Source organism: Protopterus annectens, chromosome 6.part0 (genome assembly GCF_019279795.1).
Source record: "Protopterus annectens isolate FY-2018-M chromosome 6.part0, PAN1.0, whole genome shotgun sequence".
NCBI classification, from domain to species: domain Eukaryota; kingdom Metazoa; phylum Chordata; order Ceratodontiformes; family Protopteridae; genus Protopterus; species Protopterus annectens.
This window is the reverse complement of record NC_056737.1, coordinates 368,557,767-368,701,945: the sequence shown is the minus strand read 5'-3', so window position 1 is coordinate 368,701,945 and position 144,179 is coordinate 368,557,767.

Genomic DNA, 144,179 nt, shown 5'->3' with positions numbered 1-144,179 from the left:
ATGTAAAAATAACTGCAGCTATTATACTGTGCATGGTATATCACAAAATCTGTGTTGCAGATGTGATGATATCAGGTAGTGCTATCCATGCCAGGGAGAGTAGGGCACAGATAGCTGGAGTTTTGCAAAAATTGTATGTCATTTAACTATCACACTGATTTGTACAGATGCTTGAGTTAAAAATGTATTTGTAAAGTTGCTTGTGTTAAAAATACATCAACAGTAGGTCATGAAGGACAGAAAAGATATATACATGTATGTTACTATTATTATAACTGATTAAATGTATATGTTGTAACAGAGAATTCTGAACGGGAAGAGGCTAATCTCAGTCTAGCTAATTTTGAAAAATAGGTTGAAAATTAAATGGGTTGGTTTAGGTCATAAATATTTTATCTTACAGGTCTGACTGCAGCCAGAGACAAAAATGTCTGGTAAAACCAGAATTAGGAAACTTACTGTGTAGTCCTTAGGGGTGAAATAATTGCTAACCTGGAAGTTTTATAGCTTTCAGATGCTGCAGCAGATCTTAGTAAAGCTCTGGATGTGTATTGTACCAGAGTCAGGTGACCAGATGTGATGTCATTCTATAACCATCACTGAAATTATTCTTTAGATATTAGTGAGAGATATGACAGAACTCTTGCAGCAGCACTTTGTTTTTCAGAACCTGACAGGAAAGATTTCTCACAAGTATCTCACTCAACCTCATGTCTCATCTTGTCTTGCTGTAGTAACCAACTCAGCACTCATCATCTTGCCATGCTGTAGTAAGTAACTTACTATTCTTTAGTCAATCAGGAAAATATAGTGAGATTGGTCGCGTGGGTTTCCTCCGGGTGCTCCGGTTTACTCCCACATCCCAAAGACATGCTGTAGGTGGATTGGACACTCTAAATTGGCCCTAGGCATGAGTGTTTGCTTGTGTGTGCCTTCTGTGGAAGGTTGGGCACTGGGCTGGGAACGTGACACTGTTAAACTTTACTGCCAATCATGAGTGGACAGGTGATTAGTTGAGGTGACCCCTAACCGGGAAAAAGCCTAAAGGAGAAGAAGAAGTTAAGAATTGGTTTTCTATTTTTTTATATATCTCCTGTGATTGAAACTCTGGTGTTTCTTGTAACTAGATATTCAGTATTCTCATAGGTTCATAGGTGTGCACTAGGCTAAAGGCCCTTGAGCCTTTACAAGCCTAGCCCAACAAAATTGCCCAGACACACTGCCACCTGATGTTAGTTCAGTGTCCCTATTCAGTAGGGCAACTGGCGTGGTCCCTGGGATGAACTTTGTTACCCATCCACTCATCAAGGCCATTGAGGTGCTCTGCTTGACATGAATGGGAAGCTTATTCCAGAGTAAGGGCAGTCTTTGGGAGATGAAACTGTCCCTCCAACATGTTCTATTAATTGTGGTAATGAGGTTGTGATCTCTGGAGCATGTGGCATGGGGGAAATGGAATTTCTTTAGGTGTAGCATTTCAAGTAGGGCTGGTCAGACATGACTTTGTAAGTCAAGCAGAGATCACCTCTAAGTAGACGATAAGAGGCTGAGAACAGCTGAAGTCTCTTGAGCCTGTCTGTGTAGAACATGTGTTTAAGGCCTAGGATCCTTTTTGTCAGGTACTTTTATGGTCTCTCCAGCTGTTGTAGGTGTCTGTTCAGGTACATACCAAATGGGGTATTATATTTGATGACTGGTCCAATGAGGGATGAGTAGAGAGGGATGATGACCTCTTTCTTCCTGGATGTAAAACCTTTGGTTATAAGATGTGCCACATGGAAGAACTTTCTAACCCCAGTGGCAATGTGGTGTTTGAAGGTGAGGTGGCTGGTGACCTGGGTGCCCAGATCTCTTATGGCCCCTTCAGTGGGCTCCCATCAATGTGGCAATTTGTGTGAACAGAGGTTTTTTGTGAAGGGGAAGATAATGCATTTTTTGTCGCTAAGTTTCAGGCCATGGTTCTGACACCAGTTATTGGTCTCAGCAAGGCCCTTTTGTAGGATGTTTGCATCACTTGGGGAGTTGATAATGACTCCTAGCTTGCAGTCATCAGCAAACTTGGTCAGCCAGAGTCCTTCTGTGTTGGCCCGGACTTCTGAGAAGTAGGTTCAGCAGGCAGGAACTTTCCTTGACAAAGCCAAACTGTGTGGGGGTCAATACTTTGGAGATTGCCTATATATTTCTTAAGCAGGTCCATGATGATGCACTCTATAGCTTTGCATACCAGACTCATTAGGCTAATGGGGTGATAGTTCTCAGGATCTGTAGTTGCTCCCATTTTATGGAGTGGGATGACTATAGCAGTGCGCCATTCGTTAGGGACATAGCCTGAGGTAAGGCTGTAATTGAACAGGGCACACAGATGTGGTGCCAGTTCATTTTGTAGCTCATGTGGGATGCAGCCAGGGATATTATTAGGTCTCATGGATGCTGTATTCTTAGCTTTGGACAATGCAGCTTTTACCTGTGCTGCAGAAATGGTGGGCACTTGGCTTTCTTCTGGTATTGTGATGGGCCCCTTGGGGGGGGAGGGGTAAAGTTGGCACTGAATCTGTTGGCCAGTATGTTGGCTATATCTGTTGGCTCAGTATACGAGGTGCCATTGTGCAATAACTCATAGAAAATCTGGGTATTGCCTTGGAGGTTTTTGATATAGCTATAGAAAGCTTTTTGGTTGTTTTTGGTGTCAGTGGCAATTCTGCCTTCATAGCTGGCTTTAGAGGATTTGATAAGGGATCTCAGCCTTTTGTTGAGACTGATAAGGGAGGTTTTCCAGTCTTGTGACTTCATTGTTTTCTGCAACAGTTTCTTCCTTCTGTTGTAGGGTTTATTGATGACTGGGGACCACCAGATTGGCTTCCTTTTTTTGTAAGAATGTGTCTTAGTTCTATTTGATATTGCAAGGTCCATGCATTTGTGTACATGCTCGTACAGTGCACTGATGTATGATTCAGCAGTCAGTCAGCTATTTTCCATTGGCATGGGTGCCGAGAAGTTAGCCACCCCTGTCTTTAGGAGCCCAAGGCTGGCTTTAGAGAAGTTTTTCAGGATGGTCACCTTAGTGGGGATTGTAGGTTAGGTGGAGATCTCCATGGTGATCAGTTTGTGGTCGGATTTTACCAGGGAGGAATTGACTACAGGTGTGGAGCAATGGTCTCCCATGTTGGTGATAACCAGGTCAAGGATGTTGCTTCCTTTAGTGGGGGTCAGAATGAGCTGGTCCAGGGCATTGGAATTGATAAATTCCAGAAAGTGTTGGGTCTGCACATTGGCACTTGAATAGTTTTTCCAGTTGATGGAAGGGTAGTGGAAGTCACCTAGCATGAGAGTATTGGGTTGGACCTTGATAGATTCCAGGGTGCTTAGGAACTTGGAGTGAGAGTCTAGGGACATGTTTGGGGTTCTGTAGCAGGCTATGACTTGTATTTCTGTCTTACCCAATGTGGAGCTTCCGGCTGTATTCTGGAGTCAAAAGTTATGGAATGAGTTGTAGCCTGGGAGTGCAGGGGTACTTTCAGCCTCTTTAAATCAGGTCTCCATTACAGCACAGATGTCAACATTCTCCATTTTGAGGAGAGCTTTGAGCGAGTGCATATTGAGATTTATACTTCTAGCATTGAGCAGCATGACCTTCAGATTGCATTTGTTTGTAGCTGTTATGGTGGAAATTTGGTCTTTGGAACATGCCTAAAAAGACACTATAGGGCTGGCCTTAGCCAGTACCCAGAATCCCAGGGGTGACAGATGCAGGCCCTCTCTGGGAAAGCATCGGTGGCTGTTGATCATGTCATCCAAGGCAGACAGATATTGGATCCCCCTAGAATGACACCAGAAACTTAGCTAATTGTTGAAGTCAATCATTTTCTGCTCATACTCTGGTATCATTCTGGGTGACAGTAGAATACTGCTCAGGGCTAGCGTCATACTTGCCTGAGCCACATAATGTGAGAGTTCCATCTCATCTCTTTTCATGTAGTCCAGGGAAGTATGTCTCAGGTCATTCACACCCACATAGCCAATGACCGAGTCATATTTGTACTTGTTGTGGAGTGACCTGAGTGCATGTGTTATATAGCAGTTCCTGGAACCTGACAGACAACTGACTGTAACCTTCTCCTTGTTCAAAATAGTGAGTGGGATATCAGTGCGCCTCACAATTGAGTCTCCTATGATTAGTATATTGGGAAAAGTGTTTTGCCTTAAGGGCTTAGGTTGAGGGGCACACTGTGTTGGTGAGCTATGTGTTCTGGGGTTGGGGTTGTGTTGTGGTGGTCAAGTACTTTTCTGTCTCGGGGGTCTCTATTATTTGGGAAAATTTTTATTGAGAGCCTCTGTGAAGGTGGATGTATGGTCTGTGTTTCTATGTGTGGGTTTTGATGGATGGTGTTTTGGAGGGCTGTGTGTTCTATGTAGTGAGTTGCAGGTGTTGACATTCTCCACTTGACCAGCTAGTCCTGTCTTGGTTGGAGCATGCACTGCTTCCAGTTTGGTGATATAAGTGCACCTCTCACATGTATGAATGTTGAGAGGTAAGAGGAGGTTGTTGTCTGTGCACTTTAGACCATTGCCACACTGTATCAGAATGCCCAAGTGCACCAGGTTAGCATGAGAAAGTACAGGAAATTGCCCTACAATCATACCAGAATTATAGTCAGTTGTCTGTCATAAGAAGTACTGGTGCTATTACTGTATAGGAACAGCTAGAGCTGATAGCACCTAAGTGTGCTACAATAAATGCTACAAAGGCCTGTTACAGTGCTAGCCGATTAAGCTAATTGAAGTGCAAGAAGTAAAAGAACAAGCACGTTCTAAGGGAAAAATTGAAGAGCAGATTTTCTGGCACCGGTAATAGTTTACCTCAGCTGAGCACCATTGTGCTGTGCACAAACCCACGCAAACACAGGCTTTTATACCAGAAAGTTGAAAGGGATGGAAAAACTGTTGAAACAGCCAATAAACTACAATTTCTGGACCAGAAACCACTCCTCTTGTGGTAGATGCACTACCTAGTGCTTACCACTCCCACTGATAAGCTAGAAGGCTTCCCTCCAACACAGAAAAGTCTGGGGGGGCTCAGAAACTTACAAAACGATCTTGGATAAAGCAAATCTGTATCTGGACTAAACTAGTTATAGGAAAGGTGGTAAACAAGCTCAGAAATTTTTTTTTTTTTTTTTTTGCAGAAACGCAGTTAAAACAGTAGCAAAAACACTTTAAATCAGTACAAGCTAGCACACTTTACTGTGTAGCAATATTAAGGCAAATGGAGTTAAATGGAAGCACTTAGAGTATCCCTTTCTCCTTCATGTTGCTCTTGTAGTCTGTGGGATGCCAAAACTGGATCCACGGAGCTTAAACAAGCACAGACCCAGGCTTCTAAACCAGAAAGTTGAAAGGGATGGAAAAAAACTGCCCAAACGGCCAATAAACTACAATATTTGGGCCAGAAACTACTCCTCTTGTGGTAGATAGGCTACCTAGTGCTTACCGCTCTCACTGATAACTTAGAAGGCTTCCCTCCAACACAAAATGTTCTGAGGGCTTAGTAACTTACAAAACAGCAAAAAAGTCATGGATACAGCAAGTCTGTATCTGGACTATACTAGTTACAGGAAAGGTGGGAAACAAGTTGAGAACTTTTTTTTTTTGCATGTTTTATATTTTATTATTTATTATTAAATAGTTTTATACTTTTCATTGTGGCTGGTCTTTTGGGGAATACTTTTAACATATTAAGAATACTTATGCTTATTTTACTGACACTGTGGGCACTCCTGAAAGCCTTGCTCCATTGGTCAAACTCTACCATTTGTATTAGTATTAATTTTACTCAGTATAATTGGGTACCCTTGTAAAAGCCTTAGGGTAGCTGACTGGTGTCAGTGTAATTATCATATAGTTTGTGCCAGACTTTCCCAGGTGTGTGTGTGTGTGTGTGTGTGTGTGTGTGTGTGTGTGTGTGAAAATCAAATATCCAAGTGTATGTGTCAGCTACTTGGAACAGGGACACACAGCTCTAAAGTGCTCAGTGTGGAGCCTTGTTTGCGGCATGAGAGAGAAACAGAGTCCAGCCCCAGGTCTGTGTGCTCCCTGTGTGTTCTTACGGGAATTTATGCTTGATACAGAGAACTACATACGAAAATACTGTGTATATCCATTTTTGCTCCTAGTGGCCGTCCCTCACTTGTATCCATGGTGAGGATTGAGGCTCTTTGATTACTGGCCCAGAGTAGGGACCATTACAATAATTACCAGAACAAGTGCTGTTGATTTTTCTCCTGAGTACTGGACAAAGGAAGTTGTCCTTGTTGCTCACGTATTTGCAGTATGTGCAATAAGGAGGGCCACAGGGGTAAGTTTCTTTGTTGTCCTCCTCTGGTCTGACTTTGCACGCTACCCAGTCCCTACTGTTCCTCGGTCTCTTAAATACAAAACAGGGATGAGGTCCTAGAAGCTTTTCCAGTTGTTTATTGCCTGTAATTGTTACCCGGTTGTCAGTCATAATGTTTCTGATTGTTTTATAATCTACTGTAAAACTGAGTGCCATACTTGTTCTTCTTGTGTCTTCATGTGGATCCTGGTGTTGGTTTCGGTTAAGCCCTAGGAGTCTCCTGGGGTGTCCCTCAAAATGGGGTCATCTTCCTCTTTTAAAGTTCTGATGGGGATGAGTATAGAGTTTAGCAATCTATTTCTGTACCTAATAGCCAGAAAGTCTTGGTGTAGGCTGATTAGATTTGTGGTGAAATCTCTAAACTTCTTGGAGATGCTTGCAATTCTCATCCCCTGAGATTTTATAACATTTCTCTTTGTGACCCGGGGATGCACAATTTACTGTGCAGCAGCAGCATATTAACCTTGGCTGGTTTTCTGAACAGGTTGTTGAAAGGCATTTTTTTCAGTGTCCTTGGATATGGTTATGTCCAAGAAGTTGACTGAGGCATTGTTGTGACAGGTTGTGAATCTCAGGAAGCTAGTGGAATTAATGATATGGTTGTAAAGTCATTCAGTGTGGCTTTGTTCCCTTTCCAGGCAATAAATATGCCATCAATAAAATGGAGGTAGCATTTCATCTATGCAAAATAGGGACTTTGGTACACTGCTTCCTCCTCCCATTTTCCCAGAGCCACATTGTCCAGGCTTGGGGCCATAGCTGGTCCTATAGCAATTCCAGTAGTCTGATTATAGAACTTGTTGAACATGAAGTAGTTGTTCCTATGGGTTAGGTTCAATAACCTTCGTAAAACTCCTGCCCTCCTGGTAATACATTTTTGTCCTTTTCATATGCCTCTGTTGTAGCTTGAATACAGTAGCTGTGTGGAAGCACTGTATAAAGGGCTTAAACATCTATTGTGACTAGCATAGTGGAATTGCTAACTGAACTATCTCTAGTTTTACCAAAACAATCTGGAGAGTCTAAAATAAAAGATTTATTGGCCTCTGCCATTGGTTTTATCAGGGCATAAAGGTAGATGGTTATTGTGTCAGTTATGTAACAGCCACTTGCCCCTACTGGTCTGTAGCGAGTATCAGAGAAATGTTTAAGGGGTTTTGGGATCCCAAAGAAGCTTGGTATTTTTGGTTGGGGGTGAACAAAAAAATCAAAAAGCTAGGCATCTAGTAAAAAATCCTCGTGTAGCATTCTTAGATGTTCTCTTAAATTATTTCAAGCAGGTTTCACAGTGTTAATATCACACTTACTGTAAAACCTGTTATTGTCAAGCAAACCCTCAACCTTGCACTTATAAACAACTGTATCTGTGAATAGGATGCCCCCCCGCCTTATCTGCATTCACGATCCTGTGAGTCTTATCTCTGCTCAGATTTCATAGAGCAGCCAGTTGCATTTTGCTGATGTATAACTTCCGCCTGCATGGTTTATTGAGGGTCCTGTGGATATCAGCCTTACATTTGCTCTCATATGCAGTAAGGGTTGAGTGCCCATGGGGCAATCATCACTGGGCTTTTTCCATTTTATACCACTGTCATTTCTGTCAGTGTTGCTTCCATCCTTATTTTATCATTGAAAAATACTTTGAGATAGGTATAGATGGTAAGCAGTGAAATCTCCTGCACTGATGGAATGTTCTCATTGGAAATTAATCAGGTCTTTGTGATGATGCATATATCAATTTACTTAAAAGTAAGGAGTACTTGTAGGAGGTGGAATTTAAGGATCCTAACAATGACCAGCGGTACTTTTATATGCATTTTCTTTCATGTTGGAAGCTTTAAAAGACTAGGGTTGCATAAAAAAGTATTATGAGGGTGGGTAAGGATTTAGCCAATATACAAAAGCCTTTTTGGGGGGACAGCAGAAGAATATCTCTGGCAAAGCAGTTAGGATCATGTATCATCTCTTCCCAGGACATATGTGGATGCTAGCCATAACTGTTAAATATTTTATAACTGCAGCTGCATTCATAAATAAGGAACTCTCTCAACGCTTTCTCTACATTTTCTTTATTTGTACTTAATTGCTGTTTACTTAGCTCTGTTAACTTTGTATCTTGATAGGTTACCAAACTCAATAAGTATATCGAAGACTCAACTTAAATCTTCCTTTCGGGTTCTTTATGGTCAGAGTTCTGTCATCTGTTTATAAGACTATTAGTAATTCATTTGCTATTGATAACTATGAGCAACGGAGTGCCTTGTCATTGCTGCTAAGGGTCCTAAATAAAATGCAAACAAAAATAGGAAAAAGAAGACATTCCAGCCTGGTTCATGCTTACATGAAAAAGGCCTTTGACACTGCTCCCATAACCTTTACCCTGGCTTCTACTCCTGCAAAAAGTGCTTGTATTAAGGAAACAAAAAGAAGAGGGAAACCAAATGTTATTAACATGAAATAAATAGGGTCATTTCACTCTATCAAATGCCTTTTCCTCATCCACTGAAACAAGTAGTCCGTATCTCTGTATATTCATGTCCTGGACTATAGCAGCATTCTAATCATTTTATCAGCAAAACCACATTGGTCTCTGTGAATTAGTTGTTCTGCTGTCAGAGTTGTACAGTTTGCCAGGATAGACATAAGCACCTTATCTTCTCGTTTTCATTTTAAACCATGATTATAAGAAGTCACATCCAAAGGGTCCCTACTCTCCTAGGAAATAAGAGCCATTATTGCCTTCTTCCATGATTAAAAATACATTTTCTAGCTCTTATGAGACTAAATACTGCCAAACAAACCCCTGTTAGCTTTTGACCCTCTGGTTTCCACACATCAATAGGCAGCCTGTCACTACATGGGGATTTCCCCATTTTTTTGTTGTCATATTGTTTTGTTGCCCCCACTCTCCATGAAAATTTAGTTTCCCCTGAAATCACTGTGTAACATGCCTTAGAATCTCTGTCAAAGGCTAAAAATAATACTTCTATGGAACTAGACAACATACCAGGTTGTATTCTCATTAGTGCAAGGCATGCATTATCTGATCCTCTACTTAAGCTGTTCAACCTCCACTTATGTACAAGGTTCATTACTGATGCCTGGAGAACAGCCACTGTAACTCCACTATATAAAGGTAACTCCTGTACAGACTTGAGTAATTATAGGCCCATCAGCGTTATATGCAAAACTATGGAATGTATCATGGCAGAACTCCATTTATGCAGCTGTAGGCAACTTAACTGAATTAGACTTCACTCAGCTTGGTTTTGTGAAGGGCAGGTCCTGCCTCCTGAACCTAGTTCATTTCTTTGTAAAGGTTCTAGGGCAAGGGAGCCCGCAGGATTTTTTGCAGGGGGGTGCAAACCGAGGGCCCCACCCACACAGCCACACCCCCTCCACCCATGCAGCCCCACCCACACAACCACACCCCTCCACCCACACAGCCCCATCATCTCCACCCACGCAGCACCCCCCCACACAGCCATTACAGGGTCCCATTAACTTGGCTATTTCTCCCCAATTGCCATAAACACTGTTCAAAATTCTCAGTGTGCATACTGTTTTATGCTTTACTTCTAAAATGATTATGGATATCTAGATTTAATTAGGAATCTATGATTTTTTTTACATACCCCATGTACATTGCAACTAACTGAAGGCAACTTTCAGCTGGCAGCCCTATTGAGTTCTGATCAAGAAGGCTTGGCTGTTCAGTTCTCTATACTGGAATAACTTCTCATTCATTGCTAATAATCATTTTATTTACTTGGGTACTAATAGAGTTTTCTTTTTTACTTTTTACCTCCCATAAAGACAAGGTGTTTGTTTTATCTCAAAATACTTCCACTTGTTTTATTTATTTATCTGCGGTAGCGTTGTTGCCTCACAGTAAGACGTTGTCCTGTTCGATTCTCAGCTAGAACGTCTTCTGTGTGGAGACATGCGTGAATGGGCGTACCTTCGTTGAAGGTTTTGCATCAGGGCTGGCAACTCGGCATGTAAAAATCTACTGCCAATCATTAGTGGACCGGAGTTCCACTGTGGTGACCTCTAACTGGGAAAAACCGAAAGACACAACGACAACATTTATAAATGACTTAGAAACAACTACTGGGGAATAGTGTTCATTAGCTCAGTATTTCTCATGTAGGACACTAAACTGACTCCCATGAGCCTATTCAGATTATACAGATTTAAACAGATTAGTTTATAACACTAGTGTTCTTTGGCTTCCAAGATTAGCTCTCAGTAACACAAGTTGCTGTTTAAATAAAAGCTGACATTCTGTGCTCTGAATGCACAACACATTATACTTGTATTTAACTTTAATTGTGTGCAGTCACTACATTATGTATATCTTTTAATTAATGCTTAATTAAGCACTTCTTCATAATTCCAACATTGACACAGTTGCAAATCATCACTTCATCTTTTTAAAGATAATTCCAATAGCCCTAATATATGCACATTATTAATTCTTTTTTCAATATTAGTTTTATTGAGTGGGTGAGGGAAAATCTGAGTGTTTTCTGCTTTTGTGTGTTTGACCCTTAGTTATATGAAACTGGGTCTGCATTATCAGTGATGTAAACAACTTCATTAAATGCTTAACTAAATGTTTTAGACCTTTTTTCTTGACACAGCCATTACAGTATCCTTCCTGTTACTGTGATAAACAAGAGTAGCCATGCATAGGAAGTGTACATAATTACACATATGATTACAATATATACAAATTGTATTAATTTATTAATTATAATATAAAATAATTTAATTATATCCCTTCTATAATACAGCACCACTTGTTAGTGTGTTTTAAATTTATAGTTTTGAATATTTTTCCAGCAAGCAATGAAACAAAACATATGAACCAATAATGACAAATTGCCCAATACAGAACATTTCAACCATAAAAGACCACTTAAACTTCTGTCATTACACTCCACCAATGTCAGTCAGTAAGCACAATCTCTGCAGAAGTAAAGGTCATCTGAATAATTTCACATTAAAGAGATCTGTAACTAATGAATAGTTTATATTAGCAAACAATTTTGCATTTCAGTGTTTCATTTACAAATTCAGTGCTTGCTGCCCTTGAATTAAATTGCTGATGTTACATTAAAAAATTGGTAAGCTCTTAATATTGCAATAGAGAATGACTGACAAACCAGCATGTTCATAGTTTATAGGCATCTCATACAAGGAGGGCACACAGAGTGAAGAACTCCTATTCCCCCTTAAAATGCATCAAATACTCAACAACTGAAAGGGCATGCAATACTAGCACTTCATCTGCTTGGTGTGGGAGTAGCATCCACAGCCTTCTGCACCAAAGGCAATTATGGTACTAACACTGCTTTCAAATTGTACAACGCAAACAGTGACTTCCATTAAGTAAACAAAACAGTTAGTTGCACTTAATACAAGCAACAGTAAATTTCTCTTCCCTTGAAACTCATTCCTAATGCCTTACTCTCACATCCTATATTTTTGTTGGCATAACACAATTCAATGTATTTAACCACTCTGTAAATGTGGGTATTAGTTCCTTCAATAATTTAATCTCCAGTTACTAATATATCATTTCTTACCCGACTAATTGTTTACCTATTATTCAGTACTGTTTGATATTCCAATTGTATAAAAGAATAATCTTAATTACAGTTAGTCTTATTAACCTCACCATTTTTACCACCTACATCACTTGCTTGCAAGGATACAATTCTCTTCTAGTTGTCCTTTGAATCCTCAATCTGCTGAGAATCCTGAATTGTAAGTGTGTCATCTATAGCATCAAGTTTAATATAGGTCAAGTGAGCTATACTAGTACAGGGTACTTCTTTCCTTAATGTGTTCTACTTGCACTTTGCTAAACATGATTTATCATCAGCCTAGTCATTAAAATATGTAAGAGTTTTCCAAGTTGTGCCAACTGCATAAGTAAAACCATCCTCAGCAAGTCCAAATTTATTACCAACAGTAGTAAGCAAACCCACCTTCTTACATGAGGAACACAAGTCTCCAAAGTTATAATGTACTGTACCTTAATATACACAAAGCATTTAGTACATTGAACAAGATATGTAATACTTCAGCAAATCAATCAATGATACACATTTAAAGGATGCATTTTCAGTGACAAAACAATTAAAAGTAAAGAATTATAAATCAAAAATATATAAATCAATAACAGAATTCACAGACTTTTTAACAACTAGGAAATGTAAGTCAAATTGTATGAAGGAATCACAATATAGAAACTAATATAAAATAAAGTGCACTGAACTAACCTTTTATTCTGACCTACAGCACCAGTTTTGCATGTGACACTGCTAAACATCTATAACTACTTGAGCTCGCAACCACTTGTGGTCACGGCTCAAGTTAAACATCAATTTAGGATTAGGTATGTAGTGTTATACCTACAATCTGTACCAAGTTATAACTTGCTAGGCCCTTTATAAGGAGAAACACTCTAGTACTTCAATCTGTCCCTTTCTTCCAACAAATAGTTAAAGAATCAGAGGTAACAAATAAACTATATAACATAAAGGATACTCCTACCAAGCAGTTAAACTGAAAAACCACAAAACACTGAATGGCTAAAGATACAGTCTGCTCATCATGCAACCATCGTTATCTTTTTTGTTTTAAACTCCATGGACATAGCAAAGTACAACACTCAATTAACACATACTTCAAACTACTAAGAATGACAAAACATCTACATATAGATTTCATATTTCTCTCTTTCTACAAAAAAACGCAGTCAAATACATTAAAGATGTAACACTGACAATGAAGAACAAATTTTTTTTCCCTTTAATTTTATGTTGCATCCTCACTAGTTTTGTTTGCACTCAGTCTCATCCTGTTATGGTTTCTAGATTTATTTCCTTCCACCAAAGTAAGTAATTAACATCTCACCTTATCATCTCAGTACACATCTTTACCACCTCAGACTTATCTAATGCATCATATTCCCATTCAGCCTTCAGTGTAGTATATCTTCAAGACTGTACAAAGGAAATGTCTAAGAATTTCTAGATGTTATGAGTTTCTTCCAGAACTGTACCAAAGAACAGGAGATCTCAAGAACCATACTCAGATTAGCATTCCCCTCTACAACTGTACTGCAGCAAAAGACACTACTTCACAGGGATAGCTGAGCGCTGATCTTTAGTGTCCCCCATGGGTACAACTACTTTGTGTCATGAATTTCAACAGACTTTCAGCAGAGTAAAAATTCAAGAAACCAGTCCAGTGAGAGTGCATCTTCCACTGTATTATCTGCTTCTCTATATGATGCAGAAGAGCTAAAAGCCTTTCTCTAGCTCATGATCATCTACATCTTTCAGACATACTAAGACTTGCCAATTTTAAAGAACTTATTTTGCTAGTCTCATTGCAAACCCATTTCATTAACCCGTACTACCACACCTCAATGCAATGCTTCTTTTTATACAATGGCTGCACAGATTCACATGTTCTGTACTCTGTTGCCATACTAACGGGTTTACAGATCTCCTTTTATAGTATTAGTTTTCCTGAAACATTGGATACTCCCTCATATTCACTATAATAGTTCTATATGACTGCACTTATAACTATATTGCATAGCAAAGGCCATTACAGTACTCATAACTACACTATATTTTAATGGTCACTGCAGTATGCATAACTACACTATTCTACACTGTAGTGATTAATATAACACAGAGACACATCTTTTTAAACAGCCAGACAAGTAATAATTACATCATGGCAGGATGGAAAAAAATCATAGCAAATCAATGTTCCAAATACTCAGCACAAATTTTATCACAAAGTAAATTACACTCCTACATTCATATAATATTAGCCCTGAAAAAGTTGCAATAAAGTTATTTTAAACTTAAAAGACTTTAGTCTACATCTCAAGAAATTCACATTTCTGGTGTAACTGATCAAGCAAGCAAATAGAACAGAGGTTGGTCTCTCACTTGTGTTTATATTTCCTGGGACAAGAGTTACTTTGATACTCATCTTTCAACTTGGATCAAAGTAGAATGGGGGCAAAGACACGGGGAGGAAAGGTGAGGCTGACTTGCATGTCCTTATCACCTGAGGCTTGGCTTACATACTTCTTCCATTTCTTCTACTCACTCAGAATTCAATGTAATTTTCTTTCAGGTATATAGTTAAAAACCTCCCAGGAGTAAGAGTGTGCATCTGCAGACAACCTTGTTAGGAAAAACATCAGACTTGCTTCTTAAAATTATTATGTTTAAAAAAAATTCCAACATATGGCATTTTGATTTCCAGAAACAAAAATAAACCAACAATAAAAGGGACAATTCCTTGCACCTCAGAAGGTAATCAGACTCATAGCTCTCAACCAGTCAGGGACAAACCCAGACGATCAGGGACACCTTTAATACGTCACTCAGTACCAATAACTTCAGACATCGGGAGAATAAGAGAAATGTAAAATACAGATTTTGAAACAAAAGAAGCCCTTAACTTAAATATTGTCATTTTTATTGTGTAATTTGCCACCTTTTCTCCAAATCACCAGTTTTAGGAGGGATTAAGAGGGACAGAGCTAAAATGTGAGTCAAAATCAGACCAGTCAGCATACCTCTCAAATATCAAGTACTGACACACAGCACTTTCCTATACCTTGTACTACCTAAAGTAGGCATTATTCCTGCTTGCCCCTTAATATTTTAATGCATGAATACAACCTGATGTGTGTACTGTAATCCACACATATAAACATACTTAGCTGTAGTTAGCTCTACTGTTCTGAAACTGCCATGAATCTGGCGACCTGTCACACACAATCAATCCAAGTACTTAAAAGGGGAAAAAAAACATCAGTTTGATTCCACTTAATATAGCACATTATTACATATACAAACCAACTATTAATGACAGCAATCTGGAAAGGATATGTGCAACCTTCACAAAGTAGATTGCTTTTTTTATCATTTAAAAAAAAAGTATTTTTCAATGTCATTTCTGTCACCAGGGAGACTAACAACCTATGACTGACAATTCAAAAAGTGGCTCTGAGGAAAGCAACTATAAAGTGCACAACCTTCTAAGCATACAGGACTTTGAACTAGTAGAATCTATACACAAAAGCTACATCACTGAGGAAATTTACTTTGGCAGTTAATTAATCTGCGTTTTACAGAAATACATTCTATCCTTCTGGTGTTAACTTTGACCAAGGTAAAAACTTGAGCCTAGCCAGCCTTTTTAAGTAAAGACTTTAAGCTAGTGTCCACGTTTCAGTGTTCAAACTACCGCCAGCACAAGGAAAAGGGAAGTGGCTTGCCTAGGCCTATTCACAATGTTAAAGCAGCCAACATCGCTTACCTCTCTGTGGCCAGAAGCTCTGAAGGAAGGTGTCTTAAGTGCCACAGCTGGAAAACTCAAGTTTGCTCCTACCTTTGTAGAATCCTTCTCTGCTCCTGAATCGGCTTGCTTGCTCTGATTCTAACAGCAATGCCCTCTTCCTGGACACAACACAGCATCTCTGCTGGCGCCCATCTGGAATTCAAATTCCACATGCGAATGCGAAAGAAGAAGACGTAAACAATCAATCACATGTATGGAGAAGACAAAATCAAGCACCTCTGTTTGTACGACTGGACGCAAAGGGCATTCTTACAGAAGAACGCCCTTAAAAAATTATTTTTTTTTAATTAGAAGTAAATTAATCTCCTGGCCAGCCGATTCCAGGGGGGTGCAAGTGCACCCCCTTGCACCTGCCTGCGCCGCCCTTGTTCTAGGGGCTGTGGACAGTGGTTACTCTGTGCACATTACTTATCTTGACCTGGCCAAGGATTTTGATAGTATTCCTCATGCAGGAATTGAAAATTAGATAAAATTAATGTAAACCCTGTGTCTCCTGCTAGAGTGAAAGAAATTCCAGGTTGTGAAAGTTGCTGGTACACACTGAATGTAAAATTGTAATGAGTAGGATGACATAGGGATTCATGCTAGGTCCTGTCCTGTTTAGCATTTGTTTTGCAGACATCCAAGCCAGTATATTTTGCAAAGTTGGTTAACCAAGTTTGCTGATGAATGAAAACTAGAAATTGTCATCTATTTATCTGTAGTTACTAAATCATACCAGTAAGCATTGGAATATACACATACTGATGTTCTGAAAATGGTTTAAAGTTAACTGTAAAAAGCACAGTGTAGTAGCAATTGGCAAAAACAGCTGTTCCCACCTCATATATTAACAAAGGTCAACATTTTAAATGCATGTCATTGTAGGACTTTGGCCTGACATGAAACATGTTGAGACCTTCCCCAGTAAGGTTGTCCTGACCATTTAAGAAATGCTGGAGAAGAATATTTTACTTGGATAAAACTTGATTGCAATGCTCACTAAAGAGCTCCCGGATCCAGCACTAGGTAACTTAGGTAATTGACTAGGGGTCTATATCACATAGTCAAAGTCTTATAACTTCGAACACTTAATGTTCAAACCATTATGTTCAAAGTTACAAAACTTCAACTATGGATTAAAAAAAAACCAAAAAACAAAATAAACTGTTTTAAGCAGGGAAGCCCCCCTGCACCCCTCACACCCCCCGCTACTTAAATATACCAACTCTGAGATCGCACCCCATTGAACAAAATGGAAACCTCTGATAATGAAGATTTCTATTCAAATGCTCAAACTTTTTAGAGATTCGAACTTATGGTCTTGACCATATGAGGTTCGAACTTGTAAAAGTTCAACTACATGATAGGAACCCATTTCCTAGGGCCTGCGGGCTGAGGGCCTGCCACAACATTTCATTTTTAATTAAACAATTAGGAAAAATAGATTTCTCTTTTAAGAGGACACTCTGTGTTTGTGTGCACTTTAGTGCAACACATGCATGCACAGATTTAAACATTGGAACTTGCTGTTGTTTTTGCATACGATAAACTGCTGCTGGAGAACTTGGAATGGCTACTACCATCCTCCTCCATTATAGCAGTGTGTGTTTGTGTGTGTGTGTGTGTGTGTGTGTGTGTGTGTGTGTGTGTGTGTGTGTGTGTGTGTGTGTGTGTCTATATGTATATGAGATGCTTACAGGAGACAAGAGCCTTAATCCTCTTGGCCAACTACCTTCATCACGGGCACATTTTCAAGGAATATGGGTTTCAAGGAATGAGATTTTCAGTGCATTTTCAAGGAATGTGATCTTTAAGGGAAGAGCAATTTACTGTTGCACATGCTAAGTCTGTTCAGTTTGCAACTGTTTTGTTTAGCAAATGTCTGTCAGTGTTAGTACTGTACTAAACAGTGTGTGAGTAACACAACAGGTAGCATACTTGCATTTGCTCCATAAGGCTGTGGGTTCTACTCCCACACTGTGCAGAAGGATTATTGATACTGCAGTACACTTTAAGCGGGAGGGGGGGTGTTGCACTCTTGAGTGTGTCATCCTTTGGATGAGATGTTAAACTGGAGGGCCCATACATATGTCTGCATTAATGTTAGGTGCTGTGAGATGTTTGCACTCTTGAGTGTGTCATCCTTTGGATGAGATGTTAAACTGGAGGGCCCATACATATGTCTGCATTAATGTTAGGTGCTGTGATGTTTTTGCACTTGAGTGTGTCATCCGTCTGCATTAATGTTAGGTGTGTTTGCACTCTGCAACTCTTGAGTGTGTCATCTTTGATGAGATGTTAAAGCTACGATGCCATACCATGTGTGTATGAAATAGGTGCTGTGAGATGTTTGCACTTGAGTGTGTCATCCTTTGGATAAGATGTTAAACTGGAGGAGATGTTTGCACTCTGAGTGTGTCATCCTTTGATGAGATGTTAAACTGGAGGGCCCATACATATGTCTGCATTAATGTTAGGTGTGAGTGTGTCATCCTTTGGATGAGACGTTAAACTGGAGGGCCCATACATATGTCTGCATTAATGTTAGGTGCTGTGAGATGTTTTATACCCACCTATGCTATCAAAAAGAGTAGGGAGAAATTCCCCAATGCCCTGGCCAAATTTTACCCAGTAGTATAAATACCACCAAGGGTCTTCCCATAAAAGACTCTACTAGCCTAGTGGAACTAATCTGGTCAGCAAGGGATATTTAGATTAAACATTTTAAATTAAATCTACATCTCTGCCTTTATTTTAAAAGAAAAGAAGAAAACAGTATATACTGACCGTTTTGAGCAATGTTTCTAGTAAATGGGGCTAGTTTGCCCCGAAGGTAAGGATGCTTTGATCTGGAAGGAATATTCTAGTGATGATTGTTTGGTAGATTAAGGAGAGGACTGTAGAACTGTGTAATTATAAATAACTGGGATCCTTGATGGTTTCTTAGGCTCCATCTGATTTCTCATGCTTGCTTATTACCACTTCAATTTAAAAGTTCTCTATTTGACTCATATTTTTGATGCAATACCTTTTATCACATTGTCTCTAGACCATTAAGCAGTCTTATGTCAGAACACTGTTGCTTTTAAAGAAGGACTCTTAAAATTTCTGCACAGGTTATCCAGGTACAAGTTGAAGAGCAATCCTCCTCAGGTGTGCACCAGAGCAGCCTTCTTTGTTTAAGATTTTAAAGTGCATGTTAGATGCACATAACCCCCTGTTTTTCACCACTTGCTGTTTGCTTAGTCTTTTTGTGTTGTAATTGCTTTTAAGTTTGTATTTGCCCAATCTCTAGGATAGATTATATGTAAAGACAGTCTGTTACGGCCATCTTCCCATTTCTCTAGAAACTCATAATCATATATTGTTGGAAAGCTGAAGTATGTGAGAATTTCCTACTCATGGTAAAGTATCACAGCACATTAAATTCAAGATAAGGTGTTTACCTTACAGACACAAGGTGCAAGGTTTGATTTGTACATGGAGTAATTGACTAGGCTTAAAAAATTGCTCATAAGGGGAGATAGCCTAGTACTAATTTAAGTGGGTAGGTTGGTATAATGGTTACGGTATTTACCTTATAGACACATATGTCCGCAATCTCAAAGGTAACACCTAAATCTGCTCTGAACTGGTAGTCAATAACACCATATACACAAATGCCATAGATATAGCCAACCTGCTGGCTTACAGGTTCATTGAAAACTTCACCCCTCTGTCCCCCCATCAGTAAACCAGGACATCCCCCATCACCTGCCCCCCTCCTCTCATCACCAGGGAGCAGGTCTTTAATTCCCTCTCAAAGGCAAAAAAAATACAATCTCCATGGGACCCATTAACATTCCTGGCTGTATCCTACATGAACTCAGGCATGAGCTCCCAGCTCCATTAGACACCCTATTCAATCCAAGCCTGAGTACCGGCATTATCCCAGCTGAATGGAGAACAGCCACTGTCATCCCTCTACACAAAGGTGGAATGTCCACTGACCCTGGCAATTACAGGCCCATCAACCTAACTAGCCTGATCTGCAAGGCCATGGAATGCATTATCATGGACCTTATTAACAAACACATTGACAACCTCCAAATGCTTGACCCCACACAAGTTTGGGTTGGTCAAAGGGAGATCATGCCTGTTAACCTTGGGTGACTTCTTTGAAACAGTCACCAAAGCCATGGATGAAGGAAGACAGTGCACACCGCCTAACTTGACCTAGCCAAATCCTTTGATGCTATTCCCCACTTGGACATAATAGATAAACTCTCCCAGCTAGGTATCAACCCTTAAGTTATCAGATTTGTAACTAACTGGCTCACCGATAGAACCCACTCAGTCAAAGTAGGGGAAGCCACCTCTAGTTGTTGTTTTCTTTCGGCTTTTCCCAGTTAGGGGTCGCCACAGTGGAACTTGGTCCACTAATGATCGGCAGTAGATTTTGATGAACACCAAGGTGCCAGCTTGACGTTCAACCTTCAACGAAGGCACGCCCATTTACGCATGTCTTTTGAATGCCCACCCAACCACAGGGAGGACATGCAGACTCCACACAGAAGGCACTCCAGCCGAGAATCGAACGGGAGAACCTCTTGCTGTGAGGCAACAACACTACCGCTGTACCACCTGGGATGTATGGAATCCACCTCTAGTAGTAGACCCATAATGAGTGGTGTACCCCACTTCGGGCCTCTACTGTTTGGGATATAATTTTCTGAGGTGTAAGCCAAAGCCAGTGGTCTGTGGCTGACCAAGTTTGCAGATGACTGCAAGCTGGGCACTGTCTTAAATTCCCCTAGTGATGTGAACATCCTCCAAGAGGGCCTTACCCAAACTAATGACTGGTGCCAGTCGCATGGCCTCAAACTGAATGCCAAGAAATACATCATTATCCCGTTTGGGGATAATGTCATCCCCAGTAATTATCACATTAATGACAATGTACTAAGCATGCAATCAGTTGTGAGGCACCCAGGTTGATAGCAACCTAACTTTTGACCACCATGTTGTCTCCATTGTACTGAAGGCTTTCTACATGGCCACCTCATAAATAAGGGTATTTCATCCAGGAACAAGGAGGTCATAACATCCCCATACTCCTCCCTTATCAGACCCATTATCGAGTTCAATGCCCCCTTCGGCATGTACCTTGCCAAGCACATGCAGCAGTTGGAGAGGAAAATCCAGGGTCTCAAACACCTATTTATTTATTTATTTTACATTTGTTAACCGGGGGTGGCTGACTGAGCCAAAAAGGCCCCTTTTCAGCAGAGGCCCGGGGAAAAAAGCTCCACAAATAAAAATGACAGATACATTTAGTTATTTAGACATGATCAGTATACACACAAATTACAAAATACATGTTTTTACAGTGGTATGTGGCATATCAGCAGTTACAGTGGAGAGATGAAACAAAAAAATATTAATTTAAAAATAAAGGTAATTAATAGATTTGTGGTGTACAGCTGAAATTTGGAACATAGGAATAACACATACATAGTACACAGGTACAGTACATACATTGTAGATTATCCAGTGTTTATGAGTAAGATTGAAAATTATTATCTTGTTCTCTAGATTTAGTGTGTATACCTTATCCGCTTTCACTAGCCTGGGGAGCAATCATGGCACTGCCAACTTTGCATGAGATGTTGCCTGATGAGGTCTTTAAAGGAGGCATTGGATGATGTGTTTTAAATGCTAGTAGGGACAGAGTTCCATTTTTTAGCCACTGAACTACTATATAGTGCATCTTCAAAGCTATTGTAGCTGTTGGTGACTTCTAGTAGTAGTTTGCTTGATGATCTAAGAGGCCTTTTGGCTGAGTGATGTTGTACTTGGTTTTTGAGGGCAGGACACTTATTGGGGAGGTAATAGATAGAATGACAGAGGCAGAGCTGATTGTAGGTTAGGAGGTTGGGCAGTTCAAGCCAGTGGAGCTGTCTCAAAGCAGTACAGTGATGAGTTCTATATGAGCAATTTGCAGCAAAGCGGGCAATTCTGTTATAGCAGGCTTCCATTTTGCTTAGTTCAGTTTTGTTGAGATTAGTCAGAATGGGTGGTGCATAGAGTAGAGTGGATAGAAGTTGGGAGCAAGCAATGGCTGATCTTGTGTTGTTGGTAAGAAATGGTTTGATACAGTAGAGTGATCCCAGTTTGGCATGTACTTTTTTAATAGTTAAGTTGAGATGATGGGAGTCTATAGTTATTCCCAATAGCTTAGCCTGTGCTACTGGAGCGATTGGAGTAGCATTTGTGGAGTAGATAGTGAATTGACTATTATCAGTGTTTTTGTTAGAACTGGTTATAATCATAAGAAGAGTTTTCTTTGGATTGAGGATAAGTTGGGCTTTGGTAAGGTAGTTTTCAACGTCAGAGAATGCTAGCTGAATTGTTTGCAGGAGGGTGGGAATATTTTGTGCAGCACAGATTAAGGTTGTGTCATTTGCATACTGAATGATAGATGCATGCTGTGTGGAGGTATGGAGGTCATTTGTGAAGACTGTGAATAGTAGAGGTCCTAAAATAGAACCCTGTGGGACTCCTATAGTTTGGGCAGCTGAAGAGAGAGAATTTTCCCATTTCACAGTTTGGTACCTGTCAGTTAAGTAACTTTGGAACCGGGTAAGAGTGGAATTTGATAGGTGATATTGGTTTAGTTTGTTTAGCAGGATTTGTTGTGAGACTGTGTCAAATGCTTTGGACATATCCAAAAAAGAGTTGACACCTGTAGGCCTTCATTTTTGAGATGCTTTATTGTGTCTGTGAGTAGAGGAGGGCTGTAGTGGTACTATGGGCAGGTCTGAAACCATGCTGAGTAGGTGACAGGATGTTGCTGTCTAGGAGATAGTTTAGCATCTGGGTATGGATGCATTTTTCTAGGATTTTGGCCAGGGGGGAGAGTAAAGCAATGGGTCTGTAGTTATTAAGTTCAGTGGAGGTCCCGCCTTTATGTATGGGTGTAACATAGGATATTTTCCAGAGTTTGGGCACATAGTTTTCAACAATTGATCTGTTTATGAGAGTGGAGACTGGGATAGCAATAGCATCTGCTGTGAGTTTCAAGAAATAGCTGGGGAGTAGGTCGGCTGCTTTTGATGAGGTTTTTAGTTTGGAGAGCATGCTTTTGATTGAAGTGGTGGAAACTGTTTTGAGGGTAAAGCTTGTATTAGTGTTATTTGTGTTGGGGGGATAGTGAGGAAGGAACTGTCTTGTGATACTAAGGATATAATTGAGTTCACAAAGTGGGAGTTGAATTGTGTTTGATGGGAACTTTAGTGTCAGGGGTGGTTGGTTTGGGGGTAGCCTTTTGGGTGGATTTTAGTAGCTGGTTTACATTTTTCCAAAATTTTTGGGGGTTGTGTTGGTATTTAGTTTGTAATATTGTGTAGTAGGATTTTTTGTCCAGCCTAATGTATTTTTTTGCACAGTTGCGCAGTTCTTGGTACTTAGTTAGGCTTTGTGTTTCTTTGTTTTTTGATAGTAAAGCCAGGCAGTGTCTCTGGACTTGAGGATTTGTTTGGTTTCTTTACTGAGCCAGCAGTTTGTAGAGGTTCTAACATTGATTTTGTGCAATGGAGCGACAGTGTCTAGGTGTTATGGAAATGTTTTGTTGAAATATGCTACAGCCTGGTCAAGTGGGAGGGATTTTAGGGGGCTTGAGTCACAGTTCCAGAGTAAGGTGTTGAGGACCTCAGGAGAAATTTTTTTTGTGTTTCTAGTGGATATATAGTTAGTGCTTTTGCATATGCTTATTCTACTATGTATAAAGTATATTATGTTGTGGTCACTTAAGGTGTCTGGGAGACTGCCTGTGTGAGGGTACAATGTGGGGTTGTTAGTTAGGACCCCGTCATGGATGGATTCCCTTTTAGATTTTTTTATCACATCTAGTTGGAATTTGGACTAGCTGCTGGTAGCCATGGAGATTTATTAGATTACTTGGTGGTTCTGATATACAGGTGAACCAATTTAGGTTGAAGCCCCCAGAATAAGGGTTTCTTGTGAGTATGTGGAAGAACACCAGGATAAGAACTCTTCAAGGCTAAGCAGGTGTATTACCAGGTGGAATGTAGATCACACTTGTGGTGATGATCTTTTTAGGGTGAAGTTGAAGTTGTGAGATACGTATGTCCCAATTATTGGGGGAGGGGTAGGAGTTTGGTAATTTATAGACAGTTAAATTGGACTTGTACGGTTAAGGCAGTTCCACCCCCTTTACGAAGTGGTCTTTCTTGTCTAATGATATTGTAGCCAGTAGGGAGAACTTCTGAGTTAGATATGTTTTGATTTAGCCAGGTTTCTGTTAAAGCAACTATGTCTGGGGATTAGTGTGCTATTCTGACCTGGAGTTCAGGTATTTTATTTTTGATACTTCTAATATTAATATATAGCATTAAAAGATGGTTGGTTTTACTGCTGTTGTTGATTTGACCAAGGATGAAGAAAGTGGGGGTGTTATGTTCTGACATTTGTGTTGGAGTAGTTTGTGTTGGACAGGATGGATTTGGGCATGGGATGGGGTGGATATCCCCACTTATTGTGAGCCTGGTGTTAAAATGGTGATACAGATGTTGGAGTTTGGTGGGGAGTGTGAGAAAGTATTGTGTTTTTTGCAGTAGGAATGAGAGCATATGTGTTTAGTTCTGAAGTGGTCCGTTATGTAGATCTTGAACAATTATGTGCAGATATTATTATAATGTGTGGTGTCTGTATATGAGAGTGCATAATGTAGTGTTGTGCTACTAAGTTTAGGGATACTGCTAGAGTGATAACTTGTGGTGTTGTAAAGAATTATGAGAAGACAGACTAGACTTATTTGTGTGATAGTCATGGTTATAAAGTTTAAGTTGGTTCCAGGTGGGGGTCTGAATAGGAATTATAGGGATGCACTATATGTGGATGAGGAACTAGTGTGGGTGATGTAAAAAATGCCTAGTGGGAATGAGAGTGATTGGGAGTATTTTGTGTGGAGCAAGTTGGTGTGGTATAATGTGACATGACTTGAGGAGCTGTGATTGGTGGAGGTGATGTGAGGGTGAGCTGTGGGTGTGGCTGTGATTACTATAAATGTAGAGGTAGTGGGGGTGGGAGAGAATAGGGGGTAGGGCAGGGGAGTGGAGAGAGCCTGAGTGTTAGCGAGGGCAAATGGAGTGGGGCAGAGCCCACCAAGACAAGAGAAAAAAGTAAGTATTACTTTACAAATCTGAACACTTTAAACAAATTCCTGAGGTCTAATGGCTTACCAGCAAGCAGAATGTAATTGCTGAAGAGCACTTGTGTCCTGGTGGAAGACTAGAAATTTAAAGATGGCTCTATACTCAGCAGGATTCTAATATAGACTTAGTATTGGGGGAGGAAGATAGCACAAGGGGTGTAAATGAGGTGGAATGCAAAGAAACCAGAGAGGCAATCAGTGGAAATCAGTGAAGGCCTCAGAGGGGGTAAGTAATAATTCAAACTACCTGTAAAGTAAAGGAGAGAAGAGACAGCAATGTTTATTAAGGTTGGGAGTGTGTCTTCACATTGACTTGCTGATAAGTAACCATTTTGTGCACAGATTAGAGTAGGGAGATACATTATCAATGAAGGGGAATGTATAGAGATGCAAATAAACAAGTGGGCCTCCAAGCAATACAAATTAAGGCAGAAAGCACTGAGAGGGCTGCCTGATGGTAAATTTAGTCACAGGGATCTGAATTAAATGTATACTGTCTATTGGACAGTTAGAATTACTGTACTAGCTGGAGGGGCAAAAAGGGGGGCTAAAAGCCTTGTCCCTCTACTCAGTCTCATACAGACTGCTCAGAGGTTACCTGTGTCTGGCATGCAAGGCCATTTCAGACTCAGCCTTGATGGAGTTGCTGCATATCCGTAAGACAAACTCCACTTGCGCAACCTGCACGCAAAGCTTTAACCTGGTCTGTGACATTAATAGAACTTGTTGGTTGGATAGATTTGTGTTCCAAAGACTCCCGCATCTGTGGAATAGACTCCCTCTCCATGTCAAGCAGAATACCTCTCTAGCCCTCTTTAAGAGGAACATGGAAGACTGGATGGGATCCCATCTGTATCCCTGCTGGGCAGGGGAAACAGGTGCTGAGTTTGTGGGAACATGGGCAAAATTCTTGGCTAGGTTTATAAGGGCCTCTAGCCTAATATTATCCTATGAACCTATGAACCTATGCAGAGTTTGATTCTCACATGAGGTAATTGGCTAGGCTTAACAAAGCCTGCAAGGGCAGTTAGCCTAATACTAATCTATGAACCTATCTATAAGATAAGTGGGGTTAACAGCAGAGCAGTTAGTCATACTTTTGCAATATTCTGAGAATGAAAATGAGTGTGACAGGCTGTTTGAATCTTTACTACAGCTTACAGAATGTATTTATAAAATGATGAACCCTGATTTACTTTTCTAGATTATAAACTGGTAAATTAACAATGCTGTAAGAGCCAGATAAAAATTGGTGCTCTAAATTTGTTTGCCAGCAAAAGCCAACTCATCAAAATGACTGCCATTACTTCCACATGCCATCAGTAGTCCATCCATTTGTAGCACTATAACAACTTAGCAACCAGATATTTATGATAGTAAGTAGCAACTATCCATAACAGCTGTTACCAGCTGTTTGAAGCAGTAACCTGCCATTTCTAACTCTAATCATCGGTCATCACATACTGCTTCTTCAAAGCTATTTGGGCAGACTTACTTGTAACTTACTATAGCAGTCTGAACCCCTGACTCGGGTTATGGCTTAACAGATCTCTTTATCAGCCAAAGTGCATGGTTTACAAACTTGTTAGGATCTGTTTAATCAGTACTTGTACCCATAATACTTAACACACCACCTGCAACATTGAAGAACAGTGAATTTAAACACCGCCTGCATCTTATGTTTATGGCATCTTAACTCCACATAAAACTTTGGCAGGGGACCAAACATTACTTATTACATTAATAAAACTGCTTCCCCTTAACTGAGAAAGCCTCAAGTGCTCATAGCATCTCAGCCATCCATTTTCTGAGGAAGATACCTTGTATTTATACAATCTTCCTTAGTCCCTGTGATATACCTCAAGTAACAGAAATGGAAGGACTTGAGTTAATAATCACTTGATGATTATCATACACTGGATGACGAAGCAGTTCTTCAGCTGAGAATGTGGAATAAGCAGAAGTCCACCTTTAGGTTTAGAAAACAAAATTAAAGAGAAAAAAATGCACATTAAAGCACAGGCTGTATTTGTGTGTAAAACCTAGAAAGGGAAAAAGAAATGGCTAATGTTCAGTGTTTTCCTTTCTGCACTATTTCTCTTCCCGTAATTAAACAATATAAAATATGGTTTGGGGCAGGCTGCAGCACTGAATGTGCAGTGGTTTACAATATCCAGTACATACTTTGATATCCATTCAGCTTTAAGTTGTACTTAAAATCACAATTTTAGAGGAATTATGTGCATCAAAAACCTAAATGTCATTTTTTAATAGTAAGTACTAATAAAATGCCTCCTAAGGTACTCCATTTTCTAAGCATTATAAATCCCTCCAGGGTAGTGCCATTGGGCAGTACCAGACCTTCCAGAGTCACTGAGGCCCTCTTCCTATGGTTTTGGTAATCAAAACATTTATCAGTGATCTGGTATTGCCATGTACTTCTTATCCAGTCAGCTATTCCTGCATGCATCTGGATTGCTGAACTACGATTAGTGTGGTTATGGGAGATGTGTATAGTGACAATTCATGGACGTAAAGCCAGATGACAGGTAAGTTAAAAAATGCACTTGAGAAAAATCAGCACATGAATATTGCTTCCTGATTTTAAATTATTTAATTCTAATAAAAACTTTACTGTCTCTCTCTCTCTCTCTCTCTCTCTCTCTATATATATATATATATATATATATATATAGTCACACATTTTGTGCAGTATAGTTGTATTGTACCATTAATGTCATGCTGTTGTACCAGTAATACCACTCCTGCTTACAACGTCTGAATTGTTATTAACCTGGTAGCATGGTGCAAAAGGTTACAGCCTTGAGTAGGTAACATGCTTCATCTTCCTATTCTGTACTCGATTCCTTCAGTCTTTCATTGCATAATTGTGTTATTGAGGCATATTATTTAACTAGAAAATGTTTGTGGGATGCTCTTGAAAAAAGGTACTAGTTCCCTAGTGGGTTTTGCTTGGTATCAAATTAATTACGATAAGTATTTGGTTACAAAATTTGTAGTAGTATTTGTAATAGAAAAACAACGCTACCAAGTGCACCAGAGATGAAGTCTGAGTAGGAACTAATGTTCATACAAATATATGTTTAAAGGTCTGAGCAATGTCTTGTAAAGAATAGTTGTACCTCATTACACGTCACTAAACTGAAAGAATTCAGGTCTAGTATACCTTCAGAAAGTAGATAAGTACACTGAAATAAGAGGTGTTATGCAGGTGCAAGAATAAATGTCTAGACCTCAGGCTTTCATTTATAGAATTTTTTATTCAGCTGCATTATGACATTCATAATGTACTCATAGGCATGATTCACACATAACCTGAGACCTGCATAATTTATAAAACCTGTAAAATATCTGAAGAAGTCAGATTACACCAAGGTGTACCTGGCTCAACCAGGTACAAGAGAACATATGCAAACTGCTTGGCTGCTTCTGCTTATTAGAGAGGTGACCGTTGACAAGTATGAGTCGGTAGTGCGCACACAAATTTATGAGAGAAGTATATACATCTGAAGCATACCAAACATGACATACAATCAATCAATGGAAGTAACATGGTGATTTCCTCAGCCAAACATGATTGAGCACCAACATCAGCATATACATTTAAAAAACAGCTCTTATTACCACAGAATAAAGTTGGGAGGAACAAAGTAGTTGAGGAGTGGAACAACAACTCTTATCCCCCAGCGACATAACCCAATGGGAGGGTGCAAAATGATAGTGTTGTTTTTAATTTCATTTTCTATGTCCAACTTGCAAAGCTTTGATGTGAAGCGTTTTTGTTTCATGTTTCTATTTTTTTTCTTTAAATAAAGCAACTGTTTTATCAATTCAGCCTAACAATCTTTCTTAACTGGTTTCTCATTTCACTTTTAATATAATAGTCCATCATCTTGACTTTTTTCCCAAGTATACAATTTTGTGTAAAGACTGCAGCATAAAGTTAGATATGACCTTCTTTCATGTAATCTTACTTGCTTTATAAGTCAGATTTTGGAAAATATGAAAATATTTTTCCATTGACACTGGACAGCTCTTTATAGGGGTCAATGAAGTTTTATCTCACTTATTAAGCTGACATCAGAGTCAGTCAGTCAACCCATCTACCTGTTCAGCTACGTTGCCAAGCAAAAACATGCAGCAGTAGTGACTGGCATTGTAAAGTGCAGCTGACTGACATTATTTGTAGAATGAATTTATTCTTTGAGGCGCAGCAGTACTGGAGTTAGTATACATAAGAAAAGAGGGATGTGCAGGGAGATGACTCCCTGCAAAAACACTTTTAAAGTGTTACAGGAAAATTCATTTCTTGCTTTTCAACATCTGATGTTTCGTAATCATAGTTTTGAGTGACTATCTATTATGTCTTGTCTCTCTGTCATGGAGTCACTCATCTGGTGTCACAGTGGATGGGGTGAAGTGAGTGCCAGTGGCTGATATGATTATTTCTTAGTGTGGATTGCCTAGTCAAATGGCACAGCAGCAACCATGATGGCTGCTGGGAAGGCTGTGGTAGTCTGCAAAAGTAATATATGAAGATTTGGATCTTTTTTATTGAGTAGGTAGTTTTGTGGAGTTACATGCCAGCCTGTCAGCTGGGCTGTTACATGCTTCCTGTTAGGGGTGAGACAGAACTGCATAAGGTAAAATACAAAAAGCCCTTGCACTGTACTGTGGACATCATGTTGGTTTAGGGCTTAGAATGTCTACTTCTCAACTACATATCTAGGATTAATTTCTAATCTATAGTTACTGTCTCTCTGCAGTTTTTATTAGATCTGTCTGGACACTCCACTTTCCTTCCACCTTCCAGAACATGCTGGCTATACTAAACAGCCTCTTATATACATATACACATGGTACAAGATACACAGAGTTTCAGTATATTACAAATTAAACTGTCAAAACAAAATGATTCTATCAAACTTATTGAATATAAGTGAAAAAAGCAGAATTCTGTTTCTACAGGGATCCAACCATCTTGTATCCTCCAGCCCCTGCTATTTTAGATACTATGAGATTGCATTACAGTGGGGGGACTATAGATACCTTTACTCCTCTGGGAAATGATTTTGGCAGATGTAGTACACATCAAAGCAAACACAACCATTACCTGCAAGGCTGACTCCTGAAGTTGTGCCAATCTATTGATAAAGCGCACACCATCTAACCTTCCATTGACAAGCACATCTCATAAAACTCAGAACTGCACACTAACACACATCATTCAGAGTGTAACTTACCTCATTCTCATGTTCGCTCCTAACAGTAAACATAAGCAGCAGCTACATATACACAGTCCACCTCATAAAAGTCCAGACTGCACACTAACACACACACCACAAGATACCACATGTTCCCATTCAAACTTAACTACAGATATGCAAAGAGCACCTTGACACTATGACACTACATAGTCAGCTGGAACATATTCGGATCAGATAAAACCCATTTATAATATATATATATATATATATATATATATATATATATATATATATATATATATATATATATATATATATATATATATATATATATATATATATATATATATGCATATATATATATATATATATATATATATGTATACATATACACACACACACATTATATATAGATATATATATATGTGTGTGTGTGTGTGTGTGTGTGTGTGTGTGTGCATGTGCATGTGCGTGTGCATATGTGTACGTATATATATTTTTTAAAGAAGGTTTGTAGATAAGATTAAATAAATTACAAAATCAGTTAAGATTCCTATGATATAGTCTTTATAGCTAAGGAAATAAATAAGCATAAACAGGCAAGCTTTTGTGTCCTGGACAGCCAGTGTCAGAAGCACAGAGAACCCAAGAAAGTTGGGAGGATTCTAAGTAGCTGCCCAACTACAGCGAGTTTACTGCAGTGCATGACAGGTGTCTGCCAGGCCTTTACTGGCTTCATCATGCATGGTTTGGCTGACAATTTGCTTTTTTTAAGAAAGTTACATTGCATAGTAGCTTGCATTGTAGGTGTAGAAAGTATCAATACTTTTCCCAGCAGAGCAGTCTGAACTGTAAAGTGAAAAGGAGAGACTTTCAATTCAGTATGGATCGTGCTGCTTGCACTTGGGTGTACCATGTTGTGCCGGTATGTCTGAGTGTCATCTTCACTGCTGCTGCCTTGCACTTGGGTGTACCATGTTGTGCCGGTATGTCTGAGTGTCGTCTTCACTGCTGCTGCCTTGCACTTGGGTGTACCATGTCGTACTGGTATGTCTGAGTGTCATCTTTACTGCTGCTGCCTTGCACTTGGGTGTACCATGTCGTGCGGGTATGTCTGAGTGTCATCTTCACTGCTGCTGCCTTGCACTTGGGTGTACCATGTTGTGCAGGTATGTCTGAGTGTCATCTTCACTGCTGCTGCCTTGCACTTGGGTGTACCATGTCGTGCGGGTATGTCTGAGTGTCATCTTCACTGCTGCTGCCTTGCACTTGGGTGTACCATGTCGTACTGGTATGTCTGAGTGTCATCTTCACTGCTGCTGCCTTGCACTTGGGTGTACCATGTCGTACTGGTATGCCTGAGTGTCATCTTCACTGCTGCTGCCTTGCACTTGGGTGTACCATGTCGTGCGGGTATGTCTGAGTGTCGTCTTCACTGCTGCTGCCTTGCACTTGGGTGTACCATGTCGTGCAGGTATGTCTGAGTGTCATCTTCACTGCTGCTGCCTTGCACTTGGGTGTACCGTGTCGTGCGGGTATGTCTGAGTGTCATCTTCACTGCTGCTGCCTTGCACTTGGGTGTACCATGTCGTGCGGGTATGTCTGAGTGTCATCTTTACTGCTGCTGCCTTGCACTTGGGTGTACCATGTCGTGTGGGTATGTCTGAGTGTTGTCTTCACTGCTGCTGCCTTGCACTTGGGTGTACCATGTCGTGCGGGTATGTCTGAGTGTCATCTTCACTGCTGCTGCCTTGCACTTGGGTGTACCATGTCGTGCGGGTATGTCTGAGTGTCATCTTCACTGCTGCTGCCTTGCACTTGGGTAAACTATGTCGTACTGGTATGTCTGAGTGTCATCTTCACTGCTGCTGCCTTGCACTTGGGTGTACCATGTCGTACTGGTATGTCTGAGTGTCATCTTCACTGCTGCTGCCTTGCACTTGGGTGTACCATGTCGTACTGGTATGTCTGAGTGTCATCTTCACTGCTGCTGCCTTGCACTTGGGTGTACCATGTCGTGCGGGTATGTCTGAGTGTCATCTTCACTGCTGCTGCCTTGCAATTGGGTGTACCATGTCATGCGGGTATGTCTGAGTGTCGTCTTCACTGCTGCTGGCTTGCACTTGGGTGTACCGTGTCGTGCGGGTATGTCTGAGTGTCATCTTCACTGCTGCTGCCTTGCACTTGGGTGTACCATGTCGTACGGGTATGTCTGAGTGTCATCTTCACTGCTGCTGCTTGGAATACTGCTGAAACACACTTTGAGACTGTGATGTGTAATGCAAGTTAACAGAAAGCTGATGTGTAAGGACTTAATGTACGAAATCCAGTCGGCTTTCTTTCTAACCATCAGACTTACTGCAGACTATTTATACTGTTGCTTTTAACAACTTTCTCGTACACTCACTTGCAGATAGGAATATTGACATACATCCAAGAAGAATGGCTCAGTTCAATATTTATAGTAAAATATTTATTCTAATATAAAACATAAATGCAAAGGGGGAGCCAGTTCAATTTCTTTCATTTTTTTTCTTGAAAACCATCTTGCGAAATAACAGCCTTTTTTGTTCCTCTGAGTTATGTTTGTTTAAATGTTTTTAGACACATGCTAAAGTATTTGTACAATGAAATTATAAGTTACAGATGTCTTATTTGGATCCTGAGATACATTTGACATTCAAGTGTTTCCTGTACTTTAGAGGGTATTTATTTCTTTTTGTCTGCTCTGTCTTCCTGTGTCTGTTCACTATTATTTCTGGGGTAAACAGCTGATGAGAAGGGCCATGTGCAAGTTTGAATCTTCAGGAATACTAGCGTGGATATTAGTACACACCTAGAAACTTTACTGAAAAACTGTTTATGGATAGTAGGTCCTGGTGGTAATATGCCTTAGCATAATCTGATATATGCAACCTTCCCTTTCCCCCAGAAGAGCTGCCATTGCAGTAACCTAGTACAATGCCTTGCAAAATTTCAGGTTAAAATATAAGGGTGCATATTCACTATACAGATTACCTTTATCAAGAATTAATTGTGAAGAGAAAAGTAGAAGCTTTTAAATCAGCTTGATTTTTCCAGATGTAGGGGATTGCGGGTGGAGGTGGTAGCTGCCTTATCCTAACTGCTACAGTTAGGAATCCTAGATAAGCTGAGACTCTGATAACAGCCAGCTTGGTATGTTAAAGTATACAAGGAATCGTACACATATGCAGTGATTTATAAAAAGATTTTGTGCTTGGAATGTGACTAAAACATCTGAGAGAGCCATCATCCCCACAGTCCTGAAGATGAAATGTGACCATGATTATGACATAGTTGTTTGTATCATATTATTTCATGGAGAACATATTGTTCCATGCATGGCCTTATTTTTGGCTACCCTCTCAGCGAATGCATCATCATTTTGTGCTTTGCATACAGCTGTTTCAAATTCATCATAGGATTTAGGAAAGTGCAAGCAAAACTGCTGTTTTTCTTCCACAGTTCATTTATTAAAACTATGCATAACGGTAGCATTTGTTGGTTAGTATCATGTTAGCCTTAGGCTGACCTAATGCAATGTTTCTGTTGTATAAATTTGTAAACATTGTGATGACTCATTTCCACTTCAAAAAAAAAAAAAGTGTAGAGATGCCAGTAAGAATGTTCAGAAGGCCACCATTCTAGATACATTTATGGTAACTATGCATGCTTTTACCAGCTGTTATTTAAACAAGAGACTGCCTTCATTTAGAACATTGCTACTCAGTAGCAGACTGTATTTCTGTACAGCATAATGCAGAGGATTATGTTCAGATCTTCATAAAATAGCCAGAGTACTGTGTTTGAGACAGGGATGCATACCTCTCAGCTGTACAGATTTTTACCAAATGTCCAGATTTTTGCCTTATATTTTATGGTCCATTTTTCATACAATTGTGTTTTTTTTGGCAAATCATTAGAGACTGAAGTTAGAAAATAATGACAGACATTTGAGTTTCAGGCATCATACCCTTCAGAAAATTCATGCTAATGCAAGACCTGTTATTCTATCAACTTTCTAAGTTTGTAAGAGCAATATTTAAAACTTGTCCCTATTTTTAGGCCTTTGTCCCACTTTAATATATGGCTTTGTCCAGTTTTCTTGCACTAGGAGGTTGAGAGGTATAGGATGCAAAGAAATTCCTCTGAAGAACAAAGCTCAAGAGGTGAATCTTGGCATTCATGTCCAAAACACTTAATAGAAGGTTATGATAGGAGACTCTATCATAATTATTTGCAGTGCATGGACGTTTATCTGCTCCAGGTAGTGCCAGTTACAGTGGAAAATCTGTAGGAGGATGAAGGATCTTATCATCTTTCAGACTTTGAAAGCCAATAAAACACTTGTCATTGTCAAACAGACAAGCAGCGACAAAAGTGCCCCTCTGGAGACCTGTATAGAACTAATCAGAGGTTGTTAGTGACTTTTTTCTTGTCACACTTTCTGCATATAAGTATGTCAGAGTGAAATTCTAATAGATTTTAAAGCCTATTTTACCTTCTGACACCGTTTGCCAACCAGCATTCTGAGCTGTTGGTCCCTAGTGCAAAACCCAAACTAAACAGTGCTTAGGTGTCCTTAACAAGCTTTTGTTATGCACAGTTAACATTGGCTCTTAGACTCTAGGTATGTTTTACAATTTTTTCCCCAGTTTCTTAATGTTATCGCAGCACTCTGTACACTGTTTATTAATCAGTTGGTAAAGCTCTCAAGTATTCATAGCAATTCTTGTTAAGAAGACACCGTTAAAATACTTTTAAGAAAACTGTATGTCTGGTTATAGTTGCTGTGTGCTGAAATGTTCAATGTTGCTGTTTTAATTACAATGTGGATATTTGCAACTTGACATCAATCAAATGAGTGTCTCAGAGCAAGCTTTAGTCACAGGCATCACCCATACAGATAACAGATAGCAATTAGTTGACAAAGATATGTCATGAGCTAAAGGCAGCAGTCTGAATTATTTGCTTTTTCCAAATAAAAAAAAAAATTGAATTTAGTTATGACATTATCTTTACTTCCACCATTTCTTGATAAAATTGTGTTGGATGTTAAGCTGTACTTTGTCTTGGTTCATTGTTTTTATTATTTTTTGAAGTACATTTGTTTGTTAATTATATCTAATTTCCTGTCCAATTTCATTTCAAGACTCTACTTGATGGTTCCTGAACTGGAGTTGTGTAGTATATATTCTTAACTGGCACAGTGGAAAATACTAGAGATAAGATATGATGTTTGAGAGCAACATTAAACCGAGCAAAACGGAAGGGGCACAAACCTTAAAGGAAACATTTAAAAGACTGGAAGGTGATTATGAATATTTTGCAGCTTAGCTCCAGTGCCAGGGAACACACAAAGTGGCTCAAAGAACTGCTGCATAAATCTGTGCAACCTTTGTGGAACAAGAAATTATTTTATCGGGGGATAGTTTTTTGTGGTATATATGATTCCTGTCTTGCAGAATGATGACACTGAATGTTAAAACGTGAACACCGAAGGGAGACAAGTAGTGGTCTTACACTGACTGACAGAGGGACTGTAATGCATGGGCAATAAAGCTTGCATCACACAATGTAAAAGCGGTCAGCCTGCAAACAGTCTCAGTGTGCAGAAATAGAAACAGAATGCTAAAACTGTAAGAGTCTAAAAATGGGTTTTCTTTAAAAGCGGAGAGATGTGATGTGGAAGAGAGCTTCACATTCATATTATGAGATACTTTGAATTTATCGTGCAGCCATCAGAATTAAAAAAAAGCTATGATAGACATAAAACCCAAGTGAAACCTTTGATCATAGTAACAACATCTAACAGCATTAAAACCCAGTAACTCACAATTGAACTCTATATTCAGTAAGCATGGCTTACTCAGTAATAACAGCATTCCATTCTCCTTCAGGCAAATGAACAACTTCTTTGCTTTTAAGACCAACTTTAAGCTACATCTAAATCATACTAGAATCTGCAAATGTTTTGAATCTCCAGGATAGAAATAACAAACTGTTTGAGATGTCTTCTTCTGACTTACCAAACCATTTCTTCACAATTGACTTATGTCTTATTAAAGTGATTTTATTGTACTCCTCCAGTGAGAAATGTTGCTTTGTTCATCTCTTACCAGCTTACACATCAGCATGAATGAACCTTGGCTGTAGATAATTGCCATTGTTGAAGTGACACCCCGACCCCATGTGCAAAATGGGAAAAGTGGTTATGGACAGATGTGGATGGATTGCATTACTATAGCTTCCAAATTGTTGATACTTTCTAATGCTTGGTAATGCTGTTTATACCTATATTGATAATTCCCTGCTTGTGAACTTACTATAATTTATAATTTTGTGTGATACTTCCTGTTATTTCCATTATGAAGGGCTTCATTTTTACAACTTTCTTTAGAACTTGTTTAAACTTTGTAATATTGTACAGCTACTATTTATATGGATCTTTTTTCCTAAAGCTTCTGTTGAAAATGGACAAGGGCACCTAGTCAGACTTTCTTGGTAAACAAAAGCAAATAAAACAAATATTTTGAATCCAAGTAGCCTGTTGATTCTTATACAGGAGGCATCAGAATGCTGAATAAATCTCTGCAGGGTTGCATTGAACCTTAGATAATGTGAAGTAATCTTCAACAGAGTTAATGCTAAGTTTTAACTACAGTGGCACTGCATTTTTTTACCAGATCCATAACTGTACATTTGTTAATATAAAATAGCAGATTTTATTTATTATATTTAAAATTTACTTGGTAAGTGGACTGGTTGAAGGACTTCTTTCAGCTTTGATACCAGACAAAGGCATAAACAACATGCAGAGATTGTTAAACTGGTAAATAGGAATAACGGAATCTTAAGTACAGAGTACATGCAGTAGAAATAATTGAATCCAATGAAAGGTATGTATTTCTCTCAGAATAAATTAGCAATATTAAGTGTGCAATTGTGGGGACTATAAGGGATCTACTTGACAATGCTAACTTACCAGAATGTCAATGTGCACAACAGCGAGAACACAACGTTGAAACTTCAGAAAGCCGAACTCCTAGAACGTTGCAAGGTAACTCTGGGAAACTAATCACTGGACCACCAACAACTTAAATACAAATGGAATCAACCGAAACCCACCCCTCATGTGGGGGGCTGTGGCCTCCACAGCCACAGCCCCACTAACTAAATATATCAACTCTGAGATTGCACTACAGTGGAGAACAGGGCAAAGGTCACCATGATGGCCCAGTGATTATTTTCCCAGAGTTAACTTGCGACGTTCCGGAAGTTCAGCTTTCTGAAGGTTTAACATTGTGGTCTCGCTGTTGTGAACATCGATGTTCTGGTAAGTCGACAATTTCAAGAGGATCCACTATAAGATGCCTAGCTATGTATATCTTTACACAAACCCACTTATAAGTTCTTGCTACCCTTTACAAGGATTTAATAGTGTGCATGGTCCCAAAGTGAGCAGGGCTGAACATGATAACAGTGATGCAAATTTGTCTATGTCCATTTGTGAAGATTACCCTTAAAGGTGGCCAAAGCATGACTTTGTTTGACTTGTAATAGGAACTTATTCCATAGGCTGTGAATGCACAGAGTTAATGGCTTATCCTTCCAGTGAGTCTTATTTATTTGTTGGTATAGATTTCATGCCCTGATTTGAACCTTTATATGGTCTTAATCTGAAGCCTTCATAAAGATTATGATAGTTTGCTAAGTAGTTAATGATAAAGAAAGTGATGTTTTTTCTTAACCCTTTAGAGATCTCAGCAGTGGACTTGAAAAAACCATAGCAATATTAAGAGGTGGAGTACTTTATACAAGTGTACACTTTTTTTTTTCAAGGTAAGAGAATAGGGCAGAAAGTGAGTTCAGAGAAAAGTCAAAATGGAGCATATGTAGTATCATAAACCTGTGAAAAGTTTATTGAAACAATTAGTATATTCAAAATCAAAGAAAAGTGGGAGGTGCAAGGCATGGCATAAAGCCTTATCTGCAGGAGATCTGAAAAGTACAAGTCTGCATTATCTTTCAAAAGGTGAGATTTACCAAAACAGGAGATACAGTGTGGACAGCGTGAGATGGCGATGGTTTGTAAGACATTCCCTATCTCAGTGTGTGTGAATGATATTTGTTCAATTACAGTCAATTGAGTTACTCATCCATATCAACAAATGTATACCTGACTTGTTGCTTTACATTCAAAATAAAATATCCTTTGTGGTGATGCTCTTGTTGGAACATAAGTGAGCAACATCTGGAATAACCTCCCTAGCATCATTAGCAATATTGTTATCAAATAAGAGTACAGAGAGAAGGTCATTCTCTCTCGCAAGAAGCGAGAACTAATGTCTCTGGTCAGTTTATAAGTAGTTGCATAATAGTAGATGTTTCATTTCTGTGTAAAGGTTGTATTTAGAAAACTATTTAGGATATGCCAGTTTCATATGAGTATGTTCTTTCATCTTACTATTGAACTAGTACTAATTCTTTCCTTTGTTAGCTTGGATAAGTGTAAGTATAGTCTGACTTTGTCTCTCCGAATTTTTTATTTTTTTTTGCACAAAAAATAGGCCGTACTGCATTTGGAAAACCTGGTTAACAAAACAAAAATAAATGGTAGTGTCTCTAGCATGCGTACTACTGTGATAAATGAGGTATTTGTAATGGTGGTAGCCATTTCTTTCTTATAGCATGATGTTAAAAGAAGACTCAAGAAGTAATAGGTTTGTTAATGCCCAGGAAAGCAACAGCAGTATGAGGTTTTTGTCTACAACGTGAACGTCTTTTTCCTTGTCAGAAGTCATTACAGTACTGTTTACTTTTTATTTCTCTTTTTTTTCTGAACTGCAGCTGCCCCAACTTGTATAGTTACCTTTCTACAGTTGAAAGAGAGTTAAATCTTTAGTCAGCAAAGCACATCCTAATGATTAGGACAGTTCTCTTTTAAAGTGCTTCTATCTATTGTGGTGAGTTTGGTCTTTTAGTAGTCAAAAGAACCCTTTCAGTAAACTGTCCTTAATTCCTTAGTGCAAATACAATGTTTTTTCCCCCCACAGAAACAGTAATGCATTACTGAAACAGCCTTGCTAAACAGGTGTTAATAGTAAAAGAGTGACAGACCTCAAGATTTCATGGGCAGGCATGAGATAATTATTCAGTCATTCTTTGGCAACCCACCTAATCCAGTTCATCATCACTGGTGAGACAGCATATTTGGAAACTCACTGACCTCAAGGCAGTGAAACTATTCCATCCTACACATGATGATATACACTCTGTCTCTCACACACACACACACACACACACACACACACACACACACACACATGCACACACCACTCAAGGCTCTGGACAATTTTGAGGATCACTAATTTAGGGTTCATATTATATGATCTAACGCTAGAAATAGCGAACGATATATTATCAAACCCAAATGCACGAAACCACAAATTGTTGAAGGAACAGATCCAGGGAAAAACATTCGCTGATCCAAAAAAAAAAAAAGTACAGGCAACATAAAGTGGGGGGCTTCACCCCCCACACCACCTGATATGGGGGGCTGTGCCTCCCACACCCCCCACCTTAAATATACCAACTCCGAGATCATACCACAGTGAAGAAAAGAGCAAAGTCCAGGGAATGACCCAGCAAATTTTTTTCCCTGGGAAAAAATTCGCTGATCTGTTCCTTCGATATTCTGTGGTTTCATGCATTTGGGTCTGACAAATGAGCATTCCTATTTCTACAGTTCGATCATGTACTAGGAACCCCTAATTTACCTACAGGATGTCTTAAGGACATGAGAATATTCCAGGCACCTGCTGAAAACCATTGCTTACACAGGTAGGACATGCAAACTTCACTCAACTGGCACCCTAACTGGGAACCAAACTGAAAAACTAGGTATTACTGGCTGGAAATACAGCAGTGTTGATTTTCAGATAGCAAGGGAAAGAGGGTTTCACTTGTTTTACATCTTTTGTTTCTTTGAGGTAGACTAGGTCAGTACTGCAAATGGTCAGGAGATCCAAGCTAAACTAAGTAACTGGAAAAGTACAGCTATTATACAAGTAATGGATGCCTGGCAAGCTGACAAGGGCCACATATGTATGACTTAAGAAGGGGAAGAATGTAAAATTCAAATGTTAAATGGAAATGCTTCTAAGCAACAAAACTAAGATTGTGACAGCACAACAGGCAGATGAGATGCAGCCCAGCCACCATTGAGAATAACAAGTGAATTCAGCAGTGATGTTGGCAGAAGATATATCTGGCTACCAAACTGTGTAAAGCAGTGTAGCCTGGGTGAGGGAGCATGACCACACGCCTCCAGAAAATAGTGAGATTGTGCACTGACTATATTAAATCTTCACTAGAAACAGCACAGTACAAGAAGACTGGATCAGAATTGTAACCAGAATTGTAGATAGAAACAAAGTAACAATTTGAAAATTGAACACGAGTGCAACAATGTGGGTGAAAACCAAAGGGGCAGCTTATAAGACCAAAAAAGTGCTGAAAAGAACACAGTAAAAAATTAATGAAAAAGGAAATGTCAGAGCAGGTGGAACATTAAGGTAAGCAGCAGGGTTCAAAGCAATAGAAGTTTAATCCAAGAAAAATATGCATCTATGCTTTAGCAGAGAGAAGGCTAGGAAACATTTTCAAGTAGAAAGTATGCTTTAAAAACATTTGGTTCATTGTAGTGACCTTTAGCAATGAGGGCATGCATTCTTTTTTGATAAATGATAAATAAAAATATGGGTTTGGTATAATGGTTAAGGCCTTCACCTCATAGACACTAGGTACAAAGTTTGATCCTGAACTCGGGTTACTGGCTAGACTTAAAGTGGTCCTCCATGGCAGTTAGCCTAGTATTCGCCTATGAACTTATAGTAAAGCAAGAAATGTGACTTGGGGGAAGGGTTTTCCTTTCATGGGGTGGGTTTGGCATAATAGTTAAGATCTTCACCTTATAGACACAAGGTGCAGGGTTTGATTCTGACTTCAAGTTATTGGCTAGGCTTAAACGGCCCTTAGGGCAGTTAGCCTGGTATGAACCTAAGTAGGAAGTACACCTTTGATATATCCTTTTGTTCACTTGCACATCTGAGTGTTGGCACAGAATTCAGAGGCTAAAATACACACTGACTCAGTGTTTGTTTTAAATTCCCTAATTTTGTTTTCAGAATTTTAGTATAAAATAATTACCACAATGTTCTGGAAGGTCTATGCATAAATTATGTAGTAAATTACAGTAAAGTAATCAATGTACAGTAGAAGCTTAAAACCTATTTTAGATCAGTTTGGAGCATGGGAGGGAGGTTTGGCAATTTTGATTGAGTGATTTAACTTCAGCTACAGATAGAGAATGTGTATTGTGAAACCTTCATAGGCCAAATATTTCACACATCATCTGCAAAGATCAGTTACGCAAAGGTTGATCAGAAATGGTCTGTCAAGATGTTAGCAGGAACACACAAGAATCCCTGTCCAAAATGGTTTAACAGAACTTAGCATGTACAGTCTTCAGGAAAAGAGGAAAACATTATAGATATGTATAAACATCTTAAGGGAATCAAAGTTGATGAGTGTGTCTTTAGTGGAAAAAGTTGCACACAAATAAGTGGCACAGAAGGTGACTTGTACAGATGGCATTTTGTTATTGAGAGAGCTCTATATGCATCAAAAAATCTTGCATAATTTCAGCAAAAATTCAGGGTGGTATGATGTAGACATGAAGTTATTTCAGAGGCTGAGATGGCATCAGCAGGTACACTGCTATACATTTTAGTGGTATCTGCCTTTAAGCTTTCTATGAAGTACTTTGTTTTCTAATTCTAATAGCTGCACCATATTTCTCAACCTTGACTTTTCTTCAGTTTCACTTTTTTTTGGCTCCTTTCCCATTAACCCTTGACTTATTTGTTTATTTTTGAGCTTTAGTTCATAGCTGTTAACTTAGTACAAAAAAATGGCTTAAGCCTAAAATAAAGGAGAGACAAAGGCCCAAAAATAGGGACAGATTTTAAATATTGCACTTATAAACTTACAAAGTTGGTAGAGTGAAACAAAAATAGAGCGATAACAACTACTAGAGGTTGCGCACACTAAAGTAGTCAGTAGAAAAAATGCAAATATGAGCACACCAACACAGCCAGCCAAGAAACAAATAGTCCAAAGACTCCAAAAGCTGGATTTATTCAAAGGATTAGTGCTTTCGTGGGGTTACCGCTTCATCAGATCCAAAACAAGAATGATAAAATCACAAAACACATTCTATATGAAAGGAGAAAAAAGAGAATGCAACCAATCGACAATTTGCATTAATAAAATAATTAGCGAAGATCACCGCCTCTTAATTAAGGCTGGTCTGAGAGGAATACCAGAGTTTAAGCCTGGAGGCCTATGTACCAGTAGAGATATAATCCATTTAGCTTCAAGCATTTCCACTTCATTATTAACATTACCTCTCCTGTTGCTAAGTACTATTAGTTGTAAGATCCTAAAATGAAAAACATGTCCTGTTGAATCTGCATGACTAGCCAATGCTTTCGTAAGAACCCTGTTACGAATATTACCTAGATGTTCTAAAATAAGTTCTCTTAACTGTTGTGCAGTTTTTCCCACACAAAAAACACATGCATAGCAGTTGGCTAAATAAACTAAGTTCTTACTCTTTGCATGGAGCCATAAATCTAGTCAAGAAGACACGTCCAGTCACTGGATGAGTAAATTGAACATCTAACATCAAACAGAATGGTATGAGGCAAAAATATGGACATTCTGTGAAAATCTGGACAGTTGACGGGTATTGTTTTTGTTTCCCTCCTGGTTCTTTAACAGTGCCACTCATCTTCCCTCTCATAGGAGGTTATTGTTTAAATTCCAGCATATTTTTCCTCCTGTTTTACTAACCTCAGAAATTCTCAAGAAGTGCCTATGCATCTGTTTCTACAATGGGTCCAATCCAGAAATCCATGTAATTAACCACATTGTGTAGTTAATACTGTATGCAAGGGAAAATGGCTAACTGTAGATGCAAGATGTGCGTGATCCTTTTATCCAGTTCTTAGTGAAATATTTTTGTACTGATCACCATTGATAACTGAACCCTGAGTCACAAGACAACATCTGCATTGCTCAGTCACATATGTCGCTTAGCACTGTCACCTGAGATTCTGAGCATGTAATTCATTTTGTCACACTCTGCATGGGAAAATATCAGTATGTGCTTGCTTTAGCTACTATGCTAAGCTATATTTAATGCTATGTATGAATTGTCCAAAGTCCTTTTAAAGAGCTAAAAAACAGGTTCCTCAGTGCTCCGTCCTCCTAGCTTGGCATCACTGCATCATCAGGTTGCTGGGCTATTTGCCCTTTGAGTGAGGGAAAGTTGAATTAAGTCAGCAATGCAGTATTCTGTCTTGCAAGACATGCATATGGGCTTCATGGATTTATGTCTTCTAATCACAGAAATGAGCATTGCAGTATGCAATATTGCTGCAATAGAAGATGACACCTTAGAATGTTTCTAGATGTCAGGGCAGTTTTCAGTATTAATTTTAGTCTTTTAAAATATTCCTTACTGAGTTTTGTTCATATTTGTTCATGTTTTATTGTTGAATCTTCATTTTTCAAATACTTATATATTCCTTCCTGCTCATGTTCCTTTATATCATATTCCTGTCCCAGACTGGTATATTGTTTGGTGCTGTAGCTTTTGTGCATTTATCAAGACCAAATGACATTCTTGTATTATCTGAGAAAGTTTTAACCACTTGCAGTTGTGCTTTCAGTTTCTCATCTGAAGGACTATACAGTTTTAAATCATCGACAAAAGGAAGATAAAGTCTTTATACTTGGTTGTTTTCTGGGAACTAAATTGTAATCATAACCTAATCTGTCACGGCATTCCAAAGATATATGTCTGAAGCTTTTCTCCCTGGGCTCCATTGAAAATAGGCTCTGTTCTATTCAAACATTTCTGGTCAACAAATGTTAAATAAATAAATAAATAAATAAATAGACATCTTAATGGGTTAAGGCAAGACAAAAGAGCTGCGATGACAGTTACCTTGGAATATCCCACTTTGAATTTTTATCTCTGGGATAATTTGTCCTTTATCATAGCTTAAAAGGAATAAAAACAAAAACTGCTAACCAGGAGCATGGAGTAAAGTAGAAACAAAAACTCAAAAGAAAAAAGTACTTCAAACTGCCATGACTAAGTGGTGCAGAAAAATGTATTAACAAAAATGGTGAGCGCTTCTTCAGACCAAGTATACAAAGTTCAATCACACATTTAAAGTAAAAACAGACCTATCAAAATTCACAACTGAATCACATGTTTAAAACCTAATAAGGGCATATGGAAATGGGGAGACTGAAATACACCAATAAATTTATTAGTCAGTCCAGTTGTCTTGCATTAAAGGTAGAAACACCCAATAGAAATAAAGAAAAAAAATCGCATTTATCTTAAAAGATGAAAACAATACGAAAAAGCCACCCTACAGACAAGGAAGGAAAGGCTACATAAAAGGCCTCTCAGACAAAATCAGCAAATAAAAGTGGCTATTGGTCAAACTCATATAATAGAGCTTAAACACTTAAACATCTCAGCACATGCTCTTAGTTGAATAAACAGTTAGCCTAACAGATAGACAAGGCATGAATGAACCTTTGTGTCTGTCGATAAACAGATCTATCTAATAAAGCCATACAATTGTCACAGTCTGAACATAAAAAAATTGTAACTAAACATCAGCTAAAAACATAATACTTCAGTCAAAAAATTGTCATAGCGAAAAACATATTAAAAACTGAACCCCACATTAATTCCAGATAACTGGGACAATGTACATCCCTTAGAAACAAAACTGGTAAACGTTTCCATGTAAAACAATAAAACTGGCCTATCAGATAAAGAGACCCAGCATATCTACCAACTGAAAATGTAGTTAATCAGTATGTCCTTATAGAATTATGCAGTAAGAAGGGTGACCTATTAAATAATGAAACCTCGCAAATCTACCAATAAAAAGCAAGAAATAATGCCAAAGAGCTGCATCTAAAATATATAAGCACATTCAGAAACAAAATATATATAAATCAATTGGCCTATATTAGAACAGCAAACGCTGATTGATCGAACTTATTTAAGCAAATTTTTAAAATATCGAAGCAACAGAAACCCAAATTTTTTCCTAGGGAAAGGATTTAGTTGTCCGTTTCTGTTGCTTCAGCATTTTCAGTGCTGTGGTGGAAAGTTACAGGTTGGATTCAGGTAAGTATGTGATTGTGTGGATGTGAGTGTTAGGGTGGGTTAGGTGAGTTAGGGTTAGGGTGCGGGTTAGGTATGTGTGCAATTGTGTGGACGTGAGGGTTAGGGCGGGTTAGGTGAGTTAGGGTTAGGGAGTGGGTGAGGTGAGTGTGTGATAGTGATGGATCTTAGGGTTAGGATTTGGGTTAAGGTAAGTGGATAGTTAGTGGTGTGTGTGTGTGTGTGTGTATAGTTTAATGTAGGGTTAGGTGTCAGATTTTAGGTGTATGTGTGTGGATTGCTGTTTGTTTGGTGTGCTTATGTTGTGTGTATGTGTTTTGGATCAGCAAATTTTTTTCCCTAGGAAAAAAATCCCTGATCTGACAGTTCAAGATTGTAAGCTTTCGCTTGCATAAGTTTAATCAATCAGCGTTCGCTGATATAATATACACCCAAATCAATACAGAGGATCATCTGATTAAATCCTAATAACAGAGACATTGTACAGCCCTTAGAAATTTAAATAATTAATACTTCCTTGTAAAAAATGAAAGACCGAAAACAGGCTATCAAATATCAAACTCTAGTGTTATCTACCAATTAATATCGAAGTATATTAATGTGTGCCTATATGAGGTGACCTATTAAAAGACAAAGCCTCACGTGATCACCAATGGAAAAAGAGAGCATAATGCCAAAGAACATCATCTTCAACATAAGTATCTACTAAAAAAATGAATCAACTAGATGCCAATGAAATAAAACAATAAAATAAAAATAGAAGCTGAATAGCCATGTTAAAAAAGCGGAAAGCTAAGTTGAAAATCAAGGATGATGTTTCATCCTTAAAAAGATTCTAAATGTGCAACCGTGCAAGATACAGCAACACCAAGGGCAGCCAATGAAAAAACAAAGCCTGGCATATCAGCCAATAAAAAATGGATTATAAAAAATGCCAGCTAAAAAGCAGCTAGCCTTCAAAATCAACAATAAAAAATACAATGATGCAAATGATAAGTCAAAGATCAATGTCCAGCATATCTACAGACCACGGTGCCAAAAAGAATGGCATGCAAAAACAGATACACCATTAAGCAGGAATAAAGAGTACAAGCTTAATCAAACAAACATCAACAAAATATGGCAGCATCCAGATGTCATTTGCTAATCACAATATAAAGGTTCAGCTTCAAGACAAAATTCATGGAAAGAAGTGTTTTGGTGCAACCCTACATAAACAAGTCAGTATCAGAGAGACTCTACCAAAAAGTATAATTCGACCTATCAGCCATAAGAAACAAGGCAAATGATACTTGCCAAACACAGCTCTATAGCTGCTATAAATATATATAATTGATACTCAAGGAGCAAAAATATAAAACAAGTATTTGCAAATACTAATAAAAAATAGGGGCAATATAGATCCAAAATAGCTGACTGAAAAGCAAATCCCAGCATATCGGCCAAATAAGTAGCAAAATAAAAACACAAAATTAGTTACGATAACTGCAAGAGCACAGTATAATACCAAAATCACCTGCAAATAGACACACATAATAAAGGATTGAGTGGAAACTGCAGTCAAAAACTAAATATAGGCATATACATAATGCTGAAATCACCCTGAATAGAGTAGGTAAAGCCACTACAAGACAAACACCACAGAGAGCGGCCAAAACAAAGCAACAAACACTTCCACAATATATCAACCTATAAAACAAATAAGGCTACAAAGACAACAACCATACAGAAAACTAAAATCTAGATATCTAAGAAAAAACATCAAACAACCACTAAAAAACATAAAAAGAAACTCCCATATCAAAGACATAACATCAGCATCCATAATATATATAGTAACATTATGGTGTAAGTATTCTCAACAAGGTTATTGTTTAAATACTAACCTCAGAAATTATCCATGTAATTAACTGATCCTTTTATCCAGTTCTTAGTGAAATCTTTTTGTACTGATCACCATTGATAGCTGAACCCTGAGTCACAAGACAACATCTGCATTGCTCAGTCACATACGTCGCTTAGCACTGTCACCTGAGATTCTGAGCATGTAATTCATTTTGTCACACTCTGCATGGGAAAATATCAGTATGTGCTTGCTTTAGCTGCTATGCTAAGTGATATTTAGTGCTATGTATGAACTGTCCAAAGTCCTTTTAAAGAGCTAAAAAACAGGTTCCTCAGTGCTCCGTCCTCCTAGCTTGACATCACTGCATCATCAGTTTGCTGGGCTATTTGCCCTTTGAGCAAGGGAAAGTTGAATTAAGTCAGCATGCAGTATTCTGTCTTGCAAGACATGCATATGGGCTTCATGGATTTATGACTTCTAATCACAGAAATGAGCATTGCAGCATGCAATATTGCTGCAATAGAAGATGACACCTTAGAATATTCCTAGATGTCAGGGCAGTTTTCAGTATTAATTTTAGTCTTTTAAAATATTCCTTACTGAGTTTTGTGCATATTTGTTCATATTTTATTGTTGAATCTTCATTTTTCAAATACTTATATATTCCTTCCTGCTCAAGTTCCTTTATATCATATTCGTGTCCCAGACTGGTATTTTGTTTGGTGCTGTAGCATTTGTACATTTATCAAGACCAAATGACATTCTTGTATTATCTGAGAAAGTTTTAACCACTTGCAGTTGTGCTTTCAGTTTCTCATTTGAAGGACTATACAGTTTTAAATCATCCACAAAAGGAAGATAAAGTCTTTATACTTGGTTGTTTTCTGGGAACTAAATTGTAATCATAACCTAATCTGTCACGGCATTCCAAAGATATGTGTCTGAAGCGTTTCTCCCTGGGCTCCATTGAAAATAGGCTCTGTTCTATTCAAACATTTCTGGTCAACAAATGTTAAATAAATAAATAAATAAATAGACATCTTAATGGGTTAAGGCAAGACAAAAGAGCTGCGATGACAGTTACCTTGGAATATCCCACTTTGAATTTTTATCTCTGGGGTAATTTGTCCTTTGTCATAGTTTAAAAGGAATAAAAACAAAAACTGCTAACCAGGAGCATGGAGTAAAGTAGAAACAAAAACTCAAAAGAAAAAAGTACTTCAAACTGCCATGACTAAGTAGTGCAGAAAAAGTTATTAACAAAAATGGTGAGCGCTTCTTCAGACCAAGTATACAAAGTTCAATCACACATTTAAAGTAAAAACAGACCTATCAAAATTCACAACTGAATCACATGTTTAAAACCTAATAAGGGCATATGAAAATGGGGAGACTGAAATACACCAATAAATTTATTAGTCAGTCCAGTTGTCTTGCATTAAAGGTAGAAACACCCAATAGAAATAAAGAAAAAAAAATCACATTTATCCTAAAAGATGAAAACAATACGAAAAAGCCACCCTACAGACAAGGAAGGAAAGGCTACATAAAAGGCCTCTCAGACAAAATCAGCAAATAAAAGTGGCTATTGGTCAAACTCATATAATAGAGCTTAAACACTTAAACATCTCAGCACATGCTCTTAGTTGAATAAACAGTTAGCCTAAAAGATAGACAAGGCATGAATGAAACCTTTGCGTCTGTCGATAAACAGATCTATCTAATAAAGCCATACAATTGGCACAGTCTGAACATAAAAAAATTGTAACTAAACATCAGCTAAAAACCTAATACTTCAGTCAAAAAATTGTCATAGCGAAAAACATATTAAAAACTGAACCCCACATTAATTCCAGATAACTGGGACAATGTACATCCCTTAGAAACAAAACTGGTAAATGCTTCCATGTAAAACAATAAAACTGGCCTATCAGATATAGAGACCCAGCATATCTACCGACTGGAAATGTAGTTAATCAGTATGTCCTTATAGAATTATGCAGCAAGAAGGGTGACCTATTAAATAATGAAACCTCGCACATCTACCAATAAAAAGCAAGAAATAATGCCAAAGAGCTGCATCTAAAATATATAAGCACATTCAGAAACAAAATATATATAAATCAATGGGCCTATATTAGATCAGCGAACGCTGATTGATCGAACTTATTTAAGTGAATTTTTAAAATATCGAAGCAACAGAAACCCAAATTTTTTCCTAGGGAAAGAATTCGGTTGTCCATTTCTGTTGCTTCAGCATTTTCAGTGCTGTGATGGAAAGTTACAGGTTGGATTCAGGTAAGTGTGCGATTGTGTGGATGTGAGTGTTAGGGTGGGTTAGGTGAGTTAGGGTTAGGTTAGGTATGTGTGCAATTGTGTGGATGTGAGGGTTACGGTTAGGTGAGTTAGGGTTAGGGAGGGTGAGGTGAGTGTGTGATAGTGATGGATCTTAGGGTTAGGATTTGGGTTAAGGTAAGTGGATAGTTAGTGGTGTGTGTGTGTGTGTGTGTATAGTTTAGTGTAGGGTTAGGTGTCAGATTTTAGGTGTATGTGTGTGGATTGCTGTTTGTTTGGTGTGCTTATCTTGTGTGTATGTGTTTTGGATCAGCGATTTTTTTTCCCTAGGAAAAAAATCTCTGATCTGACAGTTCGAGATTGTAAGCTTTCGCTTACATAAGTTTAATCAATCAGCGTTCGCTTTTTTAAGCATTCGCTGATCTAATATAGACCCAAATCAATACAGAGGATCATCCGATTAAATCCTAATAACAGAGACATTGTACAGCCCTTAGAAATTAAAATAATTAATACTTCCTTGTAAAAAATGAAAGACCGAAAACAGCCTATCAAATATCAAACTCTAGTGTTATCTACCAATTAAAATCGAAGTATATTAATGTGTGCCTATATGAGGTTACCTATTAAAAGACAAAGCCTCACGTGATCACCAATGGAAAAAGAAAGCATAATGCCAAAGAACAGCATCTTCAGCATAAGTATCTACTAAAAAAAATGAATCAACTAGATGCCAATGAAATAAAACAATAAAATAAAAACAGAAGCTGAATAGCCACGTTAAAAAAGCGGAAAGCCAAGTTAAAAATCAAGGATGATGTTTCATCCTTAAAAAAGATTTTAAATGTGCAACCATGCAAGATACAGCAACACCAAGGGCAACCAATGAAAAAACAAAGCCTGGCATATCAGCCAATAAAAAATGGATTATAAAAAATGCCAGCTAAAATGCAGCTAGCCTTCAAAATCAACAATAAAAAAGACAACAATGCAAATGATAAGTCAAAGATCAACGTCCAGCATATCTACAGACCACGGTGCCAAAAAGAATGGCATCCAAAAACAGATACACCATTAAGCAGGAATAAAGAGTACAAGCTTAATCAAACAAACATCAACAAAATATGGCACCATCCAGATGTCATTTGCTAATCACAATATAAAGGTTCAGCTTCAAGACAAAATCCATGGAAAGAAGTATTTTGGTGCAACCCTACATAAACAAGTCAGTATCAGAGAGACCCTACCAAAAAGTATAGTTCGACCTATCAGCCATAAGAAACAAGGCAAATGATACTTGCCAAACACAGCTCTATAGCTGCTATAAATATATATATATATATATATATATATATATATATATATATATATATATATATATATGTATATATATATATATATATATATATATATATATATATATAATTGATACTCAAGGAGCAAAAATATAAAACAAGTATTTGCAAATACTAATAAAAAGTAGGGGCAATATAGATTCAAAATAGCTGACTGAAAAGCAAATCCCAGCATATCGGCCAAATAAGTAGCAAAATAAAAACACAAAATTATTTACAATAACTGCAAAAGCACAGTATAATACCAAGATCACCTGCAAATAGACACACATAATAAAGGATTGAGCAGAAACTGCAGTCAAAAACTAAATATAGGCATATACATAATGCTGAAATCACCCTGAATAGAGTAGGTAAAGCCACTACCAGACAAACGCCACAGAGAGCAGCCAAAACAAAGCAACAAACACTTCCACAATATATCAACCTATAAAACAAATAAGGCTACAAAGACAACAACCATACAGAAAACCAAAATCTAGATATCTAAGAAAAAACATCAAACAACCACTAAAAAACATAAAAAGAAACTCCCATATCAAAGACATAACATCAGCATCCATAATATATGTAGTAACATTATGGTGTAAGTATTCTCAACATACAAGAAACCATACAATATTAAGCAAAAAAGAACCAATATCCAAAGCTAAAAATCAATCTAGTGCTTCAATGGATGTGCTTTCAAAGCAGGCTTAAGAGAAACTCTGTCATTTAGGCCAGGTTCTACAAAGGCTTTTAATAGTAAAATCCATCTCTGTTCTATGCAGTCTGTCTTGTTCTTTATGTCTCTAGGACTATCACCAACATAAACAATTTCTAAAACAAAAAATGTAAAGGTATGATGCAACCCACACTCAAGAATATGCTTAGTTACAGCATTTGTGGTTTTACCTTTAACAATGTCATTCTGATGTTCTAATATCCTGTCCTTAAATAACCGGTTGGTTTTACCTTTATAAAATACATCACATACTGAACAGAATGCATAGTAGACCACATTCCTCTTCCTACAATTAGAAAAAGAGAAATGTTATTAGATCCTGATTCTAATAACTCTAACCTTGTAGTCCATGAGGAGTATACCCATCAAAAGGTTAATATAAATTTAAACTTTCATATAGACTTTCAAACAAAATAAAAAATCGGAATATACACTTACTTCCTTGATGAAATAAGTCCAATTTATTCAGAACTTCTGGTAGGTGAGGGCACAATCTTTATAAAAAGTATTTATTCAGCAAACATATTTATATATATAAGGGGGAACAGTAAAAGTTACAAGAGTGTTTGTGTGTTACATTTGCACTTTATGGTTATTTTCCATTTACCATGATCATGAATTACTAGAAATCCAACTAGCTTAATGTGGGGGACTAGGCATGTACAATCAAGCAGTTGGTTGGGGTTGATGAGCCAGGATAGGATAGCTTGAAGAATGCTGATTTATCGTAGGCCCGCCATGTATTGCTGAAGGAATAGGTGTGTACAAAAGAAAAGTGGGTTGGGGTATAGTGCAAGGAAGGGAAGTTCAAGAGCTCTGATAGGATGGTTTGAATAATGCTGACAAATGGTAGTGCCATCATGTAGCTGCAGGATGGGCTAGAATGATGAGTATGGGATAAGCCCAGGGAGGAGACTGGCTGTGGGGTCCTGATAAAGAACCAGTCATGCATAGGGGTTGTGTCATGGCCGGAGATGTAGAGCTATAGGGGGTGTGGTTGGGGTGCGACTCCGATCCAATGTTATGATGGGCTAAGGGGAGGTGCTAGAGTGGTGCGCTTTTAGTGGGTTGGTGGGGACTGAGTGAGTGTAAGAGGAGGGGTGGGGCCAATGCTGAGGGTAATGTGGCTAAGGGGTGGGGCAAAAAATTCATGTTATCTTTTGATAGGTTGAGCTGTGGTGGGGGTGGGTGAAGGAGAGGGAGGTAGGTGCTGTGGACACTCGGGCTCCAATTGTGAATGTATTACTGTTTGTGTTGCTGTGGATGTTGGAATTGTAAGAAAATAAATGTTACAAAATAACTGGCAAAAGGGCTGTAAGGAACATAGGAGGGAGAAAAGGGGCAAAAAATAGGAAAATGTGTGTGTGAGCTCGATCAGGTGTGTAAGACTGCAAAAGAGGAAAATGTTCCGGCAAAGTGGTAAGCATGGGTGTGTGTAGGTGGCTTTCAGGTTAAGGGTGCATGAGTATAAAAAGTGTGGGAGTGTGTAGGAGAATGGGAGAGTGTGAAATAAGTGGGATAAATAGCTCTGGAAATTGGGGGGCTAAATTGTGGACAATTGCTGTGTTTGAGTGGATAGTTGTAGTTAACATTGAATGGAATTGTGAGAGAGCAAGTAAAAAGAAAGAATTTAAAAGTGAACATTTGGAAATTGTTAGTACAGGAGGGGGTGGGGGGACTACGGAAGAGAGTGGAGTATAGAGAAGAGAGTGTGTGCATGCAAAAGGCTAAAAGAGGGCAAACTGTGAGTGAAAGGGCCAAACTGCTCATTTTGACATTATTTTGGTGCCTAATTTGAATTTCGCTTGTGGTGTCTTTGCTTTCCTGTGGATTTTGCAGTTAACAGTACTAGTAAAATAAAATAAAATAACATAAACTAAACTGTAAAGACTAAAAAGACAAATATAGCAATTAGTTAAGAGGTAAAACACAATCCATTAAAATCAAGCTGGTCTAGTACCACCGCTTCAGACCTACCTGGAAGCCTGAGTTTAAACAGTTAAGTATTTGATTCCAGAAAAAGTGTTCATACCATTAAATATGTCAATAAATCATTCTACAAACCAAGTAAAAATCATGTAGAATTAAAAATAAAATAAAATAAAAATCGAAAATAAAAATCAGTTAAAAATAAACAACAAAAATCGGAACTTGAAATTAGAGCTAACACTCAATTAGGACCATAGTCAATAGTAGTTGTGGTGGTTTAATGTTTTAAGGTTCAGTAGGCAGTTTATGGAGATGTGTGTATTGTCCTTGTCCTCTGTTGACATTAAGCTTGACTTGCCATTCTAGTTCCCGCTTTTCGAGAATTAGGTTGGTGGTACCATGTAGGGGTTCGTTGGCCAAGGTGTCCACCACATGAAAATTGAATTTTTTGTGGCTGATATTATCTCTAGCGTGTTTTGCTAGTGTGTTGTTCGGGTCAAGATATTTTAAATCGTGCAGATGATGGTCCATCCTGGTTTTGAGTTTATTGTTTTCCCAATATAGAATGTGTTGCATTTTGTGCATTGGGCTCTGTATACTAAGCATTCTGTGTTATGGTTGCTTGTGCTTCTGCTGGTGTAGGTTCTCTTAGTATTTGGAGAAAAGAAGTAGTTCATATTGCTGAGCAACTTACAGTAACTGCACCCTTTTCTTCCACATGGGTAGTTCCCAGGTTTGGTCATAGGTAAGGGATCTGTGAATTTACTCGCCTGTTCCAAGTGTTGCCTCAGGCTCCTATTTTTCCTGATGCAGAAATCAGGGGCTCACCTACCAGAATTTCTGAATAAATTGGATTTATTTCATCAAGAAATTAGTGTTTTATTCCGATTTTTTATTTTATTTGAAAGTCTATATGAAAGGTTAAATTTATATTAACCTTTTGATGGTTATACTCCTCACGGACTACAAGGTTAGAGTTATTAGAATCATGATCTAATAACATTTCTCTTTTTGTTTGTGAAGGCATCCAGGTACTTTCTAACCTTGTAATTAGGGTATTGGGGACACTTGATAACTGCATCTGACCTCCACATACTGAGTGCTTGGTTTTGTTTGTTCCTACAATTAGCAAAAAAACTAAAAGTAATATGAAACCCATTGTGTCTATGTACAAAGGAAGTACATGTATGAACAAATCTACAGGCAGAGCAAGTAGTGCATTTAAAGGTGCCTCTGGGTTCAGTTAATAAATCTATACCTAGACCTTTACTCCTATAGTATAACTGATGTTTCAAAGATAGATGATTCCTAAAGATAAACTTAGGTTGGGCATCAACAACTTTCCTAATCTCAGGGTCGCCTAATAACACTGACCAATGTTTTGTTATGACATCACATACAATATTGATATAATTAGAAAAAGTGAAAACTGGTCTGTTCTTCTTAATGGTAGCCACTTCCTGCTCAGGAACAACCGTACACCTCCTAGAGAAATAGGGTCTTCCCTTGTCATTTCATGTTTGTAAATCTTCTATGATATACCGATCAACCTCTTTATCGTTATACCCCTTTGCAATAAAATCTTTTTTCAATTTATCAAGGGGTAATTCAAGATCAGTGCCATTATTATGGAGTTGCATTACCCTGAGAACCTCTCCCTTAAGTATGTTCCTGCTCATGTGTGAGGTGCATACTTGACTTAGCTGCAAACTGTTTTGCCACTGTTTCATGGTCACTGTAATGTTATTGATCAATGTAGGGTATATCTTTTACATCTGTAAGCACTCTGTTATCCATGAATGTGGGATGCTGTAAAATTCTTTTTTCTAGTCTCTCCATGCTATACTTAGATTCTTCCCCTTTTTATAATTCTCTGTTATGACTATACTTCACAACAAATAATCCTTTGTTCCATATGACTTTCTTTTATTACCTTTTTGTCCTGTTGCCATGTTTGAGTTTTGTTCTAAATGACTATAAACTTTGTCAGCATCAGTTCCAGTATCTAGTTTATACATAATCAGAAGGCAAGTAGTTGGCCTATATATTTTAGGATAGCTTGCAGAATCACTGTCAAGGAGGAATATTGTTTTTCCTGTTAATCAGGTGGGTGTCTGTCTGGGATGTGCATATAAGTAGTTCTTACTCAGGGCTAACATTTCATGTAAAGATGTTCATACTTTTAGCCAGAAGTTAGGTAGTACATCTGGGCCTAGGATTTTTCCAATTTGGGGCTTTTTTAAATGTTGTTTCAGTTTTTCTGGACATTATTTAATCCCATCTCATATCCTGTGCATTTGAACTTCTATTTCTTTTACTACTACTTTCCATTCAGAATCATTGTTATGTTCCACAAGGGCTTCACAGATATTTCTCCAAAATATGTCCACTACTACTATTTTTGATGGTGTTTCTATTCCTTTTGCTTTGTTCCATAATTCTCTATAAAACTTTTTGGGATCATCAATGAATTGCATATATTTGTACTTTTCCTTAATATTTATCTGTATATCTTAGTTTTTCTGCGTGTACTGATATCTTTAGTTTATTATTTGCAATAGTGTATGATAGATCTTGACCTGTAGAATGTGATTAATTTAATTGGAAATAAGGGCTGTGTCTCCTTTCTGGTCTTCTACCTATCTAGTGAGTCTGTTATTGTCATCTGACATGTATTTCTTATCTGTTGTGTGGCATGCAGAGTTTTCCCACTGGTACCAAAGTCACCTCACTCTATAACAGGTTTCATTTGCCAGAGATTTTTAAGCATTTCCTCATTCTGAAATAGCTGGGCTTCTAAGACTAAATGTTATCAGGTCTGTAGCTGTGGGGTTTACTGTCTGGTTGACAAAGCTATTTAAAGGAATGTCATTTGGATTAAACTATTGTGCTCAATGGTGTGCCTCAGGGTTCAATACAGGGACAGTAAATCCTTTAGTGCAGTTCATCCTACACATTTTTGTATTGATTTTCTTATGTGTATTTGTCAGATGTTTTACCTATTCGCCTTCAAGAAGCTTGATGATAGCAAGTTTTGTTGGTCATCAGTAATGCATTCCAGGTGTAGACTTTCAAATAGAACTCGATTATGCATTGTGTAGAACAGAGTGTGTCTTGTAACTTTAAGAAGCATTTCAAAGTGAGGGCACGTGCATATAAATAGAGAGCACATGCAGGCAGCAGTGCCATTTTGAGAGAACAGCCAGAGTGTTAACATGTATGAGTGCAGTAGTCAGTCTGTTTATAAGTTTATTTGAGTTTAAGTTACTAAGCGTCAATCCTGATGTGTTTGTATATAATAAAGCTTTTTGAACTGAAGCCACAACTGTTCATCTGTTTTATCCTGACTGGACAAGCGACATGGTGTCAGAACTGGGATAGAGAGTACAACTTCTTCAAACCATGAGGTGCAGTGTTAACAGTGAAGGTACATTGAGCAGATTGGGTGATAGAGTGCTGAAATGATTAAAACAGGCCAGAAATGAACTTCAGTTAAGCAAAACTCGCATAAATTATTTATTTTGTGAAGAAAATGATACTAAGCATTCTCAAAGCACAAAACACATTATTAATCAAACAACTAGCACAAAATGCATTATTAATCAAATGAAACGCACAAAACACATTTTTGATTAAATTAAATATTTGAAACCATGATATTTAATAGAATTATCAGAAATACTTATGAGGGTGTTCAGAGTTATTTCCTATTTGCATATTGAGCATATTAAAACTAAAATGAACACAAGAAAAGTATAACAAGCATGATAAGAGGTCAAATGGGTATAACAAATATAATAAAAGGGCAAAATAAGCATAAAGAAGCAAGACGCCTGCATGTTTTAGTAAACAACCATGTTTTACATGAGCTAGTATTTTGCATTGACCAAAGCTATTCAAATTATAGCTAGAGTTGTTCAAAGTATTTCAGAGTGTGCAAAGTGTTTGCAGTGTGAGGTTTATTACAGTACAATTATTTTGAAGAGTTTACTGTGTGCAATGTACAGTTATTTTGCAAAGTGCAGTCGGAATACAGTCATTTTGAAAAGTTTCTTGTGCGGTATACAATTCATTTGCGAAGTGCAGTCATTTCAAAGTGTTTCTTACACTGTGCAGAGTTATTTCACAAAACACAGTCATTTTGAAGAGTTCCTTGTGTTGTGCATATTTTATTTGCAAAGTGCAGTCATTTCAAAGTGTTTCTCATACTGTACACAGTTATTTTGAAAAGTACAGCCATTTCGAGAAGTTTCTTTTGTTGTGTACAGTTTATTCACAAAGTGCAGTCATTTCAAAGTGCTTCTTACACTGATAAGAAGTGGTTTCACAAAGTATTAGTTTCATTGTGTTCTTGTGTGCTATGGAGACTTATTTTACAAAGTGCAATTATTTTCAAGAGTCTATTGTACTCTCTCTCTCAGCTTTTCTTGGTTAGGGGTCGCCACAGCGGATCACCTTGTCTGTTCATGATTGGCAGTGGAATTTTACGGTGTTGAGTTGCCAGCCCGGTGCCCAACCTTCCACAGAAGGCACACGCACACACTCACACCTAGGGCCAATTTTATTCGGCATAATTACAAGTGCTGGCATATATGTGTGCATGTTCATACATAATTCCAAGAGTTTTTATTACTGTGTGTTGATATAGCAGATGCATTTTGCAGACCCAGTCCACTTGTATTTGATCATAATATTGCAGAGAACTGGAGAGTATTTGAGCAGGAATACAATGTTTTCATACAAGTAGCTTTTTCATAATAAAGATGCACATATGAGGGCATTTATTTTGCTTAACTTAGCGGGGTCAGAAGCCACTGAAAGAGATTATTTGTGTATGCACCAGCAGTACATACAGAAAAAGGGGAAACCATCATATTGTTGTACAAGCTGAATCAAGGGAGGACCCTGAGTGCTTGAAAGATCAATTTAGAGAAATGTGTAACCCCCCAGACAAATGTTACATTGGACAGTCACCTATTTTATACAAGAGACCAAAAACCAGGAGAAACTTATGCAGCTTATATTACTGACTTGAGAAACAAGGCTAAAATGTGCAGATTTGATGATTTGAAAGACAAGTTGATAAAAGACAGGCTTCTATGCAGTGTTAATAATGCTGCAGTGAGAAAGATTTTGCTTCATGACAATGATTTAACATGAGCAAAGCTATAGAGATTTGTTAGATACATGAGCTTACAGAAAGGCACACAAATATGCTGGCAAGTGATTAGAGCATGGTTTTACAGCTTCTAGAGCTAACATAGACAGTATGCAGCACGTGGTCAGGAGAAACAGGCCAAAGCACATGGCAGCTGCAGGCCCTGCAGGATTCCCAGGGAGAGCCCATAACTTTCCAGCAAATTCTAAAGCTAGCTCAGTAAAATGGACATGCTCAGTGTAGCACGAGGGTGAGTCAGCAAAACCCAAGTCAAGTCTTATTGTTAAGTGTCATAACTGTGGTGCCAATCATGAGTCTAAAAGAGATAAGTGCTTATCATTTGGTCAGCAATGCCACAAGACTGCTGATTGAGGGCTCAGTGTCTGTTATTCTAAAAGTGTATCAATTCTGGTTTAAGCACTTGGGCTTTCAGGCCAGTTATTTTACATTAAGAGGGTTCATGGTCTGCACTCTTGTGGGAGGAGAGGCTGGACTCTGCCCTTCTGAGCTGGGAATTTCTGGTTGAAGGCTTATAGTGCATGCATATCTGAACTGCTTCTTACTGAAGTTGGTGCGCCTTGTTTGCTGTGGCATAGACTGGATTCGGGCCTGCTGGATCTAGCTTTGTTTGTGTAACTTGAGCACTAATCCAGGCATTCTCTAAAGTATTCAATTGTATTTATTACTGCTTGGTAGTAACTTGATTAAAGTGTAGCTATCATTCTAAGTCTTTGATTAAGCACTTGGGCTTCAGACCAGTTGTTTTACATTAGGAAGGCTTGTGGCATGCACTGTGGTGGCAGGACAGGTAGCTTTCATCCTTCTAAGTTGGGAACTGCTGATTGAGAGCCCAGTGTCTGTTATTCTTAAAGTGTATTAGTTCTGGTTTAAGCACTTGGGCTTCAGGCCAGTTATTTTACATTAAGAAGGTTCGTGGTCTGCACTCTTGTGTGAGAAGAGGCTGGACTCTGCCCTTCTGAGCTGGGAATTTCTGGTTAAAGGTTTATAGTGCCTGAATATTTGAACTGTATCTTACTGAAATTGGTACACCTTGTTTGCTGTAGCATAGACTAGATCCAGGCCTGCTGAATCTAGCTTTGTTTATATGCTTGTTGTTTGTTTGCTTGTTATTTCCCTGGAATGCTAATTCCACCTAATACGCGGCTTTTCAGCACTTCTGTGGATCACTAGTGATATCTGCATTGCTTACTGTACTTATTTCCTTGTTTCACTTGAAAGAAAGTTACTGTTTGTCGTTTCTGCATTTAAGTTACCTGTAACACATTGCACTTAAGTTACCTGGCACTTGCTCGCTAAAGCAATTATATAAGTCAGCACTAAAAATTAAAAGCACTACACCCTCACTCCCCACTGGCCCTTGTTTTCAATTATTAAGGAATTCCCAATATTATTCTAGCATGTCCAAAGGTGAGTTGTCAATCTCCTCGGTCCAGCTGGTGAATCTGGGAATTTTGAGGCAATGTTACAACTGCCTCATGTACACAGACAACCCTCTCCTCCTCCCAACAAATTCCAACACATGTGAGAGATGCAACCATATAGCCAAACTGGAGGCTAAGCTCTCTCAACTCAGTACTGGCATAACCAGTCAGGAGGAGAAGGAAACCACACTCACTACAATTCCAGTCTCACATAGACCTACCATGACAGCAAACCAAACACATAATCACACAAAACATACTCGGCTCTAAATAAAGATCTGCCTAAGCAGCAGAGACCTCCAAAGCAGACACCCAAGCATACCCCAAAACAAAACACGCAACACATATCTCACAAAGCCAGTGTGCCGAACAGTCACAGCCCTTAAGACTAAACAACACACCTGATACACTTGTAATAGGTGACTCTATCGTCAGGCACACTGACGTCCGCCACCAGGCTGAACAAGGAGAGGGTCATGGTGAGCAGCCTGTCGGGCGCCAGGATCCGCCACATAACACAAGCACTCAGGTCACTCCAAGGCAAGTACAAATATGACTCAGTCATTGTCCATGCTGGTGTGAATGACCTGAGGCGACCTCCCTGGACTACATGAAAAGAGACATAAAGGAGCTCTCTGAGCATGTAGCCCAGGCCGGTATGACCCTGACCTTGAGTAGCATCTTACCCTCACCAAGAATGATGCCACAATATGAAGAAAGATGATCAATTTCAACAATTGGCTTAAGTACTGGTGTCATTCAAAGGGGATCCAATGCCTGTCAGCTTGGGATGATATGCTCGACAAGCCACGATGCTTCGCTAGGGACGGCTTGCACCTGTCACCCCTGGACTTTCGGATATTGGCAAAGGCTCTTGCTACCCCCATAGTGCCTTTTTTAGGCAAGGCTCAAAAGACAAACCCACCTCCATAGGTATCACAAGGGATAAGAAACTAAGAGTAATGCTACTCAATGCCAGAAGTCTAAACCTCAAGATGCACGCACTCGAAACTCTCCTTAGCATGGAGGACATCGATATCTGTGCAGTAACAGAAAACTGGTTCAGGGCTCCTGAGAGCACCCCAGCACTACCAGGTTATACCTCATACCATGCTTTTCGGCCCCAAAACTTGGACCAAACCACAAAAGGAGGGGGAGTAGTATTCATCAAAGATACCCACACCTCCAGGTTGGTGGCAAAGCAAGCATCAGAGACTATCCATGTGCAACTAACAGTGGGTAAAACTGCCTTCCAGTTTATAGCCTGCTACAGACCACCCTCCCAAACCCAGGAACCCCACTCGGCCTTTCTGAGAACACTGGAAAATATGAAGGTCTCTCCAAACACCATTATATTGGGCAACTTCAACTACCCAAACATAGACTGGGAGCATTACTCTAGCTCCAACACCCTAGCCCAAATGCTCCTAGAATTTATAAACTCAAATGCTATGGAACAACGTGTTACCACTCCCACAAGAGGGGAAAACATACTGGACCTGATCATCACCAACATGGGGACTCTATGCTCCAGACCAGAAGTGTATCCCTCACTGGTAAGATCAGACCATAAACTAATCTCACTGGATATTCACATCCCGACCCCACCCCCTGCCCAGAAAACCACAGTGAAAAACTTCTCTAAAGCAAATTTCACACTCCTCAAAACCGAAGTGGAATCCTTCAAAGCCCCCGGACCTGTGAAAATACGGCCCAGACCAGAATCCTTTATAAACGATTCTATGAACAACTTCAGGAATGCATGGATCATGCGATCCCAAATAAAACCAAGACCCAATCCTCCAAAGGCAGACGTCCTGTCTGGTGGACCCCAGCCATAAACAAACTATACAATAGAAGGAGGAAGCTACTAAATGATAGAGCAAAATCCTAAAAAGGGAAGGCATCACTGATCAGTATTAGCAAAAACTACGGGCACTCATAAAATTGTCTAAGGCCAGCAGAGAAAAATTGCACAGGACACTAAGGATAATCACAAGGCTTTCTTTAGTTATGTTAGGAACCTGGGTGGTAATTCCCAGATATGCTCAGAATTAGTCCAAAATGACAAAATACACTGAACCCACAGACATTGCCAACATCCTAGCTGACAGGTTCAGCGCAAACCCTCCCCACCAAAAGGGCAAATATCTATCCCAGCAGAGTGCTGCCCCTGACATCTCAGATGCTCAGGTAAGAGCCGCCCTCTCCAAAGCAAAACACAGCATCAATGGGACCAGACGGTATCCCGGGCTGCGTCCTACATGAACTCCAAGAAGAGCTAAACCGAAACATAAAACTACTGTTCAATCTCAGCCTTACTACAGGATATGTGCCCAAAGAGTGGCGTACAGCAACAGTGGTCCCTCTCCATAAAGGTGGTGCCTCAACGGATCCCGGAAACTATAGCCCCATAAGCCTGACTAGCTTGGTCTGCAAAGCTATGGAAAGGATCATCATGAACCTCATAAATAAAGATATTGGGGACCTACAGACACTGGATCCTACCCAGTTCGGCTTTGTTAAGGGCAGATCCTGCCTCTTAAACTAGGTTGATTTCTTTGAAACAGTCACCAAGGCCATTGATGAGGGGAAGGTGGTCCACACAGCCTACCTGGACCTCGCAAAAGCCTTCGATACAATACCCGTTCGGGCATTATAGATAAGCTCACCAGCTTAAATATAAACCCCTATGTCACTAGATGGATTGCAAACTGGCTCAAGGACAGAACCCACATGGTTAGAATTGCTGGAGCCATGTCAGACTCCAAACCAGTTACAAGTGGTGTCCCACAAGGCTCAGTCCTGGGACCTCTCTTGTTCGGTATATATTTCTCGGAGGTACAGGCCAACACAGAAGGAGTGTGGCTGACCAAGTTCGCAGATGACTGCAAACTGGGCGCCATAATCGACTCTCCAGCTGACACAAGCATCCTCCAAAAGGGCCTCATAGAAACAGACAACTGGTGCCAGAGCCATGTCCTCAAGCTAAATGCCAAAAGTGTATAGTCATCCCTTTGGCAAAAGCCCACAAATTACCACATAGGTGGTAATCCATTAAGTACAGAAGAAGTAATTAGGGACCTGGGGACCCAAGTTGATAGCAATCTCTCATTTGACAACCACATGGCCAAAGTGGTTAGAAAACATTTTATATAGCCCACCTAATCATGAAGGGATTCACATCTAGATCAGGGAGGTCATCGTGCCTCTTTACTTATCCCTCATCAGGCCCATAATTGAGTACAATGCCCCTTTGGGATGTACCTTACCAGACACCTGCAGCAACTGGAAAGACCCCAAAAGTACCTCACCAAGAGAATCAAAGGGCTCAAACAGATGCCATATGCTGCCCGGTTAAAGAAACTCCAGCTCTACTCAGTGGCATACCGCCTGTTCAGAGGCGATCTGTGCCCGACGATAAAGCCATGTCCAACCCGAATTAATGGACATGCTGCACCTCAGAAAATCCAAATCCCATCAGCACTGAGAGACTTGAACCTTAGCAGTGAAATAAATAGGACATGCTGAGGGACAGATTCATAACCCAGAGGCTCCCTTCACTCTGGAATAAAATCCCAGTCCAGGTTAGGCAGAGTCTCTCATTGACTCTCTTCAAGAGGAATCTTGATGAGTGGATGGGAGATCATAGGTTTACCCCGGGTATCACTTCTGTGTCACTGTTAGACAGAGGCACAGTATACTAAAAGGGCATAGCAAAATAAATTTAAAATGGGTGGCAAAAGCCAAACACATTCTGGCTAGGCTTATAAATGCCCGAGGACAGATAGCCTAGTATGAACCTATGAACCTATGAACCTATGAACCTATAAACCTATGAACAAGTGTAAGAAATGGAACTACTTTCAAAAGTTTTTCACGCAAGCCTCATTCATTCATTAAGAAAGGTCACAAAAAACACGCTTATCATATAGAAAGCTGTAACTCTACTTTCTATTTAGATGGTGCAACAGTGGTTGGTGAAAGGGTTAATGCAGTAGATTTTTTGGTAAAGAATGAAGTGTTTTGTACTGTCCTGATCAATGGTAAATCCACGGAGCTCAAAGTAAACACTGAAATGTTATGTCAGCAGAAACATTTGCTAGAGTAAGAGCTGGTGAGCAACGTAATTTGGCCAATTGTGCAAAGCGTGTTGTTTATGGAGGTGAAGAAATTCAAACTGAAGGCTCAGTAGTGCTTTCATGCTATTCACCTGGGAACAGTTACAGCTTGCAATTTTATGTAGTCAGAAGTCCTGTGCAGTCATTATTAGGTCTCAGAGATGGTTTAAGAATAAACCTGCGTTCTTTTACCAAAGAAGTCTATCATGTAAGCACATGTCCTAGTTCCAGTTTCACCGATGCTATTTTCTCAGAGTATGCTGATGTTTTCGAAGACAAGCTAAATAAACTTCCAGTTGTGTACTCCATGAAATTAGACCCAGAGGTCAGTCCAGTGGTCAGACCAGTAAGAAAAGTTCCGATAGCTATGCAGGACAAAGCCAAGGTCCAGTTAGATAAAATGGTGCAACAAGGTGTGATTTTTCCAGTCACAGAACCGATTGAATGGATATCTTCCATGGTGGTTGATCATAAGAAAAGCTCAGATGAAATCAGAATATGTATTGACCCAAGAGACTTAAACAAAGCATTAAAGAGGCCCCACCATCCTATGCGCACAATCGAGGAGGTTGCTACCCTCATGCCAAATGCCACTGTTTTTTTCTGTCTTAGATGAAAGAGTTCATTTTGGCAAGTAATGCTTGATCACAAATCTTCACTACTGACTACATTCAGTGCCCCATTTGGTAGATACAGAATTCTCAGAATGCCTTTTAGAATAAATTCTGCCAGTGAAGTCTTTTAGCATGCGAGGGAGCAAATTTTTTCAGGTTATCCGTGTGCTATAATAGTAGATGATTTACTAGTTGGAAGTAATGGTGAAGCAAAGCATGACAGAAACCTCAGGAAAGTTCTGGAAAGAGCACGTGAAGTGAAATTAAAGCTAGATCCTTTGAAATGTAAATTCAGGCTAGCAGAAGTTACTTATGTAGGTCATTTATTTACCAGTATAGGCTTACAACCAGACCCTTCCTAACAAGCAGCCATTCTTGAGATGCCATCCCCAGGCAATGTCCATGCCTTACAGCATTTCATTGGTATTGTTAACTATTTGGGCAAGTATATACCAGACTTCAGTTAATTATCAGCACCTTTAAGAGAACTTCTTCGGCTTTTTTCTTTTCAGTCACCACAGCGGATCACCTGTCCCAGCAGTTGTTGCAGGAGTTTTTTACAGTGTTGAGTTGCTTTGCCCGGCACAAATAACCACAGAAGGCACACACATAAACACACTCACATCTAGGGCCAATATTTAGAGTGTCCAATCCACCTACTGCATGTCTTTGGGATGTGGGAGGAAAGTGGAGAACCCGGAGGAAACCCATGCAAACGCTATTGGAGAGGACGCAGACTTCACACAGAAAGGCATCCCAGCCGAGAATTGAACCAGAGAACCTCTTGCTGTGAGGCGGCAATGCTAGCCGCTGCACCACCGTGGCCGCCCTAGCACCTTTAAGAGAACTGACAAGCAAAAATGTTGCCTGGTCATGGTTGGAACAAAACCAGAGTGCATTTGATGACCTTAAACAGAAAATTGCCATTCCACCTATGTTAAGATACTGTGATATCCATAAACCAGTAATATTTTCCTGTGATGCTTAAAAGTTCGTTCTTGTTGCAGCTATTCTTCAAGAAGGCAGACCAGTAGCCTATGTGTCTAGAACTCATACTCAAACTGAGATGCAGTATGCTCAGATTGAGAAAGAATTTTTGGCAATTGTGTTTGCATGTTCAAAGTTTCATGATTATATTTATGGCTGAGCTATCCAGTTGAGACTGATCATCAGCCCCTAGTCACTATTTTAAAGAAGGCTATGCATACAGCTCAGCAAGACTATAAAGAATGATGCTCAGATTACAAAAGTACATCTTCAAAATGGTCTATACAAAAGGCAAACTTCTTTATTTGGCTGATACCTTATCTAGATAGCCCAGAAATACTAGAGAAAAGCATGATGCAGATAATTTTGACTTTGATGTCATGAAGTTGCACAATTTTTCTCCCACATGACTTGATGAGCTAAGAGATCATACAATGACTGATCCAGTTTTGCAAAAGCTCAGTCACTTCATCAATGTTGAATGGCTGTCAAAGCAATCTTCTGTACTAACAGAAGTGAAACCATATTTTCCTTACAGAGATGAGATGTTGATGGAAGATGGTATCATTTTCAAAGGTCCTAAAGTTATCATTCCTATTTCTTTACAACATGAGTATATTCAGATTTTTCGTCGTGGCCACCCAGGTTCCAAAGCTACCAAAAGAAGGGCAAGAGGACTAGTATTTTGGCCCTCTCTGTCGAAAGACATTGATAGAGTGCTTTCATCTTGTTCAGTATTCAATAATACTAAACTGCATTTGGAAAAAGATCTGCTTCCGCTAAGCCAGATTCTTGAACTACCTTGGTCAACAGTAGCCACTGACATATTTGAGTGGAACAATCAGAATTACTTAGTGTAGATGGAGTCTTATTCAAACTGGTTTGAGATCGATGTGTTACCTAACCTAATGTCCAGTACTGTTATTAATAAGTTGAAATGTCTCTTCTCAGTCCATGGTAGTCCACATAAAGCTGACAACTGTACCCAGTTTACCAGTCAGTTATTTCAGAAATTTGCAAGAGAGTGGGACTTCATCCATATTACTAGCAGTCCAGAATATCCATAGCCAAACGGCCTGGCTGATTGTGCACTACAAAGTGCAAAGCAATTACTAGAGAGCTCAAAGTGTGACAATACTGATATCTTCTTGAACTTGTTTAATCTCAGAAATATACCCCATGACAACTTACTTGGCTTGTCTGCTCAGAGACTTCTATCTAGGCAAACCAGAACAGCCTTGCCTATCAGTTCCAGTTTGTTAGTGCCTAATGCTAAAAACACCAGAGCAATCAAAGCCCAACTATTTAAAAAGTGTTCCTTTCAGAAGTCCAGCTATGATAAATGAGCAGATTTCTTTGTCCATTGAAAGAAGGAGAGATAGTGAGGATGCAAACAGTGAAAGGTTTTAATCAAATTGGTCAAGAGAGAGGTATATGTGCCGCGTGACGATCCTATTTAGTGGAATCTGGGGGTATAGAATACAGAAGAAATTGCAGGTATCTTCTTCCAGTGTCTGAATTGATATCACAGCATTGTACCTGTGATACAGACTCTAGATCTCAGAGCAACCCAGATGATGACTTGTCTCAGTACCTATTCCCATTCCTGATGATGTCCCAGATGTCCCTGAAGTTGAACATTCATTAAAAGACAGTCCTTGTTGCTAAACCCAGTTCTAATTTTATGTCACATGATCAGGTCGTATTTATAGACCTAGTGTAAAATACACAGCAACCTGGGCATGATTATTTTATTTGTATTTAGTTCTGTATGATTGCATGTCAATGAATATTGTCATTTCAGTATATGACTTATTTCTCAAAGAGGGAGGATGTAGAACAGAGTGTGTGTTGTAAGTTTAAGAAGCATTTCAAAGTGAGGACACATGCATATAAATACTGAGCTCATGCAGGCAGCAGTGACATTTTGAAAGAACAGTCAGAGTGTTAACACGTATGAGTGCAGTAGTCAGTCTGTTTATAAGTTTATTTAAGTTTACATTACTAAGCCTCAATCCTGATGTGTTTTGTGCAATAAAGCTGCTTGAACTGAACCCACAACTGTTCATCTGTTTTATCCTGACCGGACAACAACACATGGTTTTATAGGATTCTTCAGTAACCTGTAAGAATCTCAGAATATAATGATCTTTCCCTTCAAATGGTTAATTTTCCAAATCTCTGATTTTTCTGTTAAGGAATTGCATAGTTTTAAAATCTTATGGGTTGTTCAAATGCTATGGAATGGAGCACTGTAATCAGTAATGGATCAGAGCAGTGAAGTATAAAGTGGTACGGTATCCTCACTAGAATGCCTAAATCCTTTTAGACTTTGCTTGCAAAATAAACTTTTATGACTCAAATAGTGCCTGATATATCTGACTATTCCATAAATAAAATATTTGCCCTTTCAGGCCAACTCTCGTTGTAATGCATTTATTGGCATTATTGGTAAGATCATTACAACCGCAACTTTTGTGTGTGTTTGTGTGTGTGTGCGTGTGTGTGTGTGTGTGTCTGTGTCTGTGTGTGTGTGTGTTTATGTGTGTGTGTGTGTGTGTGTGTGTGTGTGTGTGTGTGTGTCCCTTTTTTTTTTACCATCTTGAAGAATCTTTATCTCTTACTTTAGTAATTTTGTTACCGAGCTTGCAGTCATCAGCACATTGATTGTCATTTGCCCTTTTCCCACTTTTATATCTGTGAATTAGATTCCAAAAAAAGTGATTTTGGAGCAGAGAACCTGTGAGACTCCACTGTTAACCACTATTTGGACAGATAGATAACCCACACCTTGACTTATTATGTAATTTTGGTTAACCATTGTTTCACCCTTTGAATTACACATGGATTGACATTTAATGTTTTTTAAATTGTCTCTTGTTTCCTTACATAGAATAGTACCGAATGTCTTGCTAAGGTCAAGGCAAGTAGTATGTACTGCCGGCTCTCAACCGAGGTTTGTTTTACCTCTTCAAACATGTTGCAAAATTCAGAAGGCAAGATCTCCCTTTAACAAACCCATGCTCCTTTATGATTCTGTCAGTGACTTACAAAGACTACTAATCAGGCTGATGCGTATATAATTGTTTGGCTCTTCTCTGCCGCCTTCCTTTTTGAATTGGTGCCATTACAGACTGTCACAATGGGTCAGGGATGTGTACTCATGCTAACATTTTTTACATGGCTTATAAGGATTTTTTTCTTGATTCTTTGTGGGGAAAGCACTACATATAAGTTTTCAGTTTTGCTTATTGCAGCAGTTTTCTTGTCTTAAGTTATACAAGAAATGCCTTGTGTTCATTTAATGTGGTATAGTTATTTGGTTACTGTGGGTATAAAGTTTTGCAGGTAACTGTAAATTTCATGGATATAAAAATAACCTGCACCTATATGAGTGGTGCAAAATAGCCTAAGAACTGCTACATTAATTACCTATAATTCATTTTATTTACTATATTGTAATGCATCCAGGAGAAAGAACTTCTCAGCCCTATAGCTTTGTAATGTAGCATTCTAGATTATAGCTAAAATAATAAGGGATCTTAGTCTGATATCAATAAATATACTAACAGATGTAACACTGATTTTATAAAGTTCAGGGTATGTTGGTGATGGATAATCTGGTATTATTGTAGTACTGCTTAAAGTCTGTATTAAACCATTTTTGAGCTTTGCCAGGTATACAGGTGTGGGCCCTAAATGGGTCAAAAAAAAAATAAAAGTCACCGAATGAGGTAAAGGACTCTGTTATGAGAAGAGGTATGTACCTGGTGGCTTATAGACTGCTATTGGAATACTTGTCTCTTGTATTTAATGCTACTCACGATCTGATGTTGATTTGAGAAGTTACATTTTTTGTACTTGCTTCTGTTAGGAGATACTTCACCTAGTGTGAAGATCATCCTCTCAAAGTTAATATGTTACTCCACGAACAGGTCACCAGCGAGAATTTCTTTTCTAAGTTTGAAGGCAGCTTATTTTGCTTGCTGAGTTTACTTTTGCTGAAATAAAATTGTCCATGTACATGATTTACTACATATGTACAATGTAAATAAGGGAAAGGACACCAATGTTTTTTTCAAACATGCCCAGATGTGCAAGGATATGAATATTAAGTTTTTGGTTCTGGAGCAAGTTGTGGTGGATCCCCGTGGTGGTAGTTGGGAATCAAGACTTGAGTATAAGGAGTTGCCTTGGCAACTTAGGTTGGATGCAGGGAGGGCTCCAGGCCTAAATGACAACATTAGTATTAGCAGCGTATTGAAATTAAGAGCTGCTAGATTATAAGTAGGTTTTGGGTATTTTGGGGGGACATTGTAATTTTAAACAGGTCAATATATTTAAAATTGATGATGTTATTTAGATGTAGATTAAAGTGATTTTTGAATGAAGGGTTGTGACACATTCTTAACAAAGTAGTATTTGCTACAATAAAATATTTAGTGAGGGTTTTTATTTTTTATTTTTTTATTTTTTATTTTTCATTTTTTAGTAATGAATTTAAAGGCATGGTTAGTATTTTGTAAATGTATTAGGGATTGCTGCTTGTTTTTAACAAAAGTAATGCATTTTTATTGGTGGTAATGGTGTGGTCATATGACTTGTTACTGCTATTTAAAGCTGTTTGAAAATTATACTCACTGTTCTGATGAAGCCTGGTATTTGGACCGGGTGAAAGCGCTTAACAGTGGAAAATTGTTGTTGTGGAGTTTCAATAAACTTTTTTACACCTTGTCAGTTTTTATCCTTGGTGGATACTAATCTGTGAGTCCATAGTCCTACTTGTTGTGGTGTTGGCAGTGGTTTTTGGATCGTGTGTTTTGTATTCTTGATTTACTACATATGCCAATACCCAGGTGTGTGTTCTAATGAGAATTGTCTATTTGCTTCTGGTACATGGGGCTTAAGTGTGGTAGCCCTTACAGGGATACTTATTCATAGATATTCCTGGTTTACTGACTACTTTTTGGCCACTGCTATCAATTGCACTTAATCACTGTCTGTGCCTGATTGTACAACATTTGAACCACACAACTGTGCAAAGTCAGATATCATAAAGGAGTTCTGCATTTGAATCATTAACCAAACCATGACAAACCATGACCAACCCACAGGTCCAAGTAGAGTTGCTGAGCAGATTTTAATGGACGTACTGAGAATATACAAACATGCACTTTAAAATAATCTAGTATAAAAATATATAAAAATGAGTGCAGTGATAAATGTCTTCGTCTAACTTATATTCAGGACTTCATCAGAACCAATCAAATCACAGTTTAAATATAGTACCTTCCCACCCATCTTTTAACATAAAATCAAGTTTTTAAAGCCACAATGCTCTGACATGTTGAAAAAGAATGTAAAATAATGCTGAAATATATATGCATAGTTCACTTAAAGATTCAGGATACTATAATGAACAACAAGAAACCACAGTTTGTTCACCCAATAATTTTTGTTCTTGTTTGTTTCAATTTACACATAATAAAAACAGTGTCATTAGGTCCTGGTGGATGGGAGGCATCCATTATTAATTGCCAAATCATTTCCTGATGCAAAAGTTTTTTTTTTCCTATCACCATTCACACAGTATAATTAATTTTTTCAAGAACCAAAAATTTAAACATATTAAATTTTACACATTGTAGGGAAAGTTTAGCTAGTGTACTTTTGTTGTCCTTATTGTAATTATGTTGATCTATTCTTCTGGTTAAAACCATTCTCTGTCTTTCCTACATACAATGCTGTAGAACAATTATGTCAATCTAAATAAACTATCCCAGTAGTTTTGAAATTATATCTACCAGGTTTTGACCATTTTGTTATAGTATCCAAAATTCCCCATTTCATCAATATCTATAAAAGGGCATTGTTTGCAACACCCACGTTTTGAGGTTTTGTAAGTTGAATACTGCACCTCTTGGTGGGATCTCTCTAAACTATATTTTATACATCTCCTGTTCTTAAGAATAAACTTATGGAGGTCTAGTGTACTTAGGAAAGATTCTTCTATACTTTCTAACGTATACCAATTGGTATGTATAATTTTCTGAATGTCTGGGGTGTCCAGTGTATAATGGACCACCATTCTATTATATATTTTTCCTCCATTTAACAAATTTATCATCCTCATTGTGACTTTTCTCCTTTTTCTTCACGTAATCTAAACCGTTAATAATAATAGGTCCATATCTACTACTTCTCAACTCCAATACTTGTTCGATGTTCTCGATAATAAGTATCTCAGGGTATCCCCTCTCTAAAAGCATCTCCTTCCGGTTGACTAATTCATCTAGATAACAATTGTTTTTGGACATAAGTCATGAAATTCTAATGCACTGACTTTTAACCAGTCCCATTTTTTGGTGCATTGGATGACTGCTATTAAAATGTAAAAAAGAATTACTAAACATAGGTTTTGCATAGTCCTGAATATAAGTGGGCAAAAGTGCTTAAAAACGTTCTTTCCTATACTTGTTTTTATATATTTGTATACTAGATTATTTTGAAGTGCAGTTTTCTGTGTATTCTCAGTACATTAATTAACATCTGCTCAGCAACTCTACTTGGACATGTGGGTCGGTCGTGGTTCAGTTATTTTATATTAAGTTTTCACCCAACTTCCTTCAGTACGTCCCTGCATTTGCATATTTGTGAGCATTGATGTCACATTTTTGAACTCTTATTCAGTTATACTGCTTAAGAAAGTTTCACACATGACTTCATGCTGAAAGGTTTGTTTTTGCAAAGGTTACAGTATTGCAGTAGTACATTATACTAATGATTCATAATATTTATGTTGTACATGGAGCACAGTGATTACACTCCAAAATTTGGAAAAAAGACAAATCAGTTCAGCCCTACTATAGTACAAGATCCAATCTTAACAAATGTGAAACACCCCTTGCTTAACTTGTTAAGGATGGGTCCCTCTCTAGGCAGTCAAATCTGCCAGTACTGACCACAAATAACAGAAGCAGAATAAAAACAGATTTGTTTCTGCCTTCTGTCTGTACAGGTAATGTGTCCCTAACTTCCTCTTATAAACTTAGAAGCAGATGTCTGTTCACCTGCATTTTCTGGAGGATACTAAGTCTGAAACTCAAATGTTTGTCATTATTTAGTGACTTCAATCTTCAGTGGTTTGTCTGAAAGCAAAATATTTTTTGAAGAACAGACCAAATATATGATGCAAAAATCTGGTCATTCTGTGAAAATCTAGACAGTTGATAGGCTTGGCAAGGTGGATGTAAATATTAGAGACCATGTTACACTGCCTTTCTGACAGATCTCTCTAAGTGCTTGACAACTTTGAAAGCCAGTAAAATGCATTTTTTTCTGTAACTAGTAGTAATGAAGCATATAAAGTTCCATGCACTACAAAGAATTATGATAGGGTCTACAAACATAACCTGCTTAGTATGTGTTCTCGACATGGATGCCAAGATTCACATGTTGAGCTTCACTCTTGAGGTGATTTTGTTTGACATCCATGTTATCTACAACACATAATAAGTAGGCTATCATTGGTGACCCGATCATAATCTTCTGTGTAGTACATGGAGTGCCATGATTATGCTCCAGTATCTAGAAAAAGACAAACTAGTTAAGTGCCTTTATAGCATGAGACCAGATCTTAATTGTTGAGCACCACCCCCCAAGTGCTGTTAAGACTGGATCTCACACTAGACCCTTATACTTGCTGGTACTGGCCAGTAAACAGCAGCAGTAGAATTTAAAACTGCTTTATTTCTGCCTACTCTCTATGCCTTCAATCTGTCCCTGACTTTCTTCCTGTGATGTAAGATATGCTAAGCTTTCTGCTTGACAAGGCTTGCTAAGAGCTTTACGGCTTTGAAAGCTGTCAAAATACTTTGCTGTTTTTTCTTTTCTTCTATAACTAATTATACATAGATTCAATAAAGCTCCATGCACTGCAAAGAATTATTGGTCTCGGATTGTAACCATCCATTATGAATCTCTTGAGCTTTGCTCTTGAGTTTCATATCTTGATATCCATGTTTCAAGCACACAGTAAGATTGATATGATCAATTAGCTGATCTTAATCCTCTGTATGGTAACTGTAGAAAGACCTCTGCTTTTAGAGACAGCTAAAGTATAATAACCAAAGTATTTTTTTAATTTATCTTTTACTAGGTTTTACAATAAGAATAATTAAGCAAAATAACTATAGAGAATGAGTTGTAACAGAGCAGTGCATTAACAATGAAATGGGAGAGTATGGTACAGTTGATAATATACCAATCGTGATAAAGGATGCATTGAACAAGAATTCAGTGTAAGTTAGTGTTCTTTATCACAAAGGTATGTAGTATTCTGACAAACAAAAGTCACATTCTTTTTTACCATCTCAGGTCCAAGGCAACTATAAAGATGGAGAGAAGTTTCCTATAAATGCTTTATGATACAGTTACTGGCGCAGTTTGCAACAGGATCTTTTCAACAGTCACAAAGGGATAGCTGGATATCCGTATTGTCCATTCATTAGACATCGGGATGGTAGATCTTTTCTTTGATGTCAGTTGAAGAATGAAGCCTGATCTAATCATTACGTTGCCTGCATTCTTCATATCCTCATTATTAGGAGGGAATTTCCAAAGAAATCAGAAAGCCTTTATGAAAGAAATTTTCAGATCTAATTTAGGTACTGTGGCAGAATGAATCATTTCCTGCATTAATTGGATTTTGTTGCCTGATCACAGCACATTTCTGAGTAGAACAGAGTTACTATATATGGATGTTACTGTTTTTAAGAACACCTCCATTATTGCTATTAATTCAAAATCTTCACATATTAAAAAGTTATAAACATTAGGAAACAAACCTAGCAGTATATCGTTTGAACACCTGATCTTGGTGATGACTTTCTTTTTCCTGCACTAGGTAGTTATTTTAAATAGTTAAATATATGTAACTTTTTAAACCTTAAACATTCTAAAACCATGCTGAGGATAATTGATATTACATCTCATGATTTTAAAGTGTGGATATAATTTCTTGTTTATGCAATGTACATTATAAATAGATACATATAGTCACTTAGTGTGAGGTCAGTCTCTTCTGAATGAAATCGTTGGGTTTTATTTATATATATATATATATATATATATATATATATATATATATATATAGTGCAAATAGACAGACTGTGCAGCAGTTTTAAGCAATCCTTAAAATTCAGTGGTACAAAATGGTGTGCATGTTCTCAGAATATATACGATTAGCAATAAGTGTAGAATTGAAAGAAGCAGTTACATACATAATTGTTATGTCCATGGATGGGCAAACTTTCTGCTATAGTAATAAAATTGTACAAAGCTGTGCAGCTACTTACCATCTTAGGTGCTTCAGATGTGTGTGCTGTGGTTGCTGCCTCATAGTGAGGAACTTCTAATTGCTTTTGGAAGGTCGGGTTGTTTCACCCATTCATAGAACAAAATTTCCTTTATATGTCATGTTCTGTTTATCATGCCACTTCCTCAAAAATCATATCTCATGGGAAACTACTTGGTTAACTCCCATTGTGGGCCATTTTAAACCTAGCCAGTTACCCTTTTTATGTTCGAATTAACCTATCCCATTTGGCTAGAGATTGGTCTTACCCATCCCATGCTTGATAATTATATATTATTCCTAATAAGAATAACTGGGATTGTACTGTAGCTAATCTGATGGGACCCAAGAATTCAGTAAAGAATTTAGGAGATGTCTCTGTCCATTAGTAGTACAGGTGGCAGTACTGGCATAAATGTTTTGTTTCCCATCCATAGATCCAAGTTGTGCTTGAATGTGGACAAGGATGAACTTTGTTTAATGTGGATGGGAAGTCTGTTCCAGAGCAGCAGTATCCTCTGCAGGATATAGCTGCCCATCCAAACCATTCTGCTGATGTTGCAGAAGCGGTTGACATCTCAACAGAGAGTATTCTGATGCCATTAGACTTGCTGATGTGCAGTACATCCATTGATATTGGGTCGGAGGATGCTTTGTTTGCCATACACAGGTCACTTTTTTGCAATCTGTAGGATACTGAGTATAGTGACTGGGCATTGAGTCAGTCCATGTAAGAGATGTTGTGCAGGTCTTGTACATTTTTTGTAAGGTATCTCTAAGGGCATCCCAGTTGTTGCATGCATCTGAATAGATGTATGCCAAAGGGGGCATTATATTCATTGATTGGCCTACTGAGGGCTGAGTAAAGGGGGACAGTGACATCCATAGATCTAGACACAATCCCTTTGTTTAGAAGCTGTATAATCTAAAAGGACTTTCTTAGAACAATGAACACATGCTCATGTGTTCATAGAACACTACTAGGCTAACGGCCCTAGATCACTTGTAAGCTTAGCCAAATTTATCCTGAGTTGCCCTACTGGTCGGCAGTTAGGCGATTGAAGCTCATGGAGGTAAGGGTCTATGGTAGTTAATAAGAACTCCTTGTGTCTAGGAGGGACATGGGCACCACCCCAGGAGTGAATTTGCTGTCACCCAATCATTGATCTAGATTGCATTTGAAGAAGGTCAGGGAGAGGATCTGTTTCACATGAATTATAAGCATGTTCCAGAGAAGTGGCAGTCTCTGGTAGATGAATCTGTCTCTCCAGCATGACCTGTTGATGTCAGAGGCTAGGTTAAGATCCCTGGAGTGAATGGCCCTCATGCATTGTGATTTATGAATGTGTAGCATTTCCATCAGGACCGGGTCAGAGACTGCCCTGCAAGCCAGGCACAGGCCACCCCTTACCAACCTGTAGGAGACAGAATACAGTGACAGCTCTTTCAGTCTGTCTAGGTAAGACTTGTTATTCACCCTGTAATTTCTTAGTGAGAAATCTCTGTGGTCTCTCCAGTTGTTAGAGGTGTCTGGTGACGTACATGCAAAAGGGAGTATTGTACTCAAATTATTGGTCTGATGAGGGCTGACTATAATGGAATTATAACATCCTTAGATCTAGATGTAATGGCTTAACTCATAAGATGTGCTACATAGAAGGATTTCCTTACTACTGTGGATATGTGGTGGTCAAAGTTCAGATTGCTAACAACCTGAGTGCCCAGATCATGTACCACTGGGTCTACACTTAGGGGTGTGCTGTCTATAATGTAATTAGCAGGAATGTCAGCATTCCCAAAGGGAATAATAATGCATCTTTATGCTTTTAACTTTAATCCATGAGTTTGGCACCAATCATTTGTGTGGATTAACCCTGTCTTCAGTACATTTACATTGTTGGGGGTCACTGATTGCTCTCAATTTGCAATTGTCAGTGAACATGGTCAACCACAGGCTGTGCAAGTTTGCCTGGATTTCCGAGAAATAAATTCTGAACAGTAAGGGGTCAGTACAGAACCCTGTGGTACACCACTGGTGACTGGTCTTTTTCTAGAGGTGAGGTCACCCACTTTGATTCTATGTGTCCTGTCAGTGAGTCAGTTGACTACATATCTGGTAATGTAGGGGTTAATTCCCAATTTGGACTGTTGCTCCATAATACTCCAGTGGGGGTTTCAAATGCCTTGGCTAGGTCAAGATAAGTGGTGTGCACTGTCTTTCCCTCATCCAGGGCCTTGGTGATTTTCTTGAAGAAGTCAACCATGTCTAACAGGCATGATCTACTTTTAACAAATCCGAAATGGGTTTGATCTAGAGTTTGGAGATTACCTATGTCCTTGTTAATAATGTCCATAATGATTCTTTCCATGGCCTTGCAAATGAGGCTCATCAAGCTTATGGACCTATAAGCCTATAATACCCAGGGTCAGTTGATGGTCCCCTTTTGGGCAGAGGGATTATTGTTACTGTCCTCCATTCTGCAGTTCGCAGGCTGTGGTTAAAGAGGGATCAAAGTGGGTCTGCTAGGTCATATTTTAAGTTGTTTAAAATCCAATCTGGGATGTTGTCTGGTCCTACTAATGCTGTGTTTTTGGCCTTGAAAAGTGCCGAGATGACCTGCTGTCCTAAGATAATAGGCTGAGGAATGGTGGCACTTATACTTTGGGGAATGACTGGAGAGGATGGTAGGGGGGTGAAGTTTGCTTTAACTCTTTAACCTAGCAGGTTGGGTATTACCTCGGGTTGTGTGTAGGTGGTACCATCCATGACCAGTTCAATGCATAGTTGGGTATTCCCTTTTAGATTTTGGACGTAGTTAAAAAATGCCTTGTGATTATCCTTAGCTTAGGAGGCTACTTTTGCTTCATAATTAGATTTGGAGGACTTGACAAGATCTCTAATTTGTTTGTTTAAGCTACAAAGGATTACTTCCTCTGCTGAGCCAGTTCCATCTTGTTCTTGGACATTAGTTTCTTTCTCTTGTTGTATAGCTGTTTATACTAGAAGTCCACCAAGGTGGCTTGTATTTTTCAGCAAGACCTGGTTTTAGTCTAGTCAGGTAGAGTCGATTCTGTACAATTGCTTAAGTAGTTATACAGGGCATCAGTGTACACCTCTGCATAGGTGTCTGTGTTATCTGCCTTCAAGGGGGCTTTGAAATTTCTTATACCATCACTTAGTAATAGGTAGTTTGCCTTTAAAACATTCTTAAGCATTTTTGAGTTTGATGGTTTTATAATTACATCGAACAAGACTGATTTATGGTCTGATCTTACCAGGGAGGACATCACACGGGGAGGGGGGGCAATGTTCTTCCATGTTAGTGAGTACTATGTCCAGGACATTTGAGTGTCTTATGGGTGTGTTGACTAGCTTTTACAGAGCATTTGCATTGACAAAGTCCAAGAATCTCTGAGCCAGCATGTTTGTGGTCTTGTATGTTTACCAGTAGATGGATAATTAAAATCACCCATGAGTAAGGTGTTGGGCTGTATGGCAAGCGACTTCAGTAAGGCCAAGTATACCATATGCTTTTTCCTGTTTCATGGTGGGGGACCTATAGCTAGCTATGATGTGGTAGAAGGTTTTGCCTATAGTTAATTGGATATGGAGTAGTTCAAGGAAGTCATACTGTTTGACCAGTCTCGATGTGTACTTATCCTCAATGAAGACGGATACACCTTCTCCTTTGGTTCTTTCAAGCTGTCTGACGTCTGAACATATGGAAGACATTGTAGCCCTGCATTGCTGGTGTGCTTTTCTTGCCTTTGATCCAAGTCTTGGTGACTGCACAGACGTCAGCATCTTCCAAAATGAGGAGTGCTTCCAGGGAGTGCAGTTTCTTGTTTAGACTCTTACCATTAAGCAGCAGTTTATCTAGAGAGGATTTTGCTATCTTGGGAGGTTGGTTATTTAGACACTGCTTAAAAAAGGCACAATAGGGGTGGCTAATCCTTTTGCCAGTATCCAAAAGCCTAGATGAGACAGGTGTAGACCATATTTGGCAAAGCAGAGTGGCCTGTCAACCATCTCTTCCCAGGCTGACAAATATTGTATCCCCTTGGGTGATTAAGCATAACTTAGCTTGACACCAGAAGATAAGCCAATTGTTAAAGTCAATAATTTTTTGTTTGTATTGTGGCATCATCCTTGGAAAAGGTAGACTGCTGCTTAAGGCTAGGCTTATACCTACCTGTGACACATATTCTGAGAGCTCAGTCATGTCTCTCTCTTCATATAGACCAGTAAGGTGCATCTCAAGTCATTCACCCCCACATAGACTGTGACAATGTCGTACCAGTACTTGTGGTTGAGTGACTTGAGTGCTTCAGTGACTTAATGGATCCTTGCACCTGAGAGGCAGCAAACTATAACCTGCTACTTATCCAGCCTGGTCAGGGGAACATCCATTTGTCTAACAATCAAGTCACCTTTGACCAATACATTAGGTTTTGTGGTGTTTCGCCTTATGGGCTTATTTGTTGATACACTGGTGGGGGTGTGATTATTTGCTGTGGTTGTTTTCTGCATTATGTGTGTAAGTGGTTTCCATTTAGGAGGCCTCTGATCTTTTGGTAAGTTACTAGTGAGTACCTCTGTATATGTGAGTTTATGTGTTGTGTCCTTATTTAGTGTGGAACGTGCCTGTGTGTGTGTTGTGTCCTTATTTAGTGAGGGAAGTGTATGTGTGCTGACAGCCTGTTTGGCATTCAATTTGTCCTTATGTGAAAGTCTTGCCTCCTGTTTCATCATGTTACTACATCTCTCACATAAAGTATTTGTTTGTTTCAGGAGTAAGTGGTTGTCAGTATACATGAAATAATCGCTGCATTGCCTCAGAATGCCCATGACTATCAGGCTGGCCAGAGAGATGATGGGAAATTGCCTGTCCATGACTGTAGTCTCTTACTATATGTTTTATTGGGAAAGGGAATGGATTAACTTGACAGGACTCTGCTGGTAACGCTGAGACTACAAAAGAGACCTATACTTTGTGAAGGCCAAGGCTGATAAATAAGGCAACACTGCTCAGTGCACAACTGACTTGCGCCTAGAGCAGCAGAAAAGCTTTGAAGGGTTTCACTGACAGGTTTTTAGGGAAAAATTGAGCTTTGCATTTACAAAAGGCACTGCTAATTGCTGCTGAGTGAAGATCAGCACCACGCAAATGCAAGGCTTACATACGAGCAAAAATAATCAAGTTTTAAGCTAACTACTAATCAGGAAATCAGACAATAATCCTTCCACCAGCAGTCTCCAACTTGGCACACATCTGCCACAACTGTACAGAAAAACACCTTCTTAATGTAGAATAGCTGGTTTAGAGCAAATGTGTAAGAAGACCACACAAACTACCTACAACTAACAGATACAATATAATATAGTGCAATTAACTACTTAAAGCAGAAGCAGACAGTACAATTTGCTATGAAGTGTAAAATAACAGCAAATAGCTTTAAAAAATTGCTAAACTACAGTCACAATATATAAGAGAAGTGCAAAAAAACCTTATTTTTAAGTTTTCAGTAGTGGATTGCTCCAAGTGAAAGCAGATTTTCAGCAATCAGTAACAAAGTTGACAAATGATGAGCAGCTCTGAGTATTTATGCCAAAGCCCATGCAAACAAGAGACTTAAATGTGAGCAAAGAGAAATAAGTCTTAAGCTAACTACTAATCGGAACAGCACATAATAAGCCTTTCACCAGCAAACCCCAACTCAGACAAGTTAGATCAGCACACTTCTGCCAGAAGGGTGCAGAAAAACACCTTCTTAATGTAGACTAGCTGGTTTGGAGAACAAATGTAACAAGACCACACAAACTAGCTACAACTAACAGCTACAGTGTAATGCAGTGCAGTTATCTACTTAAAGCAGGAGCAGACAATACATTTTTTTAATTAGTCAAGTACAGTCCAGTATATAAGAGAAGTGCAAAAAAAATAGTTAGAGCCCTTTTGTGTGTTTCCTAGCACAGATAGACCATGTAAACACCTACTGCCACTAAATGAATAACCACAGTCCTCCTAATGTAAAAACACAGTAAAGGAGTGTCTGGAGTGAAATGCTACCACAAACAAACTTAAAGATACGGATACAGCAGTGTACTTTAAACAGCATATAAGTGTGATTAATGAATTAAAGTACTTTGCTTTGTATAAATGAGCCACAAGCCATTCAATTATACAGAATTTATAAAGGCACTAAAAATTAGATAAGCTGATTAATAAGCCATCCAGCCAATAAAACTGCATGCAGAAATCTCAAGTGTTTCCCCAACCTAAACAGACTAGGTTACCTCACAGTGCACTAGATGGAAAATCCACTGACCTCTTGATGTAAAAACAAGTGCTTGCTTGAGTGTAAAAATATACTACTCTTTCCAATAGCAAGCTAAATAATGAATTCTAATCAAGTAAATCAGTAGAACCGACAATGAGAGGCAAAATGCACTTTTTCTATGTAAGCACAAGGAAAGGCAAATAAATAATGTAGAATGGTAAGAGCTTATTAAGCTCAATTTACAGTAGGGGTGGGCAGCTTAAAATCACCAGGTTTAAAATGCAGATTAACAGAGGAGGGTGGATGGGAAAAAACTAGCAGGGAAACACCAGCAGTCCTTTAGTTTATCCAGGCTTGAAATGTTTCTTGAAAAAGACAGAGGCCCAGAAATTCACTGTGTATTTAAGTATCACTGAAGAGATGATTTAACCAATGAAAAAAAAAAAACCATATGAGATGTGCAGCCTAGATTTAAAAGCCTCTGTAAGATTTCTTAAAACAGAAAACAAAATGAAGCAGGTAAAACAGAAAGCAGCTCTATCAGTCACATACAAAAAATATAGGTTTACTTTCCTCACCCAGCAGGGAATGTTGGCCAAAGGTTAGATCACTGTCCACATAAGTTCCCAATTCCTGAACAGCCTGGCCAACTCTTAGAGGCATATTGTCAATATGGTACTTCCCTGGGGTACATGACTTCCCGAAGGATAATATAATGCATTTTTTTGGCATTTAGTTTCAGTCCATGATTTTGACACCAGATATTTATTTGGAACAAACTTTCCATCAAAAGGGTATGTATTTATATATATCATTTGTTAACCACGTAGTATTGCTGCATGCAAAGCCCCTTACAGATGTGAGCCAGGCCAAAGGAAAGACAGTTTACAGTTATGATAAATACACCACATTTTGGTTACAGTAAAATACAAAACAGTTTTCTATTTTCTAAACATATTCCAGTTAAGGAAAATACATCCCATGATGATTATTAGAACAAAAGTGCTTTATGTATTTTAGTGTTTGAAGCAGTATATAAAATAGTTGAAAAATTAGAATTTGTTGTTGGAGATTTAGAGTAGATTAATGTGATTTGTGTAAGCATGAGAGGGGAATGAATCACAGAAAGTTTAGTGTTTGCTTTCTGAAGCAGTATTTTTTGTACAGTTAATTTCATAGGCTCATACATTAGTACTAGACTAACTGCCCTTGTGGGCTATTTTAAGTCTAGCCAATTACCCCATGTAAGAATCAAACTCTGTGGCTTATATCTGTAAGGTAAACACCTTAACCATTATGCCAACCTCCCACCCTCATTTCTAGTTTTTTGTTTTTTAGTTTCACAGTTTGCTTAGCTTTTCTCTATAACTGCACCCAAAAAACGGTGTCATAGTAAGTAGATACATTATTTATAGGTTCATTGGAGATTACTAGGCTCAATAAAACAATGTAGATAGTGTTCCCAAAACCCCAATACTAGTAAACACAGTAAAAAGGCACTCCAGAAGGGACAACCATGATACAAAATCAAACTTTAATAGTAACACTTAACATCATAAAATAATAAAATACACAAATGCTTAACGTGTCACTGCGTTTTCATGTTTCACAAAAACGTTATCAGATGTGGGTGTACCATATATCCGAAACATGTATAAATACATAAAACTCACTGATAGATCAATTATTCAATCAACACCATTTCTCATTTCCAAACAATAACAGTCCATCCCCATAAAAATCAAGAAAATGACATACAAATATATAAAATATGTCTAAAAAAAATTGACCTATTTAAATATTCATCCTATGGTAATTCACGTTTTCTTTATATTCCATCACATTTCTATCTTCCTCATCTTCCTCTTGTAAATGCTTTTTCACTTAGATTCTACCTTCTTTAAAACTTCAGAATATTTATTTTTCTCCCTTTCAACAGTAAACATTAAATCATTAATTAAATTGTGATTGGTACGCTCAGTCAAATCAAACAATGCATTCATTTCATGTTCCTTGTTTCTAATTATGTCAAGTATGGCCAGTAGATGGTAATGTTGTATAACATAAGAGTTATTTTACAACATGGGTGAAAGAATAGGAATGAATGGATTTATTTTATTTTTAATTTTTTTGTCATTATTTTGTTTCTTATTGACTGTTTATTATAGTATATCTATTCTATTTATTCTTCATAGGATGAATATTGAAATAGGTAAATACATGTTTGGGGTATATGGTACGCACACATCTGATGAAGTTTTTGTGAAAGAAGAAAACACAGTGAAATGTTAAACGTTCGTGTATTTTATTATTTTATGACCTTAAGTGTTACTATTAAAGTTTGGTTCTGTATCGTGGTTGCCCCTTCTGGAGTGCCTTTTTACTGAGATTACTAGGCTAACAGCTTAAGAGCCCTTACAAGCCTAGACAATATAACCCACTTTTACCCACTATATGGCCTCTAGCGGCAAGAGGGTGATATGGATTTGTACCTATGCCTTGAGTATCTTACAGATTGCCCCTGCCCATATGGGACATAGGCACTACTGTAGGTGTGAATATGCGATCACCATCCATTGATCCAAATTGCATTTGAAGAGATCCAGAGAAGCGCTCTGCTTAATGTGAATAGGAAATCTACCCCAAAAAAGGGGGAAAACTCTGAGACACAAATCTCTCTCCCTCCAGCATGTTTTGTTTGAGTTACTGACTTAAGTTTAGATCCCTAGATCAAGTGACGCTCATGCTGTTTGACTTGTGGATGTGTAGCAGCCCCATATGAGCTGGATTTGTGAATGCCTTGTAGGTCAAACACTGGTCACCTCATAATAATCGATAGGAGACAGAGAAAAGGGATCGGGATTTTAGTCTATCCATTTTGGGCATTTTGCTTACACCCTGTATTTTCTTTGTGAGGAATATCTGAGGTCACGCCAGCTGTTGGAAGTGCTTAGTCTAGTACATACTAATAGTCTAATGAGGGCTGAGTACAGTGGGACTAACATTTCCTTGGATCTGGATGCCACACCTTTACTTATAAGTTGTATCACATAGAAGGACTTCCTCACCACTGTGGACACATGGCAGTCAAAGTTCAGGCTACTATCTATTTGTGTACCTAGACCTCTTACATCTGAGTCTACTCTTATGGGTGTTCTATTGATGATGTAATTTGCAGGGGTATTTGACTTCCTAAAAGGGTATGATAATGGATTTTTTCACATTTAGTTTTAGGCCACAGTTCTGGCACCAATCATTTGTCTGATCTAGCCACTCCTGAAGGATATCTACATCAATTGATGAGGGATTCAGTGATTTCCCCCAGGGTGCAGTCATCTGCAGACTTTGTCATCCAGAGGCTTTCCACATTAGCCTTGACTTCAGAGTGGTATATTATGAACAGAAGTAGTCCCAGCATTGAGTTCCATGGTACACCACTAGTAACTGGCCTCTTGCTGAATCTGGATTCACCCACTTTAACCATGTGTCCTGTCTGTGCACACACACATCTGCAAAACATTGATAGAAAGTAATTTCTTTAGAAGACTAACTTCTTACTTAAGATGTAGCAGTGAAGCCACAATTTAAGATATCTTAGTTTTCAATGTAAGGTGTTCAAGCTGCAAGACCTAATTGACAAACTGTGTTTCTCAGAAGTTGAAAACTCCTATTAATACATTCAATATTGAAATATAGCAGCCTATATATAAATTTAGGTAGTGAGGCATTATGAGATGTCCTTCCATATCACTGTTTCAGTATTTATGACATTAGGGAAGCTGATGATAAGGGGAAGATCTTACAGGAACTCAAACGTGTTTGTCTCTCCTGTTCCTAAATTTCAGAGGAACTACCCCAATGAGCCTGCCTTTGTTCGCAGGCAATCTTGCCCTCCTCCTAAGGGCAAAAGAAGTGGTAAGCGGGTTCCTGCTGCTAAGGCAATTCAGACCTCGGGGACTCAGAAATCTTCCTTTCCAGATAAACTAGCTGCTGTCTGATTATCCATCTCTTCCCAGTCACGTTCCTCTTTCTCTTCACCTTTCTCTCTTTCTTTTCCTGTTTGTCTTCAGACTACTCAGGTTTCTTGGGTCTTGTCCATTATTCACCAGGGGTATTTCATGGGGTGGAAATCCCATCCCCCTTTTATGGGCATTCCTCAGCCTCCTCTGGAACAACTCACTTTTTCCTCAGAGATTCTTTGAAACCTTTTGACTTAAGGTAATATTCAAGAGATGCCTGTGTCCCAAATGGGGAGGGGGGTTTACTCCAGAATGTTTCTAGTTCCCAGAAAAGAGGGTACTTGGAGAACAGTTCTACACTTCTCTCATTTAAACACAGGTACCCACTTTTTGAATGTTGTCCCATCAGGCTCTCTTCCCTCTTTTGCTTCCTCAGGCTTACATGGTATCTCTGGTATCGCAAGGATGCTTATCTCCATATTCTGATCCATCCCCTTTTCAGGAAGTTTTTGCATTTCTTTTTTGCTTCCTGGCATTTTCAGTTCTCTGCTTTGAACTTTAGCCTTTCAACTGCCTCGAGGATATTCACTAAATCCCTCGCTCCTGTGATTGAGTTTTGCAGGCTTAAAGAGTTCCAAGTATTTCCTTACTTGGACAACCTGCTGATTCAGGCATTCTCTCCAGAGATACTGTTGCAAAATCTTCATTTTGCCTTCTCTCTTCTTCAGAGACTAAGGTTCACAATAAACTTCAAAAAGTCTGCTCTGACTCCTTCTCAGGATTATGTTTTACTGGGTTGCAGGATTCAGACAGTGCTCATGTTGGCATACCTGCCTCCTTACAAGGCCTTAACTCTCATTTCCTTTTTTCAAACTCTTCTTCCTCTGACTCCATTACAGCCAGGGAGTTTCTGAGAACTTTGGGTTTCATGACTTCTACTATCCCTATGCTACCTCTGTATAAACTCCACATGATTAAGTTTCAGTAATTCCTGAAGTCAGTTTGGCTTCAACATGCACATCCTCCAGACTTAGTAGATCTGCTTCTACCTTGTCTCAAGAAGGAACTTCAGTGGTGGATCCAACAGTTGCCTTTAACACGAGGGCTCTATTTCCACCCCCCCCTCGTCCCACTAATGAACTCTTTAGAGACACATAAGACGTGATATGGGAAGCAGCTATTGGCTCCCTAATGGTGCAGAAGCTGTGTTCACCTCATCAACAAAAGGAGAACATTAGTGTCAAAGAGATGAGAGCCCTTTTGCTGGCTCTTCAGGCTTTTCATTCTCTTTACTCCCCAGGACCTCTCAAGGTATTCATGGACAGTACCACAGTGATGTGGTATATAAACAAACGGGGGGGGACAAGATCTTACCTTATTTGCCATTTGGCACTGCTGATATAGGATCTTGCTGTCTAGTATCGAGTGAATCTTCAGGCAGTTTACATTACTTTAGGTCAAACCACTGTGGCAGATATTATGAGAAGGTCTTTAAATCAAATCCCACAAATGGATGCTCCACAGGTATGTGTTTCTGGACATTCCCCACCAGTGGGGTACTTCTCAAGAAGCTCTATTTGTCTCCCCTCTGAACAGACAACTTCCTCTGTTTTGTGCCAGAGTTCCAGGCCCTCTGATATGGAAGGTGGATGCCCTCTCCTTTTCTTGGAAGGGGATGTTTATTTATGCATTTCCTCCTCCTCCCCTCATTCTAAAAGTCTTGTTCAAAATTTAACAATATGCTTCCAAAATCTTATTGGTGGCTCACTTTTGACCAAAACAGCATTGGTTCCCTCTTCTATATTTAGCCAAGGGCAATCATCATAAGTTCCTGCACAGGGTGGGCCTATTCACACAAAACAAGGAGTCTCTTATCTATCCCCACCTGTCCACTCTTAACTGACACTGTGGGTGATAGGATTTTGATTCTGCATAGATACCTTTCTTCTGAGAACGTGCTTAGGGTCCTACAGGAGGCCAGGAAACCCAATACTAGGAAATCCTAATTATCCAAATGGAAGAGATTTTCTATTTGGTGTCTTTCTCGTAACCTGGATCCATTTTCTGTGGATGTTCCTTTGGTTCTCTCTTATTTGTGTGAATTGCTCAATGCTGGTTTGGCCTATTCTTCTGTTAAGGCCCACTTATCAGCTATCTCTGCATGTCTGCCTTTATCTCCAGCTTTAGCTTCTAGATTTGAAGTAAAACAATTCCTTAAAGACATCCTTCATATCAGACCTCCCAGGAAGGCTGTTCATCCTCCCTGGGATCTTAGTTTTGTTATGGAGAAATTCACACAGGCTCCTTTTGAGCCTGCTGCTTCAGCTTCCTTACAACATTGCTCTTGGAAGACTGTTTTTTTGTTGGCCCTTACTTCTGCCAGACAGGTGCCTAAGCTTCAAGCCCTTATGGTTTGTTCTCCTTTTTTGACATTCCATAAGGACAGGGTGTCCTTGCATCCTTATCCTTCTTTTATGCCCAAGGTGGTTAATGAGTTATTTCTTAATCAGTCTGATCATTTGCCTACCTTTCCCCCCTCTCTGCAATCTGCCACTGAGATGGTGCTGCATACTTTGGATGTGCATGGACAACTCAGATTTTATTTGGATAAGACTTAAGTCTATTAGGAAATCTGATCAGTTGTTTGTTTCTTTTTATTATAGGTCTCAAGGATTGGCTGTATCCAAGAAAACTATTTCTTCTTGGATTTCAAAGGCTATTTCTTTTTGTTATTCTTTTCATGGTAAGAGCCTTCCTTCTTCTGGTGCTTCTTTCAAGGTTTTCAATACTAACTCTATTCTTGTGGCAGCTACCTGGACTTCTGTGCATACTTTTACCAAGCACTACAGGTTGGATGGAATTTCCAAAGCTAGAGCTGTTTTTTCTAGGGCCATCCTTCATGACTTCCTAGAGGGCTCTGCTGGACCTTCCTCCTCCCAAGGTTCTTCTTAAGCTTTGACACTTCCCCAGATGTAAGGAATACTGCAACATGTGAATGGAAGGACATAGTATACTTGTGCAACAGCTTACTATAACAGTAGATGTCCTTTCCTTCACTGTTGCAGTATTCACTCCCTCCCTCTTCTCCCCGGTCCATTTCTCTTTTGGACGTACTGGTTACCTCTTGATTTTTCCCTGGTCTGGCATTCCTACTGGCCTATTACTTCTGAGGATGGTACGTCCAGATGTCACCTTTATGCCTTATATGTGAGGAGCATACATGTGATGTATGGTGTACCTGAAAGCAACCTAAGGCTTTTGCATACTGGCTGGATGTCAGGCTGCCTTAGGCAGGGAATCCCAGATATAAGGGATACTTACACAGCTGTACTTTCCTGTATACTTTCACTCCCTTTTCTCTTATCATCCCAAAGGTCCTTCTGAAGATTCCGAAATACAGTATGAAAATGCTTTTGGTGAACCCCTTTTGACCAAGACAATACTGGTTCACCTTTTTTAATGTAGCCAAGGGTAATCCATATTACCCCATGGGACGGACTTGCTCTGACAGCAGAAGGGCTTCTTAATTCCTCCAAATCTAAAAAAAAAAAAAAACTGAACTGCACAGTTTGTATTATAGGCTTCTAAGTACTTTCAGGCACCTTTATTCTGAGAGTGTGTTAGCTATGTATCTAGTATTTCAAAATGGAGGATATTTTCTACCTGGTGCCAGAACAGAAAACTAAATCCTTATCAAGCCAGAGGATACCTTTTATCCTCAAATATTTGTGCGAATTGCTAAACTCAAGTCTGATAAATAGGGTCTATACTAGAACACTGGATAGTTTAAATATCGAACAGCCTAAAGGCCGAAAATGCCAGACATCGAACTCACTATTGTGGGGGGGGGGCTATCTCCCCACACCCCCACTAATTATATATACCAACTCTGAGATCGCACTACAATGAAGACAGTGCAAATATTCTGATCTTCACTGTACCACAATCTCACTATAACAGTTTGCTGAATGGCATTTTCACTGTAAAATGCTGTTTGATGAACTGACTCTTCGATCAAGTAATATAGACCCTCATAAATATACCTCTGTTAAAGTAAATTTGTCGGCTATTTCAGCATGCCTACCAATGGCTTCACCTCTTTCTTCACATTTTGAAGTAACAATGTCTTTAAAAGCATCCTACACGGGTCCAGGGAAGTAAATATTTGGAAAGAAATATCCAGAGAATTGTTATGGCTAGGCTTGTATAGGCCCTAGGGCCAATAGCCTAGTACCAGCCTATGAACCTATGAACCTACACTTCAGTCCACTAGGAAATATTTTCCATCTTCATGGGACCTAGAATTATTATCTTGAAAAAATTAACCACCCTCTGAACCTGCTTCTGTATTCCTAAAGTTCTTTACTTGGACAACAGTACTATGTATAGCCTTAACCTCTCCAATAATTGGTTTCTAAATTATAAGCCCTTATGTGTAGTTCCCCTTTTCTGGTCCATCATAGAGGCAGGTAACCCTGAGGACTAACCACCTTTCTTTTATGCCTAAGCGATGACTGAAATATCTCTGAATTAAGTTATTCATCTTCCTGTTTGTGTGCTCCCAATCCTCATAATAAGGACATAAAGTGTTTTCATTTACTGGATGTACATCGACAACTAAAATCTCATTTGAATGAATAAAAGCATTAAAAAGTCTGATCAAGTGCTTATTCTGTTAAAGAAAAAGCATGGGGTTCCAGTCTGTAAGCAAACCACATCTAGATGGATTTCCCTTGCTATTTCTTTCTGTTTTTCCTTCCATGGTACATTTCGTCAGGGTCACAATCACATTTTAGAAGAGGTTTTGCTTCTAATGCTGTTTTCAAGAGTCTCCATGCCAGATTTATATTAGAAGCTGGTACCTGGTCTTCCATACTCATCTTCACCAAACATTACAAAACAGACACTCTTTCAGAGCCTGAACTGGTTTTGCCAAAACATTCTTCAAAGGTTACTGGACTCATGTTCTGTCTCCCAAATCTTTACCCAGTCTGCATAAGAGGTCTGGCAATTGTTCCATCATTTAGCATTATTGCAACAGTAATCTATTCAAACATCTACTGTTATAGTAAGTTCTTACAAAACTCTACTTGATATTAGACCCTATTACCTCCACTACACCATCTTTTTTGGAATGCAGTAATTATGTGGTCTCCCTGACTACTGAAATACCACATTGCCCTGCCTTGTGAAAAAGCCTCTCATTTTCCCAAACCAGACATCACTGGATAAATGCATAATTTGCTTCATGTTTTCTATATAGCGAGACTACCACTTCCCATCTTTATCCATCCATAATTCATGTCTCTGTTATTTTCTTTTTTCTTTTTAGTTCAGCTTGCACTTCACAGTTTTCCTTTAGCATTGTTTTGATCATATTTGGCACACTCCCTCATTCCATAGCCATAGTTGCTCCTTTTGTTTCTTTTTGTAAGTTCTGAAACAGAAAAAGTACTCCTGCAGGTATGGTGTAAATTCTTATTTCAATATCCCTGATTCCCTTTAGTTTGCTTTCAGGGACATAGAGTCTCTTAGAACAGATTGCATATGCATGCTTCATCATGTTTCCTCTACTTGAAGCTTGCAGACATTGATTGGTGTGAACTGACTGTTGGTAGCTACAGTGCATTGACTGGTCTTTGCCATTACAGAGGCTGGGGGAAGGGATCAATACTACCATAGTGAAATCTGTCCTCTTCAACCCAGAATGGAGGAGCAGGCCCCATGTACTCTAATACTCTTCCACTGCTACTTCAGGTCTGGAAACACAGGACACCAGCAGTATAATTGGGAGTACTGCTTTTATAGTAGTCTGTTCCCTAGGAGCAGCTGTAAATGAAAGGAAAGATGCATTTTTAAAAGGAAAGGTTAATAGCTTTGCCAGTGGAAATCTCATGAAAGTGGTCATCTCCAGAGTAAAACTGTCTCTATTTTGACTCCTTCCCATTACAGTACTGCTTTTAACTAACTGTTTTACCATTATAAAATGTCAGCACTAACATCTCCAATATCCCACCAACTTTACATTGCCCTTTCTAATCTATGTTGTCTCTCTCTCATGGGTGCCGGAACCATAGAGCCAGGGGGAGGGGGAGCCCCCCCCTACTTTTACATTTGCAAGACCTGTCAGGAAAAGTAATGAAGTGGAGTTTCCACACTAAAGCGGATTAGCGTGCCGAAGTTAAACTAATTAAACTATCTGTACTTGTTCTCTTATTGCTCTGTGTTACAGGAGTTATGCTGCCGCTGTTGCGTTGGTGCTGCCAGAGCCAGTCATGCTGGTAAGAAGAGTTTTGTTCTTTTATTTGCAGGAGTTATGCTGCTCCCCTGTACATCTGTGTGTGTGTGTGTGTGTGTGTGTGTGTGTGTGCGTGTGTGTGTGTGTGTGTGTGTGTGTGTGCGTGCGCAAAATGCCCCAGTTAGGTATACCTGGTGGTTACTGTTACTAATTCTCTACCCATACCACCACATGTGATTCAGGGAGTTGAGTCCATAGCTGTCAAATGTCCAGATTTTCACAGAATATTTGACTCATACTATTGGTCTGTTTCTCTTAAAATTTGTGGTTTTCTGGCAAATCAGTGAGAACTGAATTCACTAAATAATGATAGCCCTTTAAGTTTCAGTCTTCCTATCTTTCAGGAAACACATGGTAACACAAAACACTTTATTTTAGCAACTTTCTAAGATTATGCAAGCAATATTTAAAATGTGTCCCTGGTTTTGGGCCTTTGCCCCGCCCAAATAAATGATGGCTTTTTCCAGATTTCTTGTGCTGCAAAGTTGAGAGATTTAGTTGAGTGTCAAGTGGACTTTACAAGGAGCTGAGAGCTTCAGGGGAAGAGAAGTTTAGTGCTACTTATGCTAAGCTGTTTGTATTGTTAGTAGCACAACAGGTAGCATACTTGCTTTTTATGGAGAAGGCTGTGGGTTCTACTTCCACCATATGCAGATGGATTGCTGATACTGTACTGTGTTGTACTTTAAAGGCAGTGGATGCTGCAGTCCTATGAATGTTTTCCTTTGAAGGAGTTACCTAGTAACTATGATCCTGTCATCAGTTTGCCATCCATTCCCCATTGCAAAATTACTAGCTTATCATTTTTTTAATGTAACATAGGCAATTTATTCTTCAAGGGCAACAGGCACTTTATCATTAGTTACAGATCCCGTAAATGTGGAATTATTTAGATGACTTACTTCTGCAGAGATTTTGCATATTTACTGATATTGGTGGATTGTAATAATAGAAGTTTGAGTGGCCTTTTATGGTTGAAATTTTCTGACATGGGTAGTTTTTTCATTATTGGTTCATACATTTTGTTTCATTGCTTACTAGAAGACTGTTCCAAACTACAAATTTAAAACAAATTCTAACAAGTGGTGCTGTATTATATAAGGAATATAATTTAATAGAGTCAGGTTAATGCATTCAGGAAGGTGAAGCAAAGAACACAAACATACGCTTGGTCATAGGATGCAGGAGATCAAAATAGGGAAAGAGACCAGTCACCAATGGAATTCCCCAGGGTTTGGTGCTGAGACTTTTTCTGTTTGGCATATACATCTCAAAAGTAAAAGGAAATACCAAACAGCTCTGGCTGACTAAGTTTGAGATAACTGCAAACTAGGAGCAGTTATTGAATCCCCAAATGACTTAACCATCATGCAGGAAGGTTTGTCCCAAACAATAACTGGTGCCAGAATCATGAATTAAAACTAAACTCCAAGAAATACATTATCATGTCCTTTGGGAAGTCATCTGATCCAGGGAACTCCCAAATTGACAATGCCCCCTGAGAGCTGACTCAGTTGTTTGGCATTTGGGAACTTCTGTGTACAGTGACCTAACTTTTGACCAACATGTGCCCAGAGTGATAAGAAAGTCTATCTATATTGCACAGCTTATAAACAAATTGATTGTGACTAGATCTAGACGTGTTATTTTCCCCCTTTACAAAGCCCTCATTAGGTCAATCATTTTGTATAATGCCCACTTTGGCATGTATCTCTCCAGACCCATGCAAAAATTGGAATATCCACAGAAATATCTTGTTAAAGGGGTAAAAGTCCTAAACAATAGATCTTGCATGGGCCACCTCAAAGATTGATCACTATACTCAGTATCCTACAGAGTGCTTAGAGGTGACACGTCTAGCATGCAAAGCATCCTCCAACCTAGTACAGATGGACCTACTGAACATCAGCAAGTCAAATGGCATCAGAAATACTCAGTCCAGGTATCTAAACTGAATGTTGTGGACAGATGGATATATATCACAGAGGCTACCACTGTTCCAGAACGGGCTATCCATTCAAGTAAAACAAATCTCATCCCTGTCCATATTCAAATGCAACTTGGATCTAAGGATGGGTAATAGAAAATGCACTCCAGGATTGCCCCTCATGCCACTAATGGATAGATGCAGTTCCTAAATGCTGCATCTCTTACATGGGTCCCCTCAAACTATCTATAGTATGATCACATTTATTCTCACTAGGGCTAATATACAATTGTCAGCCATGGGATAGGTAAAACCAAACAGGAAATGTTAATTCAAGCACCAAAAGGGAAAGTGGCTAAGCTTAAAATGTCCTCCAAGTGAACCTATGATGTGGCAGTAAATAGTTGTAAATAATTGCCCTTTTTAGATCACTAATTGCCCCTCTCACCCTCCCAATCCCCCCAGTCTTCAACAGCTTCTGGTGCCTTTGCTCTCTCTCTGTCTCACTAACCACTGAATGTCAACTATTTCCATTTTACTTGTATTTTCCTCCTCGCCACCTCCTCAGTTTTCTCCTTAAATGTACTTTCCATCTGTCCTACCTCTCATCATCTTACATGGTATTTCCAGTCTAATCTGTCCATTCCTTCGCTATATAGTATGCTGTTTTTTTCTTCCTCACTTCTCACTTGATGTTATGTTTCATCACTCAGGAATGCAGTTGTTCCTCCATTTTCCTTAACATTCCTAATCCTCCATTTTCTTTTCTTTTCTTCTTTTCTTTTTCGTTTCTCTCAACAACCCTTTTTGCATTCTATGTCCAGGCCAATCTACTAAATCTTGTTGCTAATACATCCCCATTTCTATTGGTGTAAAATCTCAGCTGTTTCTTTCCTTATTTTGCTTTTAATACAGTTTCTAAACAGGAAATACTGATTGTAAATTAAGTGTCTACGGTATTCCCAACCCTCATATTTTCACATCTTTTCCCACATAGCGTTGCAATCTCCTTGACGTACTACTGTGTACTTCAACTATTTTCCATTATCTTCTGCTTTGTATCTTCTTAATGCTTTGTAAATAGTCATGATGTATATTCTCAACTGCTTTGTAATTAATCACGATGCATTTCTGTTGACAATTTTTGTGTGATCTCCTTTAAACAGAGTCTCTATACAATGTGGAGCTTTGCTCCCCAGGTCTTAGCCGAAAAGGAACTTTTTTTCCCAGCTTTACCAACCTGGAAAACTAACACAAAACAAAGAAGATCAGCTGTAAATTAGCTTGAAGGAGGTAGATATTTGCAATTTTTGTGTGTATGCTGAGGAAAAAAATTGTGGCAGTGTTAGGGGAAGACCATATGGAAGTGTTACTGTATGTAGTATGTGGGACACCACAGTGGTTTAATGGTAAGATATCTGTCTCACAGCTTTGAAGTCCAGCATTCAGTATTGCTCTCAGTCAATGAATGTGTGGAGTTTTGCATGTCTTCAAATTGTCTGTGTGGGTTTTCTCTAGGCACTCCGGCATCCACCAAAGGCAATTCAGATATAAGTCTATCCGTTTTTTTATATACAAAGTTTATGTGACATTATTAACTTTTTAGTAGCATATGGGGAAGAAGGCTGGTAAAACAAAGGGGTATGTTGATATGCTGATGTTTTAGAACCATGGGAGAGAGAAAATCTAAAACAAATGCATCCAAAGTTTGCAAGTAAAAGGTATTTAAATATTAGAAAACAGTTTCAAGAAACAAAGAATTTGATTTAAATGATGCAGAGAAATGATGCCTGAAGGAGTATAAGATATGACTTGGCTGGCAGCTGATTGTAAATTAGTGGTTTGAGCTAACCACAAACATAAAACATGAGTAAACGTGCCTGAGTGGAATGTGAGGTGGGAGAATAAATTTAAGAATTTTTTTCCATTAATTATAGTTGCATTATTGAATTTCAGCACACCTGAGCAGGGAAATGGAAAACCTGATGATACTGAGTGTTATGGAAAAAAAAAAACAAATACTCATATGAGCCTCCTGCAGATACAGTATTTAGGATAAGGTACATGAAATCAGTTATACATTTGTATCAGGGCGTACCCGTGTAACAGAAACACAAAATAAATATAAAAAAAATAAAGTACTGTGGCATAGGGAGATAAAGATCTTAACTATAGCCCAGGTGATCTGGGTTTGATTAACTGCTTGGGCATTTGTGGCACTGGCAAGGAGAGATGGATTTGTCCATCCCCAGTATGGGTGAGGGGAGCATTCATCTAGATGTTTCCTCGCAGAGTTGTAGCCCTCTGGCAAACACAGGCAAACAGAAGGGAGAGACAAAGGGGTAGATAATGAAAAAATTCCCCAGTGAAAGTAGCAGCATGACCCCCCCCCCAGATGCCCCTAGGTTTCCTGCTTGCCCCAGCCTTATAAAAGAGTTAGTCAGGGGACTGTTGGAGAGACTGGTAGACCTGGTGATGGCTGGGGGCATTGAGGTAAGCCAGAAAAAATGAAGCAGTAGGGAATCCAAACAACAAAAAATAAAAACAAAAATGTGAAGAAGATAAAGGAAACACATAAAACTGGGTGTAAGCATATTCGAAGCTTTGAAAACATGCCCTTAAAGAAATCTTATTCAGAACCAAATTTAATTTGCAGAGAGGAGAAGAAAAGGATAAAGCTCTGACAGTGACTAATCCATCAGATACAGCTTCATACAGGCCCATTTCAGTAGTAAACCATGATTATAAAGTGTTCATGTCTCTAATGGCAAAAGCAATCCCAAAATTGATAGATATGGATCAGTGTGGTTTTTGTGGAGGGAAGGCAAACATTTGACAGCATTAACAGAACACTAATGGTCCATAGGGAAGCACAATGTAAGAAAATACCATTGTTGTTGGTGGGTCATGATACAGAGAAAGCATTTGACAGAGTAAGCTGGGACTTTATGAGCAGGGCAATGGAAGCATTTGCATTTGCTGAAGAAATGATAAGGTTTATTAGGAGAATATATGAGAAATCAGAGGTGAACATTAAAGTGGGTGGGATCCTCTCTGATAATTTCTGCTTGAGCAGAGGAACCAGCCGGAGGTGTCCTCTATCCCCTTTGTTATATGCTTTATATTTAGAAACATTGGCAAAGAAAATAAGGGACTCAGAAATTCAAAGATTTAATTGGTATGGTAGTCAAGAAAAGCTGTCTCTGTTTGCGGATGATATGATATAATTTTATACCTGCCAAAACCAGAAAGAGACATTATGGTGCTATGGAACATTTTGAGACAATTTCAAATCTTTTCAGGATACAAAATTAATGAAGCTAAAACAAATTATGTACTCACATATGAATTGGTTCAGCAGTATCCATATTTATGGGGACATAATAAAATGAAGTACTTAGGAGTATGGATTAAAAATGATTATGGTGTAGCAGCTAAGGATATGTGGGAAGACACGAAACAAAAGGTAATACAAAAAGTGAGAAAACTGAAGCTTTGTTTTATGGATATAGATAGTAAGATACAAGCAGTCAAAATGTTTTTAGTCTCTTTAGTCTTACACACAGGTCTGGTATATTTTTATCAACCAGAGAAGAAGTTGCGGATAGCAATTAATGAAGAGCTGAAGGACTTTATCTGGGAGGGGAAGATGGCAAGAGTCAAGTGGGATAAGCTGATTCTTCCAGTAGAACAGGACGGCTTTGGATTACCCGATTTAAAGGGGTGTTTCAGAGCTACACAGTTAAGGCTCCTATACATAGCACAAATGGGTTTATATTAAAAGCAAGAAGGTGTACTTACCTGAATACATAAGTGTCGACACGTCTTCATCGAACTGCAAAAACATTGATCGTCCTGAAGCGCGGAATCCAAAACGTGGAATCATCATGGTTGGCCCTTCTATGGTATAACTCCATAAGGTAAGTGTGCGATAGTTACTGACCTTATGGTTAGGGTGTGGGTTAAGGTAAGTGCATAGATGGTAATGTATGTGAGATTTAGTGTAGGGTTAGAAGTAGGGTTTTGTTAAGTGTATGTGTGGATTATTTAGTTTGTTTGGGTATAGCTTCTTAAGGTAAGTGTGCAATAGTTACGGACCTTAGGGTTAGGGTGCGGGTTTAGGTAAGAGCATACATGGTGGTATATGCAAGATTTAGTGTAGGGTTAGAAGTAGGGTTTTGTTAGTGTATGTATGTGGTTTATTTAGTTTGTTTGGGTAGGTAGTATGTAGAGGGTGGTGGGTTGGGACAACTATGACAGTTCCAGTTTTTGAATTTCGTGGTTTAGAGCATTCGGTGTATTTGTGATTCACAGAATATGTGTCGGCATTTACATATTTGGGTAAGTACATCTTTGTGCTTTTAATATATACCCGATGAAACAGGGGGGAAGCTTAAGAAACAAGGTGAGACTGGGCTTTTGGATGTAAGTCTTTAAAGAGATTAACAATAATCATACAGAATATTATATCTATAAAGTAGCAGAAAGTATCCTAAGAACTAAGCCAACATGGGAATGGAGAAAGGAGATTCTGCTGGTAGGGATGACTGCAATTAGGGATATGGGCAAGAGACAAGACGGAGCTGGAATTTATTGGAGAAAACTGAAAAAGGAACCAAGGTATATGGAGCAAATAACTAGAGAAGGAATAAAATGATAGAATGGGAAGATGCCAATAATTTATTTGTACTGCAGGTTAGGGATTGCCTTCCCTATCAAGGGCTGATATCAGTGTATAGGCAAAGAGAAAGAAATAAGAGGTCCTAAATGAAAGACCAGCACTGGTAGAGTTTTTAGTAGAATCTAGAACAGAAGCAGTCATTAAAAAAGGAATAATTAGTAGAGCATATCAAATATTGCACGATAATATAAGAATCAATCAGAGGAGGTTAGAAAGGATTGGGAAGAGAGACTGGATAAACAATTCACAAAGAAACAATGGGAGGATATATGTATGTCTCCTAAATATGCAACAAAATCTAGAAGATTTAGGATTTTTGCTTAGAAATGTTTACATATTTTGTACCCCAAGTATACTCTAGAAAAATTTTCCTCAGGTAGACAGAAAATGATGAAGATGTGACTGGGAAGAAAGAGGTAATTGGAAACATATTTTCTGGGAGTGCGGTGAGTTGGCAGTCTTTAAGAATTCCCTGTGGTATGCACTGTGGGAGATGCTGGGTGGCAGATTGGTGTGAAGAGGGAGATGACTTTTTTCTGAGCAGAATTGCCTAGACATCATAAGATCCTGCTGTGTCTAATTATGATGGTTGCTGAAAGAGCAATTACTAGAAAATGGAACTCAAAATCTAAACCAACTATTCTGGAAGTAGTGAATATAATAACAGAGATAAAACAACTGGGACTGAGATCTTTAGAAAAGGGTAGGAGTAAACTACATAGGAAAACAATGGGAATTGTGGGAACAATGCATACAGGGGAGGAATGAAGTTTAAGAGAAGGCAGGACTTAAATGAGCTATGTAATTGTTTGACTGAAAATGATTGGACAGATTTTAAGTGGTGTATAATGTTTGCATCTGGGAGTGTGTTGGCATGGTTTGTGATGTAAAATGCTTGCAACTAGAATTGTATTAGTATAGTTTGTTTTCATTTATATAAATGCTTGATTGCCTATATTGTAAGTGATGGTTTAATAAAGATGTTTCTTGTTTAAAAAAAAAGAGGCAGGAACTGAATAATTTATGTAATGTTGCTTAGGCTATATGATATATAGCAATATACATGAAGTATAATGCTTGTAAAGATGAACTTGTTAATACAGTTTGATTACTTTTATATAAATGTAAATTTGACAATGTAACAAGTGGTAATTCAATAAAGGTGTTTTAAAAAAAAGCTCTGACGGTGACTCTGACAACCTATATTCGACTGGTGCCCTGGAGTGTTCAAGTAACTAGCCTGAGGGTGAAGGACATGGTCAGGTTCAGTTGTTGCTGACTGCTGGCAGAAGCCAGATCTAATTGTAGGTACTGGTTGTCTGATCTTATTATGCAGCATTTACCTCTGTTACTTTGAAAGCAAGTGCATTTGAAAGTATATGCTGTCCATGGGACAGCATTTCTAGTCCTTTACTCGGAGGTTCAGCACTTTAACTGCCTGAGGAAGGACTTGGAACATAAAAAATCTGAGTGAAACACTGTTAATGATGTGACACCAGTAAGCTAACTTACCTTCCAGCAAGCCAATGAGATGTCTTTGTTCTCGATTGCTCCCAAAAAGTGGCTCTGCTCTTGAAGGAAGGCTAAGGAAGTCATATAATTTGGCATGAAAGTAGAGTGGGTTCCCCAGTGGGTATCAACTGGATGATGGCCAAAATGATTCACTGGAAGCAGAAAAAAATATTGTGTGTGTGGAGATTTTTAATAAATGTTGTATGTGCCCCATTTGGCAGTTTAGTGCAGAAGGTTAAGGATACATGTTGTCAGTAAACATTGTATAATAATGAATTTGATTGTATGTCTTCATTTTTCTACCATATTGCTTTGAAGTAATTTAATCAGATATTCTCCTGAATTTGTCCTGCAAAGTAGCAGTTGTGCCAAGTGAGTTTACCTGGTTACCAAACCAATAAAACCCTTTGCAAAGCAAGATATCAAACATACAGTTCAGACTTAGTATTGGTAAACAAATTGAAGGGGCTGGTGTTAGTACAGAACCCATATAATACTTTTCATCCAGCATTTGGCTGAGCTAATATCTACCGGCTTGCATGTTATAGCATTCTCCCCATTGAACTGATGCATTTATATTATATAATGTATCCTCCTTCCAACGAGGAAGCATGTTGTTTAAGTGATGCCTTTGTGTTTGCATCTATAACATGGAATAACAAGCAATGAAGAACACTGTGAGCACATCTGTTGTAAGTAAGATATGTGAAGATCTGCTGAATTTTTTTTATGTCCAACTGAACTCATAGGTGTATTGGATCTGGTATCGGCAACTTTTTAAACTTTTGGATCTAGGGTTCAGGCTCCTCCCCTCTACCCACAATTTCTCCTGTCTTACAGGACCTCAGACCTCATTTGCTGCCCATTAACTTGGATATGATGTCTGGGCACAGCACTTTTGTGTTTCTTTTTCACAGGTAAGTCATTTCTCTTTTTAAGGAATCTTTTTACATAAAAGATATGTAAGATAGATTTTACATATAGATATTTAAAATATTTTTAGCCTTAGGTAGTTTTTTTTCTTATATAGCACTGCTTAACAGCTTGATAATTATTCTGTTTTCTTTTTGGTTAGTTGAGTCATGTATAGACCTTCCTGCCTTTTGTGTCCTTCCTTCTATTATACATGTATGTGTGTATATATATATATATATATATATATATATATATATATATATATATATATATATATATATATATATATTTATATATATATATGTGTCTATATGGATTCACTTCTGAATCTTGAATTTCCGAAACATCGAATTTCATATGATCGAGACCATATGATTGATGTTTCAGAATTTCAACATTCTGAAATAAATCCAGTGGAAAAAAAAAAACTTTCTCAATGTTTCCCCCCATACCCCCGGTACTTAAATATACCAACTCCAAGATCACACTACAGTGAGGAAAATGGAAATCTCCCATTCTCTGCTATAAGCAGATCTTCGTTCAGAATTTCGAAGTTTGAAAACTTCAAAGTTTTAGGATTTCGAGATTCCGAAGGGAACCCATATGTATATATATCTATATATATATCTATATATATATATATATATATAGATATATATATATATATATATATATATAGATATATATATAAGGTTTTCCTCTCTGTACAGTTTTCTCTAGTTTTGGATGGTGTGTTTCTTTTTAATGACCATTAGGGTCTTGGTTTCTTTTTTTTGTTAAGAAGGGTGCTGCTAGTGTGTGTGCATGCTTGTGTGTGTGTGTGTGTGTGTGTGTGTGTATATGTGTGTATGCATGTGTGTGCTTATGTGTGTGTGTGTGTGTGTGTGTGTGTGTGTGTGTGTGTGTGTGTGTGTGTGTGTGTGTGTGTGTGTGTGTGTATGTGTACATGCATATTTTGCTGTTGGTGCTTCTTCTCCCGTCATGAGTGACAAGGTTTTGGGTTTTAAAATGTGCACGACTTGCAGGCACACCATCCTTCCCGCTCTATGTGTGTGTACAGTTTGAGTGGGACATTTATAATTGGAATCCTTGCGTGCATTGACTGAGGCCAGAGCTGTTTTGGATAGGCATTACAACTTAGTTTTGAACTGTCTTCTCCCTGCCACAGCAGGAGAAACAAACCCTTCTGTTTCAGTCTCTGCTTCCCCTTCTGGTAAGAAGGCTGGTTACAAGCACAACCTGTCCAAAGAGAAAGAAATGGGAAAGGCAAAAAGATTAAAAGATAGGGAAAAGGAAATGATTTGAAAATAATTTCCTAAACCCCAGCTCCTAAAATGCCAAGGTTATCAAATTCAATCTGTGTCAGAACCTCTTCAGATCCAGTCACTACTCCTCTTCAGAGGTTTCCTTCAGATCCAGCCAGTCGCCAACTCCATTCTCCTTTATTGCAGGAGAGAGTGACTTATCAGTCCTCCAGGTCTCCTTTATTGTCATCATCCTTCATGTCTTTCTGGTCATCAAGGAGTCTGTCTGAAGCCAATAGGATGATGCACAAGTTGCTTAGGACCAAAATCCAGCAGGGGATCCTCCTGCTGTGGGGTGCTGGACCTGACCCCTTCCACCCCTCCTTCTTGTATCCTTCTCTGATCCATCTTTTAGGTCCAGTGAATAGGGAGCCAAGTGTTTTCCATGGGATGCCACTATCAGAGCCAGTAGCCTGGTTGACTTTGACTCCGAATGTTTCCCTTACACACTCAACTCAGACAGTTGGATCACAAGGACTCTCCAAGCTGAGAGGCTCGAATAGGGGATTGTCATCCACTCCATGGCTGTCAGTGCCATCCCTTACCTTGGGTGCATTGGCATTGAATAACTTGGCTCCAGTGTCTGCCTCTGAGTTGAGTCAGATCAGATCCTGAGAGCTTCCACTTTGGGTTCTTCAGATCCCAGAGCCCCTTCCTCAGGCTCATCTTCTTCATTTGAGGCTTTTGAAAGGGTACTTTCTAGACTGAGAGAGGAGCTCTCTCACTTAGGTCTATCTTTATACCCTCTGGATCCTGCAGTCCCTTCTTCCAGTCATCCTGTTTGACAGGTATATTCAGTTTCTTTATGCCTTGAGGACGCTCACCAGGCTTGCTCTGCTGCTAAGCCATCCCCAGAGCACTAAAAATATGAATAACTGACTCTTTGGGACAAGGGTTAGGTTTTCCATGATGGGAGGGGCATAGCCGGTCCTTTATCAGGGGGAGTCAGAAGATGAGATTCTGAGCCCTGGAAATATGCCAGTGTGTGTATCTGCAGGCACAGAACCTGTATGTGTATGCCACTGGGCTAGTGTAAAAGTTGAACATCTACTGTTACAGGTAAGTAGGACTTAGACAACTGTACTCTTCCTATCCATCAAGACAAAGACAATTTCCCAATGTCCTACCCAGTCAAGAAGGCAGCAGTTACATTGGTTTTAACGCTGCTGGAAAAACAAGTCATCCAAGAGGTCCTGACAGATGAGCAAGGAGCCAGAGTCTGTTCCCTATTCTTTTTGATTCCAAAAATGATCAGGGATCTCAGGCACTGGACCTCAGTCAACTAATTAGGTTTGTAAAACAGACAAGATTCCAGATGGGTACAATTCAGTCCTTTCTGCCTCTTTTGAAAAAGAGCAACTGGATGTGTTCAGCGGACCTAAAGGAAACCTGCTACCACATCAAAATAGTGAGGCAAATAAGGAGATCCCTCCACTTTCCGCTGGTCATTTCCAATTCAGGGCACTGCCCTTTGGTGTATCACCCAGCCTCCAGGGTGTTCAACAACTGCATAACAATGGCTGCAGTGCATCTTAGACTGTGGGTGTTCTGAGGATTCCCATACTTAGACTGGCTCATCACTACTGCCATGCAGATCTAATTATTCAGGTCAGGGAATTCTTTCTCTAGTTGTCACTTACAATGTGTTACTACCAACTTGATGAAAACCCAGATGACCCCATTCTATATATAAAATTAATACAATGCCATCTGAGCACTACTTCTCAAATTGCCAAAGTCCCGAAATCCAGAGCCTGTCTATACTTCAGCAAGCTTCCAAAGCTCTTTCCTGCTCAAAGTCCCCAGAAAGGCTAATGAATTGGTTACTGGGGTTGATGACTGCTTTGACAACTCTGATCCCTCATGCCAGGTTCCACATGAGGGTTCTGCACTGGACTATGTATGTCCAATTGTTCATACTGTATCAACCGATGCAATTTCCGGTTAGGCTAACATCAGTTTGCAGATGTCATACTTACTGATGGTTGACTTTCTGCTGAGTGTCATAGGTTGCTCCTTAATCTGTGTACCCTGCAATGCCACAGTGACCATAAACAGGTCCCTTCTGGTGTGGGGAGGGCATTTCAAAGAGAAGATGGTCCAAGGCATCTGGACACTGTCGGAAGTCATACTTCACAACATATTAGAAATGAGGGCAGTCCTCTTAGCGCTACAGATCTTTCAAGACTCCATTCCCAAGGGTGTGATTTCTATATGGACAGACAATATGGAGGTAGTCAGGTACATAAGGGAGAATCTGTTCCTATCTGTTATGTCAAGAAGCCATGAAGGTATGGCAGTTGACGATGTCTTCTCAGCACATTCTAGAGACAATGCACATCCCAGAGAGTTTGTTTTAGAGAACAAATTGAGCAGGTCCATTCTCTTATCTCATGAATTCTCTCAGTCTGTGGTTACTAAAATTTTCAGCCATTAAAGCCAGGCTTGCTATAATCTTTACAGGATTCTTCTCAATACCAAATGCATCAGCTTCCTTTGTCTTGGTTCCTCAGGAAGGACAGTCACTGAGAGACACACTGATCCACACTTGGCCCCCAGGTCTCCTTTATACCTTTCCACCTTTTCCACTTATAGAAAAGTTCCTTCTGAGAGTGAGCCAGTACAAGACAAGTGAGATCCTTGCCACCACATTTTAGCCTCCTCAGACCTGGTTCCCCTTCATTTGGTCTAATCTGAAACCCCCTCCCTGGGTGCTGGATCCCCTTCAAGACTTCCTGTCTCACCAATCTGGCCTGATTCACTGGGACATCAAAGCTTTGCAATTAACCACCTGGCTTCTTCAATCCCAGTGATGGCCAGAATTGCCAGGCTTTTATCTTCTGTACGCCATATCCTGTCTTTAGAAAAAACTGCCACCAGAAAATTCTATAGAAGTAAGTGAAAGAAATATTTTGGCATTTTCCAAAGGTCTGGATCCTTTTTTGGCTCCTTTGCCATTCATTCTGGATTCTTTGGTAGGATTGCTTCAGGATGAAGGGATTTTTTCTACCAAACTTCAATTGGCCACCATCTGTAACTTTCATGTTGGAGAAAAACGAGAACCCCTGTTGTTTCAATGAAATTATCTAAGGCTTTTCTATGATAAACTTTCCTTTGTAGACAACTGCTGGGGGGGGGGGGGTTCTTCCTTGAGGCATTACTTTATTTCTTCTGGCCCAGACTAGAGCCCCCCTTTGAACTAGCTGGTTCAGTGGAGCTAAAATTTCTGTCTTAGACTTAACTTACTGGTGGTGGTTACTTCAGCTAGGAGGATTTTGGAGCTGCAAGCATTGTCATGTAAGCTTCCTTATCTGATTTTCCATAAGGATAGGGTTTCTCTTCCATCTAACGCTAATTTTTCCACAAAGTAGCTTTGGAAGCTGCCCTAAATCAGATTACTAACTTATAAGTATTCTTTACAAATTTTTCAAACAAAGGAGAATATACTTTATTACTGCTGGATGTTTGTCAGTTGAGATTCTACTTGTATCGTACCAAAAGTTTTAAGAAATCAGCTCAGTTATTTGTTTCTTTTTCCAAGGCCAAATTGGGACATGGTGTTTCTAAAATCATATTATCAAGGTGATTATTTGATTGTATTACTTTTGTTTGATGTCTTTGCTGGACAAACCTAATTCCCACTCAACTAGCGCAGTTGCAGTTTCTGCAGCTTTCTTTGCCAGAGAGCCCATAGATGACATTTCTGCTGCAGCTGCTTGAGCTACTGTTCATACATTTGTTTCATATTATAAGATGGACCTGCAGTCCAGGTCCTGAGCTTCCTTTGGCTCCACCTCCTTCGGGAATATCCTTCTATAAGAACTTCCTGGGTGAATAATAGCTGGAGACTCTGTCCCATGAGTTGAGGTGGACAGAAAAGACAACATTGGTTACGAAAGTTATATACATACCATAGTGCTAGATCCATGTCATCTTTTTCAGCCTTGCTTGACCTTTCCCAGACTTCCCCTTTACCAAATTGTTATATGTATGGCTTTCTACTGACCATATTGGACCCATTTGGAGCCTTTTCCGTCTTACACTTTGTACTCTATCCTGGCCTTTCTTTGGTCTCTGTCTTTTCCATTTTCCTTTTTGGAAATATAGGTAAGTCTGGAATGTAAGCAGGCAAGTTTGATCTGAGGTACTGTAGGGCAAGAGAGATTATAGGTACTAATGGGAAGGGAGCTTTAGGTCTGAAGGAAAAAGTCTAAAGGTTGATGATGTCAGATCCGATATAATCATGAGTTGTGACAAATGGAAGAAGACAACAGATCTAGTGTTATGGTAAGTAAATAACTTTCGATCCAATGTTGTCTGTATTTATCCAGTTGCATCTGACCTCAGCACTGAATTAGAAGCTTTCAGAGTTCCAGGGTGCTAACTCTTCCCCTACCCATAATTCCCTGTAGTGCACTATAATACTACAGATCTCTTTTGCTGCCTGAAGTTTCCAGATGTGTTTTTTGAGGGCTTGTATCCTTTATTTTATAATCGTCCAAACAGTTATCACATCATTATTATATAGCTTTAAGTCTTACTGCTCCTCTACTGGGAGATTTGTCTTCCTTTGGATTTAGAGTTAGTCTTACAGCCTTAGATTAGCAGTGTGTTGTAGACTTATTCTTAGATTAATATTTCTCCCTTTTTTGCATAGTTTTAGCTGTAGTGTTTTCTATTACAGTTTATAGAACATAGAAAGTTATAATAGTTATATATTTGTACAATTATATACTGTAACTGTGTAGTTAGTTTTTTTTTTTGTCTTGTGTTCTCTTTCCGCTAGGCATCTTCATGGCTGAATTGCAAGCCTTCAAAAAATGTTCAGTGTGAGCACACTCACTTCCCTCAGGAGCCTCACACTGTGTGTGTATTGTCTGAATGCTGCCCAGTTGGATACAGGGTTTTGCAAGTTTGTTGAGACAAGTTGGTGGTGAAGGGATGTCTCCTTCCATAGAAAGGGACTACATCCTCTGGACCCTCTTTCTCTTCCCATGCTAAGAAGCAGGACAAGAATCAATCTTCAGACAAGACTTCTGATAAGGACAAGGAGAAAGAAAAGAGCAAATCCAAAGAAAAGGAGAAAAATCTCCATCTATTCCAAAAATGTCTTCAGATCTGTCAGTTTCAGTTGGACCCTCATCTAAGTCAGTGAGCAGATTGGAACTGACAGTCTCCCAGTCCTGGCAATCTTCACCTCGGCCCCAGTTTTCACCAGAAACAGCTAGCCCCAGACTATGTTAACCAATCTTACAAGAGAAAATATATTCAAGACCTTCTTCAGTGGCTTCATCTACTGTATCATCTCAGAGCTTGACATAGTACAATGTTGACAGTATGATGAGAAAGTTTAAAATGATGCACATCCAACTTGACATTTTGCTGGCACCATACCCAGGAAATGTATCGACCTTTGGTCATCCTGTCCCCCCATTCATTTTGCCTGTTGCAGTCCATCCTCTGACTTTAACCATTCTGGATCCAACTAATTCCGAAATGCCTCTTTCAGAACTGACAGTCTCCATATCCTTCTTAACACTGGTGCCCCCAGAATGGGAAGGGACTCAGAGCAGCAGTGTTGGTGCCGATTTCTGGGAGGAAGAGTTTGACATTGAGATTTTCAGAGCCATCTCTTGCCTTAGGAGCCTCGGCACTAGACAGCTCTGGTCTGAGGTCTTCCTTGGGGCAGGGAATGTCAGAAGTCAATGCTTCTTTTGTTTCCTCATGTCTGAAGAGATCCTTGGCTCCACTGGCTGCTTAGGTCTTCAAAGTAGTTGAAATGGCTTTGGGCTTACCCAAACAAAAGGCACTTTCTTGGGCTCAGTTCCACCCAAATCCTAACTGGGACCTGTATCTTCACTTTCCACTCATTCTTCCAGAAAGGGCAGTCAGCACCACAGGCTTCTGGAAACATTTGCTACATCAGCTCCCAGTCCAGTTTGGAACCATATGTATCCCCAGTGGAATAGGTTCACAAGAAACAGACATGTAAGCGGAAGCACACCAACTCCTCCACAGTGTCCATCATGAAAGATACAGATTTGGATGAAGGTTAAGAGTCACCCTGGTCTCCAACAGAGGACTTCACCTTTGGTGAAATTCTAGAACTTATGAAACAGAGAGGGGGTTGGTTCAGTGAAGATCCTTCTCCTGATTAATCTGTATTTCTCAAAGCCTTTGGTTCCAGCCCAGCTTCTTCTTGGGTGCTACCACCCGTTGATCCACTGGTTGATCTTAGGGCACAATGGGCTTGGTAGGACCCTAATGTGGTAGAGCTCATTCCAAAAAAGCTAGACAGAATCTTACAAACTCCCAGGATAGAAAGCATTGGAGTAAAGGTCCATCAGTGGATGTTATGGCTGTAGCAGCAGCCACAAAGAAGGAATTATCTGAGGAGAGTTCCTCTGTCCATACCCCTAGCAGGGAGTCTAGGGCATTGGACAGATTTGAAAAACACATATATTCATCAGTGATCTTTGCATTCAGTTCACTGAACTATCTTGCTCAGACTAACATGTTTCAGAGGGACTTGACCAACGAGTTTTTCAAGCCTGTTTCTGGAGTTATGCCAGTGGACATCCAAAAGACTGTGGACTTTAGCTCTCAACTCTGCAATCAACTTCAAACTTTAGCTATGCATCTCATTTCTAATGTAGTTGATGGCTCTGCCAGAGCAGCAGGCATAGGTCTAACAGGCAACATGACTGGAAGCAATTTTGTGATTTTCCAGAAGACTTTAAGATGTCCTTCACCAATGCCCCTTATGATGGTTCCACACTTTTTGGGCCCAAAGTTAAAGATACCCTAACCAGGAGTGAACAGGATGGTAAGACATTGTCTGCAACAGGCAAATACTTTTCTGTCCATCAGAGGTCCTACTCCAGGCACCAGTACAGGAAAGAATATGTGGTTTTACAAGTCACAGAGCTCTTGCCAGGATCACCCTGGAGACAAACCTATACATGGCAAAGGCGGGGGTAATGCTATTGCCTATTGCTCAAGAGTCAGAAGTGGACCATACATTAAGGGCTTCTGCGGTCCCTTTTCCAAGAGGCCCTGCCAGCATCCTTGAAGGCGTGCCTGACTTCTTGAGTCTGGAGGTAGTCAGGGGATACCTATCTCTGCACCCCAATCCTGGCTAGAAATAATAAGAGACAATTGGGTGGAAAATATAATTTCCACAGGCTATAGCAGTCCCTTTTCTTGTCCTCCAGTAAAAAGAAAGTGACTTCTGACACTCCACCTACTCAATGGGAACTAGAAGCATGTTAAAAGCTTCTAGAAAAGATTCATCCATGCGGCTTTAAAGACCAAATCAGAATCTTGAGTCGACAAGATTCTTTTTAATTCCAAAGAAAACAGGGAACCTAAGACCAATTTTGGGTCTCAGTCATTTCAACCAGTTCCTGAAACAGACAAAATTCTGGATGGTCATAATTCAGTTAATTTTGCCTGTTCTGAGGAAGGAGGATTGGATGTGCTTAATAGATCCCCAGGATGCCTACTAACATGTGAAGATAGAGAAGCAGTCCAGGAGATTTCTCTGTTTTTATCTGGGAGCCAGTCACTAATTTCAGAGCCCTTCTGTTGGTCTCACAACAGGCCCCAGGTTATTCACCAAGATAATGGCAGTGAGATCCAAGTTTTCCCCTATTTATATGATTGGCTCCGAACTGCTATTTCCAGACACCTCTTAGTATGTCAACTGGACCTTCTTCTCCAATACTTACTGAGTCTAGGCACTACTTCCAACATGAAGGATAGAGTTTATCATATACCACCTTGATACCACTCTCCAATTAGTTAGCCTCCCACAACACAGAGTTTGTTCCATACATCAAATAGCCTTACAGGTGTTACATCATCCCCATTCCTCAGCACAATTGATTCTATGACTATTAGTTGTGATGGCTTCTTCCATATTAATGGCTCCCATGGCTCATTACCCCATGTGAGTTCTTCAGTGTTTGCTTGCAGTTCAATGGTCCCAGAAGATTCATCCTCTGCATACCAGGATTTGTTTTACAAGTATTTGTAGACAGCACATCACATATGGTGGGTTTCCTCACCATCAGTAACACAAGGAAGACCTTTTCTTCCAGAGACACCAACAGCAATTCTGACCACAGACATCTCCCTTCTAGGGTGTGTGTGTGTGTGTGTGTGGGGTGCATTTGAAAGACAGAATGATTCAAGGTACATGGCCAAACTTAGAGGCCAATCTTCACATCAGTGTCTTGGAAATCAGAGCAGTTCTCGCTTTGTGGGCTTTCCAGGGTGCCCTCCCCAAGGGTGTGATTTCCATACAGTGAAACAATATGGATGTAGTATGGTACATCGACAAACAAGGAGGAACCTGTTCTTATCCCCTGTGTTGACAGGCTATGAGGGTTTGGCAATGGGGAGGGTCTTCCCACTATTTTCTAACAGCAACTCACTTTCCAGGGTGTTCTAGTGTTTTAGTGGACAAGTTGAGCAGGACTATCCTAACTCCTCATCAGTGGTCCATCAACCCATCAGTGGCAATACTAGTTTTCAGACACTAGGGCCAACCTTGGTGTGACCTATTTGCTTCCTCCCTGAATAACAAGTGCAGCAGTTACTATGCCCTGATCCCTCCACAGAGTCAATCACCAAGGGATGCTCTAGTCCACAGTTGGTCCCCAAGTGTCCTATATATCTTTCTGCATTACTCCTCACAGATAAATTCATTCAGAAAATCAGACAGTATAAGGCTAGGGTAATTCTCATTGCCTCCATTTGGCCCCTTTCTGTGAGAGTGATCCGCAGTGATGCTGGATCACTATCTGGTCCACCGGATCAGACTTCCATGAATCTATCCACTTGATTCCTTCCATTTTAATTATAGCCAGAGATGCCAGACTACCCAATGTTGTTACTGATACATTAATAGCCTCCAAGAAATCTACTTTGAAGAAGGTTTATAACAGTAAATGGAAAAAGTTTCATTCTGGCCTACAGCCAAGTGTTTGGTCCCTTTCTCTTCTCCTATTCCAACAGTCTTAAAATTTTTAGCTGAACACTTTCAAGAAGAATCTAGCTATTCTACTATAAAAGATTAAATGGCAGTGATTTCCAACTTTCATACTGGACAAAATGACACTTCTTTGGTGTCTTTAAAATTTTCAAAAGCCTGTCTTAAAGGAGCCTTTCTACTGAATCCTCTCATTACAGATCCAGTGCCTCAATGGGATATTACAATTATGCTGCAGGGCCTAACTCAACCACCCTTTGAACTTGCGGCTACCATGGATATATATTTTCTGAGTTGGAAAACAATTTTCATAGTGGCTATCACACCTGCAAGGTGAATTTCAGAATTACAAGCATACTCTTAAACCTCTGTACTTGGTTTTCCATAAGGATCTGGTCTCACTTTGAACTGATCCATTCTTTATCCCAAAGGTGGCATCCATAACTAACTTAAATCAATCCATAGAGTTATCAGTGGGTTTCCTTAAATTTTTGAACAAAGGCCTACACATGGTAGATGTGCATCTCCAACTTAAATTCTATCTGCACCAGACTAAGAATGTCAGAAAATTGTCAACTTTTTATTGTCTTTTCAGTTCTAGGCCTAGAAAAGTTGTTACCAAAGTTACTCCATTCAGATGGTTATCAAATTGCATCTTATTTGTATACAGATCTCAGGGTTTACAGTTGCAGTCTAAACCTAACACCCACTCAACCACAGCAGTGGCTACGTCTACAGCTTTTTCCAGGAGACTACCTATTGATGATATCTATGCACCAGTGATCTGGTCCACTCTGCATACCTTTGTATTTCATAAGCTGGATGTACAATCCAGATCGCACTCTTCCTTTGGCTCCACCATCCTCAGGCATGTCTTTCCTTGATACTGCCTGATAAGACAGCTTGGTAATCTGTCTCATATGTTAAGTTGGATGAAAATAGACAATATTGGATATGAAAGTTATATAGTTATCATAACAATAGAGCCATATTGTCTGATTTTCATCCAGTTCAACCTCCCAACCCCCATCCCCCTTCCAAATTATTGGTATGGATAGCTTTGAGATGATCAGATGACCTCCATTCTATACCCTGTCTGTGACCCATACTGTTGCATCATGTTAATCATTTTACCTGGTCCATGTCTATTTTCTACATTTAGAGAGTACCTTTTCCATTATTTCTATAAAGTAAACTCGATTTGAGGTATTACAGTGTACTAGAAGGAATTATGGGTAGGGAAGGAGTGAAAAGCCCTGGAACCATGAAAGCTTCTAATTTGGTGCCAAGGTCGTATCCGATGTCTTATATGTTGAATTGGATGAAAATCGGACAACATAAATCTATTGTCATAGTAAGTAAATAACTTTCATTTTTTGCTCCTTGATATTTGTGGCCATTGCTATGTTATGTGGCTTTTGAGAAATGGGAGTGAGAGAATGGGAAATTTTATCTGTATTTGTTTTTAATTTCACTTGCTAGTACAATTCCATCATACTTTTACCTTCAGTGTAGTGATAAAGACAGGGAGCAGAAACACTTTCTTTCCTTTGTGTTTGCCATTTCTCCACAGTTGTGTGATTCTGGAATTTCTTAATTGTTTTTTTTTTTTTTTGGGGGGGGGGGGAAGTATGCAAGACAACTTGACCTTCTGCAGAGTATTCTTTTTCTTTCAATATTGCTGTCATTTCTTTCTGTCAATTTTTGGCTCATTTTAGTTGTTCTGCTATATATGATTTGGGCTTGTGATTTGTGTATGTAAGTGTATCCTTCCTTATCACGGTTGCAGTACTGCTTATACTTAGGCTGTCCTCAGCAGGCTATCCCAATGCACAACCAACATACTAAAGCCCTTACATCTTCCTGCCATCGCATATCATATGTATGTCCTGTGCACAAGGTATAAGGTACATATGTGACGTACAGATACCTACTCTTCAGACCTTCTTTGATGCCAGTCCAAGCGCTACATCTGAATTTGGTTTGTTCGACATTCATCAAGCTGGCTCTATCAAACCTTCTAAAAGTAAGTGTCATGTTGGGGTTCCTTTCTTTCATTTTTCCTCCTTGTAGTTTGCCTTCATATCATCCAGGAAGGGTAAAATGTGAGTGTGGGAGGCAAATTCCCTATAAAGAAAGACATGAGAACTGCCTGCTTTGTTTAGGTGCTACTCACAGCCATTGTGATAACTGTCAGGCATTTGACCCTAAGACACTCTGCAGCCATTTGCTTCCATTTCTATATATCTGGAAAACCAACATCTGAAGTTATTGACCCAAGGTACCTTGGTCAAACATGCTCACTCAGAAGTCAACCATTTCTTAAAAAAGCTAAAAACGCAAGTACTGAATCTGCTGCTGTCCAGCCTCCACTGAACGTCTCCCTCAGATTGGATAAAGAAAATGAAGACTGGCCAGTGATAATGCAAGTTCCCTGTGCTGTGATCCAGTTGCAGTCAGACATGGAGCTGCTTACTCACATGTCAGCTGAGGCTGTGCATATGTCTGACACAGCTGTAGAAGGGAAACCACATCTGACTGTATCTGAAGTGCCTAGGAGGATTTCCCAAATTTTAGTTTAGTAAAGGTGCCGGATACTGTCATTGAGTCCCCAGGCAGAAGTTCTGGTTCTGCCCTGAGGAGATATTCCTGGTTGCACCTGCAAGCTTTACCTGAGCACATTAAAGCCAAACCTTTAGACTCACCCTCAGACAACCAGAATCTTTTTGGCTCCACTGTTGCAGAATTGTTTAAAACTGTAGGATAGGAGCAAGGTTCTGCAGAACTTTAAGCAAAGTGCAGTTTCTCCTGTACCTAAATTCCCAAGGAACTATATTTCCAAACCATCTTTTGTCTCTAAGCAGCCTAGACAATGTGCTATAAGTAAGAGGGTTTCTAAACAAATATTCCCATAAAAATCTGCTCAGAGTTCTAGAGGCCAAAAATCATCTTTTCATGATCAATCTACCTTTATCTCACACCCAGGCAGCCTTCTTCTTTGGGGGGATTTCCTCTATCCCTCAGTTTAAACCTTTTCTTCCCTGTTGGACAACAGATAACCACAGATGTCTGGGTTGTCTCCATCATTCAACAGTCTTATTTTATGGCTTGGAAGTCTCTTCCTTCATTTTCTGGTCTCCCCCAGCTACCTCCTTGCCAGGTGCCTCATTTTCATCCCATTCTATGAGATCTGCTGGAACAGCGAACCGTAAAACCTGTTCCTATGTCTCAACAGAGAACAGGTTTTTATTGGAGAATGTTTCTAGTTTCCATGAAGGAGGTGCTGTGGAGACCCATTCCGGATCTGTCCTGTCTCAACACCTTTCTTAAGGTCTGTTTCTTCAGGAGGTTGTCTCTTCAGACCTTTTTCCCTCTTTTGTTCTCCAGGCTTTTTGGGTTTCACTGGATTTGAAGGTTGCTTATGTTTATATTCCTATGCATCCTGTATTCATGAAATTTTTGTGTTTCTCTGTTTCTTCCTCTCATTATCAGTCTTATACTTTGCCTTTTGGTCTTTTTACAGCTCCAATGGTATTTTTCAAATGTCTCACTCCTGTGTTAGCTTTCTGCAGACTTCATGGAATCCAAATATTCCCTTGAAGACTGGATTCAAGCTCAATCTCAGCAGCTTCTGCTTCAGAATCTGTACTTCACTATGCACACTATGGGACTCGCTCATTCTCACAAAGTCTGTGATGACTCCCTCTCAGGACCAAGTATTTTTGGGTTTCAGGATTCAGACCATTCTAATGCTGGCTTCTCTTCCATCTCCCAAGGTGCTGTCTTTGCTCAATTCCAGTCTTATCTTCCTCTTCCAGTTCTTCCTGCAAGGGAATTTCTGTGAGCCCTGAGGTTCATGGCATCCACCATTCCCATGGCTCCTTGTACTAAACTCCACATAAGGACATTTTAGAAGTATCTCAAAAGTGTTTGGCTCTAGCGCTGCCATCCTCTGGAGTTTGCAGTTTGTCTTTCTCCATCTTAAACTCAAACTCCACTGGTGGATTCAACAAATCTCCCTAAATACAGGGCTGCCTTTTCAGCTTCATCTATGTAGTCAAGAGCTTAACATGGATGCTTCCAATCAAGGTTGGGGACCTTCTTCCAACAACTCTAAAAGTTCAGGATCTTTGGTCCCATCAACAGTTGTCAGCCCACATCATTATCAATGACCTTCACTCCTTTTGGGTCCTGGGTCCTGGAAAATTATTTACATACAATACCATGGCCATGGTGCACATCAACAAGTTGGTGGACACAATGTCTTAGCTTCTTTAGAGACTGATGATTTTGCCCACCATCATATGGTTCTTCAGGCAGTGTGCATCCCTTCACAGCACAGTCTAGTAGCAGATTCTCTGAGCAAGTCCAGAACACATCCTTATGAATGGATGCTTCACAAAATGTGTTTCTAGACACTGTCCATTGGTGGGGTACTCATCAAAGTAGATTTTTCTGCCTCCACTCTGAGCATGCCACTTCCTCAGTTTGGTTCTAGAGTTCTATGTCCACTGGCTTGGAAAGTGGAAGCCATGTCCTAATCTTGGAAGGGAGCATTCCTGTTATGCCTATTCTTTCATTCCTATGCTTTCCATGGTCTTGGACAAGATCATGTGGGACACAACAAACATTTTTCTGGTGATTCTGTTTTGGCCCAGACTGCATACCTTTCAACCTGGAAACATCTGGACAAAGGCCCATAAAAAATAGGTACAAATCTGTATGCTGATTAACATAAAATTACATACATAATTACGTAACCCCGTCCCTTCAATGGAATTGTGGGTACCGACTTTCAAACGCAAACTGAAGAGCAGAAAACCAAAATATGGCCCCAGCCCAGAGTCCCCCTGCAGCCATTCCCAATGTCGCATTACTTGGCTATTTCGCTCCATTTACCATAAAGACTGTAATGTGCATATTGCTTTACTTCTACAATGACTATTTGGATTTTATTTCACATTTTATAGCACAGACACTAATAGACATCTGCTAAACAAAAATGAAAATAGACTTATGTTAAATAAATTGTTAAAATCAGACTGTAAAAATCATTAGGCATTTCAAAATAACAGTCAGTAAGACAGTAGGCTCGAGGTTCAAAATAACATTTATCTAATGTACATTAGGAGGCAAAAAACCATACATAACATGTACAGAATTTTGACTAATTACATTCAGGAAATACCTTCAATTATATACCCTTTACAATCAGCTTTTGCCCACCTTACTGACGTGGTCAGTCACAGGGCCTTTACATCACTATAGTCCATAAGAAAACGCTGATGTAATGCTTTTTCAAAAAGTTTTCCCATGAGAATATTACAGCCTTGTAAGGCACCTGGTCAGTTACAATGTCTTTCCGAGGATGTAACTAATTCAAGGCTCTTGGATTAGTTCGAATACAATGGATGAATGTCTTCTTAATACATTTCTTTGTCTCTCTGTCCACCAGCTGGGTGATAGTGCTCACAAGGCCATTCTTCTCGGTGGAAGGAAGAAAAATACACATGCATACATATTCATTTCTTTCTGACCCTGCAGATAATAATGCTGAAAGACATAAGCCTGCTGAGCTAGCTACTGTCAGGGTCAGAGTTTTAACTACACTACAGCTAAGCCTCAAATAACTTCATGCAAGATTATTTCTACAGTCATTCTAGTAAAATAGAATTAAATGCATTACATATTATACTGTTTTCAAACTTTGCACTACATATATGTTTGAGTACATATTCTTCTAATAGTTTATATATGTCTAAGCACACATTTTACTAACAGTTTATATATGTCTAAGCACATATTTTTCTAACAGTTTATATATGTCTAAGCACATATTTTTCTAACAGTTTATATATGTCTAAGCACATATTTTTCTAACATTCTCCCTCCTGTTAATGCATTTTATTCTATTAGAAACATAAACAATATTATTTCATTTCTTAGCCTTTTCCTTTCTAAGGACTTTCAGCTAAACAAGTCATTTGTTTTATATTTCAGATAGGCTTTCACTTGGTATCAACAGATTCAATTCCATGTCCTGGTACATAGTCTCAGTTACTGATATGTCAACAAAATCTCTAACTAATCTTTTCACACAGGGTATCCCGCAGCAGACACATGCTCCAATTATGAGCAAAACCACACAAATAGCAATCAAAATATTCATTAGGATTGAACCCCACCCCCCAAATAGATTCTGGAAAAAGTTCGTCAGTGGGTTTGGGCCTGGTTCCGCCATAGCTGATACCTGCTGTATTACCTCTAGGTGATCGTTTATTTCATGTCTGTTGTCTGGAATATCGCACAGCATTCTTCTTTGATAAGCGTACCACCTCTTGCTGCTAGGGTGAAGTCAAGAGCCATTCGATTTTGTAGTACAACAGTTCTCATTGCATTCAGTTCATCAGTTACAAGTTCGAGGCGGAAAAAGTCGCATTGCTCATCACTGAAGTTTTGACAATTTCCTCAGTTCCCAAATCGATTTGACTGCTCCATAGGCTGGGAATATTCCAGCCCAGGATATGACACTGTCACTCAAGTCCATATGAGTCAATTTTTCTTTATCTTTCACAGTCGACTGGTCTTTCCAGCTTGCTTCAATCTTACCCACTGGATTAGTAGGTTTCTTGACCATGTTCCCAGTTTGTTGAACTACATCTCTCACATTGCGTATCTTACCCAGAGGCAATTCTGCAGTATGTCTTATGGCTGGAACCAGATAACCCAAAAAACAACTGCCGGACCAATTCTCAGGTAACCATTTATATGCTTTTTTCCCACAAACAAAATAACAATTTTCTACTTTAGTACTGATGCGGGTTAACTCTGAATGAAACATTTTCCTGTCTATAACAGATAACTGTTTATACATTTCAGGATTTTTCTGCACATCTCTTAACGTTGTTTTCATCAAGCTCAAATACGAATCATAATTCGTGCTACAACTAGTACTTTGGTCTTTAGCTTTTATATAACATTTGTAAGACACAGTTATGTTACAATTACTCCAACCAACTTGGAGTGTATCATTTTTATAAAAACAAACAATTCCTCTTTGTGTAACAGGCAAATACAATGCCACTTTGTCCTGTGATCTCACAGTACCTGTGTCGAATAATAAATTCTCCCAAGTCTCATTTATCCCCAAGGGGACAGCAGACATCAAAAGTCCTCCATATGCTGTAGGTATAGCAGTACAAACCCAGCAGTTTGAAACGTTCATAGTCTCTACATATACACGTTTCATGGCTAGGTACGTGTTAAAGTTTGGATGCCAATCTATGGCCAGTTCATCACGTTTCATCAGTTTCACTTCTGTAGTTACATGCAAGAAAAACCATAACAACAAAAAGGTCACCACAAGCATGGTGAATAGGTGTATGATCAGTAGGCCAGTGAACCAATGTCTTTGGGGTTGTTTTGCATTTCTATACACTCTGCCCCTGGCCATCCTGTTTCTGTGGTATATCAGCTACAAAATGTTTGTCTATCTTAAACTCCTTGAGCGGTTTACAGTGCGTCAGATGAACCCAGGATGATCTCTCAGCAACTTTTACTGCAGTAGGCGTTGCCAACAGTACCTGGTACGGACCTTCCCACCTCGGACTTGTCCAGTTCTTCCTTTTAATAACCTTCAGCCAAATCCAGGACCCCGGGGTCAGCACGGCTTCCGGTTTTGTTTCTTCTTTGTCTGGAAAAGAGTTCAACTGCAAAACAGTCTTATTTTTTCATATAACTGGCTAATGAGCTGTCGGCCTCCAGCTCTGCAGGCATGAGGGCTTTCCACTGTGGCACATAATATGCTCTTCCGAATACTACTTCAAAGGGGGTCAAACCCTTTACATTTGGAACTGTTCTCATGCTCAGCAGTGCTAAAGGTAGACAGCAAATCCAATTCTTCTGAGTCTCACTCATCAATTTTCTTAACTTATTTTTTAAAATCCCATTGTACCTCTCCACCAGTCCTGCTGACTGGGGGTGATAAGCACAATGGTTCTTCAAAGAAATCCCAAAGAATCTCCCAAGTTGCTGGATTGTCTGATTAACAAAATGTGTTCCATTATCACTATAAATTTTCTCCAGTATGCCAAATCTAGGAATAATTTCCTTTACTAAGGCTTTTGCCACTGTTGCTGCATCCGGATTCCTAGTCGGAAAAGCTTCTACCCATTTGAAAACATATCTATGATCACTAAACAGTATTTCTTTCCTTCACATTTATTCAGTTCTATAAAATCCATACAAATAGTATGGAACGGATATGGTGGTGTAGGGAAACTCCCTTGCTTCGGTTTGAATGCTCCCTGTGCATGATGCTTACTACAAATATGACATGCTGCACAAAATTTTTGTGTGTAGTTTGTAAATCCATATGTTTGGAATGTTCTGTTAACTAACTGTACCATCCCCCCTGTTGAGACATGGCTCTGCCCATGGCTCAACAAGGCCGCATATCTAAATAAATTAGATGGTAATATTGGCTTCTTTTCTCTGGAGATGTACAGTCCTTCTTCAAGAATTGCTCCTCGTCTAACCCATTTCTGCTTCTCTGCTTTTGTAGTTAATGTCTGCATTGTTTTCAACATTTCTAGATCTAAAGTCTCAGAAGGTTGTAATTCCTCATTTGAAAACAAAGTCTCTGGGTCTGAGGCAGCTTGCTTTGCAGCTGCATCAGCCAGCATTCCTTTGAAATCTTATCCTGTTGTTTAGTATGAGCTGCACATTTACAAATAGCTACTTTAGTAGGTAACTGAATGGAATCTAACAGATTCAAAATCAATTGCATGGTTAATCGGTTTGCCAGTGGATGTTATCATTCCCTATTCTTCCACTGTTGCGCAAAAACATGCACTGTAGAGAAAGCATACTGACTATCAGTATATATGTTTACACATCTGTCTTTCGCTAAAGTGCAGGCACGTGTTAAAGCTATCAATTCTGCTGCTTGAGCAGACAAGTTATGCTGCAGGGGTTGTGCTTCTACAGTTTCAACATCTGTTACTACTGCATAACCCACTAGGTTCTTTCCTGTAGGACCCCTTCTACATGATCCGTCTACATAAAATGTCACCTCTGCATCAGCTAAAGGCACATCAGTGAGATCTTGTCTAGGTAAAGTTATTTGTTCCATCTCCTGTAGGCAACTGTGTGGTGTGCCATCCACAGGAGTCGGAAGCAATGTTGATGGATTTAATGTTGTGCATCGTTCAATTATCATATGAGGTTGGCTCAATAGTATGGTCATACAAGAAAGATGTCTAGCAGGAGATAAAAATGCTATTTTCTCTTGCAGTAAAATTATCGCAACTGCATGAGGCACTCTCAAAGTGAGAGGGTGAAACAACACCACTGAGGCTGAAGCCTGTACTGCCATAGCAGCTGCGACAACTGCCTGTACACAATGTGGCAATGACCGTGCCACCGGATCTAACTGCGATGAATAGTAAGCTATGGGGCGTTGCTTACTGCCATGCTGTTGCGTCAATACTGACGTCATATATCCCTGCCTACAATCCACGGTCTGAAAAATCTCTTATGGTAATTCGGAAGTCCTAAAACTAATGATGAAACTATCAATTGTTTTAGTCTGCAAAAAGCTGTTTCTGCTTCCGATGTCCAATGTAGTATCTCTTGTGCTGCCATTGGTGTTTTAAATATTAAATCAGCCAATGGAGCTATCTCCAAAGCATAATTCGGTATCCAACTTCGACAAAAATTAGTCGTTCCCAGAAAGGACATCATTTCCTTTTTGGTAGTTGGTTTAGGTGCTTGCAAAATCGCTGTTTTTCTAACTTCATCTAATGTTCTACCCTCCTTGGATATCACATATCCCAGGTACTTAACCTGCTTTCTCCAAAGTTGCAATTTGTGCTTGTTTACTTTGTGCCCTTGTTCTGCCAAAAACTTCAACAATGCTATTGTGTCTTCTCTACATTGCTGCTGGGTAGGGGCTGCAAGCAAGATGTCATCTACATAAAGTAATACTTGACTGCCCCCTGGTGGAGTAAATCCCGCCAGGTTGCTAGCCATCTCTTGTGCGAATATTGTTGGACTTTCGCTATATCCCTGTGGTAGTCGAGTATATGTATACCTTTTACCCTGAAATGTAAACGCAAACCAATATTGACTATCAGGGTGTATAGGTATTGAAAAGAAAGCATTGCTTATGTCTATCACAGTGAAATACTTCTGTTGTGGCTTCAAATCATTTAATAAAGTATGTGGGTCTGGTACCGTAGGTGCCCTAGGTATTACCGCATCATTCACAGCTTGTAAATCTTGTACCATCCGCCATTCCCCGTTTGCTTTTTTAACAGGAAACAGAGGAGTATTACATGGTAAATCCAAAGATTCTACCAGTATCCCTTCCTTAAGTAATGCCATTATTATAGGTTTGATTCCCTGCTCTGCATCTTTCCTCAAAGGATATTGTCTTTTTTGTGGTCTAAATGCTGATTTTGGTGTAATAGTTACTGGACCTGCTGTTCGAATAAGCCCTACATCTGATTTCCCTGTTGACCAAAGAGTGCTTGGTATATCACCCAAGGCTTTTTCTTCTTCTTCTAACAAGAACGCCAATCAGCTGTCCTCACTCTGCTGTAAGTGTACTGCTGGGCGTGCCTGTGTTAGCCAATTTAATTTCTCCTTCTGTACTCCTTGCTCCGACAATTCTGAGTCGGTTTATTTCTCCCATCTTGTCACTTTGTCACCCAGATCTACCCACCTAACATTTTTGCCTTTGGTTAAACTGACATGCGGTAGTTTGTTGGATTTATACAGTTCCATGAATTCCTGAGGTAATGAACAACTCACCACACTATTACCCTCAGTATCCCAATACAAAGTCCGTAATACTAATCTATTCGCAGGATTTCTGAACAACTTTTGTTCATATTCCTTATCAGGCCCTGGTGTGCTACAATAGTACAGAGTACAATGTAACAAATGTTGCTGATCAAAATTGAGGGAGGGTACCTTACTGATGGCTACGTTCATCAGTTCTTTGGTCACCGCCCCTGGACCGGTTGTAACCAGGTCCTGGCTGTACCAATAATAGGCTTCACCCTCCGATCGCACTACAAAAGCATCCATTTGTCTTTGTGCCTCCATACCCTTCATGGTAGGAACTACTGCTATGCCAAAAAGCTGCATAAGATCTCTTCCCAATAAATTCATTGGACATTTTGCAGAAAGTACTATTTTACTTCTCTGGGTCATATCCGAGACAGGGTCAGTTATTGCTATATCATGGGAAAGTGGTTCCCTGTATAGCTGTCCGTTTGCTGCTTTCACTAATATGTAGTCAGGTGATTCAGAGTGCTCCGGTAACTTTGAAGGATGTATCAAAGTTCGTGATGCCCCTGAATCACACAAAAATTGACTTCTCTCCCCTCCACCAGAAGTGTAACTTCCGGTTTTGTGTCTGCTAAATAGAGCTCCAAGCTCAACAAGGCCAAATCCAAAACTTCACTTTCCCCAGTTTCTACATCCGTTTGCATTTCATCTATTTCTTCTATTATATTTACATTATTTCCCTGCCCATTAGTCTCTCCTGATGACTGTTGAACAGTACGACTGTCATATAGTCAATCCTCATCATTTTTATCCTTTTTTTCTGCAGGTGGTTTGTTCCTGCAATCCCTTGCTAAATGTCCTTTCTTCCCGCAGTTAAAGCACTCGCCTCTTTTCTTCCTATCCTCATAGACCTCTGGGTCTCTGTCAGAGCGTTTGTTGCCCTGAGTATTTCGCTTACCCTTTTTACCTGACTGTACTACAAAGACTTCTGCTCCGTCTTCAGCTGTGAAGACCTGCGTCTTCTTTTTCTTTTTGCTGTTAAAATGTCTTTCAGCATGCCTAGCATACTCTAGTAAGGCTTGAAGCCTACTCGTTCGATGATCTATCATATGCTTCGTGATGAAGCTACTGATAGGGGCAATGCAACCTTTTAAAAATGCATTTTTCAATTGTTGTTCATATGGGCTATCATTTTTCTGATTTTCAGGAATAGCCATACCACTATGGTTATTGAAACATTCTAATAATCTACCATAGTATGCATCTACTGTTTCATTATCTTGTTGTATGCATTGGTTAATACAAGTCCAATCTGCTCTAGGTTTCCATTTTTCAGTAATGCGGTCTGTAAGACCCTTCAACCTAGTATCTAGCTCTGCGTCACTATGTAGGAGTGGTCTAAGTTGCGCGTCACGAGCATTCCAGACGCCGCAAACCATGTGCCAGTCCGGACCTATAATTTGTCTAATTACCTTTTCTACCTCTTCCCCATTTAAGTGGTAACTCAATCTCATACCCAGTAAATCTTGTATAAACTTTTCAAAGTTAATCTTTGGATGGGGAATTCCCTCTGTAGCTTTCCGGATATCCTCCGGTGTCCATGGTCTATATACTAAGAGAGTTGAGTCCTGGCCTTCCTGTCCTGCCTGTGGGTTTGGTACTTCAATTAATGGACAGATTTCCTCACTCTCATCAAATGAATCTCCACTTAGTTGAGCATCTCTAAGTGTTTTGCGTGTTCGGGACCTAGTTTCAACAGGTTCTCTTACAAATGGTTGTTTTAATACCCCTGTTGTCTCAGGGTAACGTGGGTGGGGGGGGGTCCAGCCCACCCTCCTGCTTCATATTCTGAATAAGGTATCGGAGGAGGTGGTGGGGGAGGGGCCGTTGCTACTACTGTATTATTATCTTCCTTGTCTAAAAATAATGCTTTCGCATTTTTAATCTTCTGTTCCCTTCAGTTCACTTCCTCAATCCACCTATGTGCTTGAGGAACACCCAACTGTCGTTGTTTTTTTTGCCTGACCTTCTGCGTCAGATTTTAACTGCTTCAAAAGTTTCACTAGTGATATTTTATCTAATTTACCGTCAAATTCATATTTATTGACCCATTTTGCAAAATATCTCACATTATCTGCTCTTTGCAATTGCATATACTTTGCGTCATCTGTTAGGGGCGGATCTTGCGACCCCTTAGTGCACTGATTTCCCATGTCTTAAAAAGACTGTTACGTAACCCTTCTCTTGTACCACGTGGTATCTTATTTCCCTATATCCACAGTAGTGTCTAGAATGACTGTTTACTTTGCTTTGTTATTCCCTGATCTATGACTCAAGATACAATACTTCGACTATCTCTCTCCCTGCTATCACAAACCTTAGCAATAGCACAGTGTAACCTGGTCCCTGATCTAAAACAAAGACAAAGAGGGAAATTCTCCTTACCTGAGCCTCCCGCTTACCGCTGTTCTTCTTAGGATCCAGTTTTCCGCTTTTCGGCCACAGATCAGAAAGTGGACAGCCTCTTTACATACAACAATTCAGTCGGAGGTCTTTTTCACTTGAGAAGGACCATTCTGGCAACTTCTCCTGCGCAGTTTTCAGTACCACCTATGTACTCTGACCTGCAGCTTACCAAGGGAATTCCGGCTTTCAGAAGGACCAAAATGTTAAATAAATTGTTAAAATCAGACTGTAAAAATCATTAGGCATTTCAAAACAGTCAGTAAGACAGTAGGCTCGAAGTTCAAAATAACATTTATCTAATGTACATTAGGAGGCAAAAAAACATACATAACATGTACAGAATTTTGACTAATTACATTCAGGAAATACCTTCAATTATATACCCTTTACAATCAGCTTTTGCCCACCTTACTGACGTGGTCAGTCACAGGGCCTTTACATCACTATAGTCCATAAGAAAACGCTGATGTAATGCTTTTTCAAAAAGTTTTCCCATGAGAATATTACAGCCTTGTAAGGCACCTGGTCAGTTACAATGTCTTTCCGAGGATGTAACTAATTCAAGGCTCTTGGATTAGTTCGAATACAATGGATGAATGTCTTCTTAATACATTTCTTTGTCTCTCTGTCCACCAGCTGGGTGATAGTGCTCACAAGGCCATTCTTCTCGGTGGAAGGAAGAAAGATACACATGCATACATATTCATTTCTTTCTGTCCCTGCAGATAATAATGCTGAAAGACATAAGCCTGCTGAGCTAGCTACTGTCAGGGTCAGAGTTTTAACTACACTACAGCTAAGCCTCAAATAACTTCATGCAAGATTATTTCTACAGTCATTCTAGTAAAATAGAATTAAATGCATTACATATTATACTGTTTTCAAACTTTGCACTACATATATGTTTGAGTACATATTCTTCTAATAGTTTATATATGTCTAAGCACACATTTTCCTAACAGTTTATATATGTCTAAGCACATATTTTTCTAACAGTTTATATATGTCTAAGCACATATTTTTCTAACAGTTTATATATGTCTAAGCACATATTTTTCTAACAACTTAGCATTAAAACTTTTCTGCCCTTGAAACTCACATTCATTGAAACAGCATTGAAATCCACATCTGAAGAAAATGCATCTGGACAGTGGCAGATAAAGGATTACCTTTGGGCTGTTTTCACACACACATGCACTAATAATACAGCAAATGCACAAGAATGAACTCCAAATGAATGAACATACACAGAACAAAAGACCCAGTTAAAATGCACAAAAACATGCTAACACACACACAGCAAATAGCCAGTTAACAACGGTTGAACGCACACTCTAATTGAATGAACTTGCACACAGTTATCTTAGCCGGCCAGCTAAAAACGCAGCAATGGTTTTAGAAATACACACAAATAAAGCAGCTGTGAACTTTTAAATGGAAATGCATACAGTTATACACAAGCTGACAACAGCTAAATGCAGCAACGGTTTTAGAAAAACACACGCATAGAAAGCACAACAGCTAAATGCACCAAAAGTTTTAAAAATGCAGAAATACACACACACATAAAGCGGCTGTGGACATATAAATGGAAATGCACACAGTTATACAGACCGACAATGAACTTGCACACAGTATCTTGGAGGATAAACTGAATACCATAGACTTAAAGCCAACAATGAACTTGCACACAGTATCTTGGCTGATATTAAACTGAATGCTGTGGACTTAAAAATGCAGAAATACACATACAGATAAAGTGGCTGTGGACTTATAAAGCAATGGAAATGCAATGCACACAGTTATATAGGCTGACAATGAACTTGCACACAGTATCTTGTCTGTCCAGCAAATAAATAAAATAATGCACAACTATAACAATATGGGCACAACAAATAATAACAGTTGTTTTTTCCTCTTACCTGGAGGACTCTGCAAAATTTAAATTCTGCTGCCCACCATCGCTGTTCCCTATTTCCCTCTGAGACCAACAGGCAGTAGCTCATATTACCATGCATGCCCCTTTAGGCTGGTGATACATGGTGACATCAGCCAAAAATTTAAAGTGGTAATACAAAAAATAAAAAAAAAAGACCAGGAAATTCAGAAATTAAGGGGGCACTCAGGAATTTGTCACCCCAATGTTTTGCCCTCAAAACCTGTAAATACTATGGAATTTGGTACTGCTGAGAGATCTGCCAGAAAGCACTGATTCCCCATTCTCTTTCACCTAGTCAGAAACAATCATAACAGGTTACCTCACAGGATGGATCTTTTCACACAAGACAAGGGGTCTGTCATCCACTCTTACTTGTCTACACTTCAACTGATACTTTGGATAATAGAGTTTTGATTAGTTTCAAGCATCAATTTTCTGAGGATGTGCTTCAAGTTTTGCTCGAGGCCAGAAAAAACACTACTAGAAAATACTGTGTGGCTAAATGGAAGAGATTTATATTTGGTGTCTCAAGCATGACCAGGATCCTTTTTCTGTGGGGGACCCTACGGTCCTTTCTTATTTGCGTAACTTGCTTAATGCTGGTTTGGCATTTTCTTTTATTAAAACTCATTTGTTAGCCATTTCTGCCTGTCTGCCTTTGAGTCTACCTTTGGCTTCAACTCTTGAAGCCAAATAATTCCTAAAAGCCATCCTTCATACGAGTGCTCCCATTAAAATCTATTCCTCCTTTTTAGGACCTTAAATTTGTTACAGAAAATTTGACTTTAACCCCTTTTGAGTCTGTCTTATCTTGTATTGTTGGTGGTTCTTACTTCTGCCAAAACAGTTAAAACAGTTTCTGAACTACAAGCTCTCATGTTGTTTTTTTTACAAAGACGTAATGAAAAAAATTACAAAGATTTAATTGCTGGAACCTGAGTTCTGAGAGACTGCTTTCCAATTTATCTGCAAATATACAGAGCAGAGTATATTTTTTTGTTTTAGAGTTTGTACTGTTAGTTGTTGCTTAGATCGATGTTGAAACAATTTTGTCCCATCCACCCTCCTTATTTTTGGCTTGTAGTTTAAATTTGGTGGCTTTTGCAGTTGCCCGCCCCACTGTAGATTTCATCTGGGACACTCCCCCAATCCCATGTCTTTACCACATTCTACCTAATAAACTCTTTCTGCACTTGCTTTCAGTCCTCTTTAATTTAATTGCATTTTTTAAACTGTGTTTGGTCTAATATTGCTGCATACTCAAGTGTGCTAGCTTGCACTGCATGTGAATTGTTTTTGCTACTTTTCTGTAAAAAAAAAAAAAACTGTAAGCCTGTTTCCTACCTTTCCTGTAACTAGTGTTCCAGATACAGATTTGCTGTATCCAGGACTGTATGTAAGCTTCTGAGCCACCCTGTCCTTTCTGTGTTGGAGGGAAGCCTTCTAGCTTATCAGTGGGAGTGCTAAGCACTAGGTAACCTGCCTACCACATAAGGAGTGGTTCTGGCCCAGAAATTGTAGTTATTGGCCATTTGGGCAATCTCTTCCATCTATTTCAACTTGCTGATTTGAAAGCCTGCATTTGCACTTGTTTCTGTCCTGTAACTTGTCTAGTGCAGATACAGATTCTTAGTTTTAGCACTTAAATTTGCTTATTCGTGCTCAGCACTTGTTCAGAACTTGTAAGCACTAAATAGCTACTAATTACTATGGCACTCAACCTTCCTCATTACCTACAGGAAAACAGTTTTTGTACTTAATTTTATCACTTGCTTAGAGAAAAACAGCTCTTGTACTCACTTTCCTCACTTATCTAGAGGAAAATAGTTTTTTATTCAGGCATGTCCAAGGGTAAGTTCCCAGTGTTCTCTCCTGTCTATCTGATGAATCTGAGCATCTTGAGGCAATGTAGAAATTGCCTCATGTACACAGACAACCCTCTACTCCTACCACCCAACAGTACAACCTGTGAGAGATGCACTTGTCTAGCCAAACTGGAGGTAAAGCTCTCTCCAACCAAGACTGAACTTGACAGTCATGAGGAGAAGGTAAACATTTGCACCACACCACACTCATCACATAGTCTCACTAAATCTACACCACCAAAATCCACACATAGTAACACAAAAACATTCGTGGAGGTCCTCAATAATAATCTGTCTAAGCAACAGAGACCTCCAAAGCAGAAACACAAGCAACCTCCATCCCCCAACACAACCCAAATGACACATAGCCCACAGACTCAGTGTGCCACTCAACCACAGCCAATAAGGCAAAACAACATATCCAACACACTAGTCATAGGTGAATCTATAGTCAGGCACACTGATGTCCCACTCACCAGGCTAAACAAGGAGAAGGTTACTGTCAGCTGCTTGTCGGGTGCCAGTATCTGCCACATAACCCACACACTCAGGTCACTCCACAAGAAGTACAAATATGACTCTGTCATTGTCCATGTTGGTGTGAATGACCTGAGATGTACCTCCCTGGACTACATGAAAAGAGACATGGAAGAGCTCTCTGATCTTGTAGCCCAGGCAGGTATGACCCTAGCCTTGAGTAGCATTCTGCCATCGCCCAGAATGATATCACAGTACAAGGATAAAATGATTGACTTCAACAATTGGCTATGCTTCTAGTGTCATTCTCAGGGGATCCAGTATCTGTCTACTTGTGATGACATGGTTGACAGACCACGATGCTTTGCCACAGGTGGCTTGCACCTGTCACCCCTGGGATTCTGGATACTGGCTAAGACTCTTGCTGCCCCTATAGTGCCTTTTTTAGGCAAGGTTCAAATAACAAATTCACAGCCATAACAGGAACAGGCAAGAAAAAACTGAGGGTAATGCTACTCAATGCTAGAAGTCTAAATCTCAAAATGCACTTACTCGAGGCTCTCCTTAAAATGGAGAACATCGATATCTGTGCAGTGACTGAAACCTGGTTCAAGGCTCCAGAGAGCACCCCTGCACTACCAGACTATAACTCATACCACACTTTTTGGCCATGTAACCTGGACCAAAACACCAAAGGCGGAGGTGTGTCCATATTCATTAAGGATATCCACACCTCCAAGCTAGTTGCTCAGCATAGTGCATCCAAGGTTATCCAAGTGCAACTAACTCTGGGCAAAACTGCAATCCATATTGTAGCTTGCTACAGATCTCCCACCATGCCACAGGATTCCCACTCCTCTTTTCTTGATGTACTGGAAAATATTAGGGTTCGACCAAACACCCTAATAATGGGAGACTTCAACTACCCCACCATTAACTGGGAACACTACTTCTGTACCAACTCCTTAGCTCAACTTTCTGGAATTCATAAACTCCAATGCCCTGGATCAACTTATCCACACTCCCACCAGGGGTAACAATATCCTAGACCTAGTCATTACCAACATGAGTGATCAGTGTTCCACACCTGAAGTCAACTCCTCGTTGGTCTGATCCGACCATAAGCTAATCACCCTTGATATCCACATCCCGACCCATCCCCATTAAGTAAACCACGGTAAAAAATTTCTCCAAAGCCAACTTTATGCTTCTTAAGACAGAAGTGGTAAACTTCATGACACCCATGCAGATGGACAATACAGTTACAACTGCTGAATCCTACACAAATGCACTCTGTAAGCACTTACACAAGTGCATGGATCGTGCTATCCCAAATAGAACCAAGATGCTATCCTCCAAAAAAAGGAGGCCAATCTGGTGCTCCCCTGCCATAAACAAACTGTACAACAGAAGGAAGAAACTGTTGCAAAAGAGAGTAAAATCACATGAGTGGAGGAGCTTCCTGGTCAGCCTCAATAAGAAGCTGAGATCCCTTATAAGATCCTCCAAAGCTAGCTATGAAAACAAAATCACCACTAATTCTAAGGACAACCACAAATCATTCTATAGCTATGTCAAGAATCTCGATGGCAACACCCAGATCTGCTCTGAGTTTCAGCTCAACGGCATTAAAATTACAGAACCAACTGATATTGCCAACATCCTGGCAGATAGGTTCAGTGCTAACTTTACCCCCCCCACCCCCTAAAGGGCCCATATCTGCACAGAAAGAATGCAGAGTCCCTGTAATCACAACTACGCAGGTAAAATCTGCACTCTCTAAAGCCAAAACCACAGTATCCATGGGACCGGACAACACCCCAGGCTGCGTTTTACACAAACTTCAGTACAAACTGGCTCCCCACTTAAGCACCATATTCAATAATAGCCTCACATCAGGCTTTGTGCCTACTGAATGGTGCACAGCAACAGTTATCCCACTCCACAAAGGGGGAGCCACCACTGAACTACCCATACATAGACTGGGAGCACTACTCAAGCCCCAACACCCTCGCCCAGTGGTTCCTAGAATTTATAAACTCAAATGTTATGGAACAACTGGTCACCACTCCCACAAGAGGGGACAACATATTGGGCCTGATCATCACCAACATGGGGACTCTATGTTCCATACCAGAGGTATACCCCTCATTGGTAAGATCTGACCATAAATTAATCTCACTGGACATCCATATCTCGTCCCCACCCTCAGCCAAGGAAACCACGGTGAAGAACTTCTCAAAAGAAAACTTCACACTTCTCAAAACCGAGGTGGAATCCTTCAAAGCCCCCGGGCCAGTGGAAAATACGGCCCAAACCACAGAATCCTTTACAAATGCATTCTATAGACACCTACAGGAATGCATGGCTCGTGCTATCCCAAATGAAACCAAGACTCACTCCTCCAAAGGCAGAAGATCTGTCTGCTGGACCCCAGCCATAAATAAGAAGAACATATTGCAGTTGTGTAAGATCTTACCACAGAAGTAGATGTCCTACTTTTCTCTGTTGCATTATTCAGTCCCTCTCCCCTGCCGCCTTTTCTCTGTTGCTCAACTGCTGGCATATAGGTTTTCTCTTACATCTTTGTCTCCCTTTTCCCTTGATGAATGGGCATTTTACTGTTTCTCTGGAGTTGTTCTGGTTCTCGTGGTCACCTCAGTTCTGAGGATTAGGCATCTGTATATCACTTATGTACCATATGTCTTGCACATAGAACATATGACACCGGGAAGGAATAAAGTCTTTGGTATGCTGGCCCAGACATTTGGCTATCCTTGACAGGATATCTCCAAGGTTGAGGAATACCACAACAATGAGAAGTAAGTCATCTATGGTTATAGTAAGATCATACACAACTGTACTTTCTGTTGTCATTTTACCATATCTGCTTTTTGTAGTCACCTGTCATTAGAACAATGCACCATAGCTCTCAATCTTCCATCTCCATAATGTGGAACACTACCTCTTGTAATACTGAACAATGGAACACTACATCTTCAACTAGGAAACTCACTGGATGGGCAAAATGTATTACTTTATACTCGTAAAATGTGCTTTTTTTAATTCTTTTTAAATTATCACTTAAATATAGGCATTCTTTAGCAGGAAATAAAACCAACCATATTAACTTTTTTCCCATTTACATACATTATACATCACATATGTATTCCTTCTTTGTAACTATCATCATTGCAGCATTACATAAATTGTTGAATTCCTGCCGCCCCTTAAATCTCACTCCTCCTCCTGAACATTATTTTGCATGCATTATTGCCACAGTTTACATTTAATTCTTTGTAATTTGCTCCTTCCCTTTTCTAAAGATTTCTCTTTCAGTTTCTCACTCTTATAATATTCAATACATTTAAATATAGTTGGTTTACACTTTGATTTCCTTTTTTAGTAGTTGCTTCCTTGGCAACCAACTGAACTAAAGTTAATAAGGCCTTACTCTGTTTGGGCAATTCAAATGTTGTGTCCAAGCTCAAAAAAATAATTTCTTTTATTAGAGCCATTTGCTCACCCCATATTTCTGAAAAAGTGCTCTGTAGGGAATTTTTAAAATCCATCAACTCGTAATTGAAACACACAATCTGATGTTGTAAATTTTCATTCACTCTTTAACAGCTGGATTGGGATCCAATCATTGAATCTGCCTCAGCCTTTACTATAGCTCGTGGTAACCATAAAGTTCTCAAGCTTCTTCCTTACCCACACTGTACCAACCCCAAACGTACCTTTGATCCCATTTGCTCCTTTCGTGAATAGACGTGGTCAGCCTGAACTCTTGAATATTTACTTTTTGTGATAAGTAGTTTTTGCTTAAATTTAATATTTATCTTTTTTCTTTCCCTTTACACTTGGTGTAGTTCTATTTTACCATAGTTGGTGTCGCTCATCTCTCTCTAACATAGATGACAAGTAGGCAGGGTATTTCATTTAGATGCTTTAATACATAAAAACACATCAGGATGGATGTCAGCATCACAAAATGCAACCAAACTTGTTAACAGACAGATCTTACATATATACATGCTTACATCTTAACAGCTCACTGCAAAATGGCAGTCAGACTTGCACATGTTCAGTATTTATACACTTGTGCAAGCCCCTGGATAGCTTCTTAAAGGTGTATACAGACACATTGATCTACAGTTGGTATCTGTTAAATTTCCATTTTTCACCTTTTTACACTTCTGTTTATTCTTTGATACCATAGCTGATATCCTCATCTTTTCTGTATTCCTTTTTTTTTCTCTGTCTCTATAAACTTTGATATATCATTATTTTTTTTTTCAGTATGTCTGACAAAGCACCTTCCAGTTTCAAGAAGTGTCAGAAGTGTGAGCACAAATTGCATTTATCTGATGCCCATAACTTATGTGTATACTATCTGGGCCCGGATCACCTCCAGACTGAATGCAGCATTTGTAAAAATTTTAATCCATGAGCAATAGCGGACAGGAAGAACAAATTAATATTGAAAGGGTTACTTTCTTCCTCTTTTGGTGAAGCTATTTCTGGGTCTCAATATCCCAAATCTAAATCTAAGCAGCCTTCTACCAGGTCACCACGGCCTTCTACATCATCACCTCCATCTTTGGAGCTGCCCATAAAGAAGCTCAAGTTGGATCCGAAGGCAGCACCAATCCAACCTCTGACAGATCTGACCAAAAAGTCCTCAGATTCTACCGTTTCCAATCCCAGAATTTTGTCTAGAACTGTGTATTCACCTTCCATAGATCCAGTACTTTCAAGAGTGCCTTGCCCCCTTCTTAGAGAGATGCAGGTCACCTTCCCTCACTTCATCTCATTCTTCCAGAAGTTTGACTAAAAAAGAAGTGGACAGAAGGATGAGGAAATTCCTCTCCACACAGATACAGATGGAAGTTCTACCAGTTACGACTACTCCTGGTCAGGAAACACATCCATCTATCACACCACCTATGGTGGATCATTTTCTGATATGACCAATTGTTTTGGACCCCCTGGATCTGAACCGTAAGACAGTTTGGTTTGGATCTAAAGATACTTCTTCAGATCTGAAGCTGTCTCTGAGTGCACCGGTTCTGACATCTTTGGATCTGGATGACTCTCTTAGTCAAAGTTCCCCTGTCCGGTCTGAGGTGTTGGAGTTGACTCCAAAGTTTGTAGAGTTATCTCTGCCCCTCATCTGTCTGTAGCAATCTGCCTTTGAGGTAGTGAAGACAGTGTTTTCTACTCCGGCAGGATGCATGGACCCTCCCTCCTTAGATTTTTCATCTGGATCCCAGAAATCTCTGTGTCTTAAGCCACATCATTCTATGCCACAGGGAATGCCAGTTCAAAGTCTCCAGGCCACCCAGCAGAGTTTTATGATCTCTTCTGATTCTTCACTGGAGCATCACACCAAGGACGTCCCCAGGAACCACGCCAATAGTCCCCAGGAAGGCAAAGTACAAGAGGATGCACTTAGATTCTCTACAAGAACCTATTGCTGAAGATACTGATTTCAGCAAAGGGGAAAGATCCCCAAGATCACCACCTTAAGCAGAGGGGTGGTTGGTCTTCCGACAATCCTTCTCTGGAGGAATCATTGCTGGAGGCATTTGGATTTGGCCTGTTGACCTCCTCTGTAACTCCACCTGCTGATGAGCTCATTGAGTTGATCTCTAAGTGGGTGTGGAAGGAGCCTGACTCATTTGAACCTTTCCCCAAGAGACTAGATCAAATTCTGGCACCACCAGCAGGAAGGGAGTTTTGGAGTATGGGGGCACCTGTGGATGCTATGGTCTTGGCAGTGGCTACTAAGACAGAACTTGTGGAACAGAGTTCTACTGTCCATCCCCCGACAGGGATTCTAGGGTTTTGGACAGATGTGGGAAGCATGTCTATGCTTCAGTGACTTTTGCCCTCTGGTCGCTGACCTACCTGACACACTTTACAAGACTTCAGAGGGACTTGATTAAGGAACTGTCAAAATCCCTTTCTGGGACCACTACTGGTGGGACTCAGGCTTCTGTGGCCTCACAGTTGGCAACCCTTCAGTCCATCTTAAATTTATCCATGATGCATGCAACTGAGGGTTCCTCAAGGCACTGTTCAGGCATTTACATTAGGAAGCATGTCTGGATGCACTTGTGTGATTTTGAGTAGCCATTCAAGTCCTCTGCCATCAATGCTCCTTTTGAAAAAAATCTCTTTATTTGGCCCCAAAGTGAAGGACATACTCTCCCAATGCAAACAGTATGGAAAGACTATCTTTGCAATGGGAGTAGGTTTTCTGACTCCTCAAAGGACCTTCTCTAGAAACCAACTGGGAGGATGAAAAATGTGCTTAAAAAAATCCCAGGGTCCTTTCCAAGATCCATCTGGAAATAGTTCCCCTAGAGGCAGAGAGCAGAACTCAAAGGGAAGATACTACCCACATGGCAAGGTGGCCCTTAGAACCAAGGGTCCAGAGATTCGTTCTCTGACAGACCCTACCAGTGCTTCTGAAAGGAGGCTCAATTTTCCCTCTTTGGAGGTAATCGAGGATCATTTATCTTTGCACCAGAGAGCCTGGCTAGACATCACAAAAGATTTGTGGGTGCAGAAGATTATTTTCAGCAGAGAAATAATTCCCTTTTCCTTTCCACCTCCATCCTCATGCAAATTTCCTGATGTTCCACCCAGTTAGAAGAAAACAGTAGCACTAGAATTACAAAGGCTGCTAGAAAAAGAGTTATCCAAGAGGTTCCACCAGACCAGATAGAATCTAGAACTTATTCAAGATTTTTTTAAGTGCCAAAGAAAATGGTACTGGAGACCAATTTTGGATCTCAGCAACTTGAAAAAATCAGTTTGATACATAAAGTTTCAGATGGTCACAGTTCATTTTTCCCTTTTTGGACAAGGATGATTGGATGTGCTCGATAGACCTTCAAGACACATGCTATCACATAAAAATGAAAAGACAGTCCAGAAGGTACATGATGCTTCCAGCTGGGAACTAGTCATTACCAGTTCAGAGCTCTGACCTTTGGCCTCACCACAGCCCCCAGGGTGTTCACCAAATGCATGGCAGTGATAGCAGCTCACATGAGACTCCAGGGATTCAAGGTAACTGGCTCATTTACCATCCTGACCCAGGCATCAACTCATAAAAGTGAGAGATTAGCTACTCCAAACTTGCTCCTTTCTTGGAATTACCATAAATTACAGTAAATCTCAGTTAGAACCTTCTCAAGTACTGGAGCTTATAGGAATATTTTCAACACAGTATCAGTAAAAGCTTCTGTTCCTCCTGCAAGAGTGCAGGCTATCAGATTCCAGGTCAAAAAGATAATTTATACTACATTGATTTTAACACGATTGATTCTAGAAGCCCTAGGATCAATGTCAGTGGACATAATTTTAGTTCCTCTAGCGAGATTCCATTTGAAGATTCTTCAGTGGATGCTAGCAACTCAGTGGTTGATTCTTTATCAACACTTCAGTCCAAATAAAAATCATTCAAGCATGCAAAAGGTATCTTTGATAGTGGATTCAATCAGATCAAGTTCTTTAAGACCATCCTTTCATTCTCCCTCAGCCTCACTTCCTAGGGAAAACACTCCAATACACTCGGTCCTTCAAAGAGGTCTACACACATATCAACATCCTAGAAATGAGAACAGTGCTGTTAATGTTGCAAGCATTCCAAGACTCTCTCCCTTCAGGGACAATTGTGATTCAAATGGACAATATGTTGGTAGTCCGGTACATAATCAAACAAGGAGGAACCAGGTCTTAACCCTTTACCAAAAAGCCCTCAGAGTATGATAATGGGTGATCTCTTCCATCCACTTTTTGATGGCAATGCACATCTCAGGGAAGTACATTATGATAGCAGACAAGATGAACAGGTCCATTCTATTACCTCAAAAGAAGTCCCTCAAGAAGAAAGTGGCAGAAATAATTTTCCATCAATGTGGCCAGCCTTGCTTCTCCCCAATCAACATTTTCAGCATTGTCTTGGCCCCAATCCCCTCACCAGGGGAATCACCAAGGGATGATGTGCTCTGCAATTGACCCTGGTCTCCTCTGTGCTTGTCCCCCAACTCCCTTAATCCCCAAATTTCTGCCGAAAGCTGCCAGGTTGAAGAGCAGAGTCAGCCTCATTGCACCTTATTGGCCTTGACATATTTGGTTCCCCTTTCTGTGGCCTCTTCTTTACCAACAATGTGTTTTGGATACAATTCTAGACCTCCTGTCTCAACTGATTGGCATGATTCATCCAGATATCTCAAACTTAAAGCTGACAGCATGGTTTCTCCACTTCCTTTAATAGGCAGACAACCTATGCTCTCTTCCCCTGTCCGTCATATACTTTTATCTTCCCATAAAGCTTCTATGAGGAAACTTTACAGAAATAAATGAAAGAGGTTTGTGTTTTGGGTACATCAGAAAGATATTGACTGTTTTTCAGCCACTGTACGGTGTCCTTAAATTGTTGGCAGCAATTTTGTCAAAGGAGCTTGCTCTTCAACCATTAGAGTTCAGTTGACAGCAATCTCTAACTTCCATATTGTATTTGAGAATTCTTCCCTGGCTTCATATAAGCTTTGTAAGGCCTTCTTGAGAGGCAGTCTTCTGTTAAGACCACCTTATACAAACCCTATTCCATAATGGGACTTGAATTTAATACTGTAGGTCTTATCTCATTCCCTCTTTGAACCAGCAGCAAAATGTGATATTACATTTCTGACCCGGAGAACTATCTTTCTAGTGGCCATTCCCTCTGCTAGAAGAACTTCATGCATTGTCCTCCCAAACCTCCCTACATGATTTTTCATTGGGATAGAGTAACATTATGAACCAACCCTTCCTTCCTTCCTAAGGTTCCTTCCTAAGGTGGCATCAGAATGCAACATCAACCAGTCTACTAATCTGCCTGTCTTATTTCCAAAATGTAAAAACAAAGGAGAATATATGTTGCACTTGTTAGATGTTCATAGACAGTTCTGTTTCTACTTACATAGGAAAAATATTTTAGAAAATCTGATCAACTATTTGGGTAGCACTCAAATACTGATCACCTTAACATGACTGAATAACTAAAGAATATTGAACATGCCTTCTAGGAAAGGAGTCATTTCCCAGAACCTTAGAAACTATTAAAAATGAGGCCATAGCCTAAAGGGATACTGCATTCCAGTCAACTTTCTCGGCACATTCACCTTTAGTGAAAGATGGAACTCAGACTACTGATACTTTTAAATGCAATATGACATATAATAGGAACACCTCTGCAGGACAGCATATCAACAACAAGGGTCCAAATGGAGAGATGAGGTCTGAATGGAGAAAGGGGGTTTGAATGGAGAGATAAGTCAGCAAGCAAAGGAGAGCAGTTTTGCTGAAATTGAAGACATACCTAAGTCTTGGTGAGTACCTTCACAAGGTGGACCCTGTTTTCCACAAAATCTCACCAAGAGGACACTCAGTAAGAAGCTGAGATCCCTTATAAGATTATTCCTTATAATATCCTCCAAAGCTAGCTATAAAAACAAAATTGCCATTGACTCTAAGGGCAACCACAAAGCATTCTATAGCTATGTCAAGAATCTCAATGGCAACACCCAGATCTGCTCTGAGTTACAGCACAACGGCATGAAAATTACAGAACCAATTGATATTGCCAACATCCTGGCAGATAGGTTCAGTGCTAACTTTACCCCCCCCCATCCCCTAAAGGGCCCATATCAAAACAGGAAAAATGCAGAGTAATCACATCTATGTAGGTAAAAGCTGCACTCTCTAAAACAAAAACACAGAATCCATGGGACCAGACAACATCCCAGGCTGCATTTTACACAACCTTCAGAACGAACTGGCTCCACACCTAAGCACCATGTTCAGTCATAGTCTCACATCAGGCTTTGTTCCCACTGAATGGTGCAGTGCAACAGTTATCCCACTCCACAAAGGGGGTGCCACCATTGATCCTGGGAACGATCACCCTATTAGCCTGACGAGCCTGGTCTGCAAGGCCATGGAACGTATCATCATGGAACTCATAAACAAAGACATTGGTAACCTCCAAACTCTGGACCCCACCCAGTTCAGGCTTGTGAAAGGCAAATCATGCCTTCTGAACCTGATCGACTTCTTTGAGGCAGTCAGCAAAGCCGTAGACAAGGGTAAGGTGGTTCACACAGCCTATCTTGACCTTACCAAGGATTTCGACGCCATCCCCCACTCTGGAATTATAGCTAAACTCTGTAAACTAGGTATAAATCCCTACATCACAAGATGGGTTGCCAACTGGCTCACTGACAGAACCCACACTGTAAAAGTTGCAGACTCCAAATCTGTCTTCAAACCAGTGACAACTGGAGTACCTCATGGTTCAGTCCTGGGACCTCTCCTGTTTGGTATCTACTTCTCTGAAGTACAGGCTAACACAGAAGACCTCTGGCTAATGAAGTTTGCAGATGACTGCAAACTAGGAGCCATAGTCTAGTCCCCAAATGATGTGGACATCCTACAGAAGGGCCTCACTGAGACAGATGCCTGGTGTCAGAGGCATGGTCTCAAGCTCAGTGTCAAAACGTGCACTGTCATCCCCTTTGGTAAAAACTCTGTACCCAGGAATTACCACATAAACAACAGTCTACTTAATGCCGAATGTGTGCTAAGAAACCATCGGACCCAGGTGGACAGTAGTCTCTCCTTTGATAATCACATCACCACAGTAGTCAGGAAATCCTTCTATGTGGCACACCTCATTACAAAAGGACTCTCATCCAGGAAAAAAGAGGTCATTGTTCCCCTCTACTCGGCACTCATTAGAGCCATTATAGAGTACAATGCCCCTTTTGGAATGTACCTCACAAGACATCTGAAACAGCTGGAAAGGCCACAGAAGTACCTCACAAAGAGGATTACTGGCCTCAAACAGATGCCTTACACTGACAGTCTAAAAAAACTCCAGCTTTACTCTGTAGCATGTCACCTACTCCGAGGAGATCTCTGCCTAACATAAAGCTATGTTAAACCCAGAGCTGTTGAGCATGCTACACCTTAAGAAATCCCAATCCCACCGAGCTACATGCTTTAGGGACTTAAATCTTGTCACCATAATAAACAGGACATGCTGGAGGGATAGATTTCTGTCCCAGAGACTTCCTATACTTTGAAACAAGCTACCCATCTATGTCAAGCAAAGTTTCTCATTAGCACTCTTCAAGAAAAATCTTGATGAGTGGATGGGAAATAGGAAATACACCCCGTGGATCACTTCTGTGGCTCTGCTCAACAGGGGCACAGGAAATTAACTTTCTTGGGTGGCATAAGCCAGGGAACCTTGTTGGCTAGGCTTACCTAGGCCCTTGGGCCGGTAGCCTAGTACCTACCTATGAACCTATGAACCTATATATATATATATATATATATATATATATATATATATATATATATACACTGTATTTATATAGTATATATCATGGACAGAAGTGGGTCAAAAATTAAAAAAAGATACCTGGGTGCAATAGACTCAGGATAAAAAAGTGCCCAATCCTGGTAGGCGCACTGGTGCCAGGACTGGAAAAAATGACAGTGTAGAACAGTAGAATCCTCAAAATATGGAAACATTCCTACAATGCGGCCAAGCCAGGCCTAGGGGGAGGATGTCTCCCCCATTGTAGAAGGAAGTAGCAGTCCACAAAAATCTTGGCCAAAGAAGAGCCAAGATAGATGATAGTGGACTATTGAGGATAAGAAAGAAATTATGTATTGTTACTATTATGCAAAAGGCCCAGAATTTCCCGACACAAGATATACAAAAAGATTAAGAGAATTTAGGGCAAAGCAAAATATTTCCACAAGAAAAACTGTCAGAAGCCTCAAATAAAAATGTGTTCATTAATACAACAGATTTGTGAAAAACAATATATAGACCAAGAAACTTTGATCTGTTTGTAAAAAGAAGCATCTGAAGTAGTACAAAAATGTAAACAACAAAACCTAGAGATTTTTGAAAAGTTTAAAAAGGAAATATGGACACGGGAAAGAAAGAGAGATTTGATTTGGTGCAATATTTATGTAAAGGTGAAAACCAAATTAATCAATATAAAGAAGTCAGCCCCTAAGATATTTGAAGAGAAATACATGCAAAGGCACTTAGATATGGAAAATTTCTCAATAAAAAGAAAATAATATCACAAAGTGGGAATGTAGAAAAGAAGATTAGCAAAGTAGAAATTAAAAAAAAAATAGAAGTTGAAGTTATGGAGTGCCTGCAAAGTCAAGGATTTGGTGTAGAAGGTCTAAAACAGGTTACATCACAGCATGATAGAATTAGCCCCCAAAGTAAGGGGAAACAGGAAGATCAGGAGACATCCGAAGAAGAAATATGGACATAGGAAAGAAAAAGAGATGTAATATGGTATAATATCTATGCAAAGGAGAAAGCAAAACTACTGAAGACAAAATGAGCAGCACCAAAGATATTTGAAGAGAAATACAGGCAAAGGAATCCTGACATGGAGCATTTACAATACAAAAATAAGACAAAGAGGAAAAATAGGAAAGGAGATTAGTAATAGAAAAGTTAAAGAAAGAGAAACTGAAGTTATGGAGTACCTGTGAAGTGAATGATTCAGTGTAGAAAATCTAATTCAGAATGCACCACAACAGGATAGATCAATGGGCATCCAAATTAAGGGAAAATGACTGGAATGGGAATCAATTAGTCAGGTGCCATATGAAGATACTTTGGAGCCTTCCACAGGAAACCAGTATAAACAGTCACTTGAAGCTGGACAGCAAGGGATAGAACAGGAAACTGTGGAAACTCTTGACATAGTCAATGTTGAGGAGTGATAGGCCAATGAGTTCCCATATGACAGATCAACAGATGGCACAGGATGAAATTGAAGAGAATGTGCCACAGGAAGATGATATATAACTTTCTATAGAATGCCCACAAAAAACGGAAAAGAAATGTGCCCTCAGTTTGGAAGAAAATGAGTTAAAAGAGGAGTTGCTTGATTTAATACAGATAGACATATTAAGATAATGAAAGAAACAGACTGCAGAAGGTCAATAAAACCCAAAAAGTCAGAAGTTTGATAAAACAAATCAACACAGCAATTAGGACTGTCTATAGAGATCAATGCAATATAACAGAAGTAAACAGGATATATTACTGTGCAGCTAAATTAATAACTGATAAAAGTTCCACCACATGAACACAGGTTAGTATGGGAAAGGAAGAGGAGAAATTGAATATCATCATGGAAGTATCGAATAGAGAAAACTATAAAGCAATTAAGACAAGAGGTTTTTCTGTTAGAAGAGTATAGAAGAGAGAACAGATCAACAAAAATACTTAGAAAGATGTGATAAAAGCAATGCGCAGTATTAGAACAGATCAGGATCTATCATGCACGATTGCAAATAACAAACTAAACATTTCAGCACAGGCAGAAAAACGTAGAAGATACACAGATAAATATAAAGGAAAAGTGCGAATTAAGCAATTTATTAATGACTCAAAAAAGTTGTACAGGGAATTGGGAAACAAGCTAAATTTAATTGAAAAACCACTGAAAAAGGAACACGGAGAAATAAATATATTTTGAAGAAGTATTTATGAAGATCCTGTGGAACATAACAAAGATGCTTAATGGATAGAAGAAATAAAAGAAAAAAAATATGTAAAAGAAAGAATAAGAAGTTTAAAGGTGCATGATTTGAAATGGGATGAAGTAACAGCCAGAGAGATTGAAACAAAGTTAAGAAAATCCTCTAATTGGAAAACTCCAGGCCCAGCTGCAGTAACTAACCTCTGGTTAAATGTTTTAACATCTTTGCATGAACATTTAGCTATGAGTAAATATTATTTATATGCACATCCCAAACAGAAACCAACCTGACTAACAACAGGAAAAACAGTGCTCCTACATAAGAGTGACCCTGCAAGCTATCTAAAAATTATAGACCAATAACTTGCCTTCTGACAACGTATAAACTATAGACTGGAATTGATGCTGACAGAGTTTATAGTCATTTAGAAGAAAACTCAATTGTGACAGTAGAGCAAAAGGGCAATACAAAAAGTCATACAAACAAAGGATCATTTGTTGTTAAATAAAGCAATGGAGAACTGTAAAAAGGGGAAGAATCTTAGTATGGCATAGATAGATACAAAAAGCATTTGATAGTATCCCACATTCATGGATAAGAGTGCTTAAAAATGTATAAGATACACCCTGCACCGACTAACTACATTACAGCGACCATAGAAAACTACAAAGTGTAAAGACTTCTCATCTTCTCTTTATCAATGATTTAAACCTGTATAGCTCATCTGATGAGGAACTGAAAGCACAACTGCAAGTTGTCAAAACTTTTTCAGATGATATAAGAATGTCATTTGGTCTTGATACATATGCAAAAGCAACCTTTACAGCAGGAAAACTGCAGCACCAAGAAAACATCAGTTTGGGACAAAAATGCAATATAAAAGAACTTGAGCAAGAGTGAGAGTATACATATCTGGGAATTGATGAAGGAATAACAATAAAACATGAACAAATGTGAATAAAACTTAATAAGGAATACTTCAGAAGACTTAAATTAATCCTGAAAACAGCGTTGACATCTTGGACAAAACTCAAGCTATAAACAAACTTGCTCTTCCTATCCTAACTTACAGTTTTGGAGTGATTGGCCCCAAAACATGCTGGATAGATTGGACAGGAAAACAAGAAGGATGCTTCATGCTCACCAAATGATTTATAAAAATCAGTGCATACCACGATTATATATTCCCCATTTCAAAGAAGGGATGGGCCTCCTTGAAATTGATTACAAGTCTAGATCAGCAATCGGGGGACTGCACACATATCTGGTGACCTCACAGGACCCAAGTGTAGTAAAAGTTTTGAAACATGGGGAGAATAAATCTAAGATGACTTCTCTGCTTTGTCTAGCAGAAGCAGATTGGCATCAAGCAGGAATGGAAATCAAACTAGAAGTAGACAGAAATCAGTCAGCAACTGAATGTGCCAGGAAACAAAAGAAAGAATATAAGGTGAAGGACCAGATGAGAAAGCAAGAAATGTGGAAAATGTATAAACATAGTTGCAAGTATAGAAAACTTCTGGAAGAGCCAAATGTTGATTAGGATCAAGTGCAGGAATGGTTAAGGAGAGGCGAATTCAAACCAAGAGATGAAAGGTTAATATTGGTGGCCCAAGATAGTGGGGTACGTACATAATCTGCTGCATTTACAAGGCTATTTTACAAAGCCTAGCCATAGTTTTCCCTTTTTACCACCCTTTTAGTTGGAGAAACTATTTTGCTTATTGCTGTGTGCCCTCGTGACTGCAGTGTAACCCTGGGGGTAAATCCTGCTCCCATCATCCATTGGTCAAGATTTCTCTTGAACAAG